Source organism: Lacerta agilis, chromosome 1, assembly GCF_009819535.1.
Source record: "Lacerta agilis isolate rLacAgi1 chromosome 1, rLacAgi1.pri, whole genome shotgun sequence".
NCBI lineage: Eukaryota > Metazoa > Chordata > Lepidosauria > Squamata > Lacertidae > Lacerta > Lacerta agilis.
Window position 1 is genome coordinate 40,115,551 of NC_046312.1, and position 144,179 is coordinate 40,259,729.

The following is a 144,179-nucleotide window of genomic DNA, read 5'->3' on the forward strand; positions in this document are numbered from 1 at the left end:
TTCTTTCGCTCCGCTTCCTGCACTTCTTCATCTCTAAGTTTTGGACCGGCCGTTTATACCCACCTTCAGACCCGGATGAGTGTGCTGTACTGTTCCACTCATAGAAATGTAGGACATGCTTGCTAGCCCAGGTAAAAGTATTTCATGAGCAACATTGCTTATGTCTGGCAATGTCCTTCTCTTAGAATTTGCACTTAGTTCTTCATTACTTGAACTTATTATGAAGTGCTGATGTTTACAGAATTGTTATCTAAGTTTTGTCTAACTGCATGCTTAGCAGCAGACATTACAATCTGCATAGGGCCTCATTTATAGTTTCTTACTGCTCATGAGAATATGCACTTGCAGGCACACAGGTGAGGATATCAAATGGAAAACCCAGTTTTCCCTTCTGAATGTCTTCCAGAAAAGTACAAGGTGTCTGACAGATTGCTAAACTGTCTTTGTTGTAAATATACTTGGGGAGGAGGCTGGAAAAAAGAGGAAATACTTCTTTGGCAGTTCTATTGGTTTTAACTTGAATGAGAGAGGAAATTATTCTGATGCAAGGCTTTTATTTTATTTTATTTTTTAGCTTCTTGTTTTACCTGGGGCCTTGCTGAGAACTTGGATCTTGTCGGAAGGCAATACCATGACAGAACTATTCTTAATTGAAATGTATCGCAGCATCAGCTGTGACTGTGTGAGATGTGGCTGGCTTCTCAGACTCCAAATAAGCACTATCTTTTGAAACTCTTCTTTCTCCTTTAGATTTGTTGTCTGAATTTGAATTAGCTGTGTAAACACTATACATTTAAAGCACAATTTAAGCACACACACACACACACACACACACACACACCCAAATAATTTTGCTAAGAGTTGTTGAAGATTTTAACTCTGTGAAGGGTGAAGTACAGTGCCCAGAATTCCTCGAGGGAAAGAGTGTGCTTCGAATGTGCCTTAAAGGTACGCAGCCTCAGAGGTGCAGACTCCTCCTAGAGGTCATCTGCCAATCTAAAAGGCTTTGCCATGAAGCAAGTTGAAGGAGTTGCTTCAGGCAGGAGATTCCAAAGAGGGGTGTGATCCCCCCCCCTGTCTCTAATCTCAAAATCTGTGTATGCCAGTCAAAGGAGCAGGGGGGGGGATTGCCATCAGACCCTTTCCTTCAGATATGGAAATGTTGAAGACAGCCTTGCTGAGGAGAACTGGTGTGAAATAGCTACGTGACAGTTCACTATCATCATCACCACCGTATTTATTTAGTGACAATACAGATGTAACACGGGTCCTTGCCCAGGAGGATTTTGTCACATGTTCCTTGATAGATGGAAAAGTGCACAGGAGCATTTCGGTGCGATAATCCTTCCTCTTATCTTGGGTCACAAGCCACACGGGGTTGTTTGCTCATGGCAGCAATCCCTTTGCAATGTTGTTGACGTTTGAAATTTCTTTGGCAGATGACCCTCTTGTTTCCAGTTTTGGAGACCTGGAGGAATTGTACTTATTGTTTCAACTCAGGGTGGTCTGCAAACCACCAACTTTGCCCTGTCAAGGTTCAGTTGTAAAAGTAGTAGTGGGTGCACAACATGAACTGTCGCTTTCGTCTTGCTTCCAGAATAGATGTTCAGGGTGAGAGGCTGGGAGGAGAAAGCAAAGATCCCAGGTGAGAAATGGGAGGGACTACTACCTTCTGTGGGTGGTAAGGGTTAAGAACTACCTTTAAGAGAGGACTCTGTATTCTAACTGAACTTTCTGAAGCTTTTTTTTTTAACATCAGTTTTATATATATTATTGTACTAAGGAAAGCTTTAATAAAAATCTTAACATGGAATACAAATTCTCTTTCAGGATCTAATCCAATCTTCTCTCTGCTGAGATTACAGGATTGGCTCAAAACTGGAATTGGGGGTGTGGACTTGCCTTCATTGGAGGCTTTTATACAGAAGTTGGGTGGCAAGCTGTCAGGGATTCTTCAGTCGTGATCCTGCACAGCAGAGGCTTGGACTAGATGACCCTTTGGGTCCCTTCCAACTCTACGATTCTCTGATTTGCTGCAATATTATGCCTAAGTAAGATTTTTAAAAAATTGCTTGTGAGGTGTGTTGCGTGTGAGACGGTCATCGCAGCAAAAACCGAAGTGTAACTCTGGCCTGATTCTCTCCAAAGAGTGTAAGGAGGAGGCTTCCTTGTGAGTTCTGCTTTTTCAACACCTGCCTGGGCAAAGGGGGGCGTTTGGCATTTTCATATCTGCTCCTTCACAGCAGCTGGCAAGCTGGCACAAGGAGAGTGTTGGTGAGGAAGCAGCTGCGAGGAGGATGTATTTCTGTGCATGTGTAATGCTGAAGCAGAATCTTTCTGAAGCTCAAGAGATGGAATTGTGGGGAATTTTTGCCTGAAGCGAGGGATGTTTCCCTCCTCCTGAGACAAGCAGCAGCCTGCAGTCAGAGATGGGCAGGGACTAAGCTCAATCTTCTGAAGAGCAGAAGCACACAGGGCAGGAGCCAATCTTCAAGGTAAGACCCCAGTTTCACTTCTAGTAAAGGACCAGGGTCCGGGTGAACTTCCCCTTCATGTAACAAGAGTATTTATGTAGAAGTGTGGGGTGTTTTTTTTGGTGGTGGTGGGGTGTGCTTGGGAAAAGTGGAAGCTGTCATGTTCCAGACCTGTCTGCGCTATTAGCTGCCGCTCCCTTCTCAGACTTAACAATTTAAATCAGCCAATGGGAGCCATCTTTTCAAACCTAAAACCACCAACATGTGGAGGGAAGACTTTTAACCCAAGAAAGGCTGCCTTTAGCTTTAGCCAAACCACAGCAGACAGGATCTGTTTGGTTTACATCCCTTATCCAAAGGGTCAGGGACTTGATTGAAGAATACTAAAAACAGATAAGAATTGTTGAGCGTGAAATTCTGCAAGCTGAACACACCACCATAGGAGATCAAAGTGTTTGTGTGTGTTGGGGGAGGGAGCGGGACTCTGCTTTTCTTTCTTTCTTTCTTTTTTAAAAAAGCTAATAATTTTAAGCTGCTAATTTTATGTACTGTACTTAAGATGTGGGCTAAAGATGCGTCCCTCCAGAGTCCTTGAGAACTGGATAGCTCCTGTTATTTTGCAGTTTGATCCCATATAATAATAGGAACAAGAGACTAGGAACCTCCAACAGTGCCAAACCAGTAGCCTAAACAAGCAACTCTCTCTAGATTATTCAAGGTTACTGACAGCCAATATTTTGAGTTTAAGGGGTATAAGCAATGTTGGTTTTTAATATTGGAATTTTTTTTGAATGCTCTGCATATACTTGTCAGGGCAGAGGGGAGGGGAGGGGAGGGAAGGGTTTTTCCCCCCTCTAAAAACCTGAAATTAATCTGAACATCTTCAAACGATTTTTAAAAAGAGTAAAATAGTGGGAATGGTTTCCAGAGCAATAGCCATGGTAGCTTATTGGAGCGAAGTTAATAACGAACCCTGTGGCACCTTAAAGGCTAACAAATGTTATTATATTAACAAATATATTATATTAACAAATATTATATTAACAAATATTATATTAACAAATATTATATTAACAAATGTTATTTGTTATTATAATAACAAATGTTATTATAACAAATGTTATTATATTGTGCTTAGAAATGTTTTCCGTTTCTCTCTCTGACTAGTCTGTAAACTGCATGTGCAAAATCTACTTAGATGTATGGAAACTGGTCTGCTCAGTGCAGGTGCAGAGACACACAGTGGAAGTGTCTGGAATAATTTATATCATGCCTTGTGTTCTGCCAGAGAGATCCTTCATCCATCTATTTAGGTTCTGTACTCTGTGAATCTTGGCTATGGTGACCGGCCATACATACTTGGTGGGCATAATACTTGCCTCTCTGTTTTGGGATTGAGATTGCCCTGCTTTGTTGGTTCATATGCAATATCTGAAAAGTCTGACAGTTTTAGTATTGAGAAGCCTTTCCCCAACCTGGGGCCTTTTTATTGTGCATTCGTGATGATGTAGGGTCAGGCAAAGGTTTCAGGGCAGACAGACTGCTTTACTTTCAAACAGTGCATGTACCTTCCCACTGAAAGCCTGTAACTTCTTATACCGCAGTGTCCCAGGTTTCTTCTGTCTTGCCTTATAGCTCAAGAGCGCAGCTTCAGATGGCAATGATGCAATCACATTGGCAGAGACTGACTTTAGGGGAACGAGACCAGTTTGGGCACACTGGGCGCAGAGCCTAAGGGGTGCTGCAGGGGGCGCCACAACTATGATGTGGAATGGAAGGCAAGAGGCGGGGGGGGGGGAAGCACTGAATTTTGGTGTTGCACAGGGCGCCACTGAAATTTGAGACCCCAAGGTCCTCCACTGACACCGGGGAAGCATCTGATGGCATCCCTCTGTCTTGGGAGACAATGGGGGGATTATTGGGTTGTCTTTGTTTTTATTTTATTTTATTGATTGAATTTATATACCACCCAGTTCCGGATTTATGTATAAGTTAAAAAAAATTAAGGAAAAAAACACTTGGATGTAAATCTCCAAAATATAAGATAAAAAAACAAATAAAATAAAACCTACATACACCAACAGTGGCAAATGGCTTTAGATACCTATTAGGTCCATAAATTACCATATAGCATATATTCAACATAAAAAAACAGTGACAATTTGTTGTTGACAAAGGACAGCTGGACATATAAAGGGACCCATTACCTTCAGTAGCTTAGGGCCTCATCAAACCTAAATCCAGCCCTGATACTGCCCTGTACCTGCAGGTCTCTGGGCAGTTCACAGAAAAGATCACAATATATAAAATCAAAATAAGAACAATAACCCAATAACACCCCCTCCCCAAAAAGCCACATTTTAAAAGGGCCTAGGATGTCAATCAGGTCAACCAAAGGCCTTGTTAAAAAGGAACGTTTTTGCCTGGTGCCTAAAGGTGTATAATGAAGGCGCCATGTGAACTACCGTGGGGAGCGCATTCCACAGACGGGGAGCCACTGCAGAGAAGGCCCATTCTCATGTTGCCACCCTCCAGAGCTCTCGAAGAGGAGGCACATGAAGGAGGGCCTTGGAAGATGATCTTAGGGTCTGGGTAGATTCATATGGAAAGAGGCGGTCTTTGAGGTATTGCGGTCCTGAGCTGTATGTATTTTATGTTGTGAACTGCCCTGTGATCTACGGGTATAGGGCAGTATACAAAAGAAAGAAAGAAAGGAAAGAAAGAAAGAAAGTGGTGGGGAGGCCCTTCAGATGCTGTTAGACTCCAGTTCCCATCAGCCTGAACAGTGTGGTCAATGGTTGGGGTGATGGGACTTCAGTAACACCTGGAGTGTGAACAGCGCAATGGAGAACAGGGCTGTGTAGAAGAGGGAATGTTGAAAGCTGGAGCTTTTCATGCATGGAAGAAAAAAGTAGCATCTGTTGAAATTTCTATTTTGGTTATAACCATTCAAGGTAGAAGAGCCCTCTGCGTCCTTCTTTGCAACTTGGCTGCCTCACTACAAAGGTCACAATTCTTTATTCCAGCCATTTCCATGCTTTCTCCTTTGGTTCACTTTGTGGGGCATTTTTGCTATCTAGGGAGAGCAGGATAATTAAGAGGAACAGCGTTAATGTTCCTTGGGGATGCAAGAGCTCGACAGGCCAGAACCACGTGCTCTTAATTAATATTGATTGCTGCTCTCTGTTAAAGATACTGGTGAAATCCAGGGAATTAGAGTGCAGGTTATTAAAGGCCATTTGTATCTGTGAGTAATTGTTAGCAACACCTCTTGAACCAGCCACGAATAAGACCTCTCAAGGGGATGTGTGAGAGACGGCTGCATAGATGTAGCAAACAGCGTGAGAGGTGGATAGGGTGTGTGTGTGGATTACTTGGTGGAAGAATCAGAGAGTGAACTCTCATGGCGCTAAGTTCAAATATAGTTCAAAGTGGAAGTGGCTGAATTTTGCGAAGACATTTCAGCTGGTCTCTGCTGATCTCCTTTCATTTCCTACTGAACCATTCAGTTTGCAGGCAGGGCTGTCACTGATGCCGCAGTGCTGTCATTATCAAACTGAAGAATCAGGATAATAACCAGGTGTCCAGGTAGATATTAAAGTAATTCAAAAGGTCTTTCTAGGACAGTCTGCTGATTCCCAGTGTTGTGTTCTATCTCGGTTGGATTGGAAAGTCGGAGAATGGAGATGGGTTTAGGGTGTGCTCCCTAACTCTTGCTAAGATAGCACTAAACAGGACAGTCATTACATTCTAATCTCTAGTCCTCCTTTTAATGCAGGAACAAGGAAATGGTGGTCCTTCTGATGTTGCTGAGCTACATCCTGCAACATTCCTCCTGGCCCTTGGCTGTGCTGGCTGGGGCTGATGTGAACTGGAGAGGTCCATCAACATTTGGAGGGTTTCCTGTCCCTATTTTAAACAATATTCAGTCATGCAGTAAGACCAAGTAGGATTTCTTGTTGAAGTTGCTTCCTGAGAATAGTGCCAATCTCCTCCTCCTGCCACTATCATTTAAATGTAGCAGTCTTGATTTTGAAATAATAATAATAATAATAATAATAATAATAATAATAATAATAATATACTGCCTTTCATCTGAAGACCACAGGGCAGTTTACAACATAAAAATACAAAATGAAAACACAAAATACATAACATAAATTTAAAAACCACCAATAAAAAACCATAATTATATGTTTGGTTCATTTTATAGCTGTTTATCTCTTGGTCTATTTCAGTAAAATCAAAAGCACCAAGAGAGGATGTTAATACTGTACTCCCTCCCCTGTTCCTCTGCCGGCCTCTTTGCTTACATTCCTCTTGCAGCAAATGAGCAGGATTCTAGGTTGCTGTTGTTGTTTGTTGTGAGAGGAAAGTAGGTGGGGCAGAATAATCTCTGTAGTCTATCTGGAGGACATGCTCTGGGATGTCTCACCTGTAGCCTTCCAGATGTTGGACTCTTAACTTCCATTATTCCACATCACTGCCCATGTTGGCTGGAGCTGATGGGCACTGCAGTCCACAGTATCTAGAGGGTCACAGGTTCACCACCCCTGGTTTAAAGTGCCAGGGATAATCTCTGTGGATGAAGATTTGGCAACCTTAAATCAAAGCAGGCATCTTCTAAGGATGTAGATCTAAAACAAAGCATCCTGAAAGAAAGTCTTGCTTTGCTGAGAACCAGTTCAGACATTAGGTAAACTGGGAAAGTGTGTGTGTTGTAGTTCTGCGGCAATTTGTGGAGAGACCATGATCTCTCCCTTGAGATTTGTGAGCTCTGTAGTTCTGCTTTGTTGCTTTTCTTATATCTAAACTGGCTATTAAGAAGGTGGTTGTTTTTCAGCACAGAACACCAATAGCATGGCACAACTGATGGCAGAAGGCTTGGGTTAGCTGACTGCTTCCTTCCTTGTGCCACCCAAGTGCCCACTGGCTGTTAATAAACTTGATGGCGTTTGCTAAGAGGCAGCCAACAACCAGAGGATTCCATTGATTTCATGGGACTAAGAAGGTACAGAACTTGAAACTGTCCCTTTAGCATAGTTTCAAAGATTACTTGCAGATTCCCAGTTCCACTTCTTATATCTGCTAGAAGCTAGTAGTTGTACCACCTGCCCTTCCCCTGCACATCTCACATTTACATACCCTCCAACATTTCTCTGATGAAAATAGGTATAATAATAATAATAATAATAATAATAATAATAATAATAATAACTATTTACTATTTATACCCTGCCCATCTGACTAGTTTGTCCCAGCCACCTTGATCAACATTTGATGGGAATTATCTCCATTTAAGTATCGGTTTTTGAATTGACGTGAAGGGATGATAAAATTGTCCGTAGCGAATCGTTCTTCCAGGTGTCAACCAGAGTTGGAAATGCACGTCCCAAGTCTTAAGCTTCGTTCGGAATCCTGGGAGACTCTGTTCATTAAGGCTGGCTTTTGAAGCCCGAGAGTCTGAACCAACATGTTGGGGAGAGAAGCGCTCACATTTTCTGAGATTTTAAATTTGCGGCTTAATTGCAATTTTAATAGGATAGTTTTATGTTTGTTTTTTAATTCCATTTTATTTTTACTCACCCCGAGCCTTTGGGAATTAGTGATCTATATTATCAACTAAATATTTTGAGCAATTTTATTCCTCGAGGCTGCTATGGTGATTTTATTAAGGTTGAATTAGAGGCAGAGGCCTCTGTGTTTTTATAAGTTAATAATGGCAGCTTGATTACTGTAGGCTCAGTAAGGTTCCCCCAGAGATTCTGCCTCATTAAGTAGCATCTGTGTTGTCTTATTGACAGTCTTCTAGTATTCATTATGTCCCGTGAATGCTTTAAAAGAGACAGGTTCTTGCTTTGATTGCTCTCTCTTTTCAATTCAGAAAGTACAAATTCCATGTAATTTAATCTGTGCCCCACACTAAATTACAGCATATAGTGTTATGAATTAAGGTTGCTATTCAGCGATAGTCATACTTAGGGCAGGCTTAAGTGCATTGACTTCAGTAGGTTTACTCTAAGTATGGCTTAGGTACATAGCACCTTAACAGGTTCAATATTACTGCAATCTGTATTCACAGGCTTCCTTAACAATTCTAGATACATAGGGGGGGGGGAGCTCAAATGGGGAAATATGCCCCTTTGTAGCAGATGTAATATTCTAAGGCAAGACGAAGTAAGTTCTTCACCCATGATGTGAACCCACTTTTCTAAGTTTTTATTTCCGGAGAGTGGTAGGGGATGTTTTATCCCATGTTGATGGCCTTTCAGCTGATTCCCCGGTGGCCCGCTGGAATGTGGAGTTAACCAGGGCTATCAACTGTCTGGCTCCGAAGCGCCCTCTCCAATTGCATGGAGCCCGGACAGCCCCGTGGTTTCCCCCGGAGCTGAGGGCGATGAAACAATCGCTTAGACGGCTAGAGCGCCAGTGGCAGAAAACTCATTCTGAACTGGTCTGGACACAGTTTAGAGCTCAACGTTGAGCCTACCAAGTGGCGATAGCGATAGTGAAGAGGACCTTCTTCACTGCCTCTATTGCATCTGCAGAAAACAGCAGCAGCAGACTATTTCAGATTGTTCGCAATTTAACGGAACCACCTGCACTATCGGGGCCTGGTAAATTTTGGTGCCAGGGCCATGCATGCTGCATGGCACCCACGGCCCCAGGCACCCGCAGTAGTGGGGCCAAGTTGGCACTCCTGAACCCAGATATGTTCTCCAGGCACCCCTGATACTGTCGACTTTCAAAGTATCTCAAGCCAATAATAATTGGAAGGAAATTGTTGATACCGGATTCAGTGGGAAATGGGATTACACAAGTTGGAACGCTTCTGTGATGGGAGTTGCTCTTTGCTAATTCAACAACCTGCATGGCTTATTTATTTTAGCAATTTGTTGAAAGAGAGTATAGAATTGGCCTTTGACCAAACTTGGACAATATTATCTACAGAAAACATTGCTTAAATGTTTGGATAGTTACTACTGTAAATCATGGGATAGCTTCTGTTTCAATACCTTGCCAAAAACAGGACACTAAATGCTTTATGTGCAGTCATTTTCTTGCAAGGTTTTCTTGTGTGGTTAGGTCCTTAAGCAATTTTGTCTTAAGTATTATGCTCTTCTGTATATTGTCACATTCCTTCAGTGACAATCCTGAACACTAACATCTCTCACTGGCACCCACATAAATGAAAGTCAGGTTTCCCCAAGTCAGAGATGTGGAATGAGGATGCCTTTTGTTATCCCCCTCCCCCCCAAAAAAACACACAGTCAAGCTTTTAGAGTGATGACAGAACACGTAGCCATTATTTTGATAGTGATCTCTGTGACTATTGCAGTACAGACAATAGATAATATGGAAGGCTGCTCTGTAAAGACAGTAATACCAAAGACAGCACAGCCATTCTCCCTACTGTAAATTGAGTTCTTGCAGCAATTTTGTGCTGAAGTGTGCTCCTGGAAGCCTAATTTTTGAGGGTTACTTTAACTTACAGTGGCCTAACAAATCCAGGCCAGCTTGTTGAGTCCTTTCCATGGCCCAGTTTTATGTGCATATAACTACTACAAAGCACCAATTAAAAATTATACTTGCAGAACTGAATTAGTACTGTATTGGAAATCTGTATTTTTAATAAATGCATAAATAAAATGCAGTGCTACTTGAGCCTCATCCATGGGTGCCTCTAGATAACCTGTTTATTTAGCATTCATCCTGATTGGCTTGCAGAAAGCTTACATGGAGGTTAGATTAACACTGATAGTTTTAAAGCATCAGTATCACCAGTATCATCAGCATCTTCCCAGCTCCATATGGCTCATGCTTCATGTTAGCGTACTAAGGGCCTGAATATCTGTGCACTGAATAGTTTGTACAGAGGCAGATGGGCTCAAGTGACTTTCCCAAGGACACTTAGTGAAGAGCAGCATCTGGAAAGAAGCCAAGTCCTGTACTTTCCTAAAAACAAGGCCGAAAAGCGTGACTCTCTATTTTCTTTAAAAGCTGGATGGAGCTAACTGAACAGAGTGAATGTGCTGTTCTTGTGAGACCTTAGATCAACAGACAAGATACTATGTGTACCTTGAGGCGTTCTATCGGAGGTCTTTGGACCTAAGCGCTTTCGTGTGCAGTGTCCATTGTTTGCATTAGATCCTTGCAAATAAACCAAGCCTCTCTTATTTGCCGACGGCTTTGGATGACATGAACTCTGAACTTTTATCTCACTTCAGGCGCATTTCCAGTATCTTCCCTGTACTTGGTTTGCTGGGGCTGGGGGGGCTGGGTGCATTTCTAGGAGCCTACGCAGACTCTCAGAGACTCTCAAAGCATTTAAACCAGATCGTGTGTTGTGTGGATTTGCAAGGCAACACACATGCATTAATTATTATCATTCCTCCTCCTAATATATATTTATATCAACAAGCAAGACTGCTCCTGCTACTAGGCAATAGCTAGGAAATTCAGGGCTGGTCTCGAAATTTGCAAGCTGGGTGACATGGTGAAGAAATGTCAAGATTCATTAGGGATAGCGAAGGCTCAAAGGCCCTGAGGCTCTGGGGATTGGGAGAGAGAAGAGCTAATGATCTCAGCAAAGTTTTAGTAGGTCAGTCAGCTAAGAAGGTCTGTGCACAGCAGTGCAGGGATTCTGGATCCTGAACTTACCTGCTATGCAGCAGGTGAGGGGTGGGGGGAGAGTCTCTCTTTAGACGGCAGTGTGAATGGCTTCCAAGTACAATAAGCCAGCCCTGTTGTACTAGGGAGCCCTCCTGCTCATTCTGCTGTGTGGCGGGTCCCCAGGCACCTGGCCCCCAGCCCTCTCCAATGGCACCACGGGCTGTGCAACCACATCAGAGAACCCACTCACAACTCCCAGACACTCCAAGTGTCCCTTTTTTCCAGGGAAAGTCCTGGATTTACAGAAGCCATCCTGGTTTCTGATTTGATCCAGGAATGTCCCACTTTCCCTTAGGACACCCCTATTTTCATCGGAGAAATGTTGGAGGCGTTATCCAACCCCTGAGCCATCTGAAGGCAGTCCTGTATAGGGAATTTTTTAAAAAATGCTTAATGTTTTATTATGTTTTTATATATGTTGGAAGCTGCCCAGGGTGGCTGGGGCAACCTAGTCAGATGGGCAGGGTATAAATAGTAGCCTTATTATTATTATTATTATTATTATTATTGAATAGGCTGTCCCTATTTTCATCAGAGTAATGTTGTAGGGCATGAAATCTCAGCACCTTAGTCAGGGATTCTCAACCTGTCCCTCTGGCTGCAAACCCTGATGTGGACACTGGACTGGAAAACTCGCGCCCTGCAAATCCCAATGTCAGCATTATTCAGTTCGTTAAAATTCAAATCCGTGCCTTTGCAGCGCGTTCCTGTGTGTTTGCAGGGCCACTCCCCGAAGTCAAACTCCTTGCTGGGTGAACGGGAGCCCTGCACAAACATGCCAAGTAGGCCTCCGCCCCCTTCTCCTTCACTGTCCTGCTCCCCTTCTGTCATTCTCTCCTAAGTTTTCTTTTGGAGCGTCAGCAAGGAAATCGGCGTGAACTTGAGTTCCTACTTTGTTCTCAGGTGGCGGAGTAAGGAGCCTTCCTCCTGTTGGGGAGCAGCACGGCCAGGTTTGCTTATTTATGAGACTGACTTCTGATTGCTGCTCTCACATCCTATTTGCTGGCTGCTTACGGAGGACTGGATTTGTCAGTTTCAACTAACATCTTCGCTTTCCAGTTGCTTTGCTGCTGAGGATTAACTCTTCGTACGCGGAGCTGCATTCAAAAAAAGAGATAAAAGAAAAAACAACAGAGTGCCAAGGAGGAATATGCTGAGCATTGATGTGCTTGTTGTACGGTGAGGGCGGGGAGCAGTTTGCAAGGCTTCTGCAGCTTCTCCCCCTTCGGGGATTATTCTTGGGTGGGTGGGGGGAAGAAAACTGAAAGCTGAACTCCTTTGGGAAGGCCTTTACTCCATCTTCACTCCTGTAACCCGGCAACAACCATCCACCAATCAGCTTTGCTCAATGGCAGAAGTAGAGTTTGCTAGCAGTCTTTTATTCCTTCTCCCTTGGAACAGTCCTCACCAGCATCAATCCTGATGTACTCTGATCTCCTTTCTCACCCTGTCATTTTCAAGATCTGTGGGAGGTGGACCTGCAAGTATATCTGTTAACGCCGTTTATGGGGGTGGGGTGGGGATGTGGTGTCTTGTCTGGTGGGTGGGGTAGGATTGGGGGTGAGGGCCGACTCTGTAAACTGTCAGAATACGTGGAAGGAAAATTGCATGGATGAAACTGACAAGGAGAGGGGAAGGGGTTAAAAGATGCCCCAACTGATGCTTCTGAAATCAGTCAGCATGCAAGAAACATGTCTGCCTGCTGCCTGTATGTATACAAGACATAATCATTTGTCTTCCGAGGACCTTCTGCCTGGGGGGGGGGCAAGGTAACCCCACACCCACCTATTTCAACTTTACTAAGAAAGCCCCTGCCTATATGCCTGGCATACACTTGCCGTATCTCCTGGAATCGTGCACAATCCAGATTTAATTTTAAAGTATCAAGGAAAATTGACAAAACGTGGTTGAAACTCTTTTGTATGATTTTAGAGATGCCAGCCCACATCTCCCGCGATCCAAAGGTAATTGCCACATGTTGTGGTGTCTGGGTGTATATAATTACTTGTCCCACATGAGAATTGTCTGGTAACATTTGCTGACTGCTGTGTATTCTTCTTTGCCAGGGTATTAAGGATTTAGTCTGCTTTGAGGCCGAACAGAAGAGACAGCGGACTTGTTCACCTGGTGAGTGAAAACTTCTAAATGTCATGGAGCTGGGAAAGTTGAGCAGGATAAGGAGACAGGCGTTTAAAACGTAGGACCTATTTGTGTGGCGAAGTGGTGCTGTGCACCCCTTGCTGCCATGCACATAAGATAAGGTCTGATGCAAAGGGTCAGAGGGGTGCAATTATTGTGTGTGTGTGTGTGTGTGTGTGTGTGTGTGTGTTTTGGGGGTGGGGGAAGGTTGTCCATAGGAGTTGGCTCAAGACATTTTGCTGAATACCAATTGCTGGGAATCACATGTAGGCAGAGCGCTGTTACGCTCGTACCCGGTTTGCAGGTCTCACACAGGCATCTAGCTGGCCACTGTGAGAACAGGATGCTGGCCTAGATGGGCCATTGGCCTGGTCCAGCAGATTCTCCTTATGTTCTTATGATAGCATCCTCCATTACACATTGCAGGCTAGCATGGGTGGTGCCAGGCACGCCAACATGGCACACACACAGAGATCTTTCCTTCAGCACCTTGCTGCCACTCTCCACCTCCTGATGGAAAAGCCAGCGTTGTGTAAAGCTAGTGAAACAAAAGCTCCACTGTTCTGCAAACACATCAACGGCTTCACGAGGCCGCCACTCCCACCCTGGACCTCGGAGGGCAGTTGAACTACCAAGAGGGCTCCCTCTGCTGATATGTTTGGGTCTTTTGGGAAGGAAGCGGTCTTACAGATATTTGGGGCCTAAGTCATTTAGGGCTTCATACACCTATGTGAACACTTTGAATTGGGCCTAGAAATCAACTGCTGACCAGCGCAGCTGTTTTAACACAGGGGTTATACACGTTCAAAATGGAACCCCAAACCAGTAATCTTGCTGCTGCATTTTGGACCAGCTGAAGTTTCTGAGTTGTCTTCCAGGGCAGCCCCATGTATAGCACGTTGCAACAATCCAATCTGGAAGCTACCCAAGCATGGAGTACAGTGGCCAAGTCATCTCTATTCAAAAGGGGGCCATAGTTGGCAAACCAGTTATAGCTGGAGATAGGCACTCCAAGCCCACCAGTCTCCTGTGACAATGTTGGACCCAGGGGGTAACCCCCCCCCCCCAGCATTTAGTGAGAGGCATGTACATTATGGCCTCCGTTAAAAGGTATTGTGTTTCAGGCGATTTGCGATGACATGAAAGCTCGCTCTGTGTGTACTGTTTCATTGATGATAGCTGCTTCACCCATGGAAATTTTCACTTGCAGTCATTAAGTGATGAAATTTTATGTGCAAATGCTGAATTGGTACACTGGCTGGTTGTAAAATATAGTGTAAGACATATTGGTAAACAGTTTGCTGGATTACAACATATGCACCAGTTCAAGGCTTCTCTGCATTCTTCTTCTCTGTGTTGCCCATTCTAACTACACGCAACATGTGAGATTGGTAATTTGTTCTGCCAATATTTAAGAGCAGCCATGGGACTCTCCAAAACTGATCGGATCAGTTATACTTGCCATCAGCCCTGTGGAACTGAGGGAAACTGTGGGGCTAAAGCTTTGGGGGAAGGGCCTTGGCTCAGGGGTACAGCACATGGTGTTGTATGCAAAAAGTTGCAGGTTCAAACCCAGGAACGTCCCCTGCCTAGGGCTCTTACTTGACCACAGGCTTAGCATGATTAACAGTGTGATTAACAGAAAGAAAGCTAATGCTATTTTAGGCTTCATAAACATAAGTATAGTGTCCAGATCAATGGAAGTAGTAGTACCACTCTATTCTGCCTTGGTCAGACCACAGCTGGAGTACCGAGTCCAGTTCTGGGCATCACAATTTAAGAAGGATGTTAGAAGAGGGAGTTAGGGATGTCTAGCCTGGAGAACAGGAGACTGAGAGGTGATATGATGGCCATCTTCAAAATCTGAAGGGCTGTCACATGGAAGATGGAGCAAGCTTGCTTTCTACTTTTCTGAGGGAAGGACCTGAACCAATGGATTCAAATTACAAGAAAGCAGATTCTGACTAAACTTTAGCAATAACTTTCTGATGGTAAAAGCTGCTTGACAGTTGGACTGCTAGACTCCTTCACTGGAAGCTTTAGCAGTGATTTCTGCATTTCAAGGAGTTGAACTGGATGAACCATGGGTTCCATTCCAACTCTGCAATTGTATAATTCCTCCACCACCAGCTTTCCAAAGCAAACAGCTATTCCTGAAAGTTCCAACTCGGCTCGATTTGCGATAGCCCCCTGGCCGCATGGTGCATTTGAGGTGAGCTCGGGAGAGGTTGCCCATCCCTAGATCACAGCAAGGTCACATTCGGAGAGGTCACTTTCAGAATATTCCAGTCATTTCATTTGTCCAAACCCTAAGATTTTATCTACAGAAACGCACAGGCTCACTAAATGGAATTTGCCATTCATATTATTAAGAGCCAATATACCCCCTAGCCACCAGATACCATTCATTTAAAAGTGAGAAAAGAACAAAACAACCACAATGCAGTTTAGGCTTTCATATATATATATATATATATATATATACACACACACACACACACACACACACACATATACACACACACATATACACCCTTTCAGCCCTCTTGGTATAATTTTTCACAAGACATTGCACTCTTGCAGTTTCTTTCTCATCTGTCCCCAAATACACCCAGCAATATAGCAAATAGTTTTTCCTTCTCACTCACTCTCTGTCTCCCTCTTAAGCTTGTTTCTAATGGAATGGTAATCTGTGTCCACAAAAGGATTTAGAGCATCCCATCATCAGTTTGCAGTGCCGTTGGCATCTTTAAAATGCCAGCAGCAGAGCTTCATTATTGGGGAGAAAGCAATAAAATGCAACAAAAAGTGACTGTACAATGTGACGGAGGTGGGTGAGGGATTTCCCCCCCTAGTAAGGAGGCAAAAGAAATGTACAACATCCTGGTTCTTCAATGGAGTAAGGCAGAGATGGGGTACCTGCAGTCCTCCGGATCATAATCTCCAGCCAGCATTGCCATTGGTTGGGGCGATAGGAACTGTAGTTCAAGAACATCTCTGGAGGGCCACAAGGTCCCCCAGCTCTGGACTAAGGAATTCAGTCATCACAGCTGCCTCCCTTCAAATGCCAAACCATGGCTTCCATTTTCCCTGCCTCCCCACCTCCCAATCTTAGATTGCAAGGTAAAATCTGATTTACATTATTACACCCCTTTGGGGAAGGGCCCATCATTTTTGCTTGTCTGCCAGGTGCTACAAACATCTGTGTTTAGGTATAAATAATGGTAATACCAAACGGTTTCTGTGTGTCTGCAAGGCTGGGCATAATGTAATATATTGGGTATACAGGTGTACAGGAGAATTTCCTGCTTTCTGTTTAGCAGCTCTGGCCTGCATAGTAATACAATAACATTCATCAGCGTTCTAATGAGATGTTGGCCTATAAGCTGGAAATCTGGAGCATCTCTATAGCTATGAGGATCAAGGGAAATATCTGAAAATCGTTTCTGCTGAATAATTAGCAACCAGAGGAAAGTAATCTCTCCGGTAATGAGTAGATAGGACCTTTTTTCATTTGGCACAAGTCTTAGGTTTTCGTCTGTTTCCCCTCAATATATACCCCACTAAGGAACAAAAGTACACATGACTTAAGTGTGACTTTGCATCTAACATGTGAGGTTCTGTTTTTTGTTTTTTAAAGCAAACTGTATTGGGGGGGGGGGCTGGAAATTAATGAGATCAAGGCTGGCACAGAGAGGAAATGTAACTCTTTCTTCCTCTGCGGCAGTCGAGGAAAATCCCACGTAAGATGCTTGTATTTGCTTTGAGGGCAAACACTCCATTGGTGGCAGTGTGGGATTTCCTCCCCAACACAAATACTAGCTTGATAGGATAGTTCTTTCTCCAGGAACACAAAAGGGGAAGAAGGATTAAATTCCCTTTCCACAGCTGCTGGGATCTTATTAGTTATCAGCTCCCCTTTCTCAGCTGATGCAAATCTGGAAGCTGACCTGCCCCACCCCACACTGGGGGTGGGGGATGCATTTAACCTCACCTCATGCCTAGCTTGTTCCTAATTCTTCACACCTGCTGCCTTCAGAGTGGTGTTATTACTATGCTTGTTCTTCGGCCTGTAACAAAGAAATTAGAACAAAGAATTAAAAGTATTGTTAAAAGAAGAAATGGTAAACAACAACAACAACAGTGCCTTTTTGTTATAGTAGTAAAAAAATGAAATGCCCGTACTCACATCCTGGTCAAAAATTCTGTGGGTGCCAGCACAAAATGGCTGCCATGGGCAGTTGTAGGGCAGGAGCAGGAGGTGAAAGCAAAGAGGTCACAAAAAAGCCACTGGTTATTGCACCTAAGGCTTTAGAGATCAACATAAGCAAAGAGAGGGGGAGATCCCTGCCCCATAGAACTTACAAACAAAATTTCAGTAGCAGGAAAGACAACAGAAGGAGGGGAGGGAGAAAAAGAGGGAGAGGAGAAGTTAATAAGCCTGGGGAGGGGAGAAACTAGGGCTCTTATGCGCGTTTAGTCTGTGCAAGTATTTCAGTTTTCCAGGCGGAACAATCCGCCCCTCTCTTCTAGCATCCAGCTCTGAGGTTTTCCTGACACCCCGCCCCCTAAGCCAATTTTAGGGGGGTGCGGCGGGGGGGGGCAGAGAAAGCCCCCTTACGCAAGCAGAATCCCTAATGAAACTGGTGGGCTTCATTAGGTGAACCCCGCTCAGGGGCGTTATCTGATGATCGCCCTGCTCAGAGTAGACCCATTGAAATGAACGAACCTGTTAGTCACGCCCATTCTTTTCCACGGGTCTGCTCTCTCACACAGCTCACAAATGCACCATGCGGCCAGGGCTATCGCAAACGTGACGCTAGATCCCCGCTATTAAAATGCACAGCGAGCCCATGCCAAGAGCGAGTAGTTCGGCATCTCTTCTGGCAGGCTGGCCATTTCCCGGCTCCTCCTGGCGCCGCGGGACTCGGGGGCCACACACTCCCAGGCCCCGATCCTTTCCTTCGCCCTCTCCCCACTCCCCTCTTTCTGACGGTGCCTGACCCCCTTTTTTTCCTTCCCTCTTGCCTCGCCCCTCCTTCCCAGCTGGTCCCTCCTCCCTCTTGCTCTGAATCTGCCGGCTGTGCTTTTTCCTCGCAGTCACTGGGAGATGTGACAGCCTTTGGGATTGTATTATCTATGAAAAAGCTATATCCGGAGTTGAAAAAATCTTGACGTGGCTCCCGGGCAGCAGGGATGGATCGTGCAGAGAATCTCAGTCTCGAGCGCCTTTTCCTTTATGGCAGGGACTGATTATTTCCGCTGGTGGCTGTTCTCTCAGTACAGATGTGAGCACTAAAAGGGGGTTGGGGGGGCAGCAGAGACTAAAGACTAGCATGTTACTGAAATGTCAGTGTCTTGGAAGTACAGGCTCTATGTCAAACCTTCTCTAATTGCTTAAGCCTCAGGTATGCATTTTTACATTTACTTACCAGGTCCAAATCCAGTTGTGAATTAAAATTGCTCTTGTGTGTTCTTTTTCTACCAGCTCAAAAAGTGTTTGATTTAGGCTTTTTGTATTATTATTATTTTATATTAAAAGGGGGTGGGTGGGGGGAGAAATGCAAATACGCTCCAGGAGTGCTGGCAGCAGAACTGTAATGCACGAGAACAGTGTGGCTTCAGCAAAATGCAAAATGTAAGCAGGCTATTAAAACTGAAACAGGAGGATTTCTCTCTTTAAAATCAGTTTTTTTTTGTGCATGGTGGGTCTCTCCCCCTCCCAGCAATCTTGCTAGTCTGACCTTTTAAACCATGTCCACCTGTCTGGTATGAGGCTGTGGTCTAAGATAGCTGGTGGGAATAAAACGCAAATGCTGCTAGGAAACCTGAGGTGTTATGAATGCAAAATTTGATGCAGTTTTCATCATCCCCAGTACTTGTGAGCAAATATGTGTCTGCTATTGAAGGTGCCCATGTGTCTCTCTGAGCCAGGTAACTGTTGCATCTGCAGGTGTAATTGCCTTACTTGGGTGTTTTTTTTGGGGGGGGGGGAAATTGTGGTTAGATTCTGGCAGTCTTTGTGGGTGTGTGCTTGAGAGCTGGCCAAGAGTTCCAGACCACAACTGCAGTGTGAAAGTGTTTAGTCCATAACTCAAGAAGACTTTGAGTCATAGAAGAACGCTGTTGCTTGTTTCTGCTCATCATGCCCATGGTTCCTTCGTTCATTTCTTTTCAAAGCATCCGAAATTACTCAAGCGTTGTTTTGGGGGTGTGGGGAAGGAAGAAGGAAATGGTCCAGGATCCAAAGAACCTTAAAATTAGTTGGAGCCCAAGGGAATCTGGAGAAACATTAGCATGTTGGTCACTGGCTGATCTTTTGTCTTGAGAATGAAGGAAGTTTCAAATGCATGTTTTGAATGAGGCATGGCAGCAAGTTGGGGGGAAAGTTATAGAAATTCACTAGGCTGGTGCAGGTGGATGAGCCAAATGTAAGATAAGAACATCAGAAGAGCCTTGCTGGATCAGACCAGTGGCCCGTCTGGGCCAGCATTCTGCTCTCACACTGGCCAAGCAGATGCCTATGGAGAGCTGCTGCCCACCAGTGTTGAAAATACTGAGCTAAATGGGTCAATGGTCTGGGCTCATTATAAGGCAACTTCCTGTGTTCTGGCCATAGTCACCATTAGATTCTAGCAATGGCTGCTATTGCTGGAATCCACAGCCATTGAGATTGCAATGTTATACCCACTTACGTGGGAGTAAGGCTCTTTCGACTCATTGGACTTCTGAGTAAATATGCATAGGGGTAGTACTGTTAGTCTCATGTCTGTGGGCTGCCTTGAATGTGTCACGCAAGAGACAATTGCAATCTGTTGGCAAAAAGGCTGACTGTAACTTGACTACATGTCACACAATTTCCCACGCTAAGGTGGCATTAGTGTGGTTCATAATTTCACCTTCTGTGCACAGGCCATTGGTTTGGGAGTGGCTCCAAGGGAATAACCAGTGAGGAGAAAAAGGAAGAGCAAAGTTTAAAGTAGCAAGATCACAAAATTACTGAGTCTGTTAATTATGTTGTTTGTTCTTATTTTCTGCTGAGGTTGGATGTTGAAGGGCACATTTGGTTGGCTTGCCACTCTGCTTTCAATGCCCAAGGTATTAGGAGGTGGTGGTTTCCCCCCTTTTTTTACAATTATGGCTATATTGAAAATAGCTTGGGGGACCACAGCTGACTCGACTTTGGGGACAATGGTGTAGATGACAATGTTTTAGATGACAATCTCATTACTTCCTACATCAGACTATTTGTCAAGATAATGATAGGTATTATTCATACTCTCTTGACAGCTGAGACACTTGTTTAATATCAAGGGCACAACTTCCTGATCTCTTCCTATGACTCCTGGCTAACTCACTTTCATTTAGTAGCTCATTTTTATTGATGGAAGCTTCATGATGCCTTGGCATCCTCCTGTTGCTACCAGCAACATTGCTAGGCATATATCATCCTTAGACATAGGAGCGGGGACTCATTTTTTTGTTTAAAGGGTCGACACTATAAGCTTAGCCTTCAATCTTTCCCGCCCACAATGAACCAATTGCCAGCTTTAACCCAGGAGAAGCTGTTGACAGTAGTCAAAATTACTCTTTTGGAACAATCTCTACCTCATGGATTGCCTCACTAACTGGGAGTATATCTGAGGGAACTACTGTGATGTTTTTAAGAGCATTGACACCCCCACTTATTGAGTTTTATTCCTATCTTCCTTTTGTTTCTTACTAATTGGCATAGGAACCAACCCTAGGGGCCGAGGTCCTTTTGGCCCCCGCAATAAAATATTTGAGCCCCCTCCCCCGCAGTTGAAGGGCATTGCGGTTCAAATGGTGTGCATGTGATCAATTATGTGGGGCAAGGCTTACCTGCCCCCTTCCCAATATTTTATTCAAGATGACACCCCTCCTGATGGGAGTAATAAGTAAGCAGTGAGCATATCCAAAATGCATGTTGCTATTTATACCAAAATCGTCCTCTGTTTGTTGTCATGAAGCACCAAATTCAGGTAGTTATTTGAAAGGAGAAGTGTTATCAGAAGAATGAGTGACAGCAGGTGTGTTTGTGTGTCATGGAATGGCGAGTGGAGTCATGAGTGACAGATACTCTCCATCTCTCGAGAAGGACAGTTAGGAGACAGTTGGGCAGAGAGAGAGAGAGAGAGAGAGAGAGAGAGAGAGGAGCTGTTGAGTGGGAACAGGAAAAGAGAGAGAGGACTACTTCAAAGGCTGGTAGTCAGAATAGCTTTTCCAGGAGGGAGTCAGCGTGTTAGGCTAAACAGAACCATTGTTCCTTGTTTTGTATTTGTTCTTCTGGGTGTTGTTTTCTATAAATAAATATGTTTAACCGCTTTACATTTCTGAATGTCTTTTGGTTGTTTGGGGGAATATAGGGTAGCATATCTCACCCCATGCAATGGCTTTGGCTTATATAGTGAATTGTATAAAAGAATAATCTTCCTGTGGTGTAGCAGTTAGAGTACTGGACCTGGGAGACCAGAGTTAAAATCCTGACTCATGCATGAAGCCCATGGGATAACTTTGTGTCCGTCACTATCTCTCGGCCTAACCTGCCTCAGAGGGTGATTGTGCGGATAAAATAGAGAGAAAGAGAAGCATTTATGTCACTTTGAGCTCCTGGGAGAAAAAGTGAGGTATGCATGTAATCATGAATAAAAGTAGAGCTTAACTCAGTAGGTGGAGGCAGCTGTGTATTTGGGGAGGACTTAAGGGGAAGTCTAGACTTGGTGGACAGGTAGGAGCCAGGGCCTTTTAGGGAACCCCTGGGACATCACACCATTTTTGTTTGTATTTTGCAGAAAGCTAAAGAATAGACAGGAACCTCTGGGGAACTTTGGATACAATGGAGAAGTGGAAGCATGAGTGACCTATAGCAAAAAGGAAGAAGCCAAAAGTGTTATGAACTGCCCTCTGCTTGATCATTCCAACTGGTCATTAGAAGAATTAATAACTAAAAACTGGTACCTACGTTTGCTTATATCCTCCTCCCTCCATCTTCCTTTTATGTTGTATCTTTTAGATTGCAAACCTGAGAACAGGGACTGTCTTATTACTGATCTTTGTAAATTGTTGTTGTTGTTGTTGTTATTTTATTTATTGAATTTATATACCGCCCTATACCAGCAGGTCTCAGGGCAGTTTACTCTGGAAACCGTTTTTCAACAGAAGAACAGGGCATATGTTCTTGTGTGTATATCTATGTGTATGTGTGCAGTATGGTACCATAATGTACTGCTTTACATGGGGACAATGTAAAGTAGGATAACCCAGTAGTGCCAGCACTGTGTCTGGACACTCTGAAATCTAGATGAATGCAAACCTGGGCAGGTGTGTGTCATTCTGTAGGTTTGATGTACATTGGACAGGTACATAGATGAGCTAGAATTTATCAACCAGCTTGCTGATCAGAGTAGCCAGCTCGTCTCACACACTGTTTGCTAGTTCAGCAGTTTTCCTTTTAAGGTAATCTGGTAAAGGCTCGGTTTGCATGTGACTGAATGGTTGTATGGTTTGGCTAAATGTGTGGATTTCTAGATAGATCGTGGCTGCTGTGCTTCTCGCCCTATAAACCACCATAATACAGCTTGTGGACTACCTTGGTTACAGCTGGCAGAAGCAGATTTAGGGTATTTTGGTTGGTTCGGTGGCACTGGGAGAATGGAGCACGGGAGCCGCGCGCGTGTGTGTGTATGAATGTTGGTGTCACACAGGGTACTGCTGAAATTTTAGACCCCATGGTCTGCCACTGCAGCTGGAGCAAGAGAAAGCCAGAAACCCAGGTTTGGATATCACACTAAGCCAAACCATGGCTTACCTTGGGCAGCATGGCAGCTGCAGATCTGGGGGAGGAACTCAGCTGCTGTGATCTCCTCTGCAGGAACCGGTGTGTTCACACTAAACCATGGTTTAGTGCAAGATGGAGCTGTTCCGCCAGGCCTTTGGTGGGGGTTCAGTCTGATTCCCTCTCCCCTTTCATAAGAACTTGCATGAAAGTGGCCTCCCAATTTTTCTCACAGGCTCATATAAGTTCAGCACAGTTGGGCCTGATGAGCATTTAAGGTCCCATCCCTAATCTGCGGGTTGCCATCTGATTGGATTTTATTCTGACCCTGATCTGATTTTAGGATGTATTTTAATTGATTGCCTGATTTTATGTTAATGTGTTATACATTTCATGATAGCCGTTCTGAGCCCGGTTTTGGCCAGGGAGGGCGGGTATAAATAAATAAAGTATTATTATTATTATTATTATTATTATTATTATTATTATTATTATTATTATTTTATTTTATGTGAAAATCAGGTTACCTTTAATCATCACCCCCTTTGTCTTTACCATTTAGATGCTTGTGTTTTGGGTTCCCAACTGTCTTCAGAGAAGGAATGGCTGCTCTACATCATTCATGAGCAACATTTGAATCTTGTCCATTTTTAAACCTGTTCATTAATTAAATGTAGGCTCTTATGTGGGCACTGTGATGTAGTTTGCAGACAAAATGAACTTCCCTCTGAAGTCAGCATGTCACAGTAGTGCAGTATTATAACCATCCAGCTATTACGGACTGCGCTGACCCCAGAAAATAGGGCAGGATGGCAAAGAATACATTCAGAATACGTGGTACATATTTTTGCTTGGAGCTATGGTATTAGCAGTGATGACTGCGATGAACAATATGGAATGTGATCATGTTAGTAAGCGTGACACTGAAGTGTGATGCATAATGCAAATATTGCCAGAAAAGTCTGTGGCTGCTACAGTAGACATTATTCCTACTGAATTCATGCTCTGCCTCTGACCCAAATTCAGAGCAAAAATATCCCAACTGTGGTAGTGAGCAGGCTCAGGAGAGCTCCTTGTGAAGTTGAAGAGCTGTGCAGGCAAACTGAAATCTGAAAAGAGAGAAAGCCCTGCATGGGGAATGTGGATCTCCAACTGAGCCTTACAGTTGGAACGTGTGACTAGCTTCTTGTATTGTGGTCCAAAAATAAATAAATCAGCTTATTTTATCTTTCTCATCCAGGCACGATGTTCCGCAAGAAAAAGAAGAAACGCCCCGAGATCTCTGCTCCACAGAACTTTGAGCACCGTGTGCACACCTCGTTTGATCCAAAGGAGGGGAAATTTATTGGCCTGCCTCTGCAATGGCAGAATATCTTGGACACACTGAGGCGGCCCAAACCTGTTGTAGACCCTTCAAGGATCACCCGGGTGCAGCTTCAGCCTATGAAGGTGAGGATGAAATATCTGAACTCTCCCCAATCATCTGGAATCTGAATTAAATAGTCCCTCCTTTGCATTTCAGTTTGTCAGATACGGAGGGGATGTAGCAACTTCCCTTACAAAGAATGGTTGCAAGGTGTGGGATTTTATAGTTTAGAGAAGGCAAATAAGAGGTGACATGATAGAAGTTTATAAAATTATGCATGGCATGGAGTAAGTGGCTAGAGAAGTTCTTCCTTTTTCTCTTATACGCAACTTGTGGCTACCCAATGAAGCTGAGTGTTGGAAGATTTGGGACAGATAAAAGAAAGTAATTTTTTATGCAATGCATAGTTAAACTATGGAACTGGCTCCCACAAGAGGAGGTGATGGCCACCAACTTGGATGGCTTTTAAAAAAGAATTAGACCAACTCACGGAGGAGAGGGCTATCAATGGCTACTAGCCATGATGGCTTTGCTCTGCCTTCACAGTTGGAGGCAGCAATGCTTCTGAATGCCAGTTGCTGGACACTACAGTAGGGGAGAGGGCTCTTGCTGGTCAGATCCCATGAGAACAGGAAGCTGGACTCAATGGCCTATTTAGTGACTGTCCCTTTTCTGTGGAACACTCTTCCTGTTGAGATAGAACAGGCACCCACTATCCACACTTTCCGGAAACAATTGAAGACATCTTTGCTCCAACAGGCTTTCTCAGTTGGATGTTTGCCATGGGTGTCTGTTTTATATGGTTTTAGATGTTGGTTTTTCAAAACAGTTTTTTTTGTGATTAATACATTAGCAACAACTTTCAATGGTATAGGAGCCCTTTTCTCTTTCCTGTCTGGGCACTCTTAATGTCACTTCTGAATTGATGTTGTCCTTTATTTTTCTTTAACTGCCTAGATATAATCTCATTCCATCTTGGGAAAGCATGTGTGAAGCAAACTATCTTGAAGCCCGTTCTGTTGCAGTAACCCAGAAATTATGAATATGGGAGATTATTGTTTGAGAGAGACTGAAGAGGCCAAGCAATCACTGTTGAGTGGGCTCCTTGACCTGAGTGTTTGTTTCAGCCATTTCCTCCCCACAACTCTTTTTTAAAAATTAAATTATCACCACATACAGAGCAAGAAGCCCAGCCCATCTGCCAGGGCCCATCTCCTGAGCCAGCTGGGTGGCTGACAGAGCAAGTCAGACTGTTGACAAAAAGCAGAAGAGCACATATGCGTGCCTGCACAAGTAGATGGATGCATTTCCATGGCAGAAGTGGAGAGAAGAACATCCTAGTCCTAGTGCAGATTCCCATGTTCCTGATAGGGCAGCATATTTGTTCGAGCTTTTCTCTGCCTATTTTAGAATCGCTACCACCAGCCAGAATAGGTAGAGAGAGAGAGAGGAAAGAGGTAATTATGATTGGGTCATAGGATTGGCTTAAACCCGGATGGATGGATCAGGCCTTCCTGACCTGAGTAGTAGCACATATGCATATGTGAATGCTCTCTGGTAGTCCTCTACCATATTTTTATCTATTACAGTGAACTCCATCCTTACATGAGTAAGGGAGTCAGTAGTCAGGAGAAGCTACTGTTTTGACTGCTGCAGTTAATTCAGCTTGTGTTTTATGAAGGCACTGCAGAGATGTTAGCAAAGGGAAGAAATTCTCTTCTCACTCCAGGGGAAGTCCCCCCCCCCATATGGATTGGGTATGGTGCCAGGAGAAGGCATGGGTATTGTATCGTGCCTCCCTGTGGTGAAATAGATGGTGTTAGTTAATAGATTCTTAAGCTTCTTACTTCCTAAGTAAATGAGTTGGCTAAGCTGCAAGGTAGATAAGGTGTGGGAGGGGCAGGCGTCTGGGATGGAGAGACGTGTGTGTGTGTGTGTGCGCGCGCGCGTGTGCGCGTTCCAGAATCAACATTATTTGCACATGGTCACAATATGATTTGTCTCAGAATGGAGCCAGTTTCTTACTGTGGGCGAGTTGGTCGGTGAGAACATAAAGCTATCATTATTATAGATTTAGTATTGCAGATGATTTCCCCCACAGCATTTCAATACATCACTCAGTAAGGGGTAGCAGGCAGATAGGACAAGACTGTGGATTGTATCCAAATAACTGGTACATCATGTGTGCATTTACTGTGGGCTTAACTCCAAACTCTTCCCTTCCCATATTGTCTGCACAGATTGAAACAAGCCCCGCTCCCTCAGCCCTATGATTGCTTGAATGGAGCCTCAGATATTACCCCTATTCCATTGTTGTCAAAAATGTGAGTTAGTGACCAGAGTGGGGATGGCTGCATTCACCTTGCGCCTATGCCAAAATCTCCTGAAGGATCTCCATGGGTCAAAGGAGACCTGCAGGATGTACTGCTAGATATATGTCCTTAATGCATGAGCAAGACTTTGGTTGGAGCTGCTGCAGGGTGAAATGGTGGGAGCTGAATCAGTGCATCTCCCCCCCTTCAATTAATGCAACTATTGTTGTGTGTTTGTCAATAACTGAACATGGCTCCAGTTTTAAAAACAACTGGCAATCAAAAACAAATGGCAGGAGGCACAAATGTACTGTTGATGTTAGGATCGTCCTACTCTCGTGTAGGACCCTGGCAGAGACACATGCCCGACTGGCAAGTTCTCTCCCTCCTGGTCAGTCATTCGGGAGCTTCAAAAGCTTTCTTCAGCCTGAACATCACAGCGACTGATACCAAGAGGCATCAGCACACTTACGATCCTGCAGAGTATTGGCAGTTCATGTAACAGACTCAATAGCTCAGCATTTTGGCTAATCTACATTTATTTACAAATAATACACTCGGAGCATTCTGACTTAGCTCCTTCATCTTTCTCATCAGACAGCAAAGAGAAAAAGAACAAAGGACAATAGTCCCACTTCACGGAACACAGTAATACCAAAACCTCCTGTCTCCGTCACTTCCCACACTGTGGAATGAAAACATACACCATCATGTGATAGACAACAATCCCATGACTGCAAACAGGGAGCAGTAATCCTAACAGTCTATCTGAGGCGTGGGGGGCGGTGGCTTTGCATGACATATATTTCTCAGCACCTTGCCATGTTAAGTCTGTTTGTGGGTAGCACCAAGCCTTTTTCCAATTCAAGTTCAGCATCACACAGTAGATGACCATCTTGGCTGTGAGTCCTGGAAGACCTGCTTCCAGTCTTGCAGGCGTTTTCCACCTACCTGGGAGGGCAGGGCCCTGACGGACTCTGGCTACAAAAACCAGGGTGCTGAACAGAGACTTGGGCTGGGGTGTTGTTTGGTGTTTTTGTTGTGCGGGAGTTGTTGCTCTCGATTTTTATATCTTTATTTTAGATCTTGTGATTTATGTGGCAATTGTTCAGCTTGCTTGTGTATTTTAAGTGTTTTATTTATTGTTTATGACTACTTTTGTCATGTAGTTATGTATATTTTTATGTTGTAAGCTGCCTTGAGCATGGTTTGAACTGTGGAAAAGTGGCATACAAATAAAATTTTGTATGTAATCTTTATTAAATTTGTATACCATCCTTCATCTCTAGATCTCAAGGCGCTTCACAGCATATGTATGTATGCATGTAAAGCAGAATGTGCTTCACCCCATAAATCTCTAATTCCGGTGAGAGGTAGGTTCAAGTTACACACTCAATAGTGTCAAAATGCCTGAGAATCTTCTGAATGAATCTTCTGAGAATGCCTGAACAGGTGACCACAGAACATTAACATAGCTTTTGTTTGTTTTGTGTTAGACGGTTGTGAGAGCCAGTACATTTGAAGTGGAAGGATATATCTCTGGGATACTCAATGACATCCAGAAGCTTTCCCTCATCAGTTCAAATACCCTGAGGGGGAAAAGTCCCACGAGCAGGAGAAGAGCCCAGTCACTGGGGCTTCTGGGAGAAGATGGACCCACTGACATGTACCTACAGTGTGCGGAACCAGACTGGGCAGACAAATACGGAAACTACCTCAACTGCAATGGTGGGAGCAAGTCCTCGAGACGGCAGACTTTATGGCCAGATTATAAACCTGCATTGGACGGACAGGCTCACTCCAATGGCCTCGTAATGAAAGCGCAGTCTCTTGGCCCTTCAGAATTCCAGGGCGCAAACAGCCGCTTTATCCCACTCTCCTCAGGTTTTCAGCGCCAGCAATACATCCCGGTTCCTGAGGCAAACAGTGAAGATGCTGGAAGGGGATGGAGCTCAGAAGAGCACTACGCTCAGCCTAGCCAGGGGAGCCAAGCTAATTCAAGGCCGCCCGGGGAAGGCAGCCCTGGCTCCAAATCGAGAGACAACAGCTTGAAGAGGAGGATCTTGAGAAGTGTGTTCCCCTCGTCCAGCGCCTCAAACAAGATTGGAAACAGCCAGCAGATAAAGGTATGTTTATTTTGTGCCTGAGAGCCTGAAACATAAAGGTATGTTTATTTTGTGCCTTTCCAGCTTTACAGTTTCCTTCCAAGTACAGTTCTGAAAGTCAATATGGCTTCTAATAGTTCAAGGTTAATGTCAGGCCAGGGCTTATGCTTGCATTATGGAGCAGCTATTGGCCTAGATTTGCACTGATGTTACACCATCAACACAATCCACAGAGCATGCACAATATATGCTGGTATATTCTTTGGCAAACTGTATCTCCTCTTGTTGCCCACAGTACAACTGTCAAGGGAGCCAAGACAAACAAGCAGATCTATGTCTGCAATCATCGTAATCTGCTTGTCAATGTCATTGTCCTTGGCAGTAGTGTAGTGGCGAATTCATGGTGGTCACACCCATGCTCCGTTCTAAGATCATACAACTTTCCTGGATTATACAGTAATCTTATAATTATACAATAGCTATAATTAGGGATGCATTGCACCAATCAGTGCAGATCTCCATGTTTTGCCTTTTAGCCAGATCTACTGTTTTCTGTGCACATATGTGGGCAAATGATTTGGAGCTCCAGCATCCTCTTTGGGAGGGACTTAAGTTGTGTTTTCTGTGAAGTTCTATTGTATGGAGCAGAACTTGCACACCATTCTTTTGAAACTGGAGCACTGTATGCTTTCCGTGTACCTAGATGATTAGCTTTGGAGCATGAAGTGACTAAAAAGCTCCCCTTTCATGCTCATTGAGTGGCTGTAGGACGCTGGAGACAGGGACCCTGCTGCAGAATAGTATCAGGTCTTCGACTCTCCATTACTCTGGACCGCTACACAGCTAGTCCTTGGACTCTCCACTTTTCTTCAAAACGTATGTTTCTAGGCCTCATGACGATACGGAAATGCAATGAAATTTGATCTTTGTGTACTAAAGACCCAGATTTTCCTGAATCTGAGACTGCCTATTATTCTTCTCATGGGGAGAAAATCATAATTGGGGCTGAATTTTGAGTGAGAAAATACCCGTTGGAAATATGGTGAATGCAGCTCCTTTATCACACCCCTGCCTTTGAATGGCCATTCATTCACATAAGCTCTCAAGGTTGCATTTGTTTAAGAAAATAAAATGGTAGATCAGTGGTTCTTAAGCTGTGGGCTGGGACCCACCAGTGGGCTTCAGTGTGATTGTCTGCTTCCTTCCTGGCCTGCTCTGCCCCAAGCAACCCAGTCATATTTTTTATTATTATATTATATTAATTAGTTTATTTATTTATATATATAGCAAATAATCTGGGAATACAAAGGAAGGGAACAAGACAGGAAAGTTGTTACAGTAGGAAGAAATGAATGAAGAAGGACTGGAGGGAGGGATGAAAAAAAACTGGCAGGCGGGGGTGCTTGTGCTGAAAGTAAGGCATGAGTTGAGTGTGAAAAGAGAATGGGATAAGAAACTACAAGAGATAGGTGAAAATACTTAGAGAAGCAAGTAGGAGTGGGAAGGGAAAAATATAAAAGAAAAAGCCTTCTCCATGTAGAGACTCTGGATCAGCAAATTCTGTCTAAATTGGAGAGGCTGAGTTCACAATACCTCCAGAGCCAACATCTGTAGTAGCTTGAGGAAAGTTGAGCTATGGAACTCTTCGCAGCAAGGAAAATGCTGTGGTAAAGAAGTTATCAAAGGTTGATTTGATATCCATGGAAAATTATGCTAGTCATTGATAGGTGGATATGCCAAATGCTGTCTCCATCTGCCACTTTCTGATGGGCTTTGCCCCTGCACTGTCATTGTGTGGCTGGTGGGCCTCAGTAATTTTCCACGGTCTCACCTGAAGATAGAAAGCTTGAGAACCCCTGACCTGGAGGCAGGATTCCTGTGACTGCATGCATATCTCCTTTGGCCCCACACAGATCCTTGCCCTTCCTGATGTCTCCCATCTCACACAAACTCTGTGCCAATGGCTTTTTTTTTACTTTTACCAAAGCGGCTTTTATGAAATTAAATGCCTTAGTTACAATTCTAGTTCCATCTCTTCTCCGTATTAAATCAACCTGAGCATAGCTCATGATTTACAGGATTTCTTCAGTAATCACTTTCAGTTTACGCCAGATGCCAGAACAAAATCCAAAACGGAGTTCCCTGTGTTATTGCACATCAGCTGTTAGGCGGAGAGGCTGAGCAGCCTAAACAAAGCTCCCCTGCACCTCTGGCCTCTTTGGGGCTTCCTCTGCCCTCACTGATGTCTTTTTTGAACTCTAGGAGCATCTCCTCACCAGTCACAAGGACTCTTCGGTCTCACACCACTTCCTGATATGATTCTATTTATTTCATTATTTTCTGGCACTTCACATATACATGGTTGTGCGTGAGTAGAATGTGTGAGAATGGGGTGGGGTGGGGGGATGCCTGTAATTTTAAAAATGGCCCTCCTGGATTTCCCTTCCTCAATCTGATTCTGAATGGTGCTTTCAGACATCCAGGATTAAAAACCAGTTCAGCCGTTAATGCTGTGAATTCTTTGGAAGCTGGTTGTGCATGACTCCTGCAGTGTCAGCTGGTTGCTGCTATTGACTAACCACGTTTGTTCTGGGCCAGCCAAGAGGAGGAAGCTCAGCTGAAAGTGTGTTGAGTTATGGCTGACTCAGAACATATTCATAAATGCAAGAGGATGACACACACTGTGGTTGCTCAGCGAGAGCAGATTGCAAGTAGTAAGCGAGTCAGGCTGCAGCCCATTTTAACTTGACCTAGATTGCAGTGTTGCCACTCTTTCCCCAAAGGGTGTTTGCAGAGCACCTTGAGGCCTCTGCTGGTTTCTCATTCTGTATGAGCAAAACGGCATGGATGACACAAGTAGGAATTGGTGACTCTGTCAGTTTCAGTTTCTCTCAGTTTCTCATTTTTCCAATTTCAGCTTTCCACAGGAATTTGTGTGTTACTTTAAAGTCCTTATGAAAATTCATCATCAGTTATTTTTGCTAATACAGTGGACGCTCGGGTTGCGAATGCGATCCATGCGGGAGGCGCGTTCGCAACCCGCAGCATCCGTAACCCGCAGCACTGCATCTACGCAAGCGCAGGTTGAGATTTGCCGCTTCTGCACATGCGCGAAGCACGATTTAGTACTTCTTTGCATGCACGAAGCACCGAACCCAGAAGTAACCTGTTCCGGTACTTCCGGGTTCGGCGCAGTGTGCAACCCGAAAACGTGCAGCCTGAAGTGGCCGTAACCCGAGGTATGACTGTACAGTCAAACCTTGGTTGTCGAATGTAATCTCTTTCCAGAAGACCGTCCGACTTCCGAAACGTTTGACAATCGAGGCGCGGCTTCCGCTTGAGTGCAAGACGTTCAGGTTCCAAAAAACGCTCGAAAACCGGAACATTTACTTCCGGGTTTTCTGCGTTTGGGAGCGGAAACTTTAGAAAATGGAGCTGTTCGAGAACCAAGGTTTGACTGTATAGCCATATTTGTATGTAATTTTGCCCAATTTGCACATTACCTAATATAACTCCTTTTTATATAGGATTATATTATTTTCACTAATATGTAGATTTATATGCCCACTGGTATGTATCTTTTTGTTCACACGACTTGCCTGGAGAACTGCATTGCAAAATTTGGAGAAGCATAGATTTTGAAAGGTATTTCAGTTCGCATATCGTTTCAGAAGGTAAGAATTAGGTGGGTTCATCTTTCAGTGTGAACTGATCTATTTTCTCCTCCATCCCTAGACAGTAAGGAGATCAAGTCACTGAGGGAGGGGGCCCCACAGAGGGTGTCTTGCCTGAGGGCCCTCCACATTATGGAGCCAAGACTTCTTAGACTGATAGCAGGAGGGACAGGTCATTTCAGGGGTGAGCTATATTCCAAGTGATGATGCATGGTTGGCCACTTCAAACTTGGCATTCATAAATACTTTAAAAACCTTTCTCTTTCGAGCACCTTTTAACTGATGTACTTTTATTGGACCCAGCTATACAATTATGTGATTCTATGATGCTAGCAAAGTGTTTCTACTGCCTGGATTATATTTCAAAGTATGTCTGCTTACTTTGTGTATTTTATTTTTTAAATAGAAAGTTTATAATACGATAATGAGCTTTTATGTTCATAGTGCTGCTCTCTGCCTTCAGAGAACTTTGTGCAGCCTATACACATTTAAAATAAACAAAAAAGAACAAATTTCTATGTTTTTCTAGGCACATGGCTTCTTGTGTGTGTGTGTGTGTGTGTGTGTGTGTGTGTGTGTGTTTTTAGAAAGCTTGACATGGAGAATGGATATTTGGTCTAATCATTAGGAAGGAAGGCCTCTGTGAGCAATGGCACCTCTCTTTTTTGGGTGCTCTAGGTTACATAAAACACATCTGTAAAACAAAGCTGGAGGTTTGAAAACACCTTTCCTCCAGGAACATGTCTGAGCTGGAATGGAAGGGTGGTGCAGGTAGAAGACGGGAAAGTAATTTTCAACAGGCAGTTACTTGTAACTTTGTGTGTGTGTGTCCCCAAACCACAATGTGTTACTAAGCAAAATAAATTTGCATTTCCCTGTGTGTGTGTACCCACAGAGGTCAATAGGTTAAAAAATAAAAGCTTATCTTAGATAGTTCACTATGTACAGTCAAGGTGGAGTATAGGTGCTGGGAAAACAGGAAAACTTCCTCTCCTCTCTTTTATATTACATATTAGCTTGTCAAAGCCACACCCCCTTAAGGTTAAGGCCACTGACTTCCAGCTACTTAATAAGAACAGCATTTGAACCTAGAAAAAGAAGCCAGCAACTCAGTCTGGGCCCACAGTGGATGTGTTTCTTTAATCCCCACAGACACTGCTTTCCGGTGTGTCTGTGTCTTGGGTGCCACTTCACGGGTCCATATCCTGAGAGATTTCAAGCCATGAAACCCATATTTTCTCAACTGGGCCTACCTCACAGGGTGGTTGTGATTATAAAACGAAGTAATCCCCCATCTACACCACCCTGAACTACTTGGAGAAAAAGTGGGATGGGATATAAATATAAATGATAGCAACAACATTCATCTCATGCTGCTCTCTCTTAATTTAGGTTAGGGGTCAGCAAACTTTTTCAGCAGGGGGCCAGTCCACTGTCCCTCAGACCTTGTGGGGGGCCAGACTATATTTTGGAAAGGGGAAAAAAGAACGAATTCCTATGCCCCACAAATAATCCAGAGATGCATTTTAAATAAAAGGACACATTCTACTCATGTAAAAACACTCTGGTTCCTGGACCGTCCGCGGGCCTGATTTAGAAGGCGATTGGGCTGCATCCGGCCCCTGGGCCTTAGTTTGGGGACCCCTGATTTAGGTGTTTAAAGCCAAGCTGTAGCAAACTGCTGATCTTTTAGAACTCCTTTCCCCTTAGGTTGGGCTTATGTTGTGTTCAGTAGTGGCCTGTTCTGTTCAGAACAGGCTGGTTCTGTTCAGTAGTGGCCTGGGGGATTCTTGTATTCTTCAGGAAAGGAATCTAACTTCTTTTGAAATAACCCAAAACCAATGCAATGAAAGCATTAATGCTGTACTACTGCAAGTTGCTGTGCCAGTGACACGAGGATCACTTACATTTATTGAAACTTTCTGGGCATTTCCCCCAAGAAAGCAATGGTATTATGGCCAATGTTCCAATTTGGGTAATTACATTTTCTTACTTGAATCTCTCACTGCATCTTCAGTTGGGTTCTTAATAGAGCACTTTTCATCAATCTTGGATCCGTTTACAAAGTGGCCAAAGGTATTTATTCACTTTTTATGGATGGGGGTGGGGATAGATACCCTGGCTAGCATTGGCTCTTGCAGATCTCAGGCAAAGAGAGGTCTATCACTTAATTTTTAAGAGTATGCTTAGAGTTGTTCTTTTTTGTTGTTGTTTTGTTTGGTTGCTGCCTTGAAGAACAGATAATGTTGGGTTTTTTTGGGGGGGAGAGAGAGCTAATGACTGATTGATTTGTTGTCATACAGATACTAGAAGTGTGAAATGTTTTGTTACATGGAATCAAATTGTTTAAGTTTCCAGTGTGCATGTTTTGAAAAGTCAACTAGCTTTAACAAATAAAACTGAGCAACTATGTTTTTTAAGGCATTGTGAGTGTTCTTGCATACAACACAGAAAACTTGTTTTCAAGGGGTGGGGGCATGTTCTTAGCCTTCTTTGGGTGTCTACAACAAGCATTTCCCCTTGTACTTCCGTCATCACCAAACCAGTTTTTCAGGAGGTTTGCAGCACATTAGAAAGGTGCCTTGGAAAACACAAATCTCCCCTTTCCAAGCATAACCAGCACTTTGCTTGATAGAGATGTGTACATTTGGTGTGGGTGTCACTGTAAATCATTGACCTCATTCACATGTCATGGTAAACCATACTTAATAGTTTCCTGTGAATGTACCTGTCTGAGCCTTTTCACTCATCCCTGCTAGCGTGGAAAGGAAACAAACTGCTGACTTAGTGTTACATCTGAAACAAGAGGTTGCAATTTGTTTCACACCAAAGAAATCGCAACCAGTAAGCTAAGGACCATTTGGGCTTGTTTGTCGCTATTACAAACTTCATGTAGTTCATCCTGAAACAGCCTTGGGTATAGTTTTTGATTATTCAAATTTGAGAGGAGCAAGAGAATCTGACTCCCCTGTGGACATCACACAAGGTCACAGAACTCCCCTGGTCTTGCTGTGCATGCCAACCACAGTGGAAAGGGAGAGATAAGCAAAGTGCTGTGACCTGGCCTGATGCATTGGGCATGGGGGCTTGCTTGGGATCAGCCCCTCCTCGCCCTCAGAACACCCCACTTGTGGCTTTTTGCTGGCTACCAACCATGGGGCTCAGGCCAGTGACACTCCTGCTTGTCTGCCCATTCAGCTGGTGTGATGAAGAGCTTTGCATCACTCCACAGGCAGGGGCCAGTGGAACCTGGCAGGGCTGGACCAGGGTCCACTCCCGTGCCCTCCATCCCAGGGCAAAGCAGGTTCAGATTGTACCCTAAGCAATTAACAATTCAACAGAAATTCATTTGAGTGATGGACTGAGATTTTGTAAAACTGAGTTGATAGCCCTCCCAATAATGCCATTTTCTCCTGCTCTCCTATAGCCCAGTCCTTTCTTCCGGCCACCACAGCACTGGGGTTCACCGCACAGCCCTGCCGCCAAATCCCAGTCCCTTCCCTCGGACCAGCCAGCGCCAGAGTATGCTCGTATTTCAGAAGCTGGGACCCCTCAGAAATCCCCGACCACAGAGACTGCAGCGGCCCTCCCTCCAGGCCGGCCGTCACCCGCAGGGTCCCCCCGGAACAGACACACCCAAACCAGCTCCAGCAACCTCCACCTTCCCTTGGACTCGAAAGCCCAGCCATCTAGTGAGGATCCGGTTGTCGTAACTCACGAGCAGTTCAAAGCTGCTTTGAGGATGGTGGTGGACCAAGGCGACCCCAGGACGATGCTGGAAAACTATGTTAAGATTGGGGAGGGGTCTACAGGTATTGTCTGCATTGCACGCGAGAAGCATTCTGGACGGCAGGTGGCAGTGAAGATGATGGACTTGCGGAAGCAGCAGCGACGAGAGCTCCTTTTCAATGAGGTAACTAGATGAGGGAAGAGATGAATGGGATGGCAAGGAATACTGAATGGGGTGGGTGGATCCAGATTTAAGTTAACCGAGCTTTAGTCCACTGAAATCAAAGGGACTTGAGTTAGACATGACTAAATTGCCCTATTGATTTCAATGGGACTAAAACATGCCTAACTGGAACCAGCCCTGTATTTCTAAAGGCAGTCGACAAAGAGAATATGGGCCAGATTACAAAAGAGGGTGGTAGTAGCTAGTATAGAGTAGGGAGATGAATGAAGACTGTGAATACTCCAGGCAGACCATTGGTCTGCAGCGCTTGGGATGTAAATGTTTGGGGTTTATCTTTGATGTTGTGCGATTGCATCGTTTGGTGATCCAGTTTGCTTTGTGCAAACTGCATCCGATGGAAAGTCCCATTGCACACACAGAAATCCTTGCACTGATAGTTACTTTGCACTGCACTGGGTGCAAGCCTCGGTTCCATGTTTATCTGCATCTTTCTCAGGTGGTGATAATGAGAGACTACCAACATGACAACGTGGTGGAGATGTACAAAAGCTATCTGGTTGGTGATGAGCTCTGGGTGCTGATGGAATTTCTCCAGGGAGGAGCCCTCACGGATATTCTGTCCCAAATCAGGTAGGTTAAAACAACACATTTCTTCCCTCCCTTCCTGCCTAAAATATCATAGAATCATAGAACTATAGAATTGGAAGAGTCCCGGAGGGTCATCTAGTCCAACCCCCTGCAATGCAGGAATCTCAACTAAAGCATCCATGACAGATGGCCATCCAACCTCTGCTTAACAACCTCCCGAGGGAGACTGTTCCAGTGCTCCACTGTCAAACGGCTCTTACCATCAGAAAGTTCTTCCTGATGTTTAGTTGGAATCTCCCTTCTTGTTACCTGGAGTCATTAGTTTGGGTTCACCATCCTACCCTCTGGAGCAGGAGAAAACATGCTTGCTCCCTCTTCCATGTGACAGCCCTTTAGATATTTGAAGATGGCTATCCTATCCCCTCTCAATCTCCTCTTATCCAGGCTAAACATACCCAACCTTGGGCCAGTCACCGTCTCTCAGCCTGATCAATCTCAGTGGGTTGTTGTAAGAGTAGAATGACGAAGAACCATGTAAATTGGCTCGAGATACTTGAGGAAAGGCAGGATACAAATGTAATAAATATATGATAGCTTCCATCAGAGCATAAGACAAATTCATGGACCATGGGGCTATCAAGAACTACTGGCCCTGGTATCTGTGTGTTATCTTCACTGTCAGTGGCAGCATATTCCTCTGAATACCAGTTGCAGGAGAGCACAAATAGGTTGTGTGCTGTTGCTTCTCATAGGCATCTGATTGGCCACTGTGAGGATAAATAAGAACGCAGTCCAATAAACACAATTGTGTAGGTCCAAACCAATTGTGTAGGTCCAAACTTAAAATTCTACAAGGCAGGCTTAAGCAGTATGTGGACCGAGAACTCCCAGAAGTGCAAGCTGGATTTCGAAGGGGCAGAGGAACCAGAAACCTCATCCCAAAAAAGATCAACAACTTTGAGCTGAACCCAAAAAAACAGGGGTAGATCACTGCCAGATTTTAATTCTGAAAGTAGATCACAGTCTCTTGGGAGTTGGCCACCCCTGGCCTAGCAAGATCAGTAATGTAAATAAAAACACAAAGAGGGACAATTAACTTTCTGTCGCAAGCTGCCCACTCCCAGGATTTGTTGAGATCAAGTTCTACAGTGTTAGATTTACTGATAAATTCTACATTGGTGGTTTCCCGCTGGTGCAACGTATAAAGATGACATTGTGTGACTCCAGCATGCTGGCCCCAACCTGGTTTGCTTGCGCAAAACTTACATGGCGGTTGGCCTATGTCTTGCCTTTATTGAGCATTTGTTCCCGTTTATTCGAGGGGAGGTTATACGACAATGAGCATTCAGCCTGATTTCCTTGTGGGGGTGTTTACAGTATATGTCTTTCATTAATCATTTGTTCATCCCACACTTTTCAGTGCGTTTCTCTACTTTCCTCCCCCTCCTCCCCCCCAAAAATCATTTTTTTACAGTGCATTTGTTGTGTTAGGGCCACAGAGCACTTTAATTCGCTTTAATTATGGATAGCTCTGTTGGTTAGAGCATGGTGCTGATAATGCCAAGGTTGCAGGATTGATCCCTGTATGGAACAACTGCATATTCCTGCATATTAGGGGGTTGCACTAGATCAGGGGTAGGCAACCTAAGGCCTCGGGGGCCGGATCCGGCCCAATCGCCTTCTCAGTCCGGCCCATGGATGGTCCGGGAATCAGCGTGTTTTTACATGAGTAGAATGTGTGCTTTTATTTAAAATGCATCTCTGGGTTATTTATGGGGCATAGGAATTCGTTCATATTTTTTTTCTCCAAAATATAGTCCAGCTCACCACATGGTCTGAGGGATGGTGGACCGGCCCACGGCTGAAAAAGGTTACTGACCCCTGCACTAGATGATCCTCAGTCTTCAATTCTATGAATCTATAAATTCTTCCCACAAAATTCTGGAATTCTGCAAGCATCTTTTGTATATGAAACTTCCACATAGCTATTCTAGTCACTGCAGGCCCCATTCTTCATGGATTTGTCTACCGGTAATCCTTTTCTAGATCAATGGTTGCGGCTACCACCATTCCATTACAGGCTCCAATACTCTGGACGGAACAGGAAGTTCACTTAAATCTCATGCCGTCAAACATAATTGGATATTTAATTGCTTCTGCTCTATGAAAGAAAATAACTTCCGATTTTTTTAATTTTTTACTTTTGCTTCTTGTTTCAGGCTGAATGAAGAGCAAATTGCTACAGTGTGTGAGTCAGTCCTGCAGGCGCTGGCTTACCTGCATTCCGAAGGTGTGATTCACAGAGACATTAAGAGTGACTCCATTCTCCTGACCCTTGACGGAAGGGTAATACCGTAATTCCTTTGCAGTTTGGTCTCTTCTCTCTCCTCCCTGACAACTCTTTGCAAAGCTCTCTCTCCAGCTCCCCTGTGCCATAGCAAGTTTTGTGCACTGAAAGTCACAAATTCATTCCGTAGTTTAAGATAGATTTCAGGCCCACGGTGGGCATCCGTCCCACATGAATTAGCCATTGCAAATGGCTTTAAAAAGTAAATTGCAAGCACCTTTGGGGGGGCATCCAGATCAAGAACCCAGTGTATGTGGTGGGATTAGGGGGCTTTAACTCTTTGCCTCCCTCTGTTCCCCATCCAGATTGGGTCTTCTGGACCTGCGTGGTGTGGGGCACACACCTCCCATTGGAGCAAGTGGGGACTCCCCCCACTGCCAAGAAAATAGTGGGCAGCAGAGGGCCCAGTCCAGATTTGAACCCCAGCAGGAGGGGTCAGGCCAAAGGTTGAAGCTCCATTCCCTCTGCAGCAGGGTCCCAATCGGACCAGGCCTCTCATGCCCCACTTGACCTTTAGCAATTGCCTGGGCATTTTTTAAAAAATCTCATAGATGATGTCTTATCTAGTATGTTCCTCAGGCAGCAGTTTGGGCAAGACTTTTGCCCAGGGGCAGCCAATGTGATGAAGCTCCAGACGTCTTGGGCTACAACTCCCATGATCCCTGGCAGCCCTGTTTAGGGAAGTTTTTAATGTTTGAAGTTTTATTCTGTTTTTAATGTTCTGTTGAAAGCCGCCCAGAGTGGCTGGGGAAACCCAGCCAGATGGGAGGGGTAGAAATAAATTATTATTATTATTATTATTATTATTATTATTATTATTATTATTATTATTATTTATTGCCAAGCTGCATGGAGCTGATGGGCTTTTTAGTCCACATCTGGAGGGCACCAGGTTGACTACCCCTGCTTTTGCCTGAGGTAATCTCCTGCTGCTCAGCACAGACAGCACTAGGCTAGCCAAGGGTTTGACTCTATAAAGTACAGTCAAACCTCGGTTCCCAAACGGCTCCGTTTTGGAAATTTTTGGTTCCCGAATGCCAAAAACCAGAGTAAATGCTCTGGTTTTCAAACGTTTTTTGGAAGTCGAACGTCTGACACAGCTTCTGCTTGAGTACAAGAAGCTCTTGCTACAAACCAGAAGCCACGCCTCAGTTGTTGAACATTTCGGAAGCTGAACAGGCTTCTGGAACGGATTACGTTCGACAACGCAGGTTTGACTGTAGTTTCATATGTTCACTTTTTGCCCCCTTTACACCTCCTACACCTGCAACCCAGGCATAGAAACTAACTCCTAGGGACTGAGGTCCCTTCAGCCCTCCCAATAAAATATTTGAGGAGGCTGCCTCCCCCCCCCCCAAGTTGATGGGCATTGCTATTCAAATGGTGTGCATGTGATGTGTCTTGTGATTATGTGGGGTGGGTTTTACCTGTCACCACCCCACCCCACCATTCAAGTTGGCATCCTTGGACCCAGGCTACCTCCATGTTTTCCTACAACCTGCTTTATTTGCCCATTTGCCCCATTTTATTTTCCTGGTAACTTTAGGGTAACGTTTTGCTTCTTTGGGATAGGTGAAACTCTCAGACTTTGGCTTCTGTGCTCAAATCAGTAAGGACGTCCCCAAAAGGAAGTCCTTAGTGGGGACACCGTACTGGATGGCTCCGGAAGTTATTTCAAGGTCTCCATACACCACAGAGGTAACTATCATTCCTGGACTGCAAAAGAGGCAGCAAATGAGCAGGACATATGTTTAAACCTGGTTTACGATGCTTTCTGAAACCAATGCCTTGACATACATAGGTGTATCTGACCTAGCATGCCTCAGTGTTTCCTGCTCTCTGCTTCGTTGTTACTTGTGAAGTGTGTGGCCCACCATGATGGGAACCGTGCTTGATGGTAGGATCCAAGAATCTGGATTATGTTGCTTTTGCGTTAATTCCAGCAGCACTTACATCTCCACCCCAGGGAAAGGTTAGCATGAATATAAAACTGTTCTCACAGCTTTGGAAGTCTAAAAGTAGCAAAGTCAAGCCCACAAATCCAGAATAAAACATGGAAATAGGCAACTTTCCTATTTAACAAAATATGATTAATTATTATTATTATTATTATTATTATTATTTAGCAGAATTTGGAAGTTTTGGATGAGTGTGAGTTTGTGTGTAAAAGCAAAGAGGAAAGGTAATGACAATCCTAAGAGGAACATTATGAAAAAATGCTTTTGTGCTATAATTTGGAGGTTGGATGAGTCCTTTTAGTTATCCCAGGGGGGAAACCAGCTGTTTTTGGACTCCAACTCCCATCAGCTCCAGCCAGTGCCAGTCTACCAGTCTACCCAAGTCAGGTATAATGGGTGTTGGAGTCCAACAACATCTGGGCAGCCACAGGTTTCCCACTACTGATTTGGCCTTTCAGGTTTTTTTGCTGATATAAGGCCCCCCATTACCTCTTTGCTAGTCTGTTTCACAGGTAAGAAGTTCTGTAAATGCCAGAGGACCATGGGTATATTTCTACAGGCCATCTGTACTGATGCAATATTTTGCTTCTGCAGGTAGACATCTGGTCTTTGGGAATCATGGTGATCGAGATGGTGGACGGAGAACCTCCTTATTTCAGTGATTCTCCAGTCCAAGCAATGAAGAGGCTCCGTGACAGCCCTCCTCCCAAAATAAAGAATTCTCATAAGGTTAGTCAGTTTGTAAGAAACGTCACAGCCAGGTACTTCGTAGCACCTGGTTGTACACTGAAAGGCATGAAAAAACCAGTATAGGTGGTTGCTTATGATAATCTCACATACGTCTTATGTAGCAGATCTGAACAGTGAAACAAAGGCACATGCTATTAGCATGCAAGGTAATATAAGTGGATTTGTTTGACCTATTTTTCCCCGTGTGGAATTTCTTTCCATGTTGAAGGATCTTGTGATATTTGAAACTGCCATGGAGAACATTTAAGTGCAGCTCCTGATCCCTGAAAATTGGGCCATAGAACCCAAGTACAATTGGGCTGTTGCTTTATGATAGTTGCATCCTTTGTGTCTATGTATCCCACCTTTTATACTGACTACTTGAGATTTGTTCAGACTCAGAATCAAGAAGTTAGTACAGTGGTACCTCTGGTTGCGAACACGATCCGTTCCAGAGTGCCGTTCGCACCCTGAAAAGTCTGCAACCAGAGCTGCGCTTCTGTGCGTGTGGCAAAACCTGGAAGTAAAAACTTCCAGGTTTGCTGCGTTCCTAACCCGGAAAAATGCAACTTGAAGCGTTCGCAAGAAGAGGTATTGATTTCAGCTGTTGGTTCTATAGGCTGGTGCTGACATCTAGTGGCTGATACAAGAAATGTCTCTCACAATAAAAGGTTTATGAACACCATTGCATCTTAAATCAAACTCTGGACCTGACCAAGGCTGCTAGTAAAATGCTTCCCGAGCCCATTGGTTCCACTTTTTGCTTAGATCATGTTATCAAAGAGTTCTACACGATCACCTGAAACAACACAGGGGAGGACTTTCTCCACACAAGCATCATTTGTAGAGTCTGTATATTTAAATATGTCCTTAAGAGCCAGTGTGGTGTAGTGGTTAAGAGCGGTAGACTCGTAATCTGGTGAACCGGGTTCGCGTCTCTGCTCCTCCACATGCAGCTGCTGGGTGACCTTGGGCTAGTCACACTTCTTTGAAGTCTCTCAGCCCCACTCACCTCACAGAGTGTTTTTTGTGGGGGAGGAAGGGAAAGGAGAACGTTAGCCGCTTTGGGACTCCTTTGGGTAGTGATAAAGCGGGATATCAAATCCAAACTCTTCTTCTTCTACTACTACTAGTTGTTTATTAAATGTGTATACTGCCCCTTCATCCACCCTCCTGCTCTGAAATGGCTCATCTGAATTGTTCTGTTTTCACAGACATCTCCAGTTTTAAGAGACTTCTTGGAAAGGATGTTAACACGAGACCCGTTAGAACGAGCAACAGCCCAAGAACTCCTTGATCACCCCTTTTTGCTTCAGACGGGACTTCCAGAGTGCCTGGTGCCCCTTATTCAGCGGTATAGGAAACGGACCTCCACCTGCTGACCCCAAACTTAAGAAGCACCTAGTATATCATAGTGTTTGAATGCAGCCTTTCTCTTGGAGTTATCAGATCAAGGGCAGCCTAGCCCTGCGAACATGTCTTGGAACATGTCAGTGTCCTTTCCGAGATGCGAGAGGGAATTTTCACCATCTTTAGCTGCTTTTTAATGTTTAAACTTTTTCTCTTTTTCATTGCTGAAGACAATCAAAAGCTGGACTCGTACAAGTCTTAATATATATATTGTGAAGCTTCTGGGATAGTTCCTATTTCAGGAGTATGTTTGGTGTTTGTAAAGAAGATTCTCGCAACTTGATTTGTACATACCTGCCAACCTCCAGACTTCATCTACTGACTGAACTGGAAGAACATTCCTCTCGCAGGATGGCATTTGTTCTTTAAAACACATTTGAAGGTAGACATCCTTACTTTAACCTGAAAACAGGCTTCTCCAACTTGGTGCCCTTCAGATGATTTGGACAGTGATGGCTGGGGCTGATGAGAGATGGGGTCCAAAACATCTGGATGGCACAAGCTTGGCAATGGGCTTCCCTAAAACAATCATCTCATCTCATGTATGGGCTACCCGATCCTGTTACAAAAGGCTCTTCTACCTTGTTTCCTTTCAAATCATTTTTCTTTCTTTCTTTCTACAGTAGGGACTAATATGGGGCCTATGGCTTTTCAAACCTTAAGAGTGGTCTGTCATTTCACAACCTTACACCAGCTGGCAAGCAGTGCTTCATGGCAGACATTTCTCCAGAGATGCTGGAACCTGATGCTTGAAACTCCATGGCATGTAAACGTAGTGCCTTCTCCAGCAAAGACTGGAAGTAGAAGGCAGCACAAGGGTTGTCCAGATAAGAACTTCAGTTTGCTTATATCAATGCCCCTCTAAGTACACTGGACTTGACCAAGGATACGGCTTTGAGGCAGCTGCTGGGTGGTGTTTTTCACCAGCTCTGAATTCTGTAGCAAGGTCAATAAAATGTTGACGCTCTCCCATTCCACTGAACAATGTTTGTTTTGCCAGTGAGAATGTTAAGACTCTACCTACCTCCTATGTTGTTGAGAATAGGGGAAATGCATGGAACAGAGTTTAAATGTGTGCTCATGGTTCTATAATCTCCTGGATGTAGGTGGACCACTTCTAATATTCTTATCTAAGGTTGATGCAGAAATTTTATATGGTTAAGTCTTATCTGTGTAATGTCCAGATCAGTTGGCACCAATTAGTTTAGGTTGTATTATGTGTGTTACTGTGTGGAGCATAGTTGTAACATAACTGGAATTCAGTTTTGTGATACATTTGGGAAGGAGTTCTGGAAAGTGGGGAGGGGTAGGTTGGGGGGGGGTCAGGTGTCACTTCTACTGCCTCATAATCTGCCCTTACACAATCCACCAAGTTGGTAAACACATGAAAACGTGTAAAAACAGCAACAAAAAACTTGAAATATTGTGGGGAGAGCTTGTTGTAAAATATGTCTGTATGTTCCAGGAATCCTGTGCAAAAAAACTCCCAGGTTCCTTCCTTCCTTCTTTTTAACTTAATTATCTGAAACAAATATTTCTCCTTTCCGTGAGTTGTTTGCATTTGTTGTTTTAAATTAAAACACAATTTTGATTATTCATAAACCCATTGCAATGCTGAAATGTTTTTGAAAAACGCATTTATCCTTATTCCAAAGTGCTGCACAGAGTTCCCAACTCAAAGAGTTTAAAAACTTGCCGCAGAGAGTTTCAGGCCTATAAACCCGACAGTGGCCCAAGTGAGTTCCATGTAGTTTCAGCCAAGAATGGCCAACAAGGCAGTGACGGGTGTGTGAAGTCCATTTTGCCAGTAGTGCTTTATTATGAAAGTGGATGCCAGCAATGAGGCACAGGTGCATCCCTGCCATTTGCAAGAACTGGGATCTTCAAAAAAGGCCCCCTGGACTGAGGTATGATCCTATTGTTTTACTCTGGAGGCAAGGGAATACAGGTTCTGCGGATGCCTCACTCCATTATAGATCCTGAAGATCTATTTGTTTGTTTTTAATTAGAACAGTACATAGAGGCAGCACTACTTTAAAAAGAGCATGCAGCTTTTTTTTTCTTTTTTCGGAAAATCCCCACCCCACCCCACTCGCCAGCAGTTAACAATCCCAAAATGCAAGTTTCTGTAACTCAATGTTCTCTTATTCTTCTCAAGGCGTGTCAGATGCAAAGAAGCTTCTCTGGCTGCACAAACACAGAAAAAACACAGAAGCACAACCCAGCAAATGTATTTCATGACAAACACCATTTAAATCAGTGGGACTCCTTTTTTTTCAGCGGCCTTCGTCACAGAACTACCTTACTAGAATGTGCCTATAAATCATTTGTACAGAAACATAAAAGTATGAATTTAAACTACAAAATCCAACCCAAGTAGCAGACAATGGGCACCATCTTCTGAAAATAAAAAAGGCATGTGACTAGGTGTGGGAGAGACATTCAATTCACCTAGAATTTAGAGCCAAATTTGCACTTTCTGAAACGGTATGAAGACCAGAACACAACCCTCCTTTGAAATTTGCGCCTATCCAAATTTTGCAATGCAGTTCTCTGACTGAACAATCTGTACAAAAGTGCATAAAAATGAGCGTGCTGAAAAATAACATAAATGCATCTTAGGAGAAATTGCTTGCAGAAATGTGCACCTTGGTCAAAAGTGCAGACAAAAATGTGTTTACTAGGAGAAATTTCCACTACAATGCTGCAGGGGGAAAAAATCACAAATGTGGATAACCTGAATTTAAGATTGGAAAAGTATGGGACAGAGAGAACCGAAATGGACAGATCCTTCCATCCACACTTGTGACTGATGAAAACAAAAAGTAATCCCAAAATGCATATGGAGGTTACTCTGCCACTGAATTCCTAAAAAAGGAGGGGGTGTCATTTCTGAGGACACATAATCTGATTGTATTATTTCATTTATTAAATTTATATACTTCCCTTCATCTGAAGATCTCAGGGCAGTTCACAAGATAAATATACAGGATAAAAGCACAAAATAAATAGTTATAACCGAAACAAAACAACAACCCCCTCTTCCCACAACACATTTAAAGGCTGTGGAATATTGATCTGCTGAAGTAGACAGGGGAAAACGTTTACTCAGCAGTGGATTCCTTAGAAAGAAAGAGCCATACAATTAGCAGGAAACTAGTTTTATTGCATTCTGTAGAAGGTCGGCTTGATAAGTTACATAACCCTTTACCAGAACAAACCAACATTTGAAAGAATAAAATTCTGAGTCCATCCTGCTGTAAACACAATGTGCTTTTAAAAGAAGAGAAACAAAGAACAAGTCACAGTCTTCGTAGACAACTGAAGTTCAACACTGAATGCAAACAAGTGAGAGCATCTGCCAGTAAATGAAACCAGTACTGTATGTTGGACAGTGGGCATGGAACTGACATTGTATTATTGCTACACACTGCATTTTGCAGTCAGTGTCCCTCTTAATGGCCTAGATCAAAGCTTTACAATGTGTTTCTGAATTGTGCAGTCAATGCTACTAAAATGCAACTCCTAGAATCCTGGCTCTAAGAAATTCATAGGTGGGGATCAGCTGCAGACTCATCAGATGGACACCGATGCAGCTTCAACTCTATTTCTGAAGTGGAGAACCACACTACTACAATTTACAAAGATGTTATGAAAGGGAAATGAAAGAAAATGATCAAGCACTATTATCGAAACTGCTAATAATTTTCCAAGTTAGTATGTGCTTTTTAAGTACACTGCCCTATTTTCAAAAACTTAAAACGTGTTTTTTTTTTTAAAAAAAAGTTTTGACAATGAAAATTCAGTCCCAGTTTAAATCTGACATCTCAAAAAATGAAACAAAACAAAAAACAGGCAGCTAGTGATGTAGCAGACAGAACCCTGCCTGAGAGTCCAAGGAAAGCTGCTGTCAGACAAAACAAAATAAAAAATAAAAAAATCCTTCCAGTAGCACTCACATCAAGAACAAACTTTGTTGGTCTCTAAGGTGCTACTGGAAGGATTTATTATTATTATTATTATTATTATTATTATTATTATTATTATTATTATTTTACTATGGCAGACCAACACGGCTGCAATGCTAAACCAAGTCTAACCAGAAATGAGTACTGTTGAATTCAGTGGGCCTTATTCCCAGGTAAGTGGGCTTATGACTACAGCCTAAACTGACCTAAGGCAGCTTCCTCCACCCCCCCCCCCCAAGTCTTCTTTATAGCCTTGTATAATTCAGGGCAAAGGAAGATATGTGAGAAATCCAGGATTGGATTCTCCAATGTCATTTTCTTTTGTTAAAAGCTGTTTGAAGAACTAGAATTTGGGTTGGGGTTGTTATACCAGGGAAGGTGGGTTAACCCTCAACAACAACAACAACAAATAAATAAATAAATACATTAACAACAACAACCAAATAATATACTATTAACTAACAAAATAAATAAATGAATAAATATGTAAATAAAGCAATAACAGCAACAATGTGTTCCAATAATTCATCCAGCTGAAACTGGGATGTGGGTGGCACTGTTGTCTAAACCACTGAACCTCTTGGGCTTTCATAGAATCATAGAGTTGGAAGAGACCACAAGGGCCATCCAGTCCAACCCCCTGCCAAGCAGCAAACACCATCAAAGTATTCCTGACAGATGGCTGTCAAGCCTCCGCTTAAAGACCTCCAAAGAAGGAGACTCCACCACACTCCTTGGCAGCAAATTCCACTGTCGAACAGCTCTCACTGTCAGGAAGTTCTTCCTAATGGCTTGCCGATTAAAAGGTCAGCGGTTCAAATCCCTGCAATGGGGTGAGTTGCTGTTGCTCTGTCCTAGCTCCTGCCAACCTCACAGTTCAAAAGCACACCAGTGCAAGTAGATAAATAGGTACCACTGTGGCAAACGGCGTTTCTGTGCGCTCTGGCTTCCATCATGGTGTCCCTTTGTGCCAGAAGCAGTTTAGTCATGCTGGCCACATGACCCAGAAAGCTGTCTGTGGACAAACGCCAGCTCCCTCGGCCTGAAAGCGAGATGAGTGCCGCAACCCCATAGTTGCCGTTGACTGGACTTAACTGTCTCTTCCCTTTACCTTAGTCACAGAAGGGGGCTGGGGAGACAGGTATATGAGCCCTTATCATTCCCCCCCCCTCTGTGGCTAAATAACAGCTGATCTGATCACACAACGCCCCCTTCACATCTTGTTTGTCCTTCCCTGTTACTTTCAGAGTTCATGCAATGTCACTAAATAAATAAAACATGAACAAACAAACAAAAAATGCCGCAAAAAGTGAAAGACCACAAACATCCCAACGCAAAATCATTTCAGGCAAATGAGGCATCTAGCTACAAATAAACTTCTATCTTATTAAGGCTTGTTTGCTATTTGTTGTTGTTCAGTCGTTCAGTCGTGTCCGACTCTTCGTGACCCCATGGACCAGAGCACGCCAGGCACGCCTATCCTTCACTGCCTCTCGCAGTTTGTTTGCTATACACGAGTGCAATTCCATTTATATAAAGAAATTCACACAGATATAAGTGGACACGAAAGCATCTCCTAAGAATCAGACATGGTGCAAAATCTTCTTCAGAAGCCCTTACAGAAACTGCCATGAAAATGTAGCAATCTGGACATGATATAGACACTCTTGTTCTTTACAAAAATGACCACTGTTCCATTTCACCCATTACAGAAAGAAGCATACTCAGAAAATGCAAAATTTTATTTTGCTGTGGTGCCATGAACGGACCTTTCAGCACTTTTACTGATTTAGCCATGTTCACGTTAGTTTTACTTGACTGTTCTCTGTATAGCCTACTATAAAGCGAAAATTACCAAAAAAAAATTCATAGCTGGAAGATATTAGGGTTTGACAAAATGGTAGGCTACTTTGCCATCCAATTTTGAGGCATCTGCCATGGATGAGGCTCCTGAGATTTTCCACCTGCATATTTTGCAAGATTTGCCCCAAAACGGTACACTTTGAGATGGGCAAAGATAGCTCTGGCAACAACACTCCTGTCGGGCAACGGAAACTGATGAATGTGTAGGTGACAAAGACGTTTTGTGCTTTAAAGTTGATTTTAAAGGAAGTACACTTCAACCCTCTTGCTGAAATCGACGAGACCCTTATGCCCAATCATTCTAGAACATTCTTGACAAGAGAAAGCAGTAAATAACAATTCACCGCGACCGCACCTTAATACAGTGCACATTGCTACTTGTTTCAACTAAATAAAATCTAACACCTGCGCTTCCCGGGTGCTGTTCCAACGAAATCGGGAGAGCCTCGGGATGCGTGGAGGCGCTCCGAATCCGCCCGCGGGCAACGATGCAATCGTCCAAATGGTCGCTGACGAAGCGGCGGCACGTCGGAACCCTACGGCGAAGGCTGGATCCGCGGGCAGAATCAACGCCTGCGAGGCGAAGCAGGACCTGGCCGCGCCGAGGGGACGCGCAGCCGGACCCGCCCTCGCCGCCTAGTAGCCGAGCAGGCTCTGGCAGTCGGGCGCCGTGGCCCTGCGGATCAGCGGGCGGCCTCGCAGCGAGGCGCCCCCTCTACCCGCGTCTGAGCCGGGCTGCGCTGCGCTGGCATCTGGACCCCGCTGCTCCTCGTCGTCGTCGTCGTCGTCCTCCCGCTCCCGCCTGTGGGCGCCGCCGTCCCCGCGAGGCGACCGAGCAGCCGGCGGGCCGTCGCCGGGGGGCGCCGTCGCCGGCTCGGGCAGCTCGAGGATCAAGGCTCCGGAGGCCCGCAGCGCCCGCACGCAGCGCCCGTGGCCCTCGCTGGCGGCCAGTTGCAGCGCGGTGCGCCCGGCGCGGTCGGCGCGCTCGAGGCAAAGGCCGAGGCGGCGGAAGGAGCGCAGCAGCCACTCGACGACGGGTGCGCGGCCCTGCCACGCGGCGTACATGAGCGGGTTCCAGCCTCGCGAGTCGGCCGCGTCCGGGTCGGCGCCGTACTGGACCAGCAGCTTGGTGACGTCCAGGTAGCCCCGCTCGCAGGCCAGGCTCAGCGCGCTCCGCCCGGCGTCGTCGCGCAGGTCGACGGCGGCGCGCCGCTCCAGCAGCAGCCTGGCGAAGGCCACTCGCCACGCGGGGTCCTTGAGCGCCACGGCGTACATGAGCGGCGTGCGCCCGCGGTCGGCTCGGCAGTCCACGATGGTGCCGTCCACGGCGTCCAGCACGAAGCGCGCCAGGTGCAGGCGGCCCGCGCTCATGGCCTCCAGGAAAGTGCGCGTCGACGCCCCCGGGCCCAGGTCCCGCGGCCGCAGCATGGCTTGCTGCTCGTACCCCCCGCGGCTCATGCCGGCCCGACGGCGACTCGAGGCGCCGACTCCCCGGAGCCGCTTTATAACTTCGCCTCAAGTCGCCATGGCGATCGCCGCCTTGGAGTTTCAGGAGAGAGAGAGAGAGATCCACCGAGGCAACTCCGCTCCCCGGTTTACGCGCTGGGGTGGCGGGCGGCGGGGCAGGATCGTCGAGGGTTCCCAGAGCCCCTCCTGCTACTCCCCGCCCACCTCGAATAAGGCAGGGCAGTGTCGTGCTCGTGCGCTCGGTGCGCTGTCGTTGTTATTAGTGTTCTTTCAATGGTGTGACGTGTGACTGGTTCAAGGTAGCAGATCCCCATCTCAGTTGGCCAGGATTGGCTGAGTGTGGCAACAGTTTAAAAACCGAAGATCACTGTAATGGTATTCGTCCTATAGATAGGCGGGCAATTACTGCTTTAAAAAACAACAACAAAAACAAAAACAAGAAGACATCCTGTTCTCCGAGTTGTGAAATCCTCCAGGGAAAATAAAATATTTTTAGAGTTGGAAGGTACCAAAAGGGTCATCAAGTCCAGCCCCCTGCAAGATGACTTGGGGGATCCTTATGCCTGAACTTTTTCAGGGCTCAAGGTTATATCATTGATAGTGTGTGGTTCCATGGACAGAATCTATCTGCACATCACTTGGTAGTTCTTATCACAGGGTGAAGAAGGTCTGAACTGTGCCTTTTGACCACTATTTTGTTAAGGTGATGTGATGGCACTATGGGTGGCTGTAAAGTTACAGCCGTCAACTGTGCATGTGTGAATTCACCCTTTGTTTCTGCATGAGCTTGTCAGAGGATCAGATGTGTGTATATGCAGTACATTCAGTCCCTGTAGCCCACGCACCTCCTGCAGGTCTTTTGGCTCTTGACTTTTCTGCAGGGCAGATGGTTAGCAACAATACTGGGATTAGTGCAAGAAGGGGTGTATCCACAATCCAAAGTGGTCCACGATTGCACTGACTGCCTTGTAGTTGCATCCTCCTGCAGGGGCTCCTGGATGGCTGCAGCAAATGCACCATCCTAAGTGAAATTTTCATATCCTTTCATACTGTATGACCTCAAAGTCAGTGGTTTACAGGGGAGGCTGTGCACACCTTCTGCTGTGCGTTGTGAAATGCAGCAAGCATACAGGAACCAGCCCAGAGTTGCATTCATTTCATCTCTATGATGCCCTCTCAAAAATTCTGCTTTTGCAGCATCCAGGTGTTGCAGCCTGATTTTATTTATTTATTTATTTCCATTTATGAATGGCTTCCTATGAAATTAATTGAAGCAATTTAACAATTTAAACAATTTCATATATAAAAAGAATTAAGGCATAAATCTCTCTACAAGAGACTGGGTGAAAAACCACTCTCCTGGCCCACCTGTTCTGGCAGGTGAAGAGGAGCCCAGTTCTGATGGTGGCTCCCAAGCTTTGTAACCAGCTTCCCACTGTTGTGAGGCAGATCCATGAGCTTTTGGAGTTTCTGGACTACAACTCCCATCAGCCCCAGCCAGCATGGCCAATGGTCAGGGATGACAGGAGTTGTAGTCACCAACATTGAAGGGTACCACTGCCTTAGGTTAAGGCAGAAATTCAGGCTGTTTTGCAAGTAGTAGTGTAGCTTTATTTTTGTGATGAATTTCAGCGTAAATTGAATCTATCTGTCAATTACTGGTATCTGGCTTACAGAAAATGCACAAAAAGCACATGTCAGGAAGCAAGATGTCATGGGTGCTGGGGAGCATGGCTAGGCAACACTGCCTGGTGGCATGAGTTTGCAGCTTGAGTCAGGCACTGCATAGAGTACCCACCTCTGAACATCAGAGCCCCGTGCTCTTACTGCCAGTCAAGTTGCCAATGGCAAATTTACCCACGAGGACTAGAAACTGCTTTTTAATTTTAAAGAACTGAGGTTTTCCCTTATTCTCTGTCCCCTGCTAGATTCTGCAGGAACCTCCACATGCATGGTAGTCTATCAACTCAGTGGGAGCCCCTGTATGTCAGGTGCTGCATTTTCCTCTTTAATCATTGTTTCTAAGGGCCAAGCAACATTACCCCACCAGCAAACAGCTGTTGCACCGCTGCTGCCAGACAGTTTCTCCCTGCGTCAAGAACCATCTCCAGCAGCCGGATACTCATGACAGGTGTGCAGTGCCTGTTGGTGAATTCTTAGCTCTGCGCCCACCAGGTTTCAGCACATGACTGCAGTCAGATGCAGAGGGGTGCTTGTGGAAGGATGCTTAAAAGCCAGAGGTCACCACTAGCATCAGATGCAGGACCTTTTAGGGTGAATTGGTGGAGCCCACATTAAGTGTGGGCTAAGCCGCACCTGGCAGGGTCCTGTGACTTGGACCAACATACCAGGGATGAAAACATTTTAAAAATAGTGTTCTAGCCATTCTTATTATGGTTATGCTTTTGAGACTTTCAGGCTTCAGTTCTATACACTGGGGGCAAACCACACTGAACTCAGCAGGCATGTAAATGATTGTACTGTGAATGCCTGGAGCATGAGAAAAGTGTCAGCATCACATCAATTCTGGTGGATCAGCTTTCAAAATTGGCCAGGTATAAGCCACTTGGGACCAAGTGAGGATGCCCGGGCACCAAGGATGGCGCCTGACGTCTCCACCATCTGGAGGTGCATGCCTGGGGATCCTTGGATCTTGTTTTCACACACTGGTAACACATCCTGTAGAATTCTATCCATTTTATTTTATCTGCCCAATTGGAACAAATTTCAGGAACCAAAAGGTTGTATTGAAAAATACGACTTTTGAGCTGGATGGCACCTAGACATTCTGTTTTGGCGACTGTAACCTTGGTTTAAGGAGCCATTTGGTGCCTAGCTTATATATCCCGAGTTTTTAATGCTGCAGTGGGTATTTTTCTGGGCATTTGCTTTTGACATTTTGGTTGCCTGACTCTCCGCACTGCTTGAAAAGTCTTCTTGCAGCAATAGCTTCTGCTTAAGGCATCTGCTTCTGGCTCCTTACTGGTGTTTGTAAAGCTCTTGGAAAAAGTGTCATGGAAATAATTACAATGAAGTTAATAAGCCAGCAATCAGGTGAGGTGCCTTTTGCTCCTTTCCAGCCTGCTGGTTGCAAAACAATCTATAGCAACCTTTCTGTCTGTTTATGAAGGTGGGGGGGGGAGGGGGAAGAAAAGTGGATAAAGAGCTGTTTGCATATTTCTCCTGCCAATAGAGTTTGGCCTATTAGGGAACAATCTTGTGCTCACTGGGAGGATGGAAGAGGAGGATTAGCCAGCCACCACTGGGACCCTTCAAGCAGCAGCAGCAGCAGCAGCAAGCTGTGCTTGTGGTGGAGCCCAGAGCAAAGCATGTTGGGGGAGGCTGTCTGAAGAACAGCTGCCACTCCCCCCCCCCAAAAAAAACCTCATTGACCAGTTGAGAGCCAGTGTGGTGTAGTGGTTAAGAGCAGAAGACTCGTAATCTGGTGAACCAGGTTCCCATCTCCACTCCTCCACATACAACTGCTGGGTGACCTTGGGCTAGTCACACTTCTCTGAAGTCTCTCAGCCCCACTCACCTCACAGAGTGTTTGTTATGGGGGAAGAAGGGGTCAGAGAATGTTAGCCGCTTTGAGACTCCTTCAGGTAGTGATAAAGTGGGATATCAAATCCAAACTCTTCTTCTCTGAAGCTGGTATAATTAATAATGAACTAGTTGCCATCCATGGGACAAGGGTTGGCAGGGGGTTGGACTGGATGGCCCTTGTGGTGTCTTCCAACTCTATGATTCTATGGTGGTGCTGTGGGTTAAACCACAGATCCTAGGGCTTGCTGATCAGAAGGTCGGCGGTTCGAATCCCCACAGCGGGGTGAGCTCCTGTTGCTTGGTCCCTGCTCCTGCCCACCTAAGCAGTTCAAAAGCACCTCAAAGTGCGACTTCCGGCGGCTGGCGCCATCGCGGATGGTCCTGGGTTGCTTCGGTGGCGAGGCACCCAGTTCATCCCGGGGGTTAGGAGCCCTGCAGCCGCATGCAGGGCTCTGGTTGGGGCGCGGGAAGAGCGTCCCGCGCCCTGGGCTCCCCGGCTATGCCCGCTGTGCTCCGAACCCTTCCCCCGCGCCCCCTGAAAGGGGGGAGTGGGGGTGAAGGGACCACGGAGTCGGGCTCTAGGGGGACATGCCCCAACCGGGATGTTTACATGCGGCGGCAAAGTCCGTGAGGAGCGTCTCTGTTCTACCTGTCATTAAGGAGTTGCTAAGAAACCAGAAGCTGTGAGTAATTGACTGACTCTTTGTACTTCGGGAAAAGCTCTGGGATCAAAAGAAAAGGCAGCCCGCCTCTCTCCCTTCGGGTGGTGGAAGGACTTAACTCTTTAAGTGACTGCTGCTACACTAACCATTTGAAAGTACTTGGAATTTGAAAATTGACTCTGTAGAGATTCCCTCTCAGGGGTTAATTGAGGAAAAATACCTCCATTTGAAGTTTTGGTCTTTATACTCTGGCTTCGGAAGAAATGGCGGCGATTTGGAATTGCGCAGGAAAAAATTGAGACAAAGGAGGAAAAAGACAGGAAATGTAATTTGATACCCACCTCCCTTCCCCGAAGATGTTGGACTTTGCGCTTATGCTGGCACAGAAGGACTGGGAGGTAGAGGAAAAGCTCACTGTCTTTCAATTGGAGCTGACTAATCGAAAATTAAGAGTCTTGTGTGGGATTATAAATGGAAATAATCTGTATTCCACAGAGGAGGCTTTCCAAAAAATCTACTCAATGGAAACAGACTTTTGCAAAGAGCTGGAAGATGTGCTGGAAGGATGGTCTGAGATGGCAGAGCAAATCCGATTGGAACAGGGACTGTTTTCAGGGGGTGGCAGAAACCCTGAAACGGAAAGTTTTTTAATATCTAGATTCCGAGGTGGCAGCTCGGGGTCGAGGGACAGAGAATTAAGATTTCTACAAGAAGAAGAATTTTGGTACAAAGCTACGGAGAAGCTCAGAATGCAGAGGATGAACATCTTGGAGCTCGATGCAGGGTCTGTTGTGGTTGTAACCTGGATCTGTGGACATTCAGAAGCATACAATAGGGGATTCGGTTCTGGTGAAAGACAGGAGAAGACAATGGACAAAAGGGGAGTGGGTTGAATTAATCATTGTATAACATAGATGGTCTGCCATGGTATCCGAAATCGGAGTGTGAAGTTTGTTAAATAAGTTTATTTTAAATAACTAAGGAGATATTGAATTTAAGTTAAAAGCAGCATGCTAAATGATAGAAGAAATAAGTTTAGCTCTAAGAATATTTGGTTAAGTTTTAGGCTATAATGCAAAAGATAAGACAAAGGTGTTTTTTCTTTCTATATCAAGTTAAGTTAAACTTCTATAGAGAAAAGATGTTAAGGAGAAAGTGTATTGTATTAAAACCGAAGGTGCACAGGCGGGGGAAGTCAAGTGTCAAGATTCGGAACTAGAATTCTTTTTTTTTTTTTTTTTTTTTTTTTTTTTTTCTATAGCAAGATATACAGATAAGAAGAAGAATCCTGACATTATGTGTATGTGTATTTGTATTTGTTTTGATATTTGTAGGTGTGGGGGTTGGGTTTATGTTGCTGTTGTTGTTTTGTGAAAATGCCAATAAATTCTGTTAAAAAAAAAAACAAAAGCACCTCAAAGTGCAAGTAGATAAATAGGTACCGCTCTGGTGGGAAGGTAAACGGCGTTTCCGTGCACTGCTCTGGTTCGCCAGAAGCGGCTTTGTCATGCTGCCCACATGACCTGGAAACTGTACGCCGGCTCCCTCGGCCATTAACGCGAGATGAGCGCCACAACCCCAGAGTCGGACATGACTGGACCTAATGGTCAGGGGTCCCTTTACCTTTGGTTGCCATCCACCCTGGCCCCTATGGGGCAGCAAGGCTATGGATGCAGTCGTTGCTGCACCATGAATCCTCTCTGCAACCCAGGCAGGTGAGATTGTTCTGTGCATTTGCAAATTAGGATACAATATCAATACACTGAGCATATGCACTTGCACACACAAAATACTGGGTGTCATAGAATCCTAGGATTGTAGCGTTGGAAGGAACCACGAGGGTTATTTAGTCCAACCCCCCTGCAATACATTCAAGTAAGATTTACTCAAGAGTAGATCTCCTCAAATGAATGAAGTTAATTAGTATAGTAGTTAGAGAGTCAGACCCTAGGACCTGAGAGACCAGGGTTCAAACCCTCACTTAGCTATGAAGGCCACTGAGTGACCTGGGGCCTGTCAGCCTAACCTACCTCACAGAGTTGTTGGGATTAATGGGGGGGGGGAACCATGTACACCCCCTTGAGCTTCTTGAAGAATATAAATGCGGTCAATCAGTAAGTTAGGTCTATTAATTCCAATGGATCTACTCTAAATAAAATGCCACCCATAGTGTCTTGTGATTAGCTCTTGCATCTAAATTAATCTGGGCTAAATACTATTCCAGTAGCAGCACTCATTCAGCTGTTTACAATGCAGAGAATGTTGACAAGTGCTTTGATATTGATCTGAACTTGGTCATAAAGTGGGATGCTCTTTTAAGAATGCAATGCCAGTGATGAGCCCAGCAGTGAAGCGGAACCCAAAGCCGCTCCCTGAAGTTGTGATTATTGTTCTTCCAGTTGCAATTGTTATTGTAGGTCCCTTTGGGTGAAACTGGTCTCCCTCTGGTGACTTTGCATGCGGTCCAAGCATCCCTAGATTAATTAACATGGTATTTAATTTCATAGCACTGTAATGCCCTATGGAGGTATGGATTATTTGTCAAGTGAAAACAGGGCACTGTTTTCTGGAAGCTGTTAACAACCCTTTGAACAACAGATTTTAGGAATTACAAAGAAAGTGGTGCCAACAAAGGAAAGAGATTGGCTAGCGAGCTAATATGAATGTATCTCATTTGTCGGACAAAAAATAAACCGCTAGAAATTGCTGACCAACTGCTTGGTGCAGTGTGAAGGAAAGACAAGGCAGTAATGCAAAGCTCGTAAGATGTTCAGTAATGGCGATGTTCTTCAAATAGTATAGCTATCTTCAAATATCTGAAGGGCAAAACTTTCTAAAATGTGTGAACCAAAATGCAGTTATCCGTCAAAATTTACATTTCTCTGAATTTTGCTCTGCAGTTTTTACTAGCTAAGTAATATGCATAAAAATACATATCCTGGCATAAAGTGTGCAGAAAAAGTGATAGTAGCAACTGATCTGTGAGTGCTCTGGTAGCTAGGATGATTTCAGGCCTCCCTTTTGACCATACTGTTACCTGCAAAGAAGACACTTTTTTCATTAAACCAGTCATAAACCCTTGGACTTTGATGTAGGTAGGGTGGGCAACCGCGCCCTGCAAGAGGAAAAAACACACATCTACGAGAGCCATTGCCTTCATGCCCTGCCAGAAAAAACTGTTGAACTACTGTGGGATATGGGATACTAGATTAACTGGACATTTATTCTGATCCTTCAGGGCTCTCTTTGTATTTCAACTACAGGTTTTGAGATTTTTTTTAAAAAAGTTTATTTCTATCCTGTATTGACAATACAGATCCTGAAAGATAGAAATTCCGGTGTGACGCAAACTAATCTGGGTTACCAGATCACAATAATCAAAGATTCAATGAGCTCATGGAAGTGCTACAAGAGACAGCCCATTAAGTCCTATGGAACGGTAACGTCTGCAACAAAATGAGTCATTAAAAAAATCTGTGCCTTAAGAACAGGGTCAGGTGAGAGACTCACAGCCTGCTCACCAGTATATCGCTAGATTCTTCATCCTCTGCCGTATTTTCAGCCGTCTGAGTTTCACATCTTTCAGCAACAGGTATCAGGTTGTTTTCTTGTAGCTCTTGTTTCAGCCCCTGGCCTCCCTCACTGGCAGCGTATAGGGCCTCTTTCTTTGCTGCATCAGCTTTCACACAGTTCTTCACTAAAACTTGCACCTCTGCGCTGAGAGCTTTCACTTTGCCTTCGTACTCCGCGTACGCCTCCTGCTGCAGCTGTACGGAGAGAGAGGTCAGTACGTGAGACACACATGTTGCTCGAATGCTCAGAAGAAGCCCAGTAGCTGCTTGTTTGTGGGATTTTAAATGATGCTGCTGGGTAAAAAGCCTTTGCTTTACGAAGTCTTGGTTGTTAAGGGCCAAATTAGGCATGCTCACCTTTGTGATGGGTAGCTATTAGGATCATTTTTTTATGAAAAGTAGCTGACTATATTTGGATTGGGAGGGATTACTTTGTGCCGCCCCCCCTTATGCCAGTTCTCTCGTGCAAGGCACCTCGGCAGCCAATAGCTTTGGGGAAGGGGGTACGAGCTGGGATTTTGGAATCACATGGGCTGACTTTACCCTACACAAGAGGTCAGCAGCCATTTTGAACCAGTGAGCACATACGGAATACCGGGAAAGTATTGTGGGTGACCGTTACAAAATGGCTGCCATGGGGTTGTGGTATAACATCCGCCACTACTGAACTCACAAAGAGAAGCTCTGCACAGGAGGGTGAGCATCAAAACCTGGCATCCACTGAAATACAAGGATGTTGGATGGGTTAGGTTTGAAGTAGGAGAGGCTTAACCAGCACAAACAGGAGCTGGGCAGGGACCAGAGCCGTCTCAAGGGGATCTGCCGCCCTGGCGCGGCTATCCCTCCGGCGCCCCCGCCATGCCGCCTCTCCGCCGCCTCCCTCCCACGCTTGCCGCCCCTTGGGAGGGGGGTGGGCGAGCGGGGGATGAGGGGCGTGGCGCTGGAGCGGCGCGGGGCTCTGCGCGCCCTTCCAGCGCTTCCGGGATGGGAGGCGAGGGCGGCCGGCTCGCGCTCCCGCGCGCAGCCGGGCAATTCGCGCTCCGCGCGCAGCCGAATGGCGCGGCGCGGCTGGGCAGCTCGCGCTGCATCGGGCGGGCGGCCGGCTGCGCGCGGGGCGCGAGGCTGCGCGCGGGGCGCGAGCTGGCCGGCTGCGCCGCGCCATCTGGCTGCGCGCGGGAGCGCGAGCCGGCTGCCCTCGCCTCCCGTCCCGGAAGCGCTGGAAGGGCGCGCAGAGCTCCTGTGCTCTCCTGGGCAGCCAGAGGGCGTGGCGTGGCCGGCCAGCTCCCTTGCCGGGAGGCAGAGGGCGCTGCCGGCAGGCGCTGCCAGCGGGGCTGGAGGACGGAGGCGCCCTCCAGGCCATTGCGCCCTGGCGCGCCGCGCCACCAGCCCCAATGGATGAGACGGCTCTGGCAGGGACAACAAACAGTCCTTTGTGCATTGGGGGTTTTTCAGGAGATATTTGCTGAGACCTTCAGCAGGTACCACAGCAAGTACCCGGTCAAGCACACTGGTGTATGTGAGTGCTGTGCTGTTGACCCCTGCCCGACAACACATTCCCAGTCCAAATGGTCCCCTTGGTACTCCCAACGCTGGGTAATTTGTTTGCTGTTGCCTTCTGCGTGATTATGTGCACTAATCAGTGCCCAGCTGGCTTCGGAGTGAGGTTTGCACCACTTGCCTTCTAGTCTTTGTCTGACTTGCTTCATTGCCTGAAGCTCCCCAGAATGCCAAGCAGCCACTTGGGTGCCACAAAGCTGGAGAGGATGATCAGGAGCAATAGTGTCAACCACCCATTTCATCTCGACCATTCCATAGCAAAACTAGGGCTTCAAAAGGATTGTTGGCTTTCTCTGCTGGGCACTTCTTAGAGCAGGGGGTTAGAGTGAATTACCTCTGGGGTCTATTCTAGACCTTTGATTCTCCCATCCTCTTACCGGCCTGCTAAATAGCTGTGTGAAACATTTGGTGAGAATTTGGTTACAAGATACCTGGTTTTCTTTTTCCTTGATTGTTTCTAGGCAGGCTGTCTGCTTTTTCTCCAGTACTTCTTGATCCCTAGCCTGCTTTTCATTCATCTTGAAGCAGGGAAAGAAAATATTTTAAAAGCCATCATCTTCAAAGCAACAGTATAAAAGCAAAATAAAAAAATAGTCCAGTAGCACATTAGAGACCAACTGAATTTGTTCTAGGTATAAGCTTTCGTGTGCATGCACACTTCTTCAGATAGTATAAAAGTGGCAAGTGTTATTGCTAGGTACTTTGGCCATAGGCTCATGGCACAAGTTTGCATAACGGTATAGATTGCCTCTGGGCAAATTAAGTTAGTGGGTGGGATTTCACACTAGCACTGCACTTTGGAGTGTGCCTAGTAAAAAGTGATTCAGCGGCAGGAGTTCTGGGACCCAGCAAAGAAGAAGAAGAAGACTTGAAGCTCAGGGCCCTGGGCCGCCCCTAGAAACCCCTGACTAGAATCCCTGTGGTCCATCAGCAATGTGTTAAGCTGACAAAGCAGGAGTGCATACTCAGGATTTCTTAGCAGCTAATGCATAGCTATTTATTTAAAATAAATGTTTAAATATTAAAGGCCACTTTTCTGGGCAAATGGCTATCCAAAGCAGCTTGCAACCAAGAAGTACAGTGGTGCCCCGCTAGACGAATGCCTCGCTAGACGAAAAACTCGCTAGACGAACGGCATTCGTCTAGCGGGAGCCGCCCCGCAAGACGAAAAAGTCTATGGGGCTGCTTCGCAAGACGAAAAATTTTCGTCTTTTTTTTCCGTTTAGCGGAGAGCGGCTGTCATTGCCGCTTCGCTAGACAAAAAAACCGCAATACGAAAAAATTCGTAGAACAAATTATTTTCGTCTTGCGGGGCACCACTGTATTAAAGAAAAAAGAACTAGTTAATACTGCCATCATGAGAAGGACCTCTCTCCTTTGTGGCCACCCACCTTCCTGACCTAGGGGGCAGGCACAGCAGGAGAACTTCCAAAGAGATTTCAAAGTTCCAGTGGGATGGTGAAGGTGCAGGTCCTCCAATAAATGGTTTGGGCCTAAGCTAAGCTGAGTGAAATGATCCTGAGAGTGTACTTTTGCTTAAGAACATAATAAATGTGTTGTACAATTGGACTGAGATTTGCCAGAGGCCTTATCCAACTAGTTTCCGTGACAGCCTTACCTGTTTGACCATCTGCACCACTTCCTGAATGTGTGCATTGTTGATTTCTCTCTTCAGTCTGTAGGGAAAAAACCACCCTATCAACACACGCTGATAATTCTGAAGATGATAACCTTCAGCAGGGAAAGGCTTCACTTAGTCATGGCTGGGAGGTTTATCACAGATGCCCAGTTAAGAATTAAAATGATAGGGTGTTAAAGGTACATGATTTGCCAGCAAAAGGCATTGTGTTGTAGAGAATTGTACTTAAGTGATAAATTTACAGGATTTCCCTGTAGTGATGATGATGATGATGATAGCAATGTGTATCAGTTAAGGAAACCTGCACAAATGAATTGGGTTGTAGTAACTTGAGAATGAGTTCTGTGCAGTACTTAAGAGTGTCTGACAAGGACCAGGGAGGGTTAGGTTCAAATTCTCACTCAGCCATGAAACTCACTTGGGACCTTAGGTCAATCACTGTCTTTCGGGATTGCTGAGAGAGAATGTGAAGTGTGTGTGATATGCACAGATCAACTGAGGATGAGCAAGTCTGTCTGGGAGAGTGTGTGGGTCACACCCATGGCTAACATGTGGCCCCTAGAGGGTTGCTCAAGGATGAATGCGGCCCTTGGGTCAAAAAAGGTTAGTCATCATTGGTTTAGCAGGATAACAGAATTCTCACACTGTTTTTAAGTTTTAGGTTCTTTGCAAGTAAAAAATTGTTTCTAGCTAGGCATGGAGGAGAAATTCTGTTTTGTTTCCATTTTAACTACCTCATTCACACTTCTTGAACCAATATGCAAACTGAAATATGGCCACCCTTCAAAATGTGCACTTCTCCAAATTTTGCAATAGCAGTTCTCTATCCAAACCATATACAAAAATATTAGGGGGAAATGCACATATTAGTGAAAATAGTGTTAAAATGCATTACATTAGTGGGATTTGCTTGCAAAAATGCATGCATTAGTCAAAATGTGTTTATTAGGATAAATTTACACTAAAATACTGATGAATTTTCAAGAGAATTAAAAAAATAAATTGCAATTTGCTGCAAAAATGTGGAGAACTAAAATTAAGACTGGAAAAAGGAAAAGTTAGAGGGTCAAAATTGACAGATTTGTCCATCTCTATTTCTAGCTAATGCCCAGCCCTGAGAAAGAGTTCAGCAGATATAAACTCCAAAGAGGCCAATCAGTCTGTCACAGTACCTTTCCTGGGCACTCTTGTCAGTTGTGTTCTTAGCCATGGTCTGAATTTTTTCCAATCTTTTCACCTCTAGTTTCTTTTTCATTTCTTTAGTGTCACTGTAAAGGGAGATAGCACCTTTCAGCAATAACACATTTTTATCTCTGTAAATTGCTGTCTCCTTGTCTTCCTAATGTCTTCAATCATTTCAGTCATGGAGCACAGGTTAGTAAAGGAAGCACCACATAATGCTCTTTGTTTACAGGCCTGAAAATGTTCCTTGCTGGAGGTAAATGATCCCAGTGGAATGAGAGAAAATGCATAGGTATTGTGCGCAGGTTACATCACGCAAATCCCTTCTGACCACCCCTTCTGTTTCTTGCCCGGCCAAATGACAGATGAACTTAGACTAGCACCAACGTGGAACATCCAGGATTGCATGCACAGAGCTGTTTCAAAATAACTGCACCCTTCCTATCAGCTGCAATCCAGTCTGAACAGGGAAAACACAAGTGAAAATTAAGCCATGCAAAATTTGATGAAAACGCTAGTAAAAATTACATTATTTTGTTACCTACCTTTCCCACGATTCCTTTAGTGCCTTTAGCTCAGATGCTTGCTTTTCTCTTGCAAGCTCAATTATTTTAGAAATTTGCTGTCCAAAGATTAAAACACAGGGTAGAATGTCAGAATTTGATTTTACTCTTTTTCTTTTCTTTCTAAAACTACAAGTTGCTTCTCCATTTTTGGGAGGGCCTTTTATCCAGTGGGTGCTCTTGCTGGAGGAAGGGAGGAAGTGGCAATTTTTGCAAGTTCCTACTTCTGTTTGCAGCCCGTTGTGCCACCTTTTTCATTGTCCTGGAAGGGCCCCTGACAAGCTGGAACAGACCTTAAGGGTGCTGCAGGGAGAAGGAGGAATCAGCAAAGTTGTAGCCTAACCCTTCCTGCCGCAGGAACAGCCAATGAGAAGAGTTCCTACAATAAATCTGGCTCCAACCTATATTCAGCCATAAAATAGGGACCCCCCCCCCCTGCAATGAGGTCTATAACAGCTAGTTTGGTGAATATTTGACACTGTCTGTGACACATAGACTTGAACATCAGACAACCAGGGCATAGCAGTGAGCATGAGATGCTGCTGCTCTCTTATATTAAAATCTACAGAACAAGCAAGTGGTTTTCCCTCACCCTTACCTGCCATTCCTGTGCTGAATGCTTTCTTGTGAACAGATTTGTCTGACACTACTCGGATTACAACAAAATAATCTGAGTTGTGTTCAGGCAGCAGTAGCACTTGGGATCACTGACTTCATGCCTTGAGATCCTCAAAGATCTTCCTCTGAGTGCCCCAAACCAAATGATGTGCACTAGGGCCTTTTCAGTGGTGGCATTACCCCTAGGTGCCCTCCTCAAAAAGGTGCAAATGGGGCATATGTTGGTGCCATTTCAGTGTGAGGTAAAGATCTTTTAATTTCCCCAGGCATTTTAATCTGTCTTTAATCTGTGCTTACTCTGTGTGACTCAGGTTTTTATGCTGTATTATATTTATATTGCTGCTTTTATCGCTATTAGATTTTAAACGGTTTCATTTCCTGTTGTGGGCTGCTCTGAGAACTCTGCAAGCAAATGGTAAGTAAGGAAAGGGTAATAAACCTCCTATCTGTACCTCTGTGGCATGGAGCTCTTTCTTCTTCCGAATTGCATCATACTGCTCTTCTCCTAGCTGCATTAGCTCTTTCTCCAGCTTCTCTTTCAGCTCCAAGACTCTGTTGTCAGGAGGACTCTCTGCCATCTCACTGGCGTTTCTTCCTGAGCTGCTGTCATCCACAGTCCACTTCCTGCAACTTCAGACAAAGAGGAACAATTCTCACAATATGGCTAACATTGTGACCAATTCACTGCCTTACCACCAAGGAGCCATTTTTCATGAGATCTCTGCATGGCATAATATTGCCAGTATGTTCTATAACAGCCGTAGATTATGGGCCTTATTCTGCCATGTGAGAAAGAAGAGAGGCTGGCAGGCAGAGACACCATTAGGCCTTTGCCAGTCAGACTGTCCCCTTTCAGGACCAATGAACATCACCTGCCCCATGAAAAGGAAGATGAAAGGCTTGGAGAGGGAACTGTTTGTGTTTTATTTTTATGAGCATGAGATTCTTATCCCACGTTGGGGTAAAATAGAAATCGAATAGAAATACTTTATTGTCACTGTGCCACTTGTTTACAGTGAGATTAAAGGAACCCCCTCCCCCCACATTCTCTCAGTCCTTGTTACACTCTATGTGCTATCATAGGACCACCAACCCCAAACATCAGCTGCAATGTTGCTGCCTTCCATTCAGCAGCCTCACGGCCCACAGGTAGAAACTGTTCTTTAACCTGTTGGTGCGGCTTATCATGCTTCTATATTAAAAAGGTGCTGTCCAGGGTGTGAGTCATCCCTGAGAATGTTCTTCGCTCTTCTGAGGCAATGGTCTCCTGCAATGACATCTAGCAGACTCAGGGGATAGCCCATGATATCGTGTGCTGTCTTCGCTACCCTCTGTAGGGACTTTTTGTCCATGGCTGTCAAACCAGTGTACCACACAGTGAGAGAACACTTTCTATTGTGGACCGATAGAAGGAAATAATCAGTTGTTGTCTACTGAAGTCTCTGTTGGGCCTTCCTAACCACCTGGGCTGTATTGACCTTCCAAGTAAGGTCTTCACTAGGATGGACTCCCAGGAGTTTAAAGTAAGAGACTCTCTCCTGCATCGCAGGGGATTGGACTAGATGATCCTTGTGGCCACTTCCAACTCTGCAATGATTATAGAATTGATTATAGAACTCTATAATCATAGAATTGTAGAGTTGGAATGGACCCTGAGGGATCATCAACCCCCTGCAGTGCAGGAATAGTCTATGCTGCTCTGTGCTGGTGAGTGGGTGGGACAGTAGCAGAACTGTAAACTGCCATGGGTGCCTTCACAAAAAGGCAATGTATAAATCCTATAAATAAATAATATAAATAACTTGCTCTTTAAGCAGGAAGGCGAATGGTGGAGCCATCATTAATCCTTGATTTTGCTTCCTTTATACCCTGCAGCTGTCATATTTAGAAAGCGGCTACATAGCAAAACTGTGGTATTGTAATTCTCTGTTTATGTAACAGCTGTTTATTACAGCTGTTGTGTAATAAATACCCTTTTATTTGTTTTCCTTTGTGAAGAGGCATTTCCTTAAAATGCATTGGGATCTCTGAGCTTTGTGATGAAATAATTACATGAGACTCCTCTGTGATTGGATTTTCTTCAGTGCTTTGAATTGCACCTTTGCTTCCTCCCTTGTCAGTGTGGCATTCCCCTTCTGTTTCGTTGTGTATTTGTGTGGCAGGTATGTACACCACTGAGAATAGTAGTACACTGTTCCTGCCACCTGCCAAGGGCTTCTCCTCACACTCTTTTCTAGCACTGAGATTAACACAATACCAACACACAAATCAGTAACACTGATGGACAGTAACAAGATGGACAGGTCATAGCCGAGTGTTTAGACTAAACGTGATCCACCTGGAGCAGGAACTGGCAAGCCACTCCAGTATCCCTGCCAAGAAAACTCCATGGACAAAGACAACTGCTTTTGAATTATGGTGCTGGAGGAGACTCTTGAGAGTCCCATGGTCTGCAAGAAGATCAAACCTCTCCATTCTGAAGGAAATCAGCCCTGAGTGCTCACTGGAAGGACAGATCCTGAAGCTGAGGCTCCAATACATTGGCCACCTCATAAGAAGAGAAGACTCCCTGGAAAAGACCCTGATGTTGGGAAAGAGGAGGGGACGACAGAGGACGAGGTGGTTGGACAGTGTTCTTGAAGCTACTAACATGAGTTTGACCAGCAGTGGAAGACAGGAGCGCCTGGCGTGCTCTGGTCCATGGGGTCATGAAGAGTTGGACATGACTAAACGACTACAACAACAACAACAAATATCTCTCTCTAATGCACATACAAATCCTTCTCCTCTGGAAAATCCTAAAGTCCTATAATGTCTCAGTAGTGGAACAAATTCCTTTTATGCTGTGATACCTATATTATGGAAGAAATGTATTAAATACAGTTACAGTTAAAAGCAAGTCTTCTGATGGCAAATAAGGATCCCACAGCCTTTTCAGCTCATGATCCAATTTCTACCTTTTCTTTTTCTGGGTTTTAGGTGGGCATGGCATTTTCTTTTTGCCAGCTTGTGTGCCCAACTCCATGAAAAGGATGGCATATTTCTGCAACAGCTCTTCCTTGCGCTTGACTGTCTTCCGTTCCACCTCCTTCAGGTCTTTCTCTTGCTTCTTCAACAGTTTCCCAAAATTCTTCATCTGCTGCAGCTCCTCAAAGCTTGCCGTTTGCAGCTCTGAAACACAGCATCAAAAAGAGATGCATCTGCTTAAACGAGATGCTAAATTGCCACTCATTTTCACCATCCACTTGAAGGACCTTTCTTTGCTATACTCCAGGCACATTCAACTCCCAAGAGACTGTGATTTACCCATTGTCATTAGAGGGAGGAGGAGCATGCATGGGGTGGGTGGATTGCCCAGAGTTGTTGAGCTTTTTTGGGGTAGGATTGCCCATAGTTCTTCAGCTTTTATTTGTTAACTTTCAGTAAACTTTTTATTTAATCCCACAATTGATAAGGGTCCTGCGCTCTACTAGGATAAGCCAAGGATCTACTGGTAGATTGCGATCTACTGGTTGGACATGCCTGCGTATACTCCATCTCCTCTCAAGGTGATCCTATGATTGCACATACATCACAGCATCTCAGCACACAAACCACAATATTTTATCCCTGGGAAAACATACCGGTAACACTTGCCTCCACGAAAGAGTTCTGCGCAGATGGGACTCTGCAAATGTCAGAGGCCCTTGTTGGGTATTGTTTGTGACACTGGAATCCACAGTGTCTTACTTGACCCCCTTTCCACTGAGTCTGTCATGCCCCCTGGAAAGCCATTCCTAAGACATAGGACCCTCCAGATATGTAATGCAGAGTAGAGGGTTAACGATTCCCCCCTCTTGAATAGATTGCAACCCACAACATTTTTTGAACTTTTAAAATGTGTGTCTGTGTGTGAAGTTCAATTTATTTATTTTTTGGAAAGTGTAAATATTGCTGTAGAATCTTATAGACACCGTAATCTCTCCTATTTTCTGTCTTCAGTGCAGGAGCACTCATTTAGCCACACCTTTTAAAAAAGTGGCTAGCCATAACAAAGTCAACACCTGCCTTTGCAGCATTGTTCCATAATTTTATTAACCTTCTGCTTAGCCTTACAAACCTTCTGTTTATTCTTATATTTTAGATGCTATCCAGCACACATCTAACTACTTAAAAGGTATGTGCATGTGTGTTCTTCCACCCCTTAAAAATATGCAGATAAAGTGATGGACAATTCTATTGTTTTATTTTTGCAAACCGCTTTGAGGTATTTTACAATTAAGTGGTGTATACATTTTATGAAATAATAAAGTGTGAATTTGTAGCGCTAACTACTTTTCTGCAACAATAAACTTGCAGTTTTATTATTTTCATATTTTTTTTTTAAAAAAAACCTGTATAAGATTACATGATTCCTGTGAAGAAAACTGGCTGGATTGTTAAAGTGTGTCAGTTAAATCAGTCCAACTCCATATTTTTAAGGTCCAGGTAATCCCAGGTAGTCCCAGAAAATGAAAATATGCTGTTGGGATGTGCTTTGCAGGATTCTGTCGATGTGTCCAGAAGCTGCTATCAATTCTGTGCAGAATATAAAAAGAGTATGGGGAAAGGTGAATTGGGGCCTGTAACTTACCTCACATTCCGTAATGAGTTCACTTCCAGCACTGAGTTATAGTAGCACAAGGCTAGCCAACATGTTGCCTTCTAGGTGCTGCAGTACTGCAACTTCCATCATACCTTGCTATCAACTATGCTGGCTAGGGCTGATGGAAGTTGGAGTCCAACAACGTATGGAGGGTGCCATATTGGCTGTCCCTGCAAAATCAGGACAGAAATTAATTTGAACTTGAATGTTGTCATGTCTCTAAAATGAAATTAGAAATACCTGTAGTTCCTTTTGTAGGTTCTTTTGTGGTTTCTTCTTTTCCTGTTGAGGTTCCTTTTCCAGTCAAGGTTCCTGAGGGGCGAAAACACACAACAGATGAGTGAGGTTATTCTGTCTTGTGAAAGATAACAGCCACTGAAATTGATCACAACCAGGATGTTAAGTGAGTCCCAATGAAATGAGAAATGTCAACCCTGCTTCCTGTCTCCTGGAACAATATCATTTCCTTTCGGAATCTGAACAGCGTATATTTAAGCTGCTGTGCTCAGCCCCAACCATATCCATAGTATTACCTCCAGGCCCGTTTGAAGGAGGAGTACTAAAGGTCCCTGTGGCATTATGCATCCCGTTGGTATTGAGTTGAACAGATGAAAGACTTTTTTGCAAGTCAGGCCCCTAAAACAAAAATTAATTGTGCATCAGTTATAGCAAAACAGATCACTAGAAACAAATGCACACTTCTCCCTCAGTTTTGCTTCGTGGCATTGTGTATTTTGCCACACTGAAACTATAGGAGGCATAAGAGACAGCCATAAGGAATCTTTAATCTTCTTGCAAACTTGCATCACTGCGGACTTTGGGTTTTAGTCTGGTTGGTGGTGGCACCCTCTTGTCCCTGCTGGAAGCTGAGGAGACACTGACTTGTGTCTTATGTGGCTGAACCGGGAAGCAGAACAGGAGATTCAGGAACAAGCAATAAATACACTAGAATTGAGGAGGGGGCTGTCTTGCAGCTCGTGGCAGGGAAAGGCAATGCTTGTTGTTACTAGTAGTGCACTAATGTGCCAGACACAGGAGCCTTCTACGGAAGAGTGCGTTACTGCAATATTTAATCCATTAACTTGGTCAGTCAGTCAAAGCCATCCATTGCTTTAAAACTCCAACTGCCTGCAGTGGCATAAATAATTTCAAACACAATGCTAAGAATGCCTTCCCATCTGTAACTCTTTCAAAGAACCCTGTAGATACAATTAATGTGGCATGTAATGCTTGAAGCAACTGCTTTTGATGTGAAAGATAGTCCCCGGATACATCCTATTTGAATTTTAAAAAAAAGATCTAGTGATTGTAGGTTTTCCTATCCCAATGAATAAATGTGCATTTTTAAAAATTGCCAGTAGCTAGCTTCTCCATATAGAAAACTAGCATTTGGGGCTGCCTCTCCTTTTATGGAAAATGAATATTCTAATTCAATATGGAAATGCACACATTTAAAGATGCACAGTATAGGATGCTGTGATGCCATTGTACACATGCAGGAAACGAATAAAAATGTTAGTCCAAGTGTGTTCACTCATTCCTTTCAGTTAGTGTCCCCCTTGTAAAATTAATTCCATGTGGTTCAAGTCAACTCTGCAATACCCAAAATGGGTAGAATTCTGCATCATCATTTTAAGATTATTCTTGGGAACTGAACTTTATTCAGGATCCAAATTCTGCTGCCAGCTTCTGACTGTAGGCCCCTCCTAGGGCGAAAAAGTCACATTTTAAGAACTGGTTCCCCTCCCACATTCCTGCTCTTGATTCCCTATAGCAAATAAAACCCAGATGGAACCTCCACATCTTCTCTACTTACCATTTCAGGCATTTTTGAAATGCGTGCCATTTGCAGTAACTCCGGCTTTTATTACATGAATTCTGCTGTTAGTCACCTTGAACTGCACAAGTGAAACTGTACAAGTGCAATTATTCTGAGTAGGTAAATAAATAAAAGTATCTGTGGAACTCACCTCAGGAGTATCCTCTTGGCTCTTCTCTGATTTTTTGTCATGTGCGTTAAAAAACTTTATTGGGTTGGAGAGCGCCATGGTGAGATCTAGGAAAATAATCCAGGATTTTCAACAATATCATATCACTCCTCTCCTACTTATTCCTTGCTGCTTATGTTTCTAGGAATATGTTAGAGATCATATATCCTGAGCTTTGATTCTCTCAGTTCTCCAGATTCATGCATAATAGTACAGGTTCATTAAGGGAGCAACCCTACCACAAGTTCTGCCAGGATGAGCAGGTTACGATTCAGCATATATCTGGATGAGCCAGGGGTTATCAGCACAGTTGGGCTACGCCAGCTTTACTCTCTCATCCTCAGCTCAGCATCCCCTACATCCCAGTTGGCTATGTTTAGCCCAGTGGAACTTAAGCTGGTGTAAACCCTGAAAAAGGGGTGTATCTCCTTAAGCAGTGGTGTTCTTGGGACACATGCCTCATGGGTAGGAGATGGCTACCCACATTAGCCAAACTTAAGGACACATTTCCACTTCACCCCTTCCATAAAGTTATGAAAATCACTGGATTTATTAATACCTCAGCCAGCCCTTAAGAAACAATCTATTACAAATAATGACCACCTGACCAACATGCCTCAAGTTCTCAAAGGGCCTACAGAGTTGGCAAGTCGCATTCTGGATTTGGTGCTTGTAATGGGTTGGTGAAAGTGGGCCAATAGTGGAGGGTTTTTTGTGATCCAGTTGTCATGGTCAGACCATTTTCTGGTAAGTTCTACACTGCTAACTTGTTTTTCTTCCTGGTGGTGGTTTAACCTTTGAAATTCTTCATGGCACAGAATCCAGATTAACCTGCCCAAATATTAAAAAAACTTTTACTGAGCCCCCTTCCAGAGTGTCACCACCATTACAGATCAAGAAGGCAGATCTGTGGCACCCCCAATATGGAACTCCTTCCCAGGTACCTGCTGGAATATCTTTTCGGTGAAATGTCATAGGAAGACACTGTTATTTCTTCAGGCATTTGAATGATGCATATTTTCAATATTATAAGGGTGATGCAATTTAAACTCTGCTAATATCTGCAGGTTTCACTCTGCTGTTTTAATTAATACTTCATTTGCTATTTTGTATCGATTTTTAACTGAGCCATTGTACATTTTATCATTGTAGTTTTTCTTTTCATTGTAAACTGCTCTGGGGTAGATATTATGAAGATGCCACTAAAAGAAAAAGGTAACTACATTCCTCTTTCAGGTTTTTGGAATACGGTACCTGCCCACGAATCCGGAACATAGTCTTTCATCTCCACATACACAAAGAGAGAAGGCATTGTAAGTGGCATGTTGCTCTCACTACGAAGGCAAACATGGTGATAGCCTAAAACAGAAAGCACATATCCCAATAGAAACAGGTGGCAAACAGAATGCTACTGAGGGACTGTTTTGGAAAATGCTGGAGGCAATCAGAAATCAGCTTTGGGTGATGCAAGGTGCAGCAAGTCACCTGCAAAGGCAGGTTCTGCGTACTAGTAAGCAGCACTGGCCCAAGGCATTTTGGCACCTGAGGTGAACCACAAAATGGTGTCACCACCAGGGGAGAAGGGGTGAAGTGAAGATCCACATCAGGAACAAGGGGTAATAAAGATCTACATTGTGAACAGGGGGGGGGTAGTGATCTACACCAGGAACTAAGTGTGTGGGGAGACCAGTAGCACCTCCAATTTGCCAAGAGGCTGCTGTGGAGGCGGCATGGGTGGGTAGGCACCGAGGAGGTGACGGATCCAACCTCTAAGGTGCACACGGCAACCATTGCTGCCACAGTGGCAGCAAGCAATGCCTTCCTTGTAGTCTGGCTCTTCTGGCCCTCTGGATCCTGCTGCCTGAGGCGGTTGCCTCACCTTATCTCATGGATGCCAGTAAGCATAGTGGGCATGGGAGCTGACTCATGGAGCACAGGCCCTCAGGAAGTTATCCTGTATAAATCCTATTGAAATGGCCAGGAGTTGTGAATCACAGATCATAGATATGGATCACAGAATTGTAGAGTTGGAAGCAACCACAAGGATCATCTGGTCCAATCCCCTGCAATGCAGGAATCTTTTGCCCAACATGGGGCTTAAACCCATGACCCTGAGATTAAGAGCCTCACGCTCTACCAACTGAGCTATAGTTGTGGAAGCTCTGTTCATTTCAATTAACTGTGGCAATGTCTCAGTCTGGTGAGGAAAACAATAATTTCCATATACAATCATGACACATCCTCACTATGAATATTTATGACTCTGCAGAAATGATAGGGTAGAAGTTAGTGAAAGGGCTCTAGAAAAGCACAGGCAAAATGACCAAACAGCTTTTATATACAAATAGACTAAATTGCTGGATTTTTCAGTTAACAGAGGATGCTGCTATGATTGAGTTATATAGAAAGGGAAGAAGCAGAGGGCATTTGGTAAAATTAATAAGCATCAAGTTTAATACCAACAACACATGAAGGGCATATGGATTCATGCAGAGAAATTACTAGTCAACCAAATGATCTAGCGAAGAAAGTAAGTCCATTTTCAGAAATCACAAAAATAGTCCATTCTCACCTGAACGCACAGCAGTGATGGGAATGACACGTTGCCCTATGAACTTTCCTCCTTCCTCCCAAACCACAATTCTCAGAGAAGCTAGCTCTGGCATCAAAATCTGTGAAGGAAGAATCAAATGATGCTTATCTTCAATTGACTTAAAATATTTTAGTTCTCAAGAATCATGAACTCCTGGATTGTCCAAGTATTGGACTTTTGGCTCACTCTGTTTGAGGGCAGTTTTTCTTTTATATTTCCAGTTCATTTGTTTTTGCTAGCTCTCTGTTCCCTATAATAACGGGCTACCGGTATATGTTTTCTCCACTACTGTCCTGTAGATTATAGCTGGCTGAGAAAACATAGCGATTTTGCAATTGCACAACACTGATTTGTATGCAGCATTGTATCAACATACTTGATTCAAAGTAAATGCCAGAGCATACAAAACAGCTTAGTGTTCCCTATTTTGTTTTTTTGATTTTGTTTTTTTTAGCATACAATTCCCCCCCCCCCCCAATAACCAGAGGTAGTGTGTGTGATGAGGAATGTGTGTTTTGGGAAAGAAGGAAGGACTGCATGAGTTATGGTTCATAATGTTGAAACAGGAGTATGGCTGATTTAAACGTGATAACCCTAAATAAACAGCTCACAGTGGGCTAAGTTTATGTCCTGAACAACAAACTAAATTTCCTCACCACTCACTATAAAAACTTCACTTCTTTGCACAGGGAGATGTTAGGAGGTGATCTAAACTGAAACATCAGGGAATCTCGCTACAAAATGTACATGTCAGGCAGCATCTCTCCTCCAATGATCGCAGGGAACTTAAACTATTGCACCTCCTTGTGAGGTGGGGACTGTGAGATATGCAGAGTGAATATGACTTGACAGGCTTGAGCTTTTCATTTCATTCAAACCAATTTAAAACAAATACCTGAATCAATTTTGTTATGGCTTCCAGCTCACTACTTGCTATGGTAACACCCACAAATATTGGCTCTATAAAAATTACAGGTCACACGCCTGGCTCAGCCGTTTTTACACTGTGCTCGTGGTTAGAAATGAGTGATTCCTGGTCTCTTAACTCAGCTTTGCTTGCTAATCAGGACATTAGAGAATGAATTGAGACAGCTCTTAAGAATTACTTTGATGAGAATAAGCACGAGGGGACTTCTATTATGGGAGTTTCAGGGGAATTTGTATAAAAGAAATTTGTTTTTGTTTTTTACAGAAGAAAGAACCTTCTCTGAGATAAAGAACTAAGAACTAGAAATGTCCTCACAGGAATACAAGAGGACTGGGTCAACTAAAATATACAAAATAATGAATGCTGTCAAATTTATACATGAGAGGGAAATAAAATTAAGATGCCTTTTAGTTCAAAAAACAAGTATATATTTCCATAGTCCATTTGATTTGCAAGTTCCACTTTAAAAGCACAGAACAAAATATTTTGTGGGTTCATAAAATAAGAACAGTGGACATGGATCTGGAATATTTTGCTTTTAAAAAACTTGTTCAGACAAGAGCTCAGTAGGTAATTTTTGGATAAGCCTCAGTCTCTCAGCTTCACTTCTCCATCTGTGAAATGGAAATGTCAATTATTTGCCTCACAAGGTTGCTAGGAAGAAGAAAATCAGTATTGTAAAAAATGCTGTGCATGAAAGTTGTCAAAGAAAATGTAAAATATAAGCAAGTGACTCCTGGATCACTTAGCCCCACACACCATATTTACACTATAGTTTGAAAGTTGATCTCAGTCCATGGAAGTCTAGAACTGTCAAAGAAGCTTGTTCTTAGAAGAGGCACCTGTTGCACGAGGCACTGTTACCTTTTCAAAGACAAAAGCATCCTCTTTCCATACAGGGTTGATTGAGTTGGCATTTGGTGACATCTTGGTTCTGTATCTGCGTTTTGGATCACCCGGCAGTCCATATAACTCCACTTCTACATAGGACCTCACGCTACGTTCTGAGAGGAACTGACCAGAAAGTATCTACGAATACATGGAAACAAGATCAATGGAAAGCGATGGGAAAACACACTGAAAAGCTGCCAAATGTGAAATAACGACTGCTCATTACGATGTTGATAATCTCCATGCAAAATTTGTGAAAACAAATCAGGATGATTACACAATAATTAGTTCATTGGGGAAAGGTCTTAGTTTGTGGTTCTTCTCTACTTTAACCCTTCAAATGCATTTTCTTGCTTTAGTGCTACTTGTGTCATCTTTCTTTCTATTGCTGCAGCTAAGAATCATTTAGTGAGGCAGTTGTCATTCTCCATTTTCTTTTGATTCACTACATTTAAACACTGAAGGAAACTAGCCTTTTCCAAAATACCACTTTGCAGGGTACTGCAGGTGCATTTTTCCACAAAGGGCCTTGCTGGGTGATAAATGTCTCCTGTTAAAAGGGCTCTAAATCCAGAAGCAATCTAGCAGTTGTTACTTACGGTTATTGAGAGTGTGCTTGCCACCACCACATCAATGCGATCCACAGAGAAAGGGTCAAATTGTTTATCTGGGCGACGCATGAAGTCATGCTTGAGAATATAGCCACTCTGCCCATTGAATTCAAAGAGAGCCAGGTTCTGCTGCATGGGAATATCTGTTAAGGGAGCAGGCAAAAAGGTAGGAGTGTCTGTTAGCATGTATGTACAGTATGAATGAAAAGCAGATGAAATTGTGCTTCAGCAGCATATTCATTTCAAAGTCCTCAGTGTGCTTTACATAAATGGGATTAGCCATCTCAGTACCTATGGGTTTACTCAATTTTCAACTATAGGGCCACATTCCAGCATAGATTCTGAAAGTGCCCATTTGTTTTTAACTGCTCTGGCACCTTTATATGAGTGCACTCCTACACACATCTACTCAGGAGTAAACCCCATTGAGTTCAGTGGTACTAACTCCCAGGATGGCATTCTAATCGGTTTATTGCAGAGTTAACTCCACGCAGCAGCCTACTGTACTTCATGAGATGTATAGATGTAGGGATACCTCACTAATAATTATGTTCCAACACTGATGTCACCTATGTGTAGATATATATATATATATATATATATATATATATATATATATATATATACCATCAGGTATGAAAGCTGTATGTCTGTTTCATTCCATGTACACATGCTGTGAAGCTGCAAATTGACTGTACACATGTGGTGGAAAAAGCACATCTGTACTTGTCACATGTGATGATATAAAACTTTCTCCTAAATGGAAATGATACTGATGTAGGAAAACATGCATGAGTAAAGTGCTGGTGGATGTTTGCACACAGGCACTGAGATACATAGGACAATAAATCAAGCTAATAAGGAAGAATGGAAGATAATGAGGAAACTGCATCTTCCTGCCACTTCTATTGGGTATCCAATATCTGCTATTGGGTATCCAGTTTTAAAAGTACATGAATGAACACCTCAGTCCACTTTCTCATTACATTCCTTGTCCCATTACTCTTACAATTCCATCGACACCTTCATTCTCTCATGTACTTTTTTGATTCATCCTGCCTCCCTTTCCACGAAGTCCCAAATTTATTACACCACCTCCCCGCAAGTTCCCATCTGTTCTCTTTATCCTTTCCTTGTCCTCCCACTCTTCTCCTCATCACACAACTCTGCTCTTCTATGCATGAGTGTAAGGAAGAAAGGAAAATTACTGAAGAGATGGAACAGAAGTCATACTGGCCATTGTGTTCCAAGGGAAACTGAACCCCTGCCCTTACAGTGAAATGAGAGTGGATCAAACTATGCAAGGCTGCAGCTATGAGGGAGGTCACAGATGTTGCACTGCATTACACATCCACTGCAGGTCAGGCATCCCTTATGTGCTCTGACTTGCTATATTAGCTCTGCAACAAGCATCTGGTAATGTCATCTACACCAACAACATATGCTGTAGGCAAGATGAAGTGCTGCACTCATACTGTCAATATACACAATATATACTCCATTTCCCCCATTACAAAAAATAATAAAAAATACATCTGAATAGAATCTGGTGAATTCTACTTCAGTTGTACCTGCCCTCCTGCCTGAATTACTTTATGAGCTCCACTTACTGTTCTATGTATGCTGATTTAGCTTCCTGCCTTTATTGTGCTCACCCTGAAGTCATGCCTTTCTGCCTTTCCATCAGGAAATATTGATATTGCCACTGTTTTCCAATGTCCCTCCCTGCCTGATTCCTATATATTCCCAGTCCTAAGAAGTTCTGAGCCCTAGGGTGAGTCTGTATAGTCATTTCTATCAGGGACAAAAATCACCCTGTGGCAATCTCAGATTTTAGGTAATAGGAATACTTGTGGCCTCTTTCTTGTTTAATTTTTAGTAGGGTAGGCTGTGTTAGACCTGCCTTTTTATATATATTGTGGGTTTGTTTTTTAGCTTTTAGCTTTGTTCTGGTTTTTTATACTTGGCTTTAATGTTTGTAACATTTTGTAAGTCACTGTGGGTCACTTTGATATCTATATCTCTGTATGTAAAAAATGCCTGTTGAAACTTCATTTCTGGGTTGCCATATTCTATCAGATGGCTCTGTACTGGCCCTTGAGGCAAAAGGAAGCAGATTCATTTGTGTTACAGGCAGTCCTTTAACCCCACCTGCTTCCTTTGAAAGGGCACCTGGATTATATCCAAAGGTAGCTTTAATTTAGCAAAAAGCCCTTCCATGAGCAAGTTGGGGGCAACTAATTTTCACTAGTCTCCCCCCCCCAATACTGCAGCCCCATCCCATTCTGTTCCAGAGGGTCTCCCAACTCTCAGGAGCAGCGTTTTGGGAAGGAGGCAGGGCTTCAGCAGGTTGGAGGGGATGGCAAAAACCAGGTGTGCCAAACTGCACAGCTGGCAGCCCTTTATTTTGCAGCTATAAACACCTGTCTTCAGCACATGTGGAGACTTTGCATTGGAAAGATCTCTAATTAAATGCAGCAAGCTTTGATGTTGACCCCTTGCATTTTGGAGTGATATGGGGGGGGGGAAACACCCAGTAATAATAATAAACATAAATGAACGGACACAATTCTGAAAGGATGGGAGAAAAGAAAACAGAAAAGGCAAAGAAAGAAATAGACATAGCAGGGTAGTGAAGCAGCTCTAGGAAATTTATGGGTGGTGGTGAAACTAAAAGAGTCAGAAAATTATTGATAGCCTATGAACACAAGCCAAGACAGGAAGGGACTGTAGGAGGTCCACCACTTACCAGTTGTCTGGAAGTTTAATGCCACCATTTGACAGCCAACATTCCAGAACATCTGAGGCATGTAGTTAGAAGAATCCATCCGGGTACCCTTGGGATAAATTCGGCTCATCTGCCTCTTGTTGTAGCTGAATTTTCCTAATAGGAGTCCAATCTCCAAAGTTTATTGCAATATATATATACCCTTGGCAATTTTGCTCTTGCAGGGTTCCCAGTATGGGCTTTTCATGGAGCTGTCCAGGGTGCTGCCTATATTCTGACTCTTCCCTTGCTTCACCAGTCTGGAGTTTTTATTTACCTTGACTTGCCTGGCTCTCATTTGGTAGAACATGAAACTTTGCTGTGAACCCTGCACTCCCTGCCCCCCCCCCGCCATTGCTGTGGCCAGCACTTGGAAGAGAACACTACACTGCTAAAGTGTTTTTAAAGGTTTACTAAAGTTTAATATCACAGTGCTGCAAAGCTAACAATGACTTCTGTGGCAATCCTGTAGAGATCAATAGGTACACCTTATATATAATAGTTCTAAGGAATACCCATTTTGGGAACTGGCCTTAAGTCATGGAAGGTTGCAGTAGTTCACATCGTGGGTTTTAACCACTGAAGTTTTCCTGTTCATGTAAGGACTTCCACTTGTGTGAACAGAGCATCCCCTTTTCCTCCCCAGTGCATTCTCAAATCTGTTCTTGGGTGTCCCTAAATCCTGCAGAGCAAATCTGGGGTGTGTGTGTGTGTAGGGCCACACAGGGAGAGGAGATAGAGATGTTCAGTTTCATAAGTCCTTGTGCAAACAGGACAACTTCGTTGGATACAACCTCTTGTTTCCAGACAGTAACATTATGATCGGCTGCATGTGACATGACCTAGAATGAACTTTTAAATACCGGTATGTGAATAGGTGCACTTGCAGGCTCACCAAAGAAAAAAGAAAAAGGATACTCTACAAACTGGATGGGTGATTTGGTCAGCAGGTCATAAGCCTTCATCTCAGTGAAGGAGGAAACGACATAACTCCGGTTCTTCTCTGGAAGAACAAGCAAGGTAAACATAAATCATGCCCAATGCTCCAGATCCTCCTATTCTACCATTTTTTCTTCACTTTCAGCCCCTTGCTATTCACAAATAAAGACACTGTCTATGCATGATCTTCTGGTGCAGAATAGTAAGAAATACCAAGTTTTATTTGGGTTTTGATGGAGGTTGATTTGAGGACCTTTCTCTGCATGATAGTTTCCCAAGGGATTCACTTAAGCAGCATTGAAGACAGCATCACCCGAGCAAGTGTTTTGGTTGTGGGAGTAATCAGTAATCACTGCTAATCAAATCTGTGGGTAAACAGCATTTCTTGCAAGAAGGACTATTGGCACATTTTTGAAACCTAGAGGGATGGTGCCCATAACTTCACTGCAAAGTGTTCCACGGTGTCCCTTCTGCACCTGTCCATGACATTTGTTTATTTTCACTTTCTATTTTTCTTCTTCAGAGACTATGCATTTAACCTGTCCACCTATCTGCCCTAGTTCAGGAGGCCTTGCCACATGTGTGCCTTCTGCAATAACGTGACAGTAGTTCTCTGCTTAGGTAAGGTGAGACCACCTGCATTGCTTTGCCAAGTTTGAAGATGGGAATGGGTACTCTAGATTTGGGAAATGGGCAGAAGGCTTAGAGGTAATTGGTATAAAGGATCTGGAGCTGCTGGTCTTTTTTTTTTTAATCGAATCAGCTATTGTTGCCTAATATTTTTAGAAGAAGCTTATTTTATAGTAAGTGCATAATCTTAATTAGTCCTTTGTTCAATTTCCAGACTTCTTTCCCAAGAATTTTATGTAGCATAGAGCAGTCCACAATTTTATTTAGTAAAAATATGAGGATTCAGAAGCCCCCAAATTTTGTCTAACACTAAATCAGTTGGGAATCAAAACTTGCAGGGGGGGGGGGAGCTCTGCATTTCATCAGGCTTCCCATCAGTTCCATAAATCCTTTCAAGGATACTTGATACAGTTCACCCAAGCTCATGAATCTTTTGATATGCTTTGGCAGATGTAATGAAAACATGGCTCACAATATATGGTTTCAAGTATGCAATCTTCTCCCTTTCAGTTCTCAATCACATTGGGGCAGATACCAGAGTAACTCCAGGTGCAGGGAAATTTTTCCTGAGTTTACACAGCCATACTGAAGAAAAGCATCTGATTCAGGGGCTGCAAGCCTGGAACACTTATCTACAGGTCAGCATAGCTTTGGGATGTAGGGTCACCTACTTCTGCAACTCTAGCCTCCTAATAACCTCTATAAAAGGGAAGTAGGAATAATCTGTTAGGAGGCTGGTTAGTAGCTTTGGTTAGTGCTGCATGACTGTGTTCCAAATCTGATGCATTTTATACTGCACCTTGCCTTGCTCTGCTCTAAATCCATGCCTGTTCTGGATTTCACCTGGCCTATTTGCCCTTCCCCCTCCAGATACACCACCTTTGTCCAGTCTTAAGAAAACTGCATTTTCTTAAAACAAAACCCCTAACAACTAGTTTGTTTTGTTTTAAGGAAATACAGTTTTGTGAAGTAGGTAATTTGGAGCACAGAATCAGCAAGAGTATTTAACACCTTTCTTGGGCTGCCACCTTCTCTGCTCCACACCACCTTAGGAAGACTTCTTCTCCCTACACAGGATTCCAAAAGCATGTAATGTGTTGTTCAACCTTTACAGTGGAGCCGATAGATGACAGCTAAATGCATGCAGATAGAGTATATATTAGGTTTGCTTTAAATACCTGAAAACATGACATTCAATGGGACAGAGAAATAAATCTTCGCTTACGTGCTGAGTTTTCAAAGCATTCGAATTTGATGGGCTGGATGTAATTAACCAGGCTGGACATTTCTTCATATGCTGTCACTTCTAGACCTGCAGTACCCTAAGCAAAATTAGGACAGTTAGAGGAAAAGGCATATTATACAAACAGACAGACAGACAAAATGGTTTTTATTGATAAAGCCCAGCCCTGACAGGCAGACACAGCCCTGAACAAGAATCAGAAAGTAGTGGGTAGAACTCAGAAGAACAGTCAATGAGAACCATATCTCTTTTTCCTTGAGTGTAGTTTGCTCTGATCCAGCTGGAGAAGCACAGATTTGCAGAAGCAAGCTATCTCCTTTGTGTGTCTCTCTAGTCGGACGAGGACCGGAGTGCACAAATGGGTGGGGTGTATGCAGCAGTACTGCTAGGACAGGGACTTCCTAATTGGCCCATAGAGAACAGGGGGTGGGGAATGTCTAGACTTCCAGGCAGCATGATGTCTTGGACCAGTCCTGGACAGGTGGAAAGCTCAATTCTACCAAACAGCAGGAAGGTAGGAAGATTTAAAAAAACAAACGTTACTTTTCAAGAGTTCTTTAAACTAAGAACAGTAATTGTACCTCATCAGATTGCATCTTTTTAATCTCCTCTTCATCCAGGTTTCCCATGTCTTCCTCTACTTCAGATACTTCTTCAGTCACCTCACCTGACTTAACTGATAAATCAAAACAGAAATTAGTTCATTTGTGATGACTGCAACCAGGAGTACCAACTTGGCCTCATGATCGTGGGTGCCCGGGGCCATGTGTGTGATGCAGCGTACATGGCCCTGGCACTGAAATTTGTAGGTGCCTAGCCCCTTTATGGGGAATTTTATGGGTGCTCAGGCACCCAGGGCCCCATGGAGTTGCCACCTATGACTGCAACCAAGATCTGCCAGCTATTTGTCTAAAATCTTCTTTAGGATCTGAAATTCCTTCAGACTGCATTTTCCATCCTTCCCAATCTATCTACCAAATCTGGAAGTCTACAGGCTCACCTTTAAGTGTGAACTGAATCAGATTTCCTCTTCCTCATACCTACTTTGGAGATGCTTTTGAAGCCACTGATAAAGCCACTCATTCTTATAAGTGAAATTCTGTTCTAAAATGGCAGTGTTGCCCTCTGTTTCCACACCAAATCATTGTGATTATGTCAGAGCCTTAAAAACTGATTCCAGGCTTATCTGAATTCCCACCGCCCTCCCCAAGTAAGGCCCATCCTTTGTCATAATGTACCCTGTATATGATGAAGTGGACTCTAGTCCATGAAACCTTATGCAGTAATAACATTTGTTAGCCTGTAAGGTGTCACAAGACTGTTGCTCTTGCTGCGAAAGATTAACAGGGCTATCCCTATGGAATATACTACCTATGCTATCCTTGTCTACTGGTGTGGGCTGATCAGTTACGACATCCTCCAGACTTCTTGCTTTCTTCAGAGTCTCTTGGTTCTCCCCAGGTATGAACTGATTCTTCTTGTTCTTAATCAAGATTTTCCCCATGAGATCCTGTGGGCTTGGCAGTGGGACTCCTGGTTTTAACTGCCCAGAAGAAAAGAAAAAGGTTAGCGTTCATGCAAAGTTTAGGTTTTTGCATCACTCCTCTAGTGAAGATGCAGCACAAACTGCCAGGGCAACTGCAGACCAAGCTAACACCTGCTTGCACGATAACTTCATCCCATGTAGAAATTTGGCATCCCTATTCACTTACTGGAAATTTTTCAAGTGGCTCTGTCAGCAGCATGTCCCCAAATATTGTTCTACAGTACTCAGCCATCTTAGCCTGCTGCTTCGGCCTGTAAGAAAATATAGGTATAAAACACACACCTGTCAAGCCTGAAGACTGGCATCATCCCTGCACCATACCCCAAAATCCCCACCTGTCTCTTAGCATATGCATGGTTTGCCCAAGCTTACTGTCCCATGCAAATTAAAATGTTGCCACACTCTGCCATGCTTGTGCCATTGTATCCTAATAACTTCTGAGAAGTAAGTTTGATTGAGTTGAAAGGGGCTGACTCCCAGGTAAGTGTGTTCTAACAATGCAGCAATTTTTTTTTTACCTTATTCTGACTAGACACATTTCTTACCCAGCCCTCTACCCTTTGTCCAGAGTGCAATCTCAACTTTTTCTCTAATCAGCAGACACTTAATACTCACGAGTCCACATGGTTCTCAAAGGACAGGATCACTGGATAAGGGGAGGTTTTGAAAGCGCTTTCTGCAATAGCCTCAATTGCATCCTGTATGAGGCACAAGGCAAATGAGAAAGAGAAAGAGGGAGATTGGTACTTTGCAAACCAAGGAACTCCTTGTTCTTGGTAGTTATCCAGCTTTCAGAATTGCATCAGTCATTCCTGTATGAACCTTATGATATATCCAAAGCTCTTTAAAGAGCCTCCCATTTCTATAACCATATACAGTGAACAGAGGTGCCGGAACTCACCATGAACACCTCCCTCCATGGTCCATATGTAGATATCATAGCAAATTCATAGAGGGGACAGAGGAATTCTGCATTCATTGGATATCTGCACAGGGCCTCTGCATATACCACAGCATTCCCATAGAGCTCCCTCTACACCACTGGAACCCGTGAAAACACGTGGCTCGTGATCTCAGAAAGAGAGCCTTTTGTGTGTGTTGCTACATACATGTGCAATTGTATGCATCCTGCTCAACACATGATGGTCAGGGGCAGAGCCAGCATCCCACTGAGAGTTTGCCACACGTGTTCATATGTGGCTTATGTCTTACAGTGTCAATGTAACTCTGGATCATTTTCCAGGTTTGTTAACTGATATTAACCCAGAGTTCCTCAGTTCAGAAGTAACAGGGAATTCTGGATTAATACGTGCCATAACTGTCACACTGAACTAAGTGTGCAACAGGAGAAGGAGAAGCGAGCGAGCGAGTGAGGAGCACTCAGGCCCAGCACTTGGCTTCTGCTTTATGAAGCCTCAAACTATCATCTGTTGAGGCCTATAGGAAAAGATTGCATTTATTCATTTTATCATCTTAAGCTGTAGATTGTACAGTGGTACCTCTGGTTATGAACTTAATTCGTTCCGGAGGTCCGTTCTTAACCTGAAACCGTTCTTAACCTGAGGTACCACTTTAGCTAATGGGGCCTCCCACTGCTGCTGCGCTGCCGCCACACGATTTCTGTTCTCATCCTGAGGTAAAGTTCTTAACCCGAGGTACTACTTCCGGGTTAGCGGAGTCTGTAACCTGAAGTGTTTGTAACCCGAGGTGTTTGTAACCCAAGGTACCACTGTAATTTGTAAGTCCCTTGGGGACAGAGGCCATATCTGTGTTCTGTACAGTACAAAACCCACTGTTGGTACTAAAAATTGTTGGCAAATAATTGAAATACTTTTGCTGTCATCAGTTGAGTTTAAATTCAACCCGATTTGAATGGCTGGCTTAGAGAGCAGTGATTTGTTTTTATAGAGCATAGTAAAGTTTTAAATTACACTAGACGGCAGTTCATTACTTACATTTCCCTTATATTTGGATGATGAGACTATTTCATTTTTTATTCATTCTTTTAAGTCCAGGTGCAGCAGCATTCTTGTCACATTTGATGGTTCTATCCCTCATGATCTCCTCGTACTAAGGGGCAAAGCACACGTTACACTGCAGCTGCATGCAGTAAAGCCATAATGGCCTGCAGCAAAGTGCCCTCAGAAGTGGGAGCTGGCTGTGGAGAAGTGATGGACGGAAACTATCCACAATCTTCCTCATTTAAAGAAAATGCAGCATCTGAGGGCACTTGCAAAGGAGACAGGGCCTTTCAGGTCTTCATTATATGGAGCTGCAGAGTAACATGTAGTTTGTATGTAGTTTGTGTCTATCATCTCTCTCTCTCTCTCTCTCATCTATCTATCAACAACTTTGCCCCCCAAACAGGGCCAACTTAGAGGGATCGGCCGACGTGGTGCGGTGATCTCTCGGCGCCCCCGGCGTGCCGCCTCTCCGCCCGCCTCCCTCCTGCGCTGGCCGCCCCTCGGGAGGGGGGGTGGGCGAGGAGGGGATGAGGGGCGTGGCACTGGAGTGGCGCGGGGCTTTGCGCGCCCTTCCAGCGCTCCAGCTGGGGCTCCGGGAGGCGAGGGCAGCTGCCCGTGCGGGCAGGGGCGGGTTGGGGAGGGTGCGCCCGGTATGCCGGCGGGCTCATGGGGGCACCCCTGGGGGGCCCGGCGCCCTGTCGCGGCGCACCACCAGCCCCTATGGACGAGATGGCCCTGCCCCCAAACAAACAACTTTCCTGTCCGGATTTTTACTTTTTGAACTATGGCAAGCAACCCTAATCTATCTACTGAAAGGAGGTCACACATTTTCTGAAGCCAAGTCCTAATCTTTTTTCCTCACATAATTCCTTGTTGATGACAGAGAGGGGGGGGGAGAGAGAGAGAGAGAGAGAGATGGGGGAAATACAACCCTGCTTGTTCTCCTTGGTCTTCTGTTATTTTAAATCATGAACAGCCCCCCCCCAAAAAAACCCCACCACCCCTCAAACTTATCTGCCTTCTTGTTCTCCTGTTGCATTACTTCTGTGACATCATGCAACTGTTATTTTACCATGTATTTAATTCTGCAGTGGATTGGAGAAAATCAGTAGGCCAAGGTTAAGCACCTCCTCCTCCTCCTCTTGCCCATCAGTTCTACCCTTCAAATTCCTTCGTAGCCCTTGCATTAGCATTAGAAAAGTCAGGAAGGAGCACTGTGTTCTCCTGTAGCCAATCACAGCTGCATGATGAGCCATGCACACCTGTAAGCACGTATTTGTTGAGCTTGCACTTTAAACTTTTTAAATACATGGACTTCAAATCCCTTAGCTATGAAACACTTCTCAGAGAGCAATAGTTTGGGAAATGCACGAATGGAAGGCACGATAAGATTTCCAAACAAATCCCACAGACACTTTCTCAGCTTTTTGTATTTATTTTGTAATCATACTTTTGTGAAACCTCTGTGCATTTGTCATTAACTTTTCTTTATTCCCCTCCCGACACTAGTAATTGGTAGCTTACGGTAACATTGCTTTTATCTTTAATTATCTGCCTTCTTTCTTCTGCTCCATTCCGTGACATCGTGCAATTGTATACTGTGCTATTTTATGACTTCTTTGTGGAAGCTGAGCCTTGATATGCATGGCCTAGGACTTGATATTACCTCTTGCTAAGCAACTGCTCCTGATTGAACAAGCAGCAGAGAACTAGGAGGAGGCTGTTACGGTGCCACTATACTTAATCTACATTTCAAAGGAAAGTGCTGCAGGTTGAAAGCAGGAGAGTGTCACCTCCCCCACCTACAGCTATTTTGGAGAGGAAGGCAGCCATGGGAAGAGGGGAGGAAACATACATTACTTAAGCCATAATGAAAGGTGCATGCTGTGTTAATGGCCTGTAATTCCTTTGCAAGGTTCATTGTTGTGGTGCAGAGCAATCCTTCCATGCAATTATAGCTCCAGTGAAGCACAATAGCACTCTACTTGTTTTGCAGATTGGGTGGTGCAGTGTAAAGGGGACCGTGATGTCATAAGATCTGGAATGTGAAATTATGAACACCAAAACCACAAGCATAATAGAGAAGCTAATCATTAAAGTAGGAGAAGGGAAAACGGCCTTTCATGTTTGCTCATTCCCTGCTGATGCTGATGCAATTACTGTTGGAGGTGCTAGTCCACTATAATCTAGCTGGATATGCCTGCCAGAACAGATATGCTTTGCGCACTTTTGCATCCAGAAAAAAAGGCTTTGCAACGTCTTCAAAAAGCTTGGGAGAGAAAAAATGCAGGTAGACATCAGGACTCCGGGTCACATAGCAGACATTGAGCAGATAGTTGGGTCACTAATTATGTTTATGTTCTAAGTATTAAACTTGCATATGTAAGACCAGGCATAGGGCAAACTTGGCCCTCCAGATGTTTTGGGACTACAACTCCCATCATCCCTGACCACTGGTCCTGTTAGCTAGGGATGATGGGAGTTGTAGTCCCAAAACATCTGGAGGGCCAAGTTTGCCTGTGCCTGCATAAGACCCAGGTTTTCAGTTTGCAATATTGGTGTATCTTTGGTGTTAAATTAAAACTATTCAGCTTTGTAAGACATGCCCCATTTTACCAGCAAAATAAAATAAAAAGGAAGTAGATTCATAACTGTAAGCCACAAAGAAAATACATTTTACTGTATTTTATTTGATGTCAGATGACATAGAAGAGTAAAGGTAAAGGTAAAGGGACCCCTGACCGTTAGGTCCAGTCGCGGACGACTCTGGGGTTGCGTCACTCATCTCGCTTTATTGGCAGAGGGAGCCGGCGTACAGCTTCCAGGTCATGTGGCCAGCATGACTAAGCCGCTTCTGGCGAACAAGAGCCGCGCACGGAAACGCTGTTTACTTTCCCAATGGAGCGGTACCTATTTATCTACTTGCACTTTTTGGGGTGCTTTCGAACTGCTAGGTTGGCAGGAGCAGGGACCGAGCAACGGGAGCTCACCCCATCGCGGGGATTCGAACCGCCAACCTTCTGATTGGCAAGCCCTAGGCTCTGTGTTGGTGTGTTAATGGCCTTGTTAATGGCCACGCTAAAAATACATATGTAAAACAATGTAATGAACAATTGATACTTTCGACATTTAAAGCCCTTCGAGTCAAGAACACCTGAAAGATTCCCTGTCTCCCAGTGTCTCTGCCTCAGCTAAAATACTCATCAGAGTCCCTGTTCTGGGTTCTCCCACCACCTGAGGTAGATACACTGAGTGGCTATCAGGAAGATGTTTCTCAGTGGCGGTGGACTGTTGTTTTTTTTAATGTCCTTGCCAGGTACACTCACCCAGGGGCGTATGAAGGGGGGGCAGAGGGGGTCTGCACCAGGCACCACTCTGGGGTGTGTGTGTGACAAGATGTCCTGCTGCCCCACCACTGTAGAGCGGTCAAGGGTGCGCGCGGTTAGTATGGGCACTGCTCGCGTGGCGTCCGTATGGGCTGCCGTCCGTATTGGTGTCCGTACGGGCTACCTCTCACACAGCAACTGTATGGGATGCTGCACGTGCACAGTCTGTACGGGATGTCGCACGTGCGCAGAACATATGAATGTCGCACGTGCACTGCCAGGTCCCACCCCGGGTGCCGGAGAGGGTTCCTCCACCACTGCACTCACCTGGAATCAAATCTGATGTCACTTTGGCACCAGGCGAAGATTATTTTATTTTCACATATTTTATCTGCTTTATCTGACTAGGTTTGTTACATTTTTCTGTTTCTTCTATGAATGTTGATGTTTTCAGTATTTTTTAAATTTGTGTTTTGAAATTTTGTGAAATCTCTAAAAACAAAAGGTACAAAAAAACCATCTAAAGATATCTGTACCTTGAACAATATTTCAGTTGTCATGGTGAATCCATGGGTGATAATAGGCTCCTCATCTGGAGGACGCCCCTTCCAGCAATCAAGTTCCACACAGCGGCAGCCAGCCAATAGGGTCTGCCGATACATTTCAGGAGAGGAGATTCCAGAAAATTGTCCAGCTGCAAAAAAAGGGGGAGGGATAATACTGTCATCACCATCTATGCAGCCATAACCTTTGAATGAAGAGAAGGGAAACTCATTTATGTTACACAAATATTTAAAACTTTTATTTCTTTTTAAAAAATGACTTGTGACTTCTCCGTTTCCAAAAATTCAGAAAACTTTAATTCACCCATGACACAATTGAAATTATAAATATTTTCTTACACACACATACAATGCTATATGATTGTGGGTTGTATTGAAAATTGTTATATTTTTAAAACCCTTTTTTTAAAAAAAGAATTGTTATATAACTTATTTCAGAATAGGCAGACAGAAGTAGATGTGGACTGTAGCAAAGCATAAATAACTATAAGTAGAGCATATACGTAAAAGGAACATGAAGCAATATTTACAGCACAATCAAGCCAGTGTCACACATATAAATAAAGATAGTTACGGACTATTCTACTATAAATTTTGGACAATAGTTTGTCCATCTGTTCCCTATTTGTTTGGACATCTTTCAAAATATCATCACCAATCTTGGCACAAGGGTTGCCGAGGAGGGGGCAATGGTTTTCATCTACATCTAGATGCTGGATGCCACTTTGAATCAAGATGGCAGACCAAAATGTGATTTTGACATGACTTAACCTGGTTTTTACCATAGGTTCAGCCACTTCATTACCAAACTTGACATGAGGGTTCCTAAGGTAGGGGCAGATGTCTTCATCAATGTTTGGATGCTGAGTGCCATTTTGATTCAAGATGGTGGACCAAAATATGACTTTACCTGTTTTCTGGTATGACAGATCCATTCACAAATTTAAAAATTGTAATATTTTTTGGTTTCTACAAATTCCCAGGCATTGCCAGACATTCCCTGCTAGTGATAAATAAGCCGTGACCTGATGAACAGTTTTCATAAAGAAAGCTACAAAGCTAAGTCAAGGGTCAGTAGCTACCCTCTTGCAATACAACAGCTAGTAGAAATGGACATGTCTCCTCATGGCTGCATACCCGTTAGGTAGGTGTTGTGGGACGAGTTGATGAAGTAGTGAGAGAGTGGCTGGCTCATATCTTGGTGCAGCAGGAGTTTGTCCTGTGATACTATACTGTTTTCAGGACCACACAGGAACCAAACCATTCCTTCTGGAGACAGCTGCCCTGCAAGATATGTAATTTTTAAAATGTTACTATTGCTGGAAACAAAATACAAGGGCCTGGAGGAACTGAGTTTGCATATTCCTGCCCATCTAAGCAATGAGTGATTGATTTCAGTGGGGCTACTCTGAGTATTATTTAGTCAGATACACCCAATGATATTAAGCTGCCCTACACCCAGGCTACTGAAAGATCTCCATGTAATAAACAGATTGCTCCCCTTCCCCCGATGACTTTGCACCACCCACAACTCCTCATCCTCCGCCACCACCCCCTGCCACCATCACCAGTAAAAAGGAGGCCAAAATGGAGGCCAGTGGTGAGTGGGATGAGGCGAGTCAGGGATGGCGCCAGAAGAGGAGGCAGGGAGGGAGCTCCTCAGGGACCCAGATCCACTGTCCTTCCCAGCTGTCCTGAGCCTCCTGCCCTGAAGCAATTGCCTCACTTAGCCTTGTGGGCAGGCCAGCCCTGGCTGCCTTAAAAAGGGGACCTCTATGACCATCTCTATCTGGTTTTCATTTGTAATGTTTTATTTTGATCTTTTGTAATGCTACATTTGATGTTTTAAGAATGGTTGTAATCCATTTAGGTTTTTTTCCCCTGGAATTGTAAAGGTAAAGGTAAAGGGACTCCTGACCATTAGGTCCAGTCACAGACGCCTCTGGGATTGCGGCGCTCATCTTGCTTTATTGGCCGAGGGAGCCGGCGTACAGCTTCCGGGTCACGTGGCCAGCATGACTAAGCCACTTTTGGTGAACCAGAGCAGCTCACGGAAACACCGTTCACCTTCCCGCCAGAGTGGTACCTATTTATCTACTTGCACTTTGACATGCTTTCGAATTGCTAGGTTGGCAGGAGCTGGGACTGAGCAACGGGAGCTCACCCTGTCACGGGGATTTGAACCGCCGACCTTCTGATCGGCAAGCCCTAGGCTCTGTGGTTTAACCCACAGCGCCACCCGCATCCACTATATAGAAATAATAACAACAATATTACGATAAATACTTCTGCTGATGGAAAAAAATTAACTCACCTCTTTGAATATTCATCCCACTGGGCTCATATTTATCTATGAGACCCTGTACCTGCTGTGGCTTGGCAGGGGGGAAAAGCATGTCATTGAGGTGAGAATCTCGCTGTTTCTTGTTAATGAATTTTGTCAAGTGGTCTTTGGTCATGTACGGCTTGGCTTTCGAATGGCTAAGCAGAGACAATGGAAAAAGGACAAATAGAGAGTGGTGTCTTTAGATCCCTCTTAGCAGTGAGACAACTTTTCCTACACTCATTTGTGGTTTTGACATGACTAGTTCCTTCTTACCCTTGCCCTGTCTGATACTTTACATTTGGTATCAGCAGTACTACGAGATGCGGGGGGACTGGGGTTTTATCATGCTAAAATGGTCATCCAATAGCATGAAGTGGGTGCAGGAAAAACATGCACTGCAATGTTGGCCTAAGTAGAAGTTATGGGGATAACTAGACATTATAGTGAGAGATGGCAACAGCACGCTCACATTTAGCCTGACCGTAAGCCCACTTAATTCTGTGCTGGATAGTGGCCAATGTTAACAAAATGTTGGGAGGAATAGGGATAATCTTGCTACCCTTCACCACTTTTTCATTTAAAATGTAACAGTGCTGTCAATCAAGCAGTCTGCAAAATTTCAGCTGGTTCTCACAGCCTCCCTTTGCCTGTGCAGTACCCCTTCTCTCCCACACATGCTGGCTGCTACATAATGGAGGCTTACTGTGAGGTAAATATCTCGTCAATCTCTGGGCGAGGACATAGATTCATCAGGAATGTTTTGTACACAGCTTCAGGGAAGTCCTCTGGATTGATGCCATCATTCTGGAAGCAGAACAGCAATTCTTGATGACTTATCAACCCTTTTGTGGATTTCATTTCCAAAATGAAGGGGCCCAAAGCCTACCCTGGAAGCTGGGCCCTCTGTCCTGGATGCCCTTTCCCTGCCCAGGCCCAGATATGTATGCTTTAAATGTATTTCTACCTCCACCACCACTTGGTTTCAGTGCATCTATGTGGGGTTTTGTTGTTGTTCATTTGGTTGTTTGTGAGTCGTTTTGGTTTGTCTTGGCAGGATAAAGCAACTAACAAATTTAATAAATAATAAAAATAATGTGCCAGGTACACATCGTTCAATAGTGAAGAATAAATACACTGTTCTCTACATGCATTCATACACATTCTTGTTTTAATTTTTTTGTGTGTGTGTATTCTACGACTGAGACTTCTCACTGAACACAAATACTTTCTGAGGCTGAGCACAGAGATTCTAAGGCTGAGACAAACCAAGAGGGATCTATTGAGTTGGACCTTGGTAAATTCTCTCTTCACAGTTCCTGCAATCCAAATAATCATCAGACACACACACCCTCCACACACACACACACACACACACACACACACAGCTAGTTAAATACAAAGATACATTTAACATTATGTGCATTTTAGCTCTAAATAGGTACCTGTAGTGTTGTGCACTGTATACTGTACAGTAATCCACGAGGTTCTCTGGAAAACTGACTTTTTTACAGCTGTTTTACTGATGTGTTAGCAATGGGCATCTATACTTCATAGAATTTAATTGGTTTAACTGCCATTCAGTTTCCTCAAGGAACCTGGGAACTACAGCATTGTGAGGGGAGTTAGGCACCTGTAACAGAACTTTCCAACCTACAATTCCCAAAAGTATTTGGAAGAAGACATAAGCTGGTATAAAATTAATATAAATTTGTTGTGCAGACATGTTTGTGGACTATGAGGCCTGGGCTATGGAGAATATACTTCTTACCTTGCCCTTCGGAAGATGGCAAGCACTTAATGCTGCTTCTACCCTTTTTCTGTCTGCAGGAAATGCTTGAAAAATACTGAAAGAGAAAGAAAAGGGCAAGTGAGAGGAAAAGTTATTGGGGAAGAGCTATTTGGGGAAACTTCCAGTAGGAAAGGTAGTCCATACAGAGAAAATGGCAAATTGCCCAACATAGAGGCCATTAGTTGTCTCCAATGAACTAGTTCAGCATAGGCTCCAACAATGCAACCAGAACTATCAAGTTATCTGAAATTTCCTTCCCCTTTTCTTTTAATGTATTTGATTTTTGTTGGAAGCCGCCCAGAGTGGCTGGGGAAATCCAGCAGATGGGCGGGGTACAAATAATAAATATTATTATTATTATTATTATTATTATTATTATTATTAGGAGTAACTGACTGAGAAAAGACAAGCAGTTCATGTTATCCTTTTTTATGTTGTGGCAGAGTAGAGTAGATGACTTGCCTCACTAAGAGACAAAGTGTCACACCCCTCAGCAGTTCTTTGTTTCTGGCAATCTGGCATCTGGCAATGAAAGTGTTTTTGAGGACTCCATAAATTCAGGAGCCTTTTTCTTGCCAATCTGACGTTGAATGCTACCAAGTTATCTTCCTCTGCAGATAAATGAAAAGGCAACCTGTCTTCTGCTATCCTTACTATTGTTTTTGTTGGGTGATTATTATTATTATTATTATTAATAATAATAATAATTTTAAAATTGTTATTATTATTTATTTTCCCCCAAGTGAGGAAGCCAGGGAGAGTGAGTCTTATTGGGACTGGAAGCCAGGGGGATGAAGTTGTTCAAGGCCTGGATCGTTTCAAATTTTCATTCAGCTTTGAAATTCAGTGGATGACCTTAAGCTAGTCACATTCTCTCAGCCTAATGTGTACCACACCATACATTTAAAGCACATGGCTTCCCCCAAAGAACCCTGGGAACTGTAGTTTTTAAAGGGTGCTGTAGCTCTGTTAGGAGTAAACTACAGTTCCCGGGATTCTTTGGGGGAAGCCATGCGCTTTAAATGTGCTTTAAAAGTATGGTATGGATGTGACTTCACAGGCTTCCTGAGAGGATATACCGGTACTTGGGGTAGGGGAAACTGTTCATGCCACCTTAAGGTTGTTGGAGGAAAGGCAGAGTATAAATGCAACAAACAGATAAATAAACAATTAAGTTGAGGCAAACCTGGTTTCACAACATATAGCAAGTGCTGTAGAACAGCTTGATTTGTCCTGGGATTTGAAACCTGGTAAATTTTACCTCAGCCCTCTGAACTGTATATCAGACTGGACCTCTCTAAGCATCCCCTCTCAAAAGAACCCCTGGGCAGCCATTTGTCCAAGAAGTTTCCCTTGATGGTGCAGTCATTCAAGTCTGTCACACACCATCATTAGTCAAAAGAAGCACAATGCACATGCCATACTCACTTCCTAACAGGGATTTTCCCCTCACTATTCAGTTGCAGTTTCAGCTTCACCAGTCTGTGGAAACATTCAAAATAGACAATCCTTGGCTAAGAGGAAAAAAAACGGAACAAGGAAGTATGGTAGCCATAACAATAGAGAAAAATAAGATAACCATTAAAAAGCCTGAGGTGAATTATTGTTAGATTTAAAGCTGAAATTGGATTCCACATTGATTGGAAAAGTTATTAAATTCCACAGACTCGTCGCATTTGCAATCACAGGGAATCGTGAAGTGAATTGAAACTGAGATTTGGGCATCTTGTTTACTGACATCCCAAGCTAAACTCAAAGGCAACAACATTTCCTATTGAGATGATTAATACAAGTCAGTGGAACTTGCCAGAGAATTAGCATCATGATGCTAAAAATAATCTTCTGTTGATACCATACTTAAGCTTTCTGGATTGAATTGTTTATAGTACATTCCTCTCATCTCCGCACATGACTAGTTTCATGTCATCAAAATACAAAAGAAGTGTAACAGTTGGAATGGTACGTGCTTGCAGTGTATCATCGCCTGATCAGGTCCTAGCTAGCCACGTCCTTCTTTGGGACACTATATGACCTAAGGGACCGAAACAGGACATCCAACCCTCTCTTCCAGTTTTCCTTTTTCCTGCTGGCATCCAGTATTCCATAGCTACAGAACATGCTCTGTCCTCACTGGGCTGGCTTTGGGGGGGGGGCGAGGCACTGATACCTGACTTTTAAACCGTTGTTTTGTTCTTTGCAAACTTTAGGGTTTCCCTAAGCACCCCAAGTCTTATCCCTTCTGTCTCAGTGACCGCCCTTTCTGTTGGCACTCAACACTTTAGCATGCTATTTGAAGGAATAACAGAAAACACTTGGTAGTATGGAGTTATTTGAGAACTACTTACATTCTGTCCAGGAAGGAACAGCGGGAAGCATTATATACAAAGGGGTTCCTAGAAATGACCATGATATCATCTGCCCAAGCCTGAAAAAACAAGATGTGTGTACACATTGAAAGACTGGAAAATGAATTGTGCAACACCCTCACTTCCAGTGCCACTGAACAAGTGTGTTATGGCCAAGTTCCACATGGAACTTGTTCATTCTCTGCCCTTGTTATCCTTTCTAAAGTGATGCCCTCCAGCTAGACAGCCATTGAAATAAATGATATTTAGTTTCTGGTATTTAAGCTTTAAATCAGGATTTTAGTGGAACAAATTATTCTTTTCCCTGTTTGACCCACCTTCTCAAAATTAAAAAGGGCAGTTCAGTACATCTTACAGGTACCTGTCCATAATAAATAAAGGGCATCTAGGTAAAAAAAAAACCCACAAAAGTTTATTTATTAATTAACTTATATTCTGTCTTTCCTCCAAAGAGCTGAAGGTAAATAAGCAGTCATAATTTTCCCAATTCCTGTTTTCTCAAGCTGAAAACAGGTGTGTCGTGCAAAGCATCCAGCAAACTTTATGGCCAGGCAGGGATTAAACATTAATCTCTCATAGCCAAACCCAGCACTTCAAATATTTTACTGGCTTTCTCAGTGACTTGGCATGGAAGTTCCATTTATCTTTTTGCCTGCACAAACTACCAGGATAATTGAGGAGCAGGGCAGCATAAACTGCTCTTTTTTTGTGAATAACATGTGATCACTCTTTGAAAAACAAGTCACTAGTGGACAGTTTGCCCATCTTCCCATCACTCTTTTTGGAGTCAGTTTCAGAACTCTTCATGATGCCCCAACCCAACCCCTTTTATAGTTTTTCAATACCTTTCCAACATTTTCTTTATAGGAAACAAAATTGTGAAAGGTGAGGTCCACCAAATCAGGACCAGAAACCACAGTCAATGTCTTGAGAAAGAAATTGTTGTCTGGGAAATCCAGATTGAAAACGTCTCGGAGCTTCTGGCTCTGCAAAGGATAAACAAACATGAACATCCCAAGTAGGAATGCAGAGGGGAGGACAAGTTGCCTCTGGGTGAAACCTTTGCTTGAAATTCAAAGTGGAATGTTTCAGCTTGAAGATCAGAAAACATTAACCAATATAGCATTAAAAAAATTATAATTCCCTTTACTCATTGAATAGTGTAGTACTTTATTCATTTACTGTTTATTAAAGGAATGGGAAACCCGTGGCCTTCCAGATGTTGTTGGATTACAACTCTTATCTTCTCAGTGCTGGCTGACACAGATGTGATTTAGGAGCATCTGGAGTCACTAGTTCCCCATACCTAGTTTACAGAAAAGTTTAGCATGCTCCCACCCCAGCATAGATTATTGAACTTCTTACAGAAATACTGTAACAGGATCAGATGTTACAATAAGCTCAGAGCTGTCAGAAAATAATGGCAGCTTTGTGTTGAGATTGTCTCCTCCATTGTTTCTGGCCACGCCCATTATCAATGGTGGTTGTTCCCTGCAGCCCTCTGGGGGCTGCAGAGAAGTTCAGGCAGGGGAAGAGAGGAAATGAGGCATAAATCCTCTCGATGCTCTTCAGTGGGGAGTTCACTGCATCCTGCAGTGTCGTGCAATTCCTTGCCTGCCAACTTGAAAGGCAGAACAGGAGACATCTAGCAGTGTGCCGCTGCCATGGACGAGCCTCCATTACCGGCATGATTTGTGGAAGGTTCCTCTTCAATCTGGATAACTGGCATTAATCAAGAGGCGCTCTCTAAGCAACATATACTAAGAGGCTACAATCAATCAGCTGCCGAAATAACCGGGACTGGTTTTCTGGAGGTATTTGAATGTTTTCTGAAGCTTGAGAATCCATACAAGAGCCTCAAGAGAGCCAGTGTGGTGTAGTGGTTAAGAGCGGTAGACTCGTAATCTGGGGAACCGGGTTCGTGTCTCCGCTCCTCCACATGCAACTGCCGGGTGACCTTGGGCTAGTCACACTTCTTTGAAGTCTCTCAGCCCCACTCACCTCACAGAGTGTTTGTTGTGGGGGAGGAAGGGAAAGGAGAATGTTAGCCGCTTTGAGACTCCTTCGGGTAGTGATAAAGCAGGATATGAAATCCAAACTCTTCTTCTTCTGCTTCAAAGGAAAGAGGGAGGACAAGGAGCTTTGTGCTTTCTTATGGTTTTCTAATGGTCTTTCTATTTCTTGTCCTCCCCTACAATGAAGAGACATGTGTAGTTGCTACTTTGTTTGACACTTCAAAAATGGGGAGGGGCAGTTGCAGAGGAAGCCTCTCCGTCACCCGTGGCATGGCGCTGAGGGGTGTGGCGAACCACCCGGCAGCACACACGCAGCAGCCTGTATGGACTGCCGCTTGAGCACCGTCCGTATGGGCTGCTGTGCGTGCGCAGTCTGTACAGACGCCGCACGTGCGGTGCCCATACCCTCAGCCGTTCTACAGCTGGGGGGGAGGCAGCGGGTGATCTTGTCACCCCCCAGGGTGGCACCCGGGGCGGACTGCCCCCTGCCCTCCCTTTGTACACCCCTGGGGAGGGGGGCTTTGATTTATGCTTTACAAGGAATTTAATATGGTTTTGCTATCCCCCCCCCCGGTGACCGAGGCTGAATGGATTTTATTCATTACCACTGCCAGACCAGGGTGTTGTTGGAGAAATGCAGTGGGTGGGGGGATGGGAAGAAAAATGACCCACAACTGGATAGTTGCTGAAGAGAGGCTGATTCTTAGGAAAGTTTCTGCTGTGTATTGTGTGCCGAGAAAGAACTCCAGAGGGGAATTTAATGGTAGATGTCTGGAAAGTTCACTCTGTGAGATATTTATGGCTGTGGTTCGCATGTCAGCCTGATAACAGTGGAACTGAATGGAATGTGACCTTGTACCACACAGATAAACACTGCAAAGAATTGAATAACGAGAGAAAGAAATGAACTCTTTTAACACTCCAAGTCTGGAACAAAAATGTACATGAAGGGCTACAAGTGAAATGGATTATATATTGACAAGAGGAAAATGTGGCGCTGATTGTAAGGTGAAAAAGCGGACAGGTAGAAGAATGGTTTAATGGCAAGTGAAGGATGTCAACTGGAGACTAAATAAGAACTGAGCAGCTATGGGGGAATATATTGGACATATGATTGCAACAAGAGCGGGAAAACCTGGTTTTAAGAAATTGTATTAAATTAAGTAATTTGGTTTGATTTTTAATAATTTGGAAAATCAATAAAAATAATATTTTTTTAAAAAAAGAAATTGTCTTTTATAGTGAAAATTTCAGTACCACAGTTATCAGGAAACGTGTATGTTTCCTTATCTTGTTTCACACCTTTGGTTCTTGATGCCAGCCCACAGGTAAGTTTTACCACACATTTATGGAAAGGAAGGGAAAAAACTTCACATGGGGCTAATATTTTTGCAGCAACCCATTGTTTTTCACCATGTATAATTTTGCCCTAAAAACAAGGACTATGAGACGTTGTCTTGTTAATGTGGGACTTTGCTGATTTTGACAAAAACACCCCATGCACACTGGATATTGCTTGCACCAACTTTAGCTTTCTTGGGAATGTTTTCTCTCTCTTTTAAACGTGGGCCTACGCATGCCCATTTATTCACCAGACTTAAACTTTTCCCCCATTTGATTTTACCTATTTTGTAACCTCTTACATAAGCATTGTTTAGCAGCTTCTCCTGAACCTTTTCAGATTTTGCACCCACTGTCCACTCCCAAATTTAGCAGCGCAAGAAAGGATACATGTTTCACTGGTCACACATTTGATACAGTCCCGTGTTACAAAACACACAATTTGCTACCATAATTGAAAAGAACAGCTCAGTCAATATGAGAGGGAGAGAAGCTAATTAACAAGTTACAATGGCACCTCCCAATGAGCACTGCATGGGTAACAATTACTAATCCTATACATTATGCCACAAACTCACCTTCGGAATCTTTGCAAATTTCCCTATTCTAGTATCTCGAATGCTTGTAATATCCAAAAATTCCATTTCCTGCAAAATATCAAAAATTAACATTCAAGTCCTGAGCAATTGTAAAGGAAAGGAAAGCACTTGCATTCACAAACCCATTACTCAGCAGCCTAATCACATCTTCTAATGTACAAAACAGCATGCATTAAACATTACCCATTTTTCAACAGATTCCATTAGGCACAGGCCCAGAGAATGTTACCACTACTAAGCAAAACAAAATAAAATAAAATAAAAAATTCCTTCAAGTAGCACCTTAGAGACCAACTAAGTTTGTTCTTGGTGTGAGCTTTCGTGTGCATGCACACTCCTTCAGATACTACTAAGCAGTAATTGTTAATGTCCAAAACATAACAGCTAACCCAGTATCACTTTGCTGTTTGGAAACTGTGTTATATAAAATGCAAGGTATATTCTCAAAAAATTAGAATTCTTCTTAGCTTTAACTACTACAGCGACTCTCATGTGAGTATTATTGGCATAGCTGTCAACTTTCCCCCCTTTTAAGGGAAATTCCCTTATTCCTAATAGGATTCCTCACAAGAAAAGGGAAAAGTTGACAGCTATGATTATTGGGGAAATACTGGGGAAATAAATGCAGGGTTCTGAAATGTTTGTGTATTATATTCAAATGGCAACTGGAACTTTCACTAGCTGTCTTCTTTTGGGTATCACATACTAATGTTTGCCCTTTGAATTGGGCCTAGAAACAAACTGACGACCAATACAGGTGTTTTAAAACATGAGATACTGTATCTAAATGGAACTCCAGCCAGTAATCTGACCACTGCATTTTACAACCTCCATTGCATTTTCCATGCAGTGTTATGAGCCACTGTGCTAGGTTATCTGAAAGAGGAGCTTGCTGGGAGAATTTGCCTCTGCAGAGGTCTTTAGTCCGCAGAGGACGCATTCTGATGACATCATTGGTTCACGCTACTCTGCAAATACAGTGGTCAGGGCAACCCACACAATAGCTTTGCACGTCTTCTTCTCCTTCTTGTACTTGCACTTTCTAACCTTCAAAATCTGCTGGCTCTCAGCGGCATTAGCACCCATCAGCATGGGCATGATCCCCTTCCCTGGTTGCTGCTTAGCAACAGCAGTCAAATGATGGAAGCTTTAATGTAATACACCAATGATCTGCATCAATGCAGATATTTTTTTGTTTTGTTTTTACTTTCGTCATGGGGTATAACAGCAGGGAGCTCAAGAAGCCTAAATCTCCCTTGTTTGTATTTTCAAATGCTGACAAGCAAATTTCCAAGAACATCACAATTCTTGTTTGCTGATTCAAGCCAAATGGCATATTACATGCCTCAGCTCTGATTATTATTATTTAACTTAAAAGCCGCTTTAATTTGTGAGCAGAGAAGGGGTGTGTGTGTGTGTAACCTTTTCCCTGCTGGCCATTTCCACACTCCAAATTGCTCACTTCATTCATCCTGGAAGAAAAACTTAGGAGGGAGAAGCAGCAGGCGGTGTGTAACTTGGAGAGAGAAAATAACAGGGAGGGGGAAATTAATCACCCCACCGCCTAGTAACTTCACCACTCAAAATCCAGCATCTCACAGGATGCAAGATCCCATGGAATCTGATGACAAACACGTATAAATGTTACATTTTCGTGTACCCTTTCTGGCAACACCTTAAAAAGGAGAGGAATAGAATCCTTATCCCCAGGAGAACTACATGGATAAACCATTCTGACGGAACTTTTTGTACACTGCTATACATTTGTACAAAAAGTCACCCCTCTTGCACAAAAACTGGCTTTGGAACTGGACTGTTTGTTAGCTTGCCCAACAGCATTTGAGCTCACCTTTGTTTACAAGCTCTTTTCGCAAGCGGGAAATCAGCCTTCCACTGGCCTCTCCCAGTGTGGAATTAAACAAACCACCATCCTACTCCCATATTTGTTTATTTTGCTTAGTATTCTAATAAGACTATTGAATTTTCCAGGCAAATGAGACACCCGAGTTATCACTACCCTCAGACAAGCCCATCTCTTCCGTTGACAAATTAGTGAGCTATCTGCCAGTAACTACAAGCGGCGGAGTGCAAGAGGCCCCACTTCACTCTCTGGAAAACTCATCCCTAACTCAAAGGGTCCCTATACTGCAGTAAACTAGTACCTGGCAGAGCCGTAAGTGAGCAGCAACCAGGTGTCAGGAGGTCAGAGCTTTGTGTGCAACATGTGGCCTGCCCTGCACCCCTAAGCTAGCCAGCTCCCCTTGGGTGTGGTGGAGAGGAGAACACTGGCCAGATTCACATCACACATCCAAAGCGCTATGATACCACTCATGGCTCCCCCCAAAGAATTCTGGGTGCTGTAGTTTGTTAAGCATGTTAAGGGTGTGACTTGACAGGATTACAAGGTAAATGTCTCAATTTAGTGTGACACGTTATTCTAGACAAATGTTTGAAGGCACAACTATCAGTGATTATTGGCCATGATAAGTGAATGGAGTTTCCAGGTCCAAATGCAATTATATCTCTGGATATCACTTGCTTGTGAGCAACAGCTATTGCATTCATGCCTTGCTGGTGGGCTCCCTAGAAACATCTGGTTGGCCACTGTGGAAAAGAGGGTGCTGGGCTAGATGTGTGTTTCGTTTGATCCACCTGGGATCTTCTTATTGTCAGCAAAGTCACTTAAATAATGCAGGCAGATTTCAGAGAGAAATGTCCTGATAACACGTTGCAGAACAAAATTGAATGAAAACAGTGTATAGTTTGAGGAGAAAGAAATAAAGAAGCTTTGCCTTTCTTAGTTAAGGTCTTGTACATAGCTCCCTCAGGGCTACATAGCCAATCAGGGCACGAGCTGACTCAGCAAACATCATGCCACACTGCCTTGTTGCCAAACAAAACCTCCGCCACCCTATCTGGTTAGCAGACTTACTGATAGCAGAGTTAGCCCTTATGTTACAAACTGAATGATCCCTGCTGTTGGACTTCTACCACTTCTAGTCTTCCAAGAGGAAGTGACACCTGATAAATTATCAACCTCCTGACATGGTTCTACTGTGCATAGTTACTGCTATTGTCTTATTCTCAAGCTTCAGTTACTCCTGTGATTAAGAGAAGGAAGCAGCCCCAAACCACAGTATCATACTTAACTGGAAAGCAGAACTAAATGATCAGAGGCTCTCAGTGCCTGCTCTATCTCACTGTGTTTTCAGTTTTCATGGAGGAGAAGGAGACAGATGGTCTTCCTTTTCATGTGGATTATTGTTCCACATACCGAACATCCTTATGCTGTACTGGTTCATGCATATCACTTGGAGCCACAGTTAAGCCTAACTGGTTTGGGAATAAATGTGGAGTGCGCTGGTGTATGGAGCTAGAATTACAGTTGATTGTTCTTCTTCATGCTGCTTCTGTGCTCACAGGATCTAAGCCACGGTTTCGGCTAGTATTGTGTCCAAAGAGAAGTAGTACCACACTGTTCTACCTCAGTCAGACTACAACTGGAGTACTGTGTCCAGTTTTGGGTGCTACAATTTAAGGATATTGACAAGCTGGGATTGGTGCACAGAAGGGTGATCAAGATGATCAAGGGTCTGGAAACCAAGCCTTATGAGGAGCGTTTGAGGGAGTTTGGAATGGATGAGACTGAAAGGAGATATGAAAGCCATCTTCAAATATCTAAAGGGGTTTCACTGTCACATGGAAGATGGAGCAAGCTTGTTTTCTCCTGCTCAAGAGGGTAGGTCTTCAAGTTACAGGACCAGTGGCTTCATGTTACAAGAAAGGAGATTCTGCCTAAACATTTGGAAGAACTTTCTGACAGTAAGAGCTATTTGACAGTAGAATGGTCTCCCTTAGAAGGTGGGTGTTTTGAAGCAGAGGTTGAATGGTCACTGGTCATGTGTGATCTAGTTGAGATTTCTGCATTGCAGGGGGTTGGACTAGATGACACTCAGGATCCTTTCCAACTCAACAATTCTATGATCCATTTGGTATCCACAAACCAAAATTCCAGAAACCCATGGCAAGTTTTCAAGCTCCCCATAGGCATTTGGTTGGCAACTGTGAAAACAGCACACTAGATGCCATGAGACACTGGCCTAACCCAGCAGGCCCTTGTTATGTTCTTATGTTCCTTCTTTTCTCTGCTTTGCCAAATCTGCAGGACAAATCTATCACAGTCTCAGATCTTCAAGGCATCTCTCCATGTAAGGCAACCTAGTGCTTCTATTAAGTCCCAACTTTTACACAAGCAATGAACAAGAAGTACATGCTTTGGCTAGGTGACAATGGGAAGTGGCTCTTTGGAAGAGCTAAATTGGATGCGTCAAAGAGAAACTGAGAATAAGAGGATGCCTAAAGAACACGTAGCACCTCCAACTGTGACAGAGATACTGGAGAACAGGATACACAAGTACTTTGTGTTTTCTACCCCATGCCCCCCCCACTTGCTCAGTTCCATGCAATTCAGGAGCAAAACATTAAGAGCATCAGAAAAATTAAGTGCAGAATTAATGTCTGTGATGTCCCTTCCAAGTGAGGAAGTGTGGCTCAATGAAAGAGCACATGGTTTGTACTCAGAAAGTCCTTGGCACCTCCAGTTAGAAAAGATCAGGTAACAGCTGATAGGAAAGTTTTCTGCCTGTCAGGGTAGACAAAGCTTCTAGCTGACTTGGCATAAATCAGCTTCCTATGAGGCTTAGAGGCATATCATAGGTGATGTATAAGGTTGAGAGAAAAAGCGAGTTTGGAGGTTGCCTGAAGTAGAACGAAGTGGTCAACAGGCAGGGGATATTCAATTTTCCTTTATTAAAGGTAAAGGTACACCTGACCATTAGGTCCAGTCACAGACAACTCTGGGGTTGCAGCACTCATCTCACTTTATTGGCCGAGGAGCTGGTGTACATGTGGCCAGCATGACTAAGCCGCTTCTGGTGAACCAGAGCAGCGCACAGAAACACCGTTTACCTTCCCGCTGGAGTGGTACCTATTTATCTACTTGCATTTTGACGTGCTTTCGAACTGCTAGGTTGGCAGGAGCTGGGACCGTGCAACGTGCGCTCACGCCGTTGCAGGGAATCGAACCGCCGACTTTCTGATCGGCAAGCCCAAGAGGCTCCTTTATTATTACATTTCTATTCTGCCCTTCCACCCAAGAGAGTCCAGGACAGCTAACACCAACGTGGTGAAACAACACACCATTACAAATAAATGTATTTAAATTTTTCATGCATTTAATATATGCTTTAAAAAATGACCTATGTCTAATATTTTAGAACACTACTGCATGAGAAAAGAATATTATCACACAATTAAGAATAAAACCATCATCATCACCTCCCATGAAGCATCTTCATACATAAAATAGTTAGCTTTCTAGTTTCCACACTCCATTGACTCACTGCTTTTCTCCAGAATTCCCCAGATGCACATGCTTGTCAGTCAGCAAATAAAATTAATCCCCTTCTAGCTTGGGAGGGGCCAGAGCTCAGCAGCAGAACATCCTCCTTACATGCAGAAGTTTGGTGTCTGGTATCTCCAGGTATCTTTAAAAGCAGAGACATCACCTTGACGACAATGGTCCGTATAGTTAAAGCTATGGTTTTCCCAGTAGTGATGTATGGAAGTGAGAGCTGGAGCATAAAGAAGGCTGATCGCCGAAAAATTGATGCTTTTGAATTATGGTGCTGGAGGAGACTCTTGAGAGTCCCATGGACTGCAAGAAGACCAAACCTATCCATTCTGAAGGAAATCAGCCCTGAGTGCTCACTGGAAGGACAGATCCTGAAGCTGAGGCTACAATACTTTGGCCACCTCGTGAGAAGAGAAGACTCCCTGGAAAAGACCCTGATGTTGGGAAAGATTGAGGGCACAAGGAGAAGGGGACGACAGAGAACGAGATGGTTGGACAGTGTTCTCGAAGTTACCAACGTGAGTCTGACCAAACTGCAGGAGGCAGTGGAAGACAGGAGTGCCTGGTGTGTTCTGGTCCATGGTGTCATGAAGAGTCGGACACGACTAAACTACTAAACAACAACAACAATCTCCAGATAAAATGATGTCAAAGAGCAGAACTGAGTCAGGGACCTCTGTCATAAGTTCAAAACTTTGCATGATATAAAGATAGGTGTAATGCTATGGCTGCTTTTTCTGAAGCCTCCAAGAAGAGCCCATCTGGAATTATAATAAAGGGGATCGTTCCCATTTTTCTTCTGCCACCAAGCTGTCCCCCCCCCCCCCCACAACCATATGTGCAAACACTGGCTTAGAACCCCACATGAATGGACCTGGAGTTGAAAACCACAGCTGCATAGGAAGCAGCTGCCTCAGAAAGAGTCAGATTGTTCGTCCATCTACCCCAGAGTCACGTACACTGACTTGCGGTGACTCTCTAGGGTTCCAGACAGGGGTCTCTCCCTGTCCTATCTCGAGATGCCAGGGATTGAACTTGAGACCTTGTCCATGCAAAACAGATGCTTTACTACCGAGATACAGCCAGCAGAGAAAAAAGTAAGCGCACCTTCACCCTCTCCCCACTTCTTGCTTCATCACTAACAATGGGTTCCTCTCAAAGATGTTTTTTCTTCAGAAAAAGGTGAGGCACGAGGGCTGTGTGCTTCACACATTTGCATTTAAGACATAGTTTGCCCCCAAAATCAGTCAGAGAAGAGGTTTGGGACTGGGTCAGATAGCTTGACTGAATGGTCTGATTTAGGAGATGGGAGCTTCATAGATGGGACCTATGTGCTTTGCCCTTCAAAGACTCAAACCCAAAGAGAACTAATGGTTCCTCATCATCCTGGGGTGGGGTGGGGAGAGTGACAAGTGGGGTCCCACAGGGTTCAGCCCTGGGCCTGTTGTTGTTCAACAGCTTTATAAACTACATGGATAAAGGATTTCAGGGGATGCTCATCAAATTTTCAGATGACATCAAACCAAGAGGGTAGCTAATGCTGCAGAAGACAGAGTCGGGATCCAAGTTTACCTTTACAGATTGGCGAAACAGGCCAAAACTAACAAAATGAATTTCAATAGCGATAAATGAAAGGTTCTACACTTAGGCAGGAATAACCACCTGCACAAATGTAAGATGGGGGACACCTGGTTTGCAAGTAGTACATGTGAAAAGGATCTAGGAAGACCACAAGCTTAACATGAGTTAACAGTGTGATGCAGTGGGGGGGGGGGCTAATGGTATTCTAGGCTGCATCAACAGAAGTATAGTGTCCAGGTCAATGGAAGTAATAGTACCGCTCTATTCTGCTTTTGTCAGACCACACCTGGAGTACTATGTCCAATTCTGGGCACCACAATTTAAGAAGGATGCTGATTAGTTGGAACATATGCAGAGGAGGGCAAGCAAGATGATCAAGGGTCTGGAAACTAAGTCTTATGAGGAATGGTTGAGCGAGCTGGGTATATTTAGCCTGGATAAGAGCAGACTGACAGGAGATATGGGGGCCATCTTCAAATAACTAAAGTACTAAAGGAAAAAGCTTGTTTTCCCCAGCTCCAGAGAACCAAAATCAATGGATTCAAGTTACAAGAAAGGAGATTCCAACTAAACTTAAGGAAGAACTTTCTGACAGTAAGAGCTGTTTGACAGTGAAACAGTCTCCCTTGGAAGATAGTGGACTCCTCTTCTGTTATGTACTGAGCTGAATCCTAGAACAATAGGATCCAGAATGCAGCACTCTAATTGGTCTGCAGGAGCCACCCAATCCAGCTCCAGGTGGAAGTGAATCAGCGACCTGATTGGCCTGCAGGAGCAGCCAATCAGGCTCCTGGATGAAGTGAATCAGCAACCTGATTGGCCTGCAGGAGCAGCCAATCAGGCTCCTGGATGAAGTGAATCCACAACCTGATTGGCTGACAGGAGCAGCCCGGAATGAGCCAATCATGCGAGGCCCATTGTGTAAATAATGTATATATAGCAGACGTTTTGGGGAAAAATTCATTCTTTGCTACTATGAGCTGAATAAAGAGCATGAAATTCACACTCGACTCTGAGTATATTTCATCTTCCTTAGAGATTTCTAAGCCGAGGTTGGATGGTCATGTGTCATGAATGCTTTAGTTGAGATTCCTGCATTGAAGGGGGTTGGACTAGATGACACTATAATTCTATGATTCTATGACTCTGGTATCTTTTGACATCAACATCTCCAATTAAAGATTGAGGATCAAGACTTACCTTACTCTGCAAAGTCCAATAGAGATAAAAGCCCTTTGGGTCTACCCGCAGAATCACAGGAGAGGCACTTGCTGTATCCTGACAAAACCAGAAAAATAGGTTGGTTGGTTGATTGATTATTTGTATTTATCAGTCACTTTTTTGCACTTGAGTGCATCAAAGCAAATTATACAGTAAAAGAAAACAACGAAGGCAGTAAATAGCTCAGAAACTGTCATTTATGTGTTCTAATATATCTGTGAGGGAGAGGAAATGTCACTTCAGCTGCATGAGGTGGGCTGGATGACATATATTTAGGGTAGGAGATGCCAACATTTTACCTGTTGGACTCCAACTCCCATCAGCCCCAGCCAGCGTGGTCAATGGCAAGGGATGGTGGGAGTTGAAGTCCATCAACATATGGATGACTCCATGTTAGCTGCTATGATTATGGTTATGATTGATTTAAGGTTTTCCCCTATGCTATCATTTAAGTTGACTTCTATCCACATATATTTAGGAATTGCTGTATGGTAAATAGAGGAATGTATCCCACATTAAATCAGTACAAACTTTTCTACAGCTGAGTGGAATTCTTGTGCTGCCCTTATTCCTGCCCATTCTGCCACCCCACTTTTTTCATTATCGGGATTTTCAGAAAGGACGGAGAGGGAGAGAGAGAGAGAGATTGGGGGAGAGGGTTTTAGAGCATGGGATAGAACATCAGAAACAGTTTGTTCTGGATTCCAAAACTGAAGTGGCTATTTTTTAAAGGTGTTTATTAGTAGCTAATAATGACTTCCACTTTCTTCTCCAGATGCTCTGATGTGAATCAGCTGCTACCTTGGCTACAATTCCCTTTTATTCATCTCAGAGCATCTGGAGGAGAAAGTGGAAGTCAAAATGTCACACTTGTCTAAAAGAAGAGATCCTGAAGTCTTAATCCAATTCGTGGGACTTTTAGTGGGGTAGATTTGCTGCAGCTTCTGTGTTTCTGTGGTTTTACTGCTTTGTTTTTGCAGTTTTATTGTATTTGCTTAAACTAACTACTCAGTCAGCATTTGGATGTCTTTGACAGCAAACACCTTGATTTGGAAATGGGGAAGGAGTGGAAATTAATATGATAGAGGCGACAGCTGTGCCTGCCTTGTTTCGTGTGATCAGCCTTGTTCTGCATCATCCAAGACCATAGCTGTCAACTTTTCCCTTTTCTTGCATGGAATCCTATTCGGAATAAGGGAATTTCCCTTAAAAAAAGGAAAAAGTTAACAGCTATGTCCAAGACTCTGTGCTGGTTTTAGTTCTTAAAGTATCTATGACACTCAGATGTACTGAGCTGCACCGCACCGCACAGAATAAAGACCATGATGAAGCCTGCCCTTAAGAGCTTTCTGTTTCACCATTAAAGCCATAGTTACATGGTCTATCTCCAAGTGACATATCTCCACTTACAGAAAACTTGTGGCTGCTGAGTCAGTTGACAGTAACAACCAAAACAGTTGTTACCTGAAGGGGCAGCCAGGTGATAGATCCCTGCATGACTGATTCAGCACTTTAGCATCGGAGCTTGAGAAAGGGAAGGGCTGTTGAAGGAAAAGCTATCAAAAATCATAGCTGTCAACCCTCCCTGCTGTTTCCCAATGCTATAATAAGGGAATTTCCCGCAAAAAAAGGAAAACGTTGACAGCTATGTCATTGAAACTGCTAGTGGCTTGGGATATTACACTGTCAATAAGAAACTACTGCTTGAAAATTCAAGAGCAATGATAATATAAAAGGTAAAGGGACCCCTGACAGTTAAGTCCAGTTGCAAACGACTCTGGGGTTGTGGCACTCGTCTCGCTTTACAGGCAGAGGGAGCTGGCGTTTGTCCGCTTCTGCAGACAGTTTTTCTGGGTCATGTGGCCAGCATGACTAAGCCGCTTCTGGCAAAGCCAAAGCAGCGCACGGAAACGCCGTTTACCTTCCCACTGGAGCGGTACCTATTTATCTATTTGCACTGCGTGCTTTTGAATTGCTAGGTTGGCAGGAGCTGGGACCGAACAATGGGAGCTCACCCCATTCGCGGGGCCTCAAACCGCTAACCTTCTGATCAGCAAGTCCAAGCGGCACAGTGGTTTAAACCACAGTGCCCCCCCACGCCCCCACTGATAATACAAAGGTCCTCAATAACTTTTTTTAACCCTTTATAATTAGTTAACTTTATCCAAAGGTATCTCCTTAATTAACATACGTGAACCCATATAATCTACACCAGTTTTTTTTAAAAAAACAAACAAACATCAAAACAAAACAGGAAGGAGTGCATTTGGGCATCAAAGCACAATGGGAAACATTTTTCTGGTTTGACCTGAATTCCAACACAGGGGATGAATATTGTCACCAATGTGGGACAATATTCCATACAGCTGAAGCCCTTAAACCAGGAGCAGGGAAGCATTTTCAGCCCAAGGGCCACATTTCCTTCTTTGCTTCCTCCAGAGGGCCACGTGATAATGGTGGGTGGGACCAGAGGCAAAAGGGAGTGGAGCGATGGATGTAAACTTTGCCTCTGTACATTTCTACACGTTCTCATGCACCTCTCTGTATTTTCTATCCAGATAAGCAAGAGGCATTGTTAGAGTTTAAGGACACATTCCAGCCAGGCCAAAAACACCTGGAGTGCGCAGTAGGTCCAGTGAAGTTTGTGGGGCTAGCTGGTGAGAGACCTACTTGGAAACACAGGTTAATGATGCAATCGCCCCAGTGCTAAACTGGTAGCCTCTAAAAGGACAGAAGATGAGCCTGCTGGAAGAAGCCAGTGGTCCGTCTAGTCCAGCATCCTGTTCTTACAGTGGCCAACCAGGTGCCTGTTGGAAGCATGTAAGCTGGATGTGAGCACAAGATAACTCTCCCCACCAGCAATTCCAGCAATTAGTATTCAGAGAGGTATACTGCCTTTGATAGTGGAAACCCATTGATGTCCTTCTCCTCCATGAATTTATCTAACCCTCTTTTAAAGACCTTTCATAGTTTGGGGTCATCACCAAAGCATGCTAGGGCTTACTGCGCATAAAGTGGCACAATGACATCCCCACATCATGCCGCTTTCTGCACAAAGGTTATCAGATGCTGCAGAGCCTTAGAGTACATGGACCTGTGGAAGAACCACACTGGCCTCTGCATTTGCCAGTATTTTTCAGACACATCATTTGAAACATGCAGTTGTTTCCTATTCATTCAAAGACCGATATTAATCATAGATCAACACGCTGAATCTGTCATTTGTGCCGGATAATGCAGCGTATACGAAGACTGTGGTTGACTTACTTTTGAAAGATCTCACAGATAATTGGATGAACTTGCACAACCGCGGCCTCCTTAATGTGATACTTCCCAGGGCAGATTCGCCTTTTATCATTTGTTATATACAGAACTGTCAAAACTTACATTTGTTTGAACTGGCTGGTGATCAGCTTTTTCATATGAACAGGGCCTGTTGCTCTTTGTTCGATGCTGTTATATTTATAGTTATTTATTTGATATATGTTTTACTTTGGGTATTCAACAGGTTAAGCTTGAAGAATGAAGAAGATGATAGATATTAAATGAAGAAGATGATAGATGATAGGTAAATAGGTAAATAGGTAGGTAGGTAGATGATAGATAGATGATAGATAGATAGATAGATAGATAGATAGATAGATAGATACTATTCCTCCACACTTCATAGCAGTGCCTTCCATAGGATGGCCAGAATATAATAAAAATAGTATCTCACATGTACAATAAAAATGCAGGAGTGGGCACACCACAACTTTATAATTAGGCCTACATTGCATAGCTTTCCTCTTTTTTACTCATCACTCAATGCTTCCCCCTAAATCTTACCACATGCAAACATTCATTTATTGCCCTCAACCACAGAAGGAGAGATTTACTCTCTCACACAGTTGGGTAGTTATGTCTAGAACCCTTCCACTTCCTGTTTCCCTGGAGCCCCAAACCAGGGTGAATTAAAAACTATGGTACTCACATCATCCCACTTGATAAAGCGTTCACCTCTGGACATGTACTCCTTCACCTCAGGGGGGGTCAAAATAGGGGTAAGCACTGACATCTTGGCATTCAGATCCTGACTCGTAGGACTCTTGTTCTCGGCTGCCTCCTTCCTGTCTCTCTGGATCTCCTCACATAACGCTCTCCTTTGCTTCGGGAGCCAGAGATGCTTTATAGGCCAGAGAAAACACCAGGACGGCTCCACAAACTGAAAGCAGAGACACTGATCTGCATGGCAAATTATCAGCTTTCCAGAAGAAACAGGTGAGCTCCGGGGAGCCAACAGCCCAGAGAATATTGGGTAGGCAGGCGGAGTCGATCAGCAGGCAGCTCCTTGCAGAAACCCACAAGCAAGGGCTTCCTGTTATGAACTTCCTCATAAATGCTTCTGCTTCCCTCCTCTCAACTTTACAGTTGATTCATAAAGTATTTCAAAAGGGCTTGAAGGATTTCAGAGTTCCTTTTCAAAGCTGTTGTTTTGGTAACATTTCCTCCCTAAAAAGCTAAGGGAGTGGTATTATCTGCACAACACAAACATGCGCACAGCTATGCCAGCAAACTTGGGTGTATGTGTGTGACTTCTTGGTACCAAAATATCTCACTAGCAGTGAAATCTATTTGAGGTAAAACAAAGTCTTTTCACAAATGACACTAAAGAATGGTAGCTAAAACGATGTTTCAAAGTATGGGAGGCCCACATGGACAAGAATGTACAACTGATTTTTTTTTTTAAATGGCTCTCTATTCTGCTTTCAATATTATATGGACAGGGTTACCGCTAGACATTTCACTGCCTGTGACACAGTAGGAAATGGTGCCCCCTCCCCAACCCAAAGTCAAGGTGCGTAGTATCTAAGGTCAACCAAGTTATGTTAGCATCTGAGGTAGAACATCCCACAAACACCCCTCCTTCATGGTAGCAAAATACAGTTATAATAAATTAGACAGCAAACCATTTGCTGTCTTTCCATGACACCCAAAATCTGCTGCCTGAGGCAGCTGTCTTGCTCTGCCTAATGGTTGGGCTGGCCCTGTTTATGGACAATATCTAACAGACAGAATAAGCATAACCACGGTGACCTGGAGGTAACTCCCACTGAACTTAATGAGATTTAATTCTGAGCAGAATTTGCATTATAAATCCCTGTATTGCTCATTGCAGCAAGGGTCCAGACATATAATAAAATTATTATAATTATTTCTCAAAGGTACTGCTTCTCTTATAGTATAGTGGCAATGCTAATCTTCTCTGTATTGTTCCAGTTTTAGCACATGTGCTTCTTTTATTGTGATACTGCATTTTCCCAGCTATCAAATAGCTGCATTTTCCAGTGTGAACTGTGTGTGCTTTAAGGCAACCTATTTCTATTAAGCATTCATCCTGATTTAGTTTCACAGAGATTAGACTAAAGCAAGCTATTTAACAAGATTCAACCCAATTTGTTTTTAGGGAGGTTAGATTATCTTGCATCAGAGCAAGAGTTATCCCACACTTTCCAGTGAATTTTCCTATCACGTCCTGATCACAGAAAAGTTGCACAAGACCTTCAAATCCATATTAATTGTGTGACCTGGTACTTCCATGGTAATTACAAAATGTAATTTGAAAACGAATTCATGACAGTTTGTTGCCCTTTAAAATCATCTACCATCTGAGGCTCGCTGCCTCATCTGGCCTAATGGCTAAGCCATCCTGAACGTAGCCTGGAATATTTCCAGTGCAATGTTTTATGCACTGGCAGAACACACTGCAGGGACTAAACAGCGGGAGAGAGGAGCAAACTGCATCAAAAGGAAGCATGTAAAAACATTTTGCCTTTTTGACTACAGCAAACAGGAGGTTTGCTCAAACAACCAACTTGCTATCTAAGTGATTTCCATATACAAACTGAGATTTCATTAAAAAAATCCTTCCTTATGCAAAAGTGTTATTTTACCCATTGTGAGTATGAGAAAATGAGGGTGGAGCTGCCACACATCATTCAATCACTTTTTATGAAACCTGGTATCATAATCACACACACACACACCCCAGAGCAGTTTACAACAATTATACACAAAACTAAACAATAATATAAATATCTTAAAATCAGAGATCAGCTATTATGCTTTAGCTGTATAGTATAGTGAAAATCGGGCTGTATCTGGAGGAAAGACAGTTTTAAGAGTCTATGGCACAGCTCTGAATATTGCTGATTCATTTGTTTGTGGGAAATCATTGCAACATTAACAATACAGGGAGGTTTTTCTGTCCATTCTCTGGCTATAACCAGAAGCAAAAGACCAATCACCATCTGGAACATTTTATAACACTTGGCTCCTAAAGGCCAGTTCACACAGAAATATTCCTCTGTAGTCACTGTAAACCTTTCTCCCATCTGCAGTTCCTCTCTCATTTTCAGGGCCAGTCCAAGACCTTTTTGCTGCCTGAGAGGTGAAAGACAATATGGCGTTTCCTATCAATTCTACACAGAGGATGAGATGGTTGGACAGTGTTCTCGAAGCTACTAACATGAGTTTGGCCAAACTGCGAGAGGCAGTGAAGGATAGGCGTGCCTGGCGTGCTCTGGTCCATGGGGTCACGAAGAGTCGGACAAGACTGAACGACTGCACGACTGAACAACAACAATCAATTCTACATACAGAAGCTGACAGACAGGTACCGGTAATTGAATCTTACTTCAGATGAGGGGGGAAAGCAAGCCAGATTGGGAGAGGTGGAGCAGCACAAATAAGCTCTTGTGGCTGCTTTTATTAGCTGTAAAAAATGTGCTACTGACCTTGAAACTCAGAAGGAAAGTTGGGCTTGCAGCCTACCCTGACCTACACACATTGCTTAGTTCCCCACCTGTGTTCAGGTGATGGGAATCTGGACCTACTTCCTCTTGTATAACTGAACTCTTAGGTTTCCCTTCTGCTGTGAGACAATTACAGTCTTAACCAATAGGAAGAGAAAGAAGAATCTGTGGAACCACATAAAATGGTTTGGATACGTTGAAATCCATGGGCATCGCACATTCCAAAATTCAGGAATTGATCTTGCCTATAATTAGTACCCACCCACCCCCCCTTCCTGGAAGATTTTCGTTCAAAAGTCTTGCATTAGATGTGGTCCCTCTGAGGAGGGCTGCCGGGTTGCAGCGAACCTTAACCTTAAATTCACCTGAAAAGATTGTGGCATCCTAACGTCAAAAGGATTTATTGTGGAATAAACTGACATGGCTTCAGGACTCCTCCAGGCAACCTGATTATTGAGCATTCATCCTGATTTGCTTCCACAAAGCTTATGCAGAGGTTAAACTATATTTTGCGTTTATTTAGCATTATTCTGATTTATTTATTTATTCTGATTTATTCAGCATTCATTCTGATTTGTTTACTGGGTAGTTGTATGACAGTGAGCATTCATCCTGCATTCATTTTTGTGGGGTGTTTATTTGCCTTCCTGCCAATTGATCATTCACTCCATACTTTCCCCATCAGTATTAACCACGATAAGTCTGCTTCTTTTTAAAAGTGGATTTGCTGCACAAGGGCAACAGAACACTTTAATTGCTCAAGCCTAAATTTATGGTATGTTCTTGAATCCCTCCTGCAAAATAGCAACAGTTTGGAGACATACAGATGCATGAAGTGCTAAATTAATATAAGAAAATAAGAAGAACCCTGCTGGGTCAGGTCAAAGGCCCACGCAGCCCAGCATCCTGCTCTCACAGTGGCCAACCAGATGCCTGTGAGAAATCCACAATCAGGATGTTAGTGTAACAGTATGCTCCATACTCGTGGTTCCCAACAACAGGTACTGACAGTGGAGGTAGTCCCAGGGCTGGCCCACCCAAGAGGCAAAGTGAGGTGACCACCTCAGGTGGCTGGATTCACAGGGCCAATAGAAATACTGTAGAGAAATATTTATTTCCGTCTTGTTCCTGATGTAGATATTCACTCACTCCTTCTTCCTTGGCAGGGAGGGGGCACTATTTTGTGGTTTACCTCAGGTGCCAAAATGTCTTGTGGTTAATAGCCATTGATAGCCGTCTCTCCACACATTTGTCTAATCCTTTTTAAAAACCACCCAAATTGGTAGCCGTTGCTACTTCTAGAGGGAGCGAATTCTGTGGTTTAGTTATACGCTGTGCAAAGAAGGACGCGCACATACAATTTTTATTAAATGTTCTATTTTACAATTTAGAATGTTCATTTAAACAGCCTTGAAATATCAATGACTTTCCTTCTTCTCTTTCCATGGTTCATTTTGCATAACATAAATCTCTGCATATTTTACATAAACTAAACCATCCAGTATTCCATTATTACATCCATCAAAACTTATTTACACTGTTGAATTTATCTTAATGCTGCCAACGTTTTCAAGTGTACACAATTTCCCCCCATATATTCAATAAACATTTTCCAATCTTCTTTAAACCTGTGTTCTTCTTGTTCTCTTGGCTCCCAGTACATTTCCGACCACAATTCAAAGTATTCTGAGGATGCCTGGCTAAATACAAAATAAAACCTTCCCTTTTACATTTTTTTGATTTTCAACAGTTGCATGAAATATTGGCATCTAGTGGCTGACCTGTGAAATTACATACACTGCCATAACAGCATACAACCGACTCTCCTAAGGTGCCAGAGGTGCAGGAAGTCCACATCTCCGTTCTGCAAGGGAGCCAACTCCTAGGGGTTGAGGTCATTTGGCACCCCCCATTAAATATTTGAGGAACTTCCTGCCCAAAAAATAATAATAATTGATGGGCATTGCCATTCAAATGGTGTGTGTGTGTACTGCATCTTGTGATCAATTATGTGCCCCCCCTCCCCAATATTTTATTCAAGTTGGCACCCCTGCTGCACTGTACATACGTAGCCCAGAATTAATGCTGGGTTAGCATGACCTGAGCTTTGCTTCTTATTGCTGACCTGAGAAATTCTAAGAAAGTGTATTTGCAGTGTATGGCCTTATGCCAATGAGATGCTAAGCCAAAACGGCCCTACACATTTTCTAAACACTGCAATTTCAGATATATAACCTCAAGCTCCCTCTGCAATAGGCATTAAAATGCAAGAGATTCATAGATGTTACTGGAAACAGAGGCCTCAGTTGTGCAGAACTGCATTGCTTTGTGCTCTACTCAACTTTCTCTGTCTTCTGTTGTAAAAACTATACTGTACTACTACTACTACTACTACTATCACTACTATTTGAATTTACAGTGGTACCTCTGGTTAAGTACTTAATTCATTCTGGAGGTCCGTTCTTAACCTGAAACTGTTCTTAACCTGAAGCACCACTTTAGCTAATGGGGCCTCCCGCTGCCGCTGCGCCGCCAGAACACGATTTCTGTTCTTATCCTGAAGCAAAGTTCTTAACCTGAAGCGTTATTTCTGGGTTAGCGGAGTATGTAACCTGAAGCCTATGTAACCCGAGGTACCACTGTATATACCACACTTTATCAACAGATCCCAGGGTGGTATACAACATTAAAAACACATTACAGAACACCAATAATAAAAACATAATAAAAAGCATACTGACAGGACAGCCTAATAATAAAATTATTGACTATGGCAGACCAACACGGCTACCCACCTGTAACTGGAACTATGGAAGGCACCACATTGAGCCGCATGAAATGGAAGTCCATAAATCTCACAAGGTATCTGAAGAAGTGTGCATGCACACGAAAGCTCATACCAGGAACAAACTCAGTTGGTCTCTAAGGTGCTACTAGAAAGAATTTTCGATTTTGTTTTAATAATAAAATGGTCGTGATAATAACAGCCCCCCACACTTCCACAGTTTTTAATATTATTACTATTACTTTCCCCCCCTGACTGGACTCAAGGCAGTTTACAGATAAAAATAAAAACCACCAAAACATAGAGAAAACAATAATTGGACAACTATTAAACACTGACAGAATTAAAACTATATACATATATAAAATCTATTTAAATGACACCAATAATTACTGTTGTTGTTGTTGTTTTTTAAAAAAAGCATGGCACCAGCTCTTTCATTAAAAGCCAGTTGGAACAAGAAAGTCTACACCTGCTGGAGAAAGGGCAAAAAGCTAAATCATGTCCCATAGACTCAGAGCAGCTAGGTGATTTTTAACTCTGTGGTCTCTAGTTTTATGGGGGGGGGCTCTCTTTAGATGGTAGAGTGGGTTGTTTCACTCACTTCAAAATGTGATAACCCTTGCCACATTTGGGAACTATCCTGCTTAGTTCTGCTGCGTGAAACGTTGGACATCTGCTCCAAAGCCCTGCCCTGATGGTGCCACTACCTCAGATGCTTGCAAAAGTTGTCCCTCGTCTCTCTTAGACATAAGATGGCTCTCTGAAATAACCTCTAATTCTCTAGATGTTTTTACATCACTCAATTTTTCTGGTGGGCTGCTCTTGTTTCTTCCCATCTGGTGGTAGCACTTGGCGGTATAACTGTAAGAAGGCAATGTACTCCCTTAAAAGCTCTTATCACACTGTTTTTCAAATTGGTGTGAATCTTTCTGGTGCAAAGAACATCCATTTGCAGCTCCTTGCCAGCCCTGCTGGCACTGCAGCTTCTTGCCTCTATAAGAAAACTCTTGCTATAACCATCATTGAAAACAAAATTAAATTCTCCCATTTAAGAGAATGGATGGCATTGGAGAATTCACATATTTTAGATTTAGACGGTCATGATAATATTTTTGGTTGGTACATAAAGGATTTACAAATCATATAACTAGGAAAAATCTGTATAGAATATGGGATAAATACAGAAATCTATTCGAGGCAAAAACACCATTTTGGCTCTCACCGTTGGAAGCCGTAACGGCAGTGCTTTCCCCCCTAAAAAAAATGTTTAAGGGTACTCTCATTTTCCTCCTCATATTGAAATACAGCCTCTCTATGAGGCCAAACTTAGATTCACAAAATGTTTAGGGGTATTTAAGGGACCGCCTCTCCTGGTATGTCCCATGTAGGACCTTAAGGTCCTCAAGTGATAATCTTTTGGAGGTCCCGAGCAACAAAGACGTTAGGTTGGCCTCAACTAGGGCCAGGGCCTTCTCAATATTGGCCCCGACTTGGTGGAACAGCCTATCACGGGAGACCAGGGCCCTGCGGGATTTGGCATCTTTCCGCAGGGCCTGCAAGATGGAGCTGTTCCACCTGGCCTTTGGGTTGGTTTCTGTTTAATATTTATGCTTCATCTTTTATTGGTGGGTTATTTTGAAATTGAGACCTGCAGTTTTAATTGAATTTTAAATTTGTATTTTAATCTGTTATTTTAAATTGATCATTTTTATGTTTTTTGTTGTGATTTTAATTGATGTTAGCCGCCCTGAGCCCGGTTCTCTGGCTGGGAAGGGCGGGGTATAAATAAAATTATTATTATTATTATTATTATTGCGTCCCCCCAGAAAACAGCACTGCATAACAGTAAAAAAAAAGAATATGAAAGAAGGTTGGATAACTTATAGAAATTTATTAAAACAAGAGGGTGGAGAGTATCAGTTAAAAGAATTTAAGGATTTATCAGGAAAATTAACATGGATATAATATCATCATTTGAACGAAGTATTTAAGAAAGATAGGATACTAGGGTTTGGGAAACAAACATCACAACTGGAGAGATATCTGTTGGAAGGTAATGTAAAAGTGCTGTCTAAAATTGTAATATACTATTGGAATGGGAGACAAAGGATGAGTAAAATTCTCAATGATACATTGGGCAATAGATAGGCCTACTGGATATAATATGGATATAGCAATGACAGACCTAGACAGCATCTTAAAAAGCAGAGACATCACCTTGCCGACAAAGGTCTGTACAGTTAAAGCTATGGTTTTCCCAGTAGTAATGTATGGAAGTGAGAGCTGGACCATACAGAAGACTGATCGCCGTAGAATTGATGCTTTTGAATTATGGTGCTGGAGGAGACTCTTGAGAGTCCCATGGACTGCAAGAAGATCAAACCTATCCATTCTGAAGGAAATCAGCCCTGAGTGCTCACTAGAAGGACAGATCCTGAAGCTGAAGCTCCAATACTCTGGCCACCTCATGAGAAGAGAAGACTCCCTAGAAAAGACCCTGATGTTGGGAAAGATTGAGGGCACAAGGAGAAGGGGACGACAGAGGATGAGATGGTTGGACAGTGTTCTCAAAGCTACCAACATGAGTCTGACCAAACTGCGGGAGGCAGTGGAAGACAGGAGTGCCTGGTGTTTTCTGGTCCATGGGGTCACAAATAGTCGGACACGACTAAACAACAACAACAACAACAACATATGGCTATGGAAGCATGGGAATGATTGTGGAATACAGATATAAAATTCACAGCATGCTATGGTTTAAGAGAAAATTATCTGAAAATGCTATACCGATAGTATACAACACCGAGTAAAATAGCAAAATATATAAATCAAAATCAAATAAGTGTTGGAAATGTAAAGAGAAAGAAGGTTCTTTTTATCATATGTGGTGATTTTGTAGTAAGGTTAAAGCTTACTGGTAAATGATATATAATGAATTGAAAAAGATGTTTAAAATAACATTTGTAAAAATAAAATAAAAACCCAGCAGCTTTCCGTTTGGGAATTATTGGGACAGAACTACCCAAACTATAGAAATGTATTCATTTATGCAACTACAGCAGCAAGAATGTTATTTGCCCAAAAATGGAAAGAAGAAGAAGTCAGGACGAAAGAGGAATGGATACAAAAACTTATGGAATATGCAGAAATGGTGGAAAAATAAGAAATCAAGATAACAAACTTTTAATAAAAGAATGGAAATGGTTTATTGAATATTTACAAACAAACTGAGGAATCTGCAAATGTATGGTGGTATTGTTATAATTTTATACTTGTAAAACCAAATAAAAATTATTTCAAAAAAGAAGAAGAAAGAAAGAAGAAGAGCAAGGTGTTCTGTTCCTTTCTGATTCCACCATTCCTCCCTTAGTTCTTTGGTCCATCTTCCTCTCTTGCAGTTGTGCAAATCCAGCATCCTGCCCTCTGTTGTAGATGGGACAGCAGAGCAGACAAAAAGATTAGGGCTGCAATCCTGTGAACATTTACCAGGGAGTAGGGAAGAAGAAGAAGAAGAAGAGGAGTTTGGATTTGATATCCCGCTTTTCACTACCCAAAGGAGTCTCAAAGCGGCTAACATTCTCCTTTCCCTTCCTCCCCCACAACAAACACTCTGTGAGGTGAGTGGGGCTGAGAGACTTCAGAGAAGTGTGACTAGCCCAAGGTCACCCAGCAGCTGCATGTGGAGGAGTGGAGACACGAACCCGGTTCCCCAGATTACGAGTCTACCACTCTTAACCACTACACCACACTGGCTCTCAGGGATGGGAGAGAAATTTGGTTGGTGTTTGGATAGTGGCATCTGCCCTGTGGAACGCCCTCCCATCAGAAGTCAAGGAGATAAACAACTACCTGACATTCAGAAAATACCTGAAGACAGCCCTGTTTAGGGAAGTTTTTAATCTGTGATATTTTAATGTATTTTAATATTTGTTGGAAGCCACCCATAGTGGCTGGGGAGACCCAGCCAGATGGGTGGGGTACAAATTTATTATTATTATTATTATTATTATTATTATTATTATTATTATTATGCAAATTTCCTAATTCACACTCTCTGAAACAATAGGCGAACTGAAACACATATATTTGCACTTCTCCAAATTTTGCGATGCAGTTCTGCCACCAAATCATGTGTACAAAAGCGATGCATGTTGGGGGGGGAGGGGGGTGCATAAAAACACATACATTGGTGAAAATAGCACAAAAATGCATCATACGAGGCAAACGTGCTTGCAAAAAACGTTCATTGAACTAGAACACTGATTAAATTTTATTAGGACTTTGAAAGAAAATTCACAAACTGATGCTGAAATGTGGAAAAATGAACTGAAGACTAGAAAACCGAGAAACTGGAATTGGCAGTTTCTGGAGAAAACCCCACTGAACATAGTGGGATGGACCTCTGAGTAAATTCCCACAGGACTGCACGGCAAGAGAGACTCAGGCTTCAGCAGCTACAGCTCCCTCATTTCTGGCATTATTGGTGCATTTAAAAGTAAACACGCCACCTCAGAATTGTTACCAAGAAGTCTATTCAGCAGTGTAAACACGTTATGAAGTTTTCCCGTGAGTGGCTCTGCATGGACGTAATTGCCACAGCATGTTTTTCATCTTGCTATTTTTCTCAGGGAAAATTTAGCCTTGAAAAGAGGTTAGTTTCGTATTAGGTAACATCGCTGAGCAGAACAAACAGTGTAAAAAAAAAGAAGCAGTTATGCAGCAATTCTTGCTGAAAAGAATAACACCTCAGCAAAATAACATCTTGGTTGCATAAACCATAATCGCTTCCGTTGGGTTCCCTTGGGGACTGCTTCACAAAGTACCGTTTAAAGACACCGGGTGATGAGTCACTTCCATGTCTGATAATATAGGCAAATAGAGAGTCAGATTGACAAGTACGCCCAATCACCTCCCTGCTCCATCTATGAGCAGCTGGTGAGCAGGTTTAGGAGCACCATGACACACGGTTCCATGTGGATGTGCACCTCATTCGGACAATGCCTTTGCCAAACACATCGAGCTTGTGAGTGGCAGCTGGGTGTCCTGTGTCTTTGTAGCATGGATCACTGCATCCAGCTTATGCTCAGTGGAACAGGTGGAACAATTCCCTTTTCTTGCTGAATGTTTTGTGCTAACCCCAGTTCAGATATTAAGTAAGTCATTTGAAATGAACATTCTGTGTGGTGCTAATTATGTGTACTCTGAAGTATGTCCCATGGCTTTGAACGGGACCTGCTTTTGAATAAGTATATTCAGCACTTTTTCCCAGCTGGAACTCACAGGAACTCAGTTCCAGAACCTCTCAGATATTTGCTCTTGAATTTATCTTAATGCCGCCAGCGTTTTCAGCTGTATACAGTTATTTTCCATATATTCAATAAATGTTTTCACTCTTCTTTAAATGTATGTTCCGCTTGCTCTATTATTTTATATGTTAAATCTGCAGGTTCTGCATATTCCATCAGTTTAACTTGCCATTCCTCTTTGGTTGGGACCTCACTCACTTTCCATTTTGGGGCTAACTAAACACAGGCTGCAGTGGTTGCATACATAAATAACTTTTTCTGACACCTAAGAATTTCTGTCTAGGTTATTCCCAAGAAAAAGGATTCTGTTTTTTTTTTTGGGGGGGGGAGTAGTTGTAACATTTTTTTCAGTTCATTATAAATCATTTCCCAATACACCTTTACCTTTTTATGACAAAACATTACCTCCACTTCTTTACAATTCCAGTCACCCCCACTCCAGTGAGATGCATTGTATTTTTACTCAAATCATAGCCACTGTTTCTAAACTTTCACCCAGACAATATAAATCAGCATTTGGAAGTTTTATGCAAATGCAGTGTCCTCATTTGCTCTCTGTTTCATAGCAATGTGGAAGTGGCCAACCTATCCAAAACAGAACAGCAAAGGCTGAAAAGTTAAAAAACGGAAGCATCTGAGAAGAACGCGACTGAAGTAAAATAAAATATTTTAATAATATTTTTAGTACTTCTAGACAGCTTCCAGTTTATCAAGCTCTTCTCCAAAACTCAAGCCCCAGCTTCATATGTAGCATAACACCCACCCACCCCACGTTTACTCAGAAGTCTGTCCTCATAGACTGCATAGGATTGAGGCCTGAAAAGTGTAAAACTATTCTGTGTGCAGACACCTGCTTTTCCAGTACAAGCACTTTGCAAAGGCAGGGAGATGTCCCTTTTTGCACATTTTGGCATTTGTGAAGTGCACAACCACTAAAAGTTTTGAAAGCCTAAGGGATTCAAAAAAGCTCTTTCGTTGTCAGACTGGGCAGTGCCCACGCTTTTCCTACCAAGAGGCTACTTCATGCCTTTACTTTGGGGGAAATCTCCTATGGAAAAATCTTTTTTTGCTTAGGACCAGGACCCCTAAAGGACTGTCATGTCCCTTTCCACACCACCACCCCACCAACCCAGCTAGATCTACTGGAGTGGCTCTTCTTTCAAGCTACACCACATTGCCATATGCTGTTGTTTTCCTGTGTATGGGGTTGGGGGGAGGAAGAAAGAATGCTCCCATCTACCCACTGACCATACAAGATAACAAGAGAGTTTTGTAGAGGACAGAGGCTGTTATGATATTATTACAAGCCAAGCTGCAAAAGCCTCAGCAGCGAGGCTCACATGACTGTGTGTCTGTTTTCATCCTGTGAGAAAGCCACTAGTCCTTCCAGCTTTCTCACACACATGATGTTTTGTACTGCACTGTTGTACTTTACTTTTGTTTCTGGCTCAGAGATGCTGAACACCCTAATTCAAGCTCTGACATACTGAGCTTGCAAGCAGAGACATACTCTGCATTTTATCTGTAATAAAGTAGTTTTTAGCCTTAATGGCTTGTGTGTGTTGTTCTTCACGCTGGAGAGCAATCGCATATTATCAGTGTGCCCCTGGACTCGAGTAGCCAGGAGGGCACGCAGGCTTCGTCCCTACCTGGGGGTCAGTCTCACAACTTGCCCCCGCGGGACGTATCATAACAGAGGCACCATACATTTAAAGCACTATGATACCACTTTAACAGTCATGGTTTCCCCTAAAGAATCTTGGGAACTGCAGTTTGTTAAGGGTGCTGAGAGAGAGTCCCTATTCCGCTTTCAGAGCTACAATTCTGAGTTCCCTGGAAATAGGGGTTGATTGGTTGGTTGATAGCCACGGTTAATAGCCATAGCTATTATAAAATGGTATAATAGTGCTTTAAATATACAGGGAAGGTATAGCCAGAGGCTGTACTTTTTCCTGTGAGACACTGGGGGGACTGCGCTGTGTGAGAAAATATTTCCTTCAAGAAGCAATTATAAGCTAAAGTATAACGGGGTGCGGGAATCAGAGGGCAAAATGTGATTTGATTTGATTTTTGCAGGAAGAAATAAAACCAGAGAAGGAAGAGAGTGAACATATTAAAAGAAAAATCCGCAGCGTTAGGGCAACCCCCGCCCCTCGCCTCAAAATTAAGCAATGACGTGTTGGTCCCAGTTCTGCAGTTGGAAAGAGGCTGAACTTGAAGGAACATGATGGGGGTGAAAATTAGAAGGCACACAGCGTGACTTTAAGTCCGTGCGTGCGTAGTACAAGAATGAAGTGGTTCTCTGTAAAGGCAGCGTATTTATAGCCAGTAAAAATGAGTGATCGCTGCTCAAGAGACTGTAATTACCCTTTGAAGGCACACCACTGCCAGGGGCCAGCAATATGAATCCTGCGGCTGAGCTTCTATGAGCACAGAATAATTTCTACAGCAGTCTAGTCTGCATCCCTTTGCTGCATTTCAAGCTAGGTTAATGAGGGTAAAGGAAGCTCAGCCCCTCAGGGGGTTCAAACTGCCTGCTTCTTTCGGTGCCAAAGACCCACAGTTGTTGAGCATTGCATGACACCAGAGCTCCATTCTAATAATGTGAAGACAGTTGGGTGAGAGTTCAGGACATCTTATTTATTTTTTAAAGGCGAGAGAGGTGTGTTGCTATCTTCTAGGTGGTCTTTGTGTTAAAAATTTGTCCAGGAATATCAGCACCAGGGATTTACCTCAGCTTTGCCTTCACAAACTCCTAATCGTTAGACTCTAACGGATGTCGAGGGGTCTTATTTAAAACCAAAACACACCCCTCTTATTTCTTCCATTTATGTCCTCTTTTTCCTCCCGAGAACTCATGATGTCACTCGTGCTATTGTGTGTGTGACGTCATGATGTCATGGCGCATGCGCTGTGCGCAAACTGCCTGACGCCTTGTCTCTGCTGACTCTCTGGCACTGCAGTGGAAGCGACTGGGCTAGGGCCTCTGCTTCTGCTGGGGCCCGCTATGGCTGTGGATATGCTTGGGCACCCACAGTGCAAATTTTCAGAGAGTGGAGACACCCAGCCCTCCCCACCCCACCCCCCAATTTGGCACTAGTGACTTATGCAATGCACAAATCCCTTTCAAGAAATCCTATGTCTTTTCTTCTTTCTATGAATCTGTGCTATCAGTTCTTCCCACACAGTGTTTTGTAGTCTTTTAACACAAATATAATTTTTTGGCTTTTGCTAGATTGACAATGATCCACACTGCCTGGGCAGAGACAGGAAGTTTCTGCCTGGGAGATGCTGTGTCTTGTTTGAGCAGGGATCTGTAAACTCTTGTACCATAGTAACCCAAGCTCAGTGCCATTGCTGTTTGCACCTGCGATCAATACCAAACCAAAGTCCAGGGTAGCAGCCTTTTCTATATCTTCAGTTCCATTTTCTCAATTGCAAAATATAGATTTATTCTTTTTATGTTTTGCCTGCATATGCCTGTCTTTGAATACTTAAGTGCTGGTTTACTCTATTAAGTGGTTGGATTTCAGTTGCCGTCTGCACTATGCACTATCCCCATCCTTATAATGTAAACTCAGTACCATAAGTACAGCTTACAACAGGAGTTGGGGTCAAATGCAGCTACCCAGGCCTCTATGCCTGACTCTCAGAACTCTCCCCAAGCTGCCTGGAATGCGTCATTGAACTCTGGTAGCACTTTTTGCTTGTGTGGCTGTAGGAAAGAGAGGGATATTGAGTGTGTAGAAGCTAACCTGCTCTACAATGGGAACATTTAAATTTGAGGCCTCATCCACTATTGGCCACTGGTGGAGGAAGAGGGGGCAGGGGGAGCACACTGGCCCCGGCACCACGATCCCAGTGGGGTGCCATCGCAGGTACCCCCCCCCCCCCGTGCTGGGTGCCATACCCCCACAGGTGGCGCGCCATGCCCCCAGGATGCGCATCACGCCCCTGGGACGTGCACCAGCCATGCCCCCGCCTGCTCTCTGCCCCCAATGCCAGAGCTTGAATCTCCACCACTGCCACTGGCAGTTGGCTCTTGTAAGGTTGCCCAGAAGGGAATGTGGCCTTTGGGCTAGACAAATATTTTCCAGCCCCTGGCTTACAACAACAGATTAAAAATGGATCAAATCTTCCATCCAACATAGGAAACTTAGTACATAAGCAAAACAATAATCCCAAGACACCAGATAAAAACAGCTTAAAAATAAGGAACCACACTGCTATAACACATCTAGCCAGCAGATCAAAAGCCTGCCAGAATAAAACCAATAAGACAGTGGAAGGTTGGAAGGGAAGGGCCAGATTGACCTTCTAAGGTGGGGAAAGCCATAATTTAGACACAGAAATGGCCCTTTTCCAAATCCCAGCAAGTCACAACTCCTATCACTGCTGGGATGCAGAGAAGAGCCTCCTCTGCAGATCACAAAAAACAGGCAGACATATATGAGAGAAGACATCACTCCTGTTTCCTTGGTCTAAAGTATGGTCAACACCCTAAACTGTACCTGGAAACAGAATGGATGCTGGCATAGCTGGGTCAAAGGAAGGACTTAGGAGCTAGGAACCCGAAGCCAGAAGCAAAGGACAAAACCAGGAGCAGAAAAATAAAGCACAGGTAGAACTTGATGCTCGAGAAAATCACCTCTGAGACAGGAAGCTCCCTGTGTAGGAGACAATAGACAACCTGGAAGGATCTTTACACAGTTACTGAAGTTATGTACAGGGCTGTGGCGAACAGTTCCAGACAGATGACAGAGCAGTTGTTTTAAATTAGATCTCATTTGCTGCCACTTGGAGAGCGCACTGCAGTAATCCAAAGTGAATGTAACTAAGCCATGCCCCATTTTGACCTTTTGGTAGGCCTCTTTCCCTTGTACTGCATCTTGTACAAAATCCATTGGTCTTGGTGGTGACCTAGGGCTGGTGCGCTCTCTCCCTCTCTCGTTTTTGCTGCTACAGACTGACCTGGCTAGGACAGGAGCTTGAGATATGGGTTAGTGATCCCAGGCCTTGAAGAATTAAGCACAAGCTCTGCTCCTTTTAACGTTTCATGGAGGGTACCAGCCACCAGAGGGCTAACTGTGCCCCTGACAACTGTGTACTGAGTGCAGATGTCTTGAGAGATTGCCTTACCCCATATATGCCCACTTGACTGCTTTGATCTACAGAGCTGGCACTGTTACAGGTGCCGCATGATACTTGCAGCACCCACATTTTGGAACTCCCTGCCTTTTGACATCAGACAGATTCAATTTACCTATTCCCAGCCTCTTGTCTGCAACCCACGTCCCCCGGACCTGCGTAGAATCATAGAATCATAGAGTTGGAAGAGACCACAAGGGCCATCCAGTCCAACCCCCTGCCAAGCAGGAAACACCATCAAAGCATTCCTGACAGATGGCTGTCAAGCCTCCGCTTAAAGACCTCCAAAGAAGGAGACTCCACCACACTCCTTGGCAGCAAATTCCACTGTCGAACAGCTCTTACTGTCAGGAAGTTCTTCCTAATGTTTAGGTGGAATCTTCTTTCTTGTAGTTTGAATCCATTGCCCAGTGTCTGCTTCTCTGGAGCAGCAGAAAACAACCTTTCTCCCTCCTCTATATGACATTCTTTTATTTATTTGAACATGACTATCATATCACCCCTTAACCTTCTCTTCTCCAGGCTAAACATACCCAGCTCCCTAAGCTGTTCCTCATAAGGCATTGTTTCCAGGCCTTTGACCATTTTGGTTGCCCTTCTCTGGACACGTTCCAGCTTGTCAGTATCCTTCTTGAACTGTGGTGCCCAGAACTGGACACAGTATTCCAGGTGAGGTCTGACCAGAGTGGAATACAGTGGTACTATTACTTCCCTTGATCTAGATGCTATACTCCTATTGATGCAGCCCAGAATTGCATTGGCTTTTTTAGCTGCTGCATCACACTGTTGTGTCATGTCAAGTTTACGGTCTACCAAGACTCCTAGATCTTTTTCACATGTACTGCTCTCAAGCCAGGTGTCAACCATCCTTAAGAAAGGTTAATTGTGTTCATCATCTCCCACAGGGTGCCTTAGAGCTGCTGTTGAATAAACAAAGCTATTTTCAAAGCACATCTCCTTATCCAACTGTGTATATCACAAAGAGGCATCAATAAAAGCACACATCCATTGATTTGCTGACAGCAAAGAGAAAAGCCAAAGCCCAGCTGCCAGGGCAGCCAGACATCTTCTTAAGTCATTGATCCAGCTCTCTACCCTACAAGTTCTAAGGAAAACATCCTAGATTTAAATCTCTGATTTCTGAAGTCTCTCTTTTTCTTTACCTTTCCTTTTTAAAAAAAACAAAAAAAGAACTGGAGGCTGATTCTCAGATGCTTTTTCTGTGTCACAGTTCCAGGGGTTCCAACAAACTCAGAGGGTGCTGCAGAAGCAGTTGAAACAAGAAAGTTACTGGCAGCTCTCAACAAGGAAGAGGGATCTGTCACTTTCAACCCTTTCAGCAGGGAAATCTGGGGTCCCAAATTGCCTGGAGAAACAAATGGAGAACACCCAGAACACAGGCGATCAGAGAGGAGTTGGGTGAATAAGTAATTAAATTAAATTAAATTTAAATTTAATTAAAAACCGCTGACAATGGCAAAATAGAGGTGATCCTCTGGGGGCCATGAAAATCCTTAGGGGACATGCAAGGCCCACAGGCCATATTAGGCACCCCTAATGTATTGTATCATGAAAATACTGTCACCATACTGAATCTCTCACTGCTGACAGCCATGCTCATAGCCCAGCATCCTCATGTACGCCTGATCCACTTTATTTCTTTAGGTTTCCCAGCAGCTGCTGAGCAACAGCAGAGCCTTTTAATGAGCGGTGCAATTTTGAAACCAGTAATTTCATATCCTGCTGGAGCTCCGATCAGCTGTTACTATATTGCAGAATAGCTGCATCTGTGACTGTGCTGCTTGTTCAGTTCCATTCAATAGCCAATAGCATTGCCCACTTAAGACAGATTTGCTGGGCTCCTGGGAACCGGAAGACCAATTCCCATTTAATAAGGATTTCCTTCACCAATAGCCAGCCAGAACACAAAGATGGGGAGTGTGTGTGTGTGTGTGTGAGAGAGAGAGAGAGATTTATAAAACAAGAAGGAAAATATTGGAGGCTGAACATATGTAGCGTTGTTATTCAAATAATGACAATCTTAATAGTGGGGAAATCCCCCCTGCCCATTATTATTACACTAATTTTTCATCCTACTTTCCTTAACACGAAGGTGTGTTTAGGCGTGTGCGTGCATGCATTCACTTCCCCTTATGCATTTGTTTCTGTGTGGATTTTAATGTGGAGGGGAAATAGCATCCTGACAACAAGAACTGTTCTGTTTTAGTCAGCCAGCAATCCAAGTCTATAATGGCAAATCAGCCTCCCATAACTATGAAGTTGTGTGAAGCTGCAAAACTACATCTTCAGGGCAGAGTGGCAATAACTAATTAAGGTGGCATACAGATGAGTCATTATGGACGGTATTCAATTAATGGGCCTAACTTAGTCATGTTCATTCATTTCAATGGAACTATTCTGTGTAGAAATTAGTTTAATACCACCATATGGCTGCCACCATGTGTGCAGTTACCTGGGAGTAAACATCAGTGAGCTTAATGCAGTTTACCTCTAAGCAGACATGCATTGGCTTGGGTGATATAAAGATCCCCCATCGTGATATGGGACCAAGGTGACTGAAAACATAAGGCTGTTCTTTAGAATGAGAGGTGTTAAGCAGCTATAACGGATGATGCTCAAAAGGCCCTTTTCAAAAACATGCTTTGCTCGAGCTGAGGTTGCCAAAGTTGTGCCCAAGGCCACACATAGGCTTCCTCTGGTGCCCACAGGGTCTTCTTAGGGAGCTGAGTATGTTTAGCCTGGAGAAGAGAAGGTTAAGGGGTGATATGATAGCCATGTTCAAATATATAAAAGGATGTCATATAGAGGAGGGAGAAAGGTTGTTTTCTGCTGCTCCAGAGAAGCAGACACGGGGCAATGGATTCAAACTACAAGAAAGAAGATTCCACCTAAACATTAGGAAGAGCAGTTCGGCAGTGGAATTTGCTACCAAGGCGTGTGGTGGAGTCTCCTTCTTTGGAGGTCTTTAAGCAGAGGCTTGACAGCCATCTGTCAGGAATGCTTTGATGGTGTTTCCTGCTTGGCAGGGGGTTGGACTGGATGGCCCTTGTGGTCTCTTCCAACTCTATGATTCTATGATTCTTCTCCCACTGAAATTAGACTTGAAATGTGCATTCTGTTGTAGCCTATAGAACAGCTTGGTGTGTAGTTGGTTGCTTTGTGTGTGTGTGATGCCCACAAGATTTGCAAAAGGGCCCATAAAGGTTGGTCATTCCTGTATAAACAGAGGGTCACTTTGAGAAATGGCATGAACTGGAAGCCCAGGCTCCCACCTCACCTGTAAAAGGGAACTGGTAGCCATTCACATGACAAGGGCCTCTCCTTAAATATGCTGTCCCCTTGCATCTGAGTTGACAACTGGGAAGTCAGAGGGCTTGATTAGAATTTAGAGCCACTAGTTGCAGACATGCGATACAGGGACAGTTTATGTAAATAAAGGATCACTGAGCCTATTTCAGCCATTTGCTTATACATGTTCAAAAACCAAATCAATGGTTTGAATTGGTAACAATATGAAATTTCCCATTACAAGATCAGCTCTTGACTTGTCCTTCTTTCAGTTGAAGGTGTGTGCTGTTGTACTCAACAGCAAGCTCCCCTGTTACCTTTGGTGGGTAGAGTTCACTGCTCCAGAGAAAGCCAAACACGCAGCAGCCTATCACAGGCTCAAGCAGGCCAGCAAGCAAGAGGACGTAGATGAAACCGACCTGAATTAATGTATAGCTATTTGCCTGTCATATTAAAAAAGAGGAAATACAGAACCATTTCTTTCCTAAGAGGCTGTACCTTCAGATAGAACAAATTAGATTCATGTCACAGAACTGTTTGGGGATTTTTAAGATTTAAAACAGTTTGAAATGTTATATTGTAATTGAACTTCTGGAAATCCATTTAGGACTTTTGAGCGATTGAAGTGAACACTGCATTTCAAAATGTTTCAGCTGTCCTTTTTCTATCCATACATTTCGTCAATTTATTGGATATTAGCATTTGTGCAACATTTCAAACTTTTGTCACATAGTTATACTTTAAGACTTTGAATTTAGCAGCAGCCAGCAGATCAGAGATCAAATGGTCCTAATAAGACAAGCGGTATATTGTCATTCATTTACCCACCTCATTTAGTATTTTGATTATATATATATATATATATATATATATGAGATGCGGGTGGCGCTGTGGGTTAAACCGCAGAGCCTAGGGCTTGCCGATCAGAAGGTCGGCTGTTCAAATCCCCACAATGGGGTGAGCTCCTGTTGCTCGGTCCCTGCTCCTACCAACCTAGCAGTTTGAAAGCACCCCAAAAAGTGCAAGTAGATAAATAGGTACCACTCCGGCAGGAAGGTAAACGGCGTTTCCGTGTACTGCTCTGGTTCGCCAGAAGCGGCTTAGTCATGCTGGCCACATGACCCGGAAGCTGTACGCCGGCTCCCTTGGCCAGTAACACGAGATGAATGCCGCAACCCCAGAGTCATCTGCAACTGGACCTAATGGTCAAGGGTCCCTTTACCTTTATACCTATATTAAAGAGCAGTACTATCACATATGTATAAAATCAGCAGAGGGATTATTACATCCCAATACTTTGTTCTCAACATGTCATATTGGCACATCACTGCATTAAGAGTCAAATGGCAGTAACAGAGCATCTTAAGGTGACTTCATTCTAAGTCCTGTTTTTAAAATCTGTTTTGAACGTTTGGAACCATTGAGCACTTTTCTAGCTTCTTCCCCTCAATTCCTTGCTCCCATGAAACAAAAATACAAAATGCTGGATTTCTAACCAAGATCACACACCCCTTCCAGATGCCAATCAAGACGCCAATCAGACTTTCCACCAAAATCATTAGTGGGCACTAGAATCTCTATTAGACACACCAGCATCTTGGGCAGGGCAGATTAGATTTCTAGAGGCAGGAAAGCGTTTTTGAAACGGTCAAACGCACCTAATATTTGCAATTTCCAGACTCCAGGTGCTCACATATTGGTACAAAAGTGTCGTGCCCCCCCCCCCAATCGGCTAAATCCGGGAGTCCCCATGTTGACATTACAGCACAGGCGGGTGGGGAGGAGTGCAGCTCGCTGACCGTTTGCTCTTCCATACCTGTCGCTTTGGGATCACTGATGGGCGCCTCGATATTTGACCATTCCCACACGCCTGCACACTAATATCAGCTAGAGGAGGGAAAACTAGTGTCTGAAGCGGACCTCTCTCTCGAATGGCTTAGGACTTTTGAGCGACGTGCAGCAATGCAGGGACATTCGGAAGGAAGTCCCATTTCATTCAATGCGACTCCCCCCACTCCACTAGCCTCAATAGCCAAGGATTGGAAATTTGCTTAGGATCGCAGCTTTGCGTGTACCTTGCCTTTCCTCTCTCTCTCTCTCTCTCTCTCCCCCCCCCCCCCACTGCGCGACCCTACCGCATGTACTCGGAAGTAGTGACTCCATTAAATGAGACTTACTCCCAGGGAAACGGGAGTTGGTATCGCAGCCCCCCCCCCGAGTCGCTCCCCCTCCCAATATGTGATGCGCCGGAGCTGTTCTCCCTCCCCTTGCCTGGACGGAGAGCGGCGGCGGCCCCTGGCCTGCTGCCAGTGCAAAGCCGCGGCGGGCCGGTGGTCCTTCCCCTCTTGCATTGCCTTTTTAAGGCGCCACAGCATCCGCTCCCACCTCCGTCGGCGCTCGCTCCGCGTTGCCCCTTTAATACCCGCTGCCTGCACAGCCCGGCCGCTAAGCGCCGCCGAGACGCCGCGGATTCATCTGCCGCTGCTGCGAAAGAGAGAGGGAGAGAGGGAGGCGCGCGCCCCGACAGCAGCATCCTAGCCGCGGGTCGAGGGCGAGCGACGCTGCCTTTCTGCCGACGGGCTTTCCCGTTCCACGGCCGCCTCCCTGCAGCCGGGCGCGTCGCAAGCTCGCCGCCGAGGCCGTCGATCACCGTCCGCCGCCTGCCTGCGAGGCCCACCCGCTGCTGCAGCAGCAGCGCCTCGTTCTCCTGGCGCCCCGGGGCATGTCGTGATGTGATCGGCGGCGGCGGCGGCGCGTCCCTCGGGGCCCATCCCGCTCGGGAGCCTCAGCAAGACGGAGAGGGCGGTGGAGCAGCGGGCCAAAGGCCGCGCCCCCATGAAGGAGAAGGAGGCGGGGGCGGCCGGGGAGCGGGGCAAGCCGGCCACTTACACCGGGGACAAGAAGGCGCGCATGGCGGCCAAGACCAACAAGAAGTGGGTGCGCCTGGCCACCGTGCTGGCCTACGTCCTCTCCGTCTCGCTGGCCGCCATCGTGCTGGCGGTCTACTACAGCCTCATCTGGCAGCCCGTGCGCGGCGGGCCGCACACCCCGCCACAGCCGCCCGGGACGGCCCCCAGCCCCGGCACCGGCCCGCCCGCGCCCGACCCCGGAGAGACCACGAGGCCGCTGGACGGCGGAGGCGCCGCCGCCGCCGTGCCGCCTACGCTGGAGCCCGACGCCTCGGCGCCGTAGAGACTCGATCCGGCCCAGGAGGCCGGAGGCACAACCTTTCTCCCCTCCGCCCCATCCCTCGACCGACCCCACCGTGCTGCACCGACTCCGGCGGAGACAGCGACTGCGGAGTACAAGGGAAGCCATCCGGCCGGGAGCCCCGACGGCCGCTGGAGCAAGCAGGGAGCCTGCATCGCCCCATCGCCCCGGACTCGAGCGCGCTCTCTCGGCTGTGGACTCGGAAAGGCCGGAAGATGAAGGACGCTTCTCCTCCTGTCTTGGCTCTTGGCTTCCCCGCCTCTCTTTCTGGGACTCGAGCAGGGAAAACTGTACCGGTTTTTAGTTTTTACAAATGCGCTTTATTAATCCCTAAATAAGTGGGGGGGGGGGAACCACGTGGAATGGAGCTCAGGTATGTCAGCCTATCTGAAATGTATCCCGAGGCATTTCCTTTGTATCCCTGTGCATAAACCTCTTTGTATACAGATCCCCTTAGTTAATGCATAGAGAGGACCTATATAATCTATATTCTGTACACCCGCGGACAGAGAGAAGGAGCAAGTGCTGAATGGTGTTTAAAGGGCTATTGGGGAAAGCTTCCTTTGCAAGTCACAGCCAATCTGGGGTGGGAAAGGATGCCCAGTTCCTTAAAGCCCTGGGTATAACACTGCTGATTTGACCCTGTGCTTTATTACTGCTTGCTCAGCACCTCTTTTGTTAAACCATTCTTTTCCAAATTGTAAGCAAGGAAGAGGCATTCTGGTTAATATTTTGCTGTAAACATGCCCAAAAGGAATTCATTCCTGAGGTTACTGTTGTCATATTTCTCTGGCCTCATGGTGATGCTGCTTTTGAGCATTAACCTTTGGTGTATTTGTTCCTGACCTTTTCCCAGGCCAGTTACATCAGATTTGAGTTTCATTTAACTTTCCTTCTGTTTCAACTGTATGCTGTCATTGCTGCCAGTCCTAAATTCTTTGACCAAAACCCCCACTGATATTGCTGCTGGCCTGGATGCTGACCTTCCCAATTTGGGTTGACCCTGCCCACTGCAAATGGTCACACACACACACACACCCTGCTTCCCAGCAGTGAATAAGTGGAAACAGCTATGATTTGGTCACGGTTTTTGTCTGGAAATCCCCAAACCATCCTTCTGCCACTTCTGTTCCCCTTGGTTGGTTGCAACTGCTGCTGGGGCTTCCAGAAATAAAACAGTTGCATTTTAATGCCATACGACCATTCCTGTAAGTGCAGACTTTACAATGGTATGAGCGATTCCAGTAGTCTGAGCATTGGAACAGTGAAGCAGCTAGCACAACCACCCTCGTATAGAAATAGATACCTGGAAATGGCCACGGTTAGTTTCCCCAGGACCTGACTTGAATCTAGTCTCTTCTCTTGAACCTATGTCAGAGGCCTAATCTTTTATATTTTTAAACTTGTCTGTTAGCTATTTGAAATACATTAGTGTATGAGCTGACTACATTCACGATTTTGCCGAAGAATCTAATGAGAGCAGAACATGGTTTAAAACCCACTGTAGTGCTTAGACATAGCTGATATTCCCTCCGTAGCCCATAGTTTTTAGTTCTATAGTTGATCGTTTCCATCACTTCATACAGTACTCTTTTCCCACAGGCGTATAAATCTTTTTGTCAGGAAAAAGCATCTGCACAAAGAATCTTGTAGTCTCTTAAAACTTTATTGCATCGGGTATAATAAACACTTGAGTTTACGCCATAATATATTAGTCAGAGGTTCCACAAGCCTCTTGTTAATTCCCCCCCCCCCCTGGAAAAGATAAATATGGCTTCCTCTCTGGAACATGGGCATTGCAATGTGTCACACATGTGCATTGTCTTCTGTGGGGTGGCAGTTGTATATCAGCTACCTGATCTGTGTTCCTGCAGTGACAAGGGGATTGATTTCTCCATCGGAAATTGTAACCCTAAGTCCACTGTGCAGCAGGAGAGGGGAGCTTGGAAGCATGCAAGGCAAATCCTATTCATGCCTGCTCAGAAGTAAGCCCCACTGCTTTCACAGTGGGAATTTTTCCCCAGTGGGAATTTCCCCCCAGGTAACTCTGTATGTGTGAGCAGCCTGAACTAGTCTTGAGCACTGGTAGCAGCATGCCAGCCCAGGAAACCACTGGACCAGGGTGTTGTGTAGCTGCTCCCTGACTTGCTCACTGCTTGACTTTCTTGCTTTGAACTAAGCAAGCTTGCAAGCTGACCCCTTCTGATCAGCTGAAGTAGCAAACCAAAAACAAAAAAGAGCAGCAACGTGTTTTTTTTTAAAATCTGAAGCTGTAATAGTGAACTGACCTCTGATGGATGTGTTGTTTTTTGGGGGGAGGCCACAGGCCTTTGAAGGAAAATACATGGTTCCCGCCACCACCCTTTATTGGTTCAAATAAATAGCAAAAAATTGTGCCCTTAGAGGGATTTCCAGTATATTTTTTGATATGTTGTACAGTTAATACTGCTAGTCAGACATTTTGAACACGCAAGGACAAATGTGTGATATTTCTGAGTGATTTACTCTGGGGGAAGAAATGAAATGAAATGTTGGCAAAATTGCTTTGATATTGGGCTGCCAAGCCACTAACCTTCTGTACGGTTGTCACTGAACGTCAGGCTTGAATAGGTTTAAATTCGAAGTTGTGAACATGCTCTATGTCTAGTATCTAATTCAGCCATGTAAGCTATGTCTGTATTCAGAAGTTCTGTATATTTTTTAAAAAAAATATTTTTAAGGTGAAAAAAAATACACTGAGAGATTTCTGCCTAAACTCAAATGCTTTTGACTTGTTTTTTATTTTATTTAAAAAATCACATTCCTTAAGAGAGTATTACCCTTCCCTATTTACAGATGCAGGAAATGGCGAGTAGCCTGTCAGCCTTACCCACCATAAAAAATTGCTCCTCTCTAGATTCTAGATCCTCTTGTAACCAGCTGTTAGGTTTGTTGTTATTGCAGACATGAGGCTGGGGAAATCTGAATATTTTTGTGATTTGGAGAGGACTGTATGCTGCAGGGGTCAGGAGGAGAAGCGCTTCGGTCAAATGGCAGAAAAAAGAACTTTGTGTGCACAGGAACTCCAATTACTGGTAGCTTTAATTCTGATTAAAGCAAGCCTGGCTTTCTGTGGATTGAGGGCACCCTGTTTGGGACTAGCTTTGCATGTCTTTGATCGTTGAGGGCGCAACTGTAGAAAGTTGAACTGTTTCATGTGTTATAAAAAAATTCCTACATGGAAGGCACTCAAAGAAAATGTACAGTTAGCTTGTCAGTTGTTTTGTTTGATGTCTGTTTGCCCAGGGGCCCCAATTGTGGCTTCCCAGTGGGCGGGTGAAGGGTGTGGGAAAATGTGTGTCTGATCCCACATACATGACTTTTTACATGCCTGCTGCATGCTACTGACTATTCAGAAGGTGATGTGTGGAAGGGGCCCATTGCGGTGGCGATGGTTTTGTGTTGCGGGTAGGATTAGACTATTGTGCAGTTTGGACCTCCGAGTTGGCAGGAACAGACTTGGTGAGAAATGCTGCTTTTGCGATACGTTGATCTGGGATTCATCTCTGTACACTCTCATCGAAGGGGAATGAGTGGGAGAGGAAGGAAGAAGACTCATCGCGTGCCAGGACAGTTCAGTATACTTGGAAGCTGGGTTTATGGGAAATGTGCATTCCCAAGATCCCATGGCACTTAAGAAGTCATTCAGCTTAAAAAAAATTTTTTTTTAGAAAAGACTCAATAGGAAGCTGCTGCGGCTGGTACTGCTCTGTGATTGGGGATTCCTCAGAGGCTGCGGGATGTTTGTGGGAAGGCGGACAGGGACTTATGAGCAAACATGTTTTCTTTTTGCAAACAGCTAATGGCTTTCTTAAGTCTGCTGGGTAAAGCAGATGGAAGGGGAAGAGAAGTAAACTCAATTAAATGAGCACTGCTTAATGTTCTCTTGCCACTTAGTCAGAGAGAACCTAGAATTCCTGTGTTTGGGCATCTTTTCGTATATACGTTCAGAGTAAGGCCCTTTCTTGCAAAACTGCCTGCCATATAAGGGCAGCTTCACCTGCAAGTCCTGTTGACTGGCTGTTAACAAGTCAGCAAATTCACTCTTCATTTTTTTTTTTTTATAAGAATTTATTGGCATTTTTCCAAACAACATATACCCTCACCCACACCCACAAATACAAAACAAATATGACAAATACAAACGGTATCAAGATTCTTATAGCATCTTTCTAAAAAGAAAAATTTCTTTTTCCATATCTTGACCATTGACTTCCCCTGCCTTTTCACCTTCGATTTTATATCCTTAATCTATTTTATAACCATTTCTTCTGAGAAAAAAAAAAAAAAAAAAAAAAAAAAATTGGTTCAATTATATATTTACATCAAATTATCTTCTTCTTAATTCAATCTTATCAATTTCTTAACTTGATCTAAGTCTTAATCTTGCTCCTCGCATCAAATCTAATTCTTCTATCCTTAAGATTACTGCTAATAACATAAAAACTTGAAATATCTCCTTTCATATACAAATAAAAATATAACAGAATATTGTTGACAGTATTCACCCTCCACTTTCGATTTGCCGTGTTAGACTACTTTAAATTTTGTTTAAGACTTCACCCCACACCCCCTCTGTCCATTATTCTTCTCCTGGTGGCATCGGCACTGAACATCCGTGTAACTTCTCTCTCCCAACGTCCACAGATCCAGGCACAGTCCATGTCTCTTCTTGCCACGAGTTCAGAGGTGTCCATCTCATCATCTCCCTGCTTCTTCGGTTCTTTGTAACGTTCCTTTTCTTCTTGTAAATACCTTAATTCTCTGTCCCTGGCCCCCGAGCTCACACCCCGGGGACTGGATATAACAAATCTTAACGTCGCCTTGGGGCTGCCACCCCCAAAAAGCGAATTTCTTCTCCGAAGTTGCTCACTCAGTTCTCTCCATCTTTCCATCCACTCTCTCAGCTCATTAGCAAGACATTCTTCATAAGTGTCAAAAGTTTTAAAAGCCTCCTCTGTGGGCAATTGGTTCCCTTTCAGATCCCCACACAAGACTTTGACTTTTCTATAAACAAGTTCCACCTTCAAGGCAGTGAGTCTCTGTTCATCTGTTAGTCCAGAGTTCAATACCAATTCAAGGACAAAACCCAGCATACTGGCAGAGGAGGAGGAAGTGGGTGTTGTATTTCTGCTCTCCTCTTTGTTCAACGCCATTTTTCTGTGCTGAAGCGCAAACACCGCAACTTTAAATGGAGATATTTTCCTCTAATTAACTGCCCGAAAAAAGAGTTTGCCAGTCTCATGTGTCAATTTTAGCTACATTGAAACCAGTTCTGTAGCAGTAAACCCTCATTTGGTTACATTCTTCGGCTCGAAGGGAGGGAGGCAGGCTACCTTTCCCCTTCCCCCCGGATCGTTCCAAAAGCGCGATTTTTAATCCAAATCTTTACTCACGACCACCGGGTTTTTAGCTCCATTCTTCGCAGGTAGAACTTGGACGCTCACCGCGGGCTTTGTCGCCGCATTTGCATCCCGGTTGGGGCATGTCCCCTGAAGCCCGGCTCCGGTTGTCCCTTCACCCCCACTCCCCCTTTACAGGGGGGGCAGGGGAAGGGTTCGGAGCCTCCGCGGGCACAGCCGGGGAGCCCAGGGTGCGGGACGCTCTTCCCGCACCCCAAACGGAGCCGCGCGCTGCGGTAGCGCGGCTCCTAACCCCCGGGATGGACAAGGCGCCTCGGAACCGAGGCAGCCTTCGACCACCCGGCGATGGCGTCGCCGCCGGAAGTCCGCAAATTCACTCTTCAAACAGGAGTTGAAAGCTACTTTTGTTTCTGACATTCCAGCGACCAAGTATGCACAACACAGCCACTTGCTTGTAGAAAACATCTCGTCTACCCATCACTGCTTGATGATGCAAGTAAGAGTGCCATAAAGCCGGTCCATTTATTTGTAAAACTGTTCAGGTTTTACTTTTGGCAGGGGGTTGGACTGGATGGCCCTTGTGGTCTCTTCCAACTCTATGATACTAGGTTGGCGTGGATCATACTGTCATAGAGAAAGTGTAAGCAATACCATGCTAGGGAGGTAGGAATAGTTTGAGATCATTGCGACAACCATCTTAAGGGCTGTCCCATGGGAGATGGAGCAAGCTTTTTTTCCTCCTGCTCTGGAGGGTGGGACTCAAACCAATGGCTTCAAGTTGCAAGAAAGGAGATGCCGACCAAACACCAGAAAAAATTTCTGTTCGGCAGTGGAAGACCCTTGGAAGGTGGTGGACTCTCCTTCCTTGGAGGTTTATAAGCAGAGGTAGGATAGCCATTTGCCATGTATGATCTAGTTGAGATTCCTGCATTATAGGGGGTTGGACTGGATGACCCTCAGGGACCCTTCCAACTCGACGATTCTATGATTCCTTTCCCCCAAGCTTTTTACTTTGCTGGGATACTTCTGGCAGGCAACACTGAAAGCACCCCTTGGACTCATGTGCCAACTTGCCACCTGTTGCATAGGACTGGGCAATGGTGAAGTGGTAGAGCATTTGCCTTGCATTTAGAAAGTTCCAGGTTCTATTCCTGGCATCTTCAGGTAGGCCAATCAGTGTATAGACGATTCTGAGCTAGATGGCCCAATGGTCTTGTTCCTGAGCTGCTGATTGTGGCAGGTGAAGTGTCAATAGTTCAGTCCCTAGGAGGTTGGATCATATCCCCTGGCTGCATCCCAAGTCAACTGACCAAGGTCCTGATAGGGTATTTGTTCTCAAAACCAGGAACACTGTGAACATTATGGGGGACATGCAGGTTCCGTCTTTATGCTGACCAGAGGAAGCTAGCTGCACGCACTGCACAGCCCATAACAATCCTCTTTTGGTTCACAAAATTATAGCCACATGGGTATGATTTTAGGGTAGTTATTAACTATGACACATTGCAAATTCCTTCTTTGTGAGCTTGGCTGCTTTTCTCCCCAAAATACAGCTAAAGAACATAGGGTTGAGATATGTCATGGGAGACTTTCAAGATAATTGCCGTGAATTTCATGGCTGTGTCAGATGATGAAACTGGTTAAAATCCTTTGTTGATTCTTTGTAAACATTCCTTGTGAACAGGCGTGTCTTGCTGTCTGGACATTCTTTTCCTGCCTAGGTTGGTGCTTGGGATGCAGCAGCCTCACCTCAAACCAGGCATAGGCAACCTTCGGCTCTCCAGATGTTTTGCCCTACAACTCCTATGATCCCTAGCTAACAGGACCAGTGGTCAGGGATGATGGGAATTGTAGTCCGAAACATCTGGAGAGCCGAAGGTTGCTGACCCCTGCCTCAAACAATGCAGATGCGAAGAAATTAAGATTAAGATTTTTTAATTTTTTTAAATAATAATCCTGATTTCTTTCCCCCCCCTTTTAAAAAGAAATGGTTATTCATTGTTGTTAGGAACCAGCTGTTTTAATGAGCCCGGGGCATGTCAGAACAATTAATGCTTATTAGTTGTTTAACACATCCAGGATTTGCTGACTTTGTTGGAGATTAGCTAACTGTTAGGGACGCGGGTGGTGCTGTGGTCTAAACCACTGAACCTCTTGGGCTTGCTGATCAGAAAGTCGGTGGTTCGAATCCCTGCAACAGGAGCTCACCCCATCATTCCCAGCTCCTGCCAACCTAGCAGTTTGAAAGCACCCTAAAAAGTACAAGTAAATAAATAGGTACCACTCCGGCAGGAAGGTAAAGGGTGTTTCCGTGCGCTGCTCTGGTTTCGCCAGAAGTGGCTTAGTCGTGCTGGCCACATGATCCGGAAAACTCTCTGCGGACAAACACCTGTAAAGCGAGATGAGCGCCGCAACCCCAGAGTCGTCTGCAACTGGACTTAACTGTCAGGGGTCCTTTACCTTTACCTTTACATTTACCCAGCTTAATTGTATCATGGACAATTTAATGGCTCATGAACCTATGTGCCACTATTTGATGGCCAGAGGATGGGCCAAATGCATGGCTCACAGCTCAGGGATGGGAAACCTCTGGCCCTTCAGATGTGCCCCCCCCAACTCCCCCCAGCTCTACCGTATTTTGTTCCTTAAGCCAGCATAACATGGACAATGGTCAGGAATGATGGGAGTTGTCCTGCAATTTCTGGAGGGTCATGGGTTCTCCACCCTGGTCAAACTGTGTGTCAGCCCTTCCTTGTGTAATGCCTATATGAGTTCCTTTTATTTATATAAAATATAAATGATGCTGTCAGATCTCTTCCACTTGTAATATAGAAACAGGGTTGTAGTAGGGAACATTTTTGATATTTGGATTGTCATAAGAGGTTACAAACAATTTTGCAATATGCTGCATTTTCTCTCCCCTCCTCCATTTTGAGCAGCCTCTAAAGGGTATTGTAACATTAGTGAAAAAGTTCACAAAATGTCAGGGTATCATTGTGCAGCAGTCCTGGTGACATTCCTCCTACATAAAAATATATTGATGGAATAAGCACTGGGGTGTTAATTTCTAATATGGTAACACTGTTTTTAAAAGATCTAAAGGTTTAACGGTATGGTGTAGAAGCACATGCAGGAGAGTTGATGCTGCTTATTATGCCACAATAATAATTATGCCACAAACTGCAATAAATGCCACGAAACTTGTGCAGCTACGTTCTGCACTTCCAGTGTGATAACCACAGATGTGCTGTCTGGGGAGAGAACAGTACTTTTTTTTTAGGTGAAAAGATGCGGCATCTTGTGGGCTTGGCGAATGGGAGATTCCAGGAGCAGAAGCACAGCCTTAAAAGGGTCTTGTGGCACATTAATGACACATTAATCGCCGCATAAACTTTGGTGGAGCAGAGCCCACTTCATCAGATGCATGAAGTGTTGCCGACTCTGGCACAGCAAAACTTCTATCACAATCAATTCACTAGCCTTTAAGGTGCCACAACATGTATTGTTTTCGCTCCAACAGTGCCTGAACGCTGGAAACTGTCACTGCTGAAAGCCTTAAAAGTTGATAGTCAGATTGTGTACGACAAATGAGAAACAAGAGTATCTGCGGCACACAGAGTGACGAATAAAGAGGCAAGATGGAAGTTTGCTAGAAAACTGTCCGACGACTTTAAATGCTCGATAGGCTCATAAGCAAGCAACATTTCCTGGTTCGTAGAACTGTGAGAGCTACATTTGGGGTACATTTGGGTCTCTCTACTTGGCCCTTAGAACCCTACACAGTTCATGCCATCTCACTGGTCCTGCTCCCCCCCCCCCGGTACTTTTCTTTCCTGGCTGACATTGGTCCTTGAACCTTCGGTTGCCTAGATGGAGAGATGTTAATGTGAGTGGTATAGAAACTTCAGTTTTGTGTGTGGCCAAAATGTCTCCTATTGGGTGATGATAAGTGTTGCATACAGAAGGCTGATCACTGAAGAATTGATGCTTTTGAATTATGGTGCTGGAGGAGACTCTTTAGAGTCCCATGGACTGTAAAAAGATCAAACATATCCATCCTTAAAGAAATCAGCCCTGAGTGCTCACTGGAAGGGCAGATCCTGAAGTTGAGGCTCCAGTACTTTGGCCACCTCATGAGAAGAGAAGACTCCCTGGAAAAGACGCTGATGTTGGGAAAGATGGAGGGCACAAGGAGAAGGGGATGACAGAGGATGAGATGGTTGGACAGTGTTCTCGAAGCGACTGGCATGAGTTTGGCCAAACTGCGGGAGGCAGTGGAGGATAGGGGTGCCTGGCGTGCTCTGGTCCATGGGGTCATGAAGAGTCGGACGTGACTGAACGACTGAACAACAACAACAACAAGTGTTGCATCTGTTGCTCCACCCACTTACCGCTTCTAGCCCTGCCCACCCCTGGCATGCAACCCCAGAAGACTGCCCACAAAGGAATGCGGTCCTCTGGTTGAAAAGGGGCCCCTGCTTCCTACATCAAGGGATAATAATCGCTTGGCCTGACTCTGACCAGGTGTCAGTTCATTCCCTACATCAAAACTGGGTTCCATTCAGAGGCGTCGCAAGGTGGCTGCGGTTCTCCCTGGGTGCCATCTCCGAGGGGGGTGACAAAATGCTGTGCGGCAGTCAACGGCTGTGAGAGACGCTGTTGCTTTGGCGTGTGCGCAGGCTTCCCGTTGCCGAAATGGTCCGTCTGCCGGCTCTCCCTCAGCTGTATGGTGGCCAGCAGTTTCCTCGTTGCAAGGCACACAATCTGCCCCAGAAAAGCTCAACAAGGTGGGTTGGCTCCCCCACCTTGAAATAAAGTCAAAACACTTTTGCAAGTA

At 44.1% G+C, this 144,179-nt stretch overlaps 4 protein-coding genes, 1 long non-coding RNA gene and 1 other non-coding gene across 6 annotated transcripts; 2 read left to right on the top strand and 4 right to left on the bottom strand.

The window, feature by feature from the left end:
* Positions 1 to 18,302: 18,302 nt before the first annotated feature.
* On the top strand, positions 18,303 to 45,086 carry PAK6 (p21 (RAC1) activated kinase 6). The gene is made up of 9 exons (XM_033145125.1): positions 18,303 to 18,574; positions 24,323 to 24,531; positions 28,257 to 28,886; positions 35,967 to 36,452; positions 36,949 to 37,082; positions 39,260 to 39,386; positions 40,960 to 41,085; positions 41,940 to 42,074; positions 43,289 to 45,086. Exons 1-9 carry the CDS (start codon positions 18,526 to 18,528, stop codon positions 43,454 to 43,456), a joined length of 2,064 nt encoding a protein of 687 aa, XP_033001016.1. The 5' UTR covers positions 18,303 to 18,525; the 3' UTR covers positions 43,457 to 45,086.
* Positions 45,087 to 46,629: 1,543 nt separating this feature from the next.
* On the bottom strand, positions 46,630 to 49,844 carry LOC117060670. The gene is made up of 2 exons (XR_004428020.1): positions 49,721 to 49,844; positions 46,630 to 46,757 (listed from the first exon to the last, which is right to left on the bottom strand). It is a non-coding gene; the product is annotated as an uncharacterized LOC117060670 (long non-coding RNA).
* A 107-nt stretch (positions 49,845 to 49,951) lies between these two features.
* ANKRD63 (ankyrin repeat domain 63) lies at positions 49,952 to 50,872 on the bottom strand. The gene has a single exon (XM_033174348.1). It carries the CDS (start codon positions 50,771 to 50,773, stop codon positions 49,952 to 49,954), a length of 822 nt encoding a protein of 273 aa, XP_033030239.1. The 5' UTR covers positions 50,774 to 50,872.
* A 7,452-nt stretch (positions 50,873 to 58,324) lies between these two features.
* Positions 58,325 to 111,700, bottom strand: PLCB2 (phospholipase C beta 2). Its single transcript, XM_033145138.1, has 32 exons — positions 111,359 to 111,700; positions 107,365 to 107,442; positions 99,150 to 99,218; positions 96,061 to 96,201; positions 95,195 to 95,274; positions 94,278 to 94,331; positions 92,829 to 92,904; positions 91,764 to 91,864; positions 91,049 to 91,215; positions 89,872 to 90,018; positions 88,708 to 88,865; positions 83,497 to 83,579; positions 83,048 to 83,132; positions 82,707 to 82,878; positions 81,917 to 82,011; positions 81,318 to 81,414; positions 79,442 to 79,526; positions 78,506 to 78,630; positions 75,745 to 75,899; positions 75,119 to 75,283; positions 73,306 to 73,405; positions 71,988 to 72,092; positions 70,716 to 70,801; positions 69,279 to 69,381; positions 68,986 to 69,057; positions 67,079 to 67,292; positions 64,574 to 64,751; positions 63,486 to 63,562; positions 62,931 to 63,026; positions 61,738 to 61,795; positions 60,551 to 60,637; positions 58,325 to 58,757 (listed from the first exon to the last, which is right to left on the bottom strand). Exons 1-32 carry the CDS (start codon positions 111,440 to 111,442, stop codon positions 58,497 to 58,499), a joined length of 3,654 nt encoding a protein of 1,217 aa, XP_033001029.1. The 5' UTR covers positions 111,443 to 111,700; the 3' UTR covers positions 58,325 to 58,496.
* Positions 111,701 to 112,565: 865 nt separating this feature from the next.
* Positions 112,566 to 112,676, bottom strand: LOC117061752. Its single transcript, XR_004428138.1, has one exon. It is a non-coding gene; the product is annotated as a U6 spliceosomal RNA (small nuclear RNA).
* Positions 112,677 to 133,200: 20,524 nt separating this feature from the next.
* Positions 133,201 to 133,922, top strand: INAFM2 (InaF motif containing 2). The gene has a single exon (XM_033174360.1). The coding sequence runs from the start codon at positions 133,566 to 133,568 to the stop codon at positions 133,920 to 133,922; it is 357 nt and encodes a 118-aa protein (XP_033030251.1). The 5' UTR covers positions 133,201 to 133,565.
* The last annotated feature ends 10,257 nt before the right edge of the window (positions 133,923 to 144,179 follow it).

Coding starts and splice junctions, on each gene's coding strand:
- PAK6 (XM_033145125.1), top strand. CDS start 18,526: ATGGCAGGGACTGATTATTTCCGCTGGTGGCTGTTCTCTCAGTACAGA. Junction 28,887..35,966: donor GAAACAGCCAGCAGATAAAG/GTATGTTTATTT, acceptor GCTCTCCTATAG/CCCAGTCCTTTCTTCCGGCC. Junction 37,083..39,259: donor GATATTCTGTCCCAAATCAG/GTAGGTTAAAAC, acceptor TTCTTGTTTCAG/GCTGAATGAAGAGCAAATTG.
- ANKRD63 (XM_033174348.1), bottom strand. CDS start 50,773: ATGAGCCGCGGGGGGTACGAGCAGCAAGCCATGCTGCGGCCGCGGGAC.
- PLCB2 (XM_033145138.1), bottom strand. CDS start 111,442: ATGTCAGTGCTTACCCCTATTTTGACCCCCCCTGAGGTGAAGGAGTAC. Junction 83,580..88,707: donor CAACTGAAATATTGTTCAAG/GTACAGATATCT, acceptor TGCCTCATACAG/GATGCAATTGAGGCTATTGC. Junction 78,631..79,441: donor TCACCCATCCAGTTTGTAGA/GTATCCTTTTTC, acceptor AGGAAAATTCAG/CTACAACAAGAGGCAGATGA.
- INAFM2 (XM_033174360.1), top strand. CDS start 133,566: ATGAAGGAGAAGGAGGCGGGGGCGGCCGGGGAGCGGGGCAAGCCGGCC.